Source organism: Coenobita brevimanus, chromosome 1 (assembly GCF_032717465.1).
Source record: "Coenobita brevimanus isolate Jiangsu-jjx chromosome 1, ASM3271746v2, whole genome shotgun sequence".
In the NCBI taxonomy this organism is placed as follows: Eukaryota; Metazoa; Arthropoda; class Malacostraca; order Decapoda; family Coenobitidae; genus Coenobita; species Coenobita brevimanus.
In genome coordinates, this window is record NC_136954.1 from 64,386,933 (window position 1) to 64,491,932 (window position 105,000).

At 41.3% G+C, this 105,000-nt stretch overlaps 1 protein-coding gene across 1 annotated transcript; it reads right to left on the bottom strand.

The window, feature by feature from the left end:
* Positions 1-11,321: 11,321 nt before the first annotated feature.
* Positions 11,322-98,728, bottom strand: LOC145400495 (glutamyl aminopeptidase-like). The gene is made up of 17 exons (XM_080273039.1): positions 97,976-98,728; positions 81,049-81,193; positions 79,793-79,957; positions 74,030-74,123; positions 72,377-72,547; positions 63,212-63,309; positions 62,376-62,510; positions 60,088-60,321; positions 59,366-59,522; positions 58,314-58,441; positions 54,876-55,079; positions 38,721-38,794; positions 32,163-32,323; positions 27,781-27,895; positions 25,702-25,815; positions 22,848-22,956; positions 11,322-11,468 (listed from the first exon to the last, which is right to left on the bottom strand). Exons 1-17 carry the CDS (start codon positions 98,617-98,619, stop codon positions 11,322-11,324), a joined length of 2,895 nt encoding a protein of 964 aa, XP_080129165.1. The 5' UTR covers positions 98,620-98,728.
* Positions 98,729-105,000: the final 6,272 nt, after the last annotated feature.

Below are 105,000 nucleotides of genomic sequence, written 5' to 3' on the forward strand. Positions count from 1 at the left end.
TGCTGCCTACTTCTTTCACTTTTATCATTCTCTTTCTGTGCCTGCCCTCCTCTCTCCCTATTTCTCCAATCCTTTCTGTCACTTTTTATTACTTTTCTTTCCACTTCAGATGGATCTACACTGAGTGAAATGCCTCATGGTTTTCTATGATTCAGGAAGCCATTTACAATGCTGGGTGGTAACCATAAAACCAAATAACGTGGTGATGAGAAGCCTACTATGGAGTCCCTCTTACCTGGATGAAGAGACACAACTGAGGCCTCCATCCAGGAACCAAACTTTCATTCTCTTCCCTGTGGCAGCAATGCACATTCTGCTGCAGGGGAACATTGGTTTACTGCATAGGATGACCCTGCAGGAGCCAATGCTTGCCTGTCATTGATGGGTCTCATCAGCCTGACAGACTGGGCTTGTTCAACAGCAATAAATACATGAACACGATGTATGTGAAGTGGAATTAATCACTAAAACCTGTGCTGTATACAAGGAGGTCTATAACCAACTCCCCAATCCACATGTCCATTTGACAGCTCCCAAATGCAAAAACACCACTGTTCCACCATTTTTTTTTTTTTAAGTTAGAGAAAGTCTAATAAGTCTTTTTAAAAATTGTACAAAATAGCCTTAGTGTGTACTGTATTGTTTAACTGAGATGCAGATGTAAGTTCTGAATAAAATGATATGTAACTTTAGGTGACTGCCTTAGATAAAGAGAAGCACAGCCTCTGCTCAGAGAATGATGAAAGGGAGGTGTCAAATCCACTACGCAGCCCTCGTCTGAGCTTGTTCACCAGCAGCAGCAGCAGCCAGGTGTTCTGAGTTGCCTGGCCCACCAACTGGTGCTGACTAGGATTACTGAAAACACCACTCATATCTCACTCATTCCACTGCAAGATTTCAGTCATAGACATACCTGTTTATTTTTTTAATTTCATACTCTTTCCTTACAACCTGGAAATGTCCTCTGAAGTATACCATAAATGAGCAGACAGCTCTCGTCATATTCATCCCATTTAGTTCTGTCAGTCATGTCCACATTAACTGATAATGTGGAGTTCATTTCTTGTACAGTATGTTTACATTTTAAAAGTCAATACTTTTGTCATTCAGTACTCCATGAGAGGATTAAAATCTCTCTGACACTCATTAAACTAATTTATGTATAATATACTTTCTCTTGCCAGTACAATGGTGAATACTGCGACAATATCATAAGATCATAACTGATCTGTATTAATTATGCAAGTACTTAGGTTTGTTGTATACAGTATTGGAATGAGTTGCAATACTGCTGTTTGTTATTACTGTACTGAGATGAACATTCATATATTTTTTAAAGTGAGAAGATGATTTGCTCTCTGTTGCTAAGAATATGTTTCTTATCCTCCTCCCATCCCCAGTCATATGCTCTCTTGGAAAATGTAAAGCTTGAACAGTATCAAATTCAGATGCTGGATGGCTGAACCACATAACTATTTCATTACAGTATTCTGTGTGTTCAAAGCAGATTAATGTAGTGCTGTCTACTTCTTCCCTCACCTTTATCACTTTTTCTGTGTCTGCCCTCCTCTCCACCTATTTCTCCCATCTTTCCTGTCACTTTTTAGTACTTATCTTTCCTTTTCAGGTGGCTTTACACTGAGTGACAAGCCTAATGGTTTCCTGCAAGTCAGGAAACCATCTACTGTACAATGCTGGGTGATAATCATAAAACCAACCCATATGTGTTCCCTATGTGTCAAAAAGTGGGTTGGCAGGAGGTAAGTGCCCCTCCCTGTAAAACAACTCAAAGGTAAATGGCCACCCCTTATGGGATTATGGCTTCTTGCTATAGACAGACAGATAGACAGATCAGTCTCTAACAGTACAACTAATGAACTCCTTAAATAACTTTATACTTACTCGAACTATTCTTCTTCTTTTTTTAACAAAAGATGAACAAATGAAGGAAAAAAGTTAAATAAAAAAATATAATCCATACAGCAGAATACAGGTGCCCTCCATTCATAAGAATCTGTAATAGTTGGACCTGAACTGCTGTAGGCTGAAGTTTGGGGGGGAACCTATTCTGAGGAAGAGTTCCAAAGTGAAGCAGTTTGGGGAATAAAAAAATTATGATAAGCAGAAGTTCTGCAATATGGCAGTGTCACAGTCCAGTCATGAGCACTTTCAGATGCCTGTGTGGCATGGGGTGAAGGCATAGGGAGGTGGCACAATGGATGTAACTTTGTCTGAGCATTTGCCATACAGTTATCTGTAAAATAATGTAAGGGAGGCAACATTCTGTCTTACTTGTAGGGGAGGTAGGTCATTTGTAATTGCTGAGTTATTAATAATTCTTATAGTTTTGCTCTGAATTTTGTCAAGTTGTTTTAGTGCAACCTTGCCACATCCACTCCACTAGGGTGAACAACATTCGAGCAGCGGACACACACGACTCTAGTAAATTATAGCTAACTACTTGTCAGTGAAGAGTTACCGAATCTGTACAATAATCCAAGTTTCTCTAAAGCGGTTTTTGCAAGTGATCTAAAATGAGAGGTCCCATTAAGGGTACTGTTAAGTGAAACTAACAATTTCAATACTTTCAGAGTTACTATATTGGTTGCACTGAAGGTAATCTGAGAATCAGGCAATATCTGTCTACTAGTAAATTGTATACAGCATATCTGGTTTTCCCAACAGTAAATAAGACAATGTTACTTTGTTTCCATTCAGTGGTCTTGGATAAGTCTTGACTTATAGAGACTGCTGTACTGAGTTGGGAGTTCAAAGATATTAAACCTTGTGAATGGATGTTTGTGTGAAGGAACTGTGAAGCATTGAGTTATTTGCATCTAAGTGAATGGGATTATGGGTGGCAGACAAGAGATCATTACATCTAAGTGAATGGGATTATGGGTGGGCAGACAAGAGATCATTACATCTAAGTGAATGGGATTATGGGTGGCAGACAAGAGATCATTAACCCTTTTGATACTTGGGTGGCGGTGCAAAAGTCACCCGCTTGTTACTGGACGACGAAGGCTGTGTCGAACCTACTCACTCCTTACTGGACAATGCAAGTTGCGTCGAACAAATTGCCCCTTGATGGAAAGAACAAACATCGTAAATTAGCGCATACTTGTAATTTATATTCCCTGAACGTTTTTAGCAACACCATAAGCAAGTAAAAGTCAAGTCGCCTAAGGCGCGGTTAATTGGTTCTGGAACAAGCCCGCGCCATAGAAAACCATGCCATACAAATACCTAAACTTATGGGAAAAATGGAATTCGTTCTGGACGTTTGCCCAAAGTCCCCCTTTTCACCCCACTTTTCCCCATTTTCCCCCACTTTACACACGCACACAATCAAGCAATCAGTCAATGCATGTATAACACACAAATTAAACACTAAACAAAAAATCATAAATGGTTTTAAGGGCATAAAATACTGAATGTACCTAACTCCAACGACAATAGTGTTAAAGTGGAAGGGGTAGGGTTGGGGGTTCCGAGGCAAAAGATGCATTTCAAACCTTGCTGCGCCCCCGCGCCAAAGGGATTTTATGCATGTGGTTCATTTTTTTTTATTCTGGCTCCTTGCTGTGTCATTGAAAACCGTGCCATAGACGTTCGCGCAATAGGCGACTTGACTGTACAACTATTTGAGTTTACGTGAATAAAAAATCAGGCAGACAGAGGCATAAATAAAGGCAGGGGAAAAAATAATTTAGCAACAACTTTGGCCATGCAAAACACCACTCCCGCACTGCAGTGCAATCGTAACATAATTTCTTTTTGCGGTACGTAAAACCAACCTGAACTGTCCTATAGTAAATGTAGCTAAAGAAATGTCCTAAAACTCTTTCTCACTAACAATTACCATAAAACATTCCAGTATATTTCTATGAGGAAACAAGAAGGAATGGAGAAACAGCGCAAATTAGCGTATAATTTATATTCACCAAATGTTTTTATCAACACCATAAACAAGTACAACTATTCAAGATTACATGAATAAATAATCAGGCAGATAGAGGCACAAATAAAGGCAGGGGAAAAAATAATTTAGCGAAACACCACTCCCGCACTGCATCGCGACCATAAGATAACTTCATTTTGCAGTATGTAAAACTGACCCGAATTTTCCTACAGTAAATGTTTATAAACCAAAATGTAGCAAATGAAATTTCCTAAAACTCTCTCTCAGTAACAATTACCATAAAACGTATATTTCTATGAGGAAACAAGAAGGAAAGGAAAAATATCATAAAGTAGCTCGTAATTTATAATCCTCAATGTTTTTATCAATACCATAAGCAAGTACAACTATTCAAGATTATGTGAATAAAAAATCAGGCAGATAGAGGCATAAATAAAGGCAGGGGAAAAAATAATTTAGTGAAACATTGCTCTCACACTGCAGCGTAACCATAAGATAATTTCCTTTTGGGGTTCGTAAAACCGACCCGCATTGTCCAACAGTAAATGTTTATATAACAAAATGTAACTAATGAAATTTCCTAAGACTCTTTCTCAGTAACAATTACCATAAAACATATATTTCTATGAGAAAACATGAAGGAAAGAAAATCTATCTATCTATTGCCAGACGCCTCAATCCCATTTGGGGTGGCCACAAACAAATCGCCTCCAAGTCGCCCTGTCCCCTGCCATTTCACTGCCCTGCTCCCAACTCACACCCCCTCTCTCATATACCTCTCCACCCCATCCCTCCATCTCATCCTTGGCCTCCCCCTCCCTCTTCCCCCCTCCACCTCACTCACATACACTCTCTTCGTCAGTCTTTCACCCTCCATCCTCTCCACATGGCCAAACCACCTCAGTGTGTTCCTCATAACGCTTCCTATCACATCCACATCAACACCACAATGCTCCTTTATATCCTCATTCGTCAGCCTGTCTCTCCATGTGACTCCACAGGCTCCTCTTAAATAACTCATTTCCACTGCTCTCACTCTTGACTTGTGTCCTTCCAACAATGTCCAAGCTTCACTTACGTACATTAGAGTTGGTATCACAATACTGTCATGTAGTAACTTTTTCACTTCCATGCTCACTTTCCTGTTTCTTATCACTGCTTTCAAAGAACCAGCAACCTTTCTTCCCTGCTGTACCCTTTCAAGCACTTCACCCTCCAAACCTCCATCCTTACTCATCACACTACCCAAGTACTTAAACGTACTCACATTTTCCAATTCCTCACCATCCAACCTCGCTGTACAGTCACTGACTTCACCTCTCTCAAAGACCATCACTTTACTCTTCTCTACATTCACCTTTAGATTCCGTTTCTTACACACTCTCTCAAACTCATCCACCAAGCCTTGCAGCTCCCCTTTGTCTTCACTCAACAACACAGTATCATAATTCAAGATTAGGAGGAATAAAAAATCATGGAGATAGAGGCAAAACAAAGGGTGTGAGGACAAAATGTTAAAGAAATACCGTAAGCGCAAAAACGGGTGGGGTGGGGGTTCTCCCAGCACTCGGCCAAGGCCGAGCCAGCCCACATCCTGAGTACTTGTCCGTGGTTGGACACAGACTGCGTCGTCCAGTAACGAAAGGGTTAATATGAATTAGGAATAGGGATGATGCCAGGACTGATCCTTGTGGTATGCCAGTATTAACTGCATAAAAATTGGAATACAGTATACATCATCTACTTTTATCTTTCTGTTGCTGAGACATGAGGAAATGAGTGGAACAAGAGATGATAGGCCATAGCAAGGGAGTCTGGATAGAAGGGAACAATGCCACACTCTCAAAAGCTTTAGAAATATTAAGGACTGCTGTATGAGTTCCTCCATATTGATCAATTAGACACTTCACCAGATCCTGTTTCAGAAATCTGCCACTAGGTTAGCTTCTGTCGCCCAGCTCTGACGCAGGGTAGGCATTGAAAAAGTTGCCAGTGCTTAGTATCTTTTTAATTCTGACACAAAGTAAAACATCTCAAAACATATTTTACTCATCAAATTACTCAGTTGGCATGATATGCTACAAAGAAATTACAATATGGAAGCCTTTTGATTATATATAATATAATACAAGTGTCATATTGTAAACTCAGCTTTCATCAGTTTAATCATATCTGCTTGCATAACACAGAGACAAATCCTAGGCAATTTCACTAGAACAGTACAGTACTGTAATTAAAATAATTGTCATTCATTAGTATCCTCAAAAGAAAATAGATATGAAGCCACAGATTGGGTAGCACCTTTCAATGTGCAGCCTTGCCTGACGTACAGCTTTTCAAAACAATACCTGATGGACATCTAGACGATCTTAGCAGCTTAAGTCTAACATGACGAAATTTGTGTGCGCAATTGCTGACTGGAAATCAGACTCTATGAAAAGTGCCAAAAGCTATGCTTATATGACTGATGTGAAGGGATGGGCAAGATCCCATCTCAAAAAAAGGAACCAAGGCGAAAAAAGCTGTGGAAAGACAGGTGCAGGCGACAACTCAGATGGAGGGCCAAGAGAAACCATGCAATCTGTTAGAGACATTTTCTAGAGTGGGGTGAAAATGGACCATCTTTATCCCATCTTGACCCAGAACTTTTCGCACCTACAAGAATTGGTCAACAAAAAGCTTCCAAGAAACAGAGAGGCCCAACTCCTCCCCACAGTTGGCTGTGGTTAAAGTATCATATAGTACCACGGTGCCGTTTTGTTTTGATTAATAGGGCTGATTCACAAACTAAGCATTCATTAAGTACATAATTTTCAGTGGAACAGCTTACTTCTTTAAAGCATGCTAAAACACACACATCAGAAGTTCTGAAGGTTATCTCCTTTTACTAACTGCACACAATTTATTCAAATATATGTAAACAGACAACACACTATTTTAGTCCCCAAACTAAGATAGACTAAGATTCTCTCAAAGCCTGATTATTCTTTCTTTACAGGTATATATATGCACTCGACTGAATAGGAGAAAGATATAGCAACATTATTATTAACCTGGTATTAGGTACAGTTTCACATGTCTTTAAAACCCTGCAAAAATATTTAATCGAGGCTGGGTGACACTAGACCACCCAGTGGCAGACCTCTGAAACAGGGTTTGGTGATGCCTCTAACTGACTGATGTATGGTTGGACTCAAGAAATTGAGTATATCAACAGCGGAGCTTTCATGATGAAAGCCATAATGTCTGTCATTTATCAAGTTGTTGGATTCAAGATGTCTAACAATGGTAACCCTTCCACTTTTTTTTTTTTTTTTTTTTTTTTATGTTCCCCACATGGGGGTTTTGAGATATATAAAGAGAACTGTTCTGATAAAATACTCCCCACCAAAAAATAGATCATAATTTCCTGTGTAAAATGATGTTTAAAAAAAAAAAAAAAAAAAAAAAAAAAAAAAAAAAAAAAACTGTGTGGTGAGCTGTCAAAACCCGTGATGTTGGTGCTCCTCCACTGCCAGACGTATGCCACTCGGTATACTGTAATGGTAACCTCAAAGCTTTTTTTTTATAACAGCACCTTCATTTCCACTCTCACTTTTATCTGACAACATAATATGAGTCACCAGACATCGCTTTCATCAGATCCAAGTAGGCTGCTGTGGCAGCGAAACATATCGTACTGCACGCGTCGACGTACTTCTGGTACATGACAAAAATGAAATAAATAAAATAGTCCTCCCATGATGGCAACACCTCAGTCTTGCCACCTCCTGATACTGAACCACTATTGTGCCCCCAGTACTGGCACGGAAATATAGAAAGTCCAGAACACGTATATGTGCCACCCAGTGGCTAAAGACATTTGCTTAGTGGCATGTCAATGTGCCATCCGATGTGAGAGAGATAATTATCCATCCATCATCCAATCCTACATTGCCCCATGAGGAGCTAGGCAAGTTGGTCCAGATATTTAAGATGAGAGTGACCAGCCTCACTCATCCCTGAGTGGCACTGCATGAGCAATCAACCCCAACCACCCCTCAGATATAAACCTTCACCGGCTCAATCTGACTGGAGCACAATAATAACCCACTAAACCACCAGGTGCCAAAATTTGGCTATATGGTTACCACCCAACATAGTAAATGGTTTCCTGGTGTACAGGAAACCATTTGGCTTGTCATTCAGTGTAGAGTCACCCACAGGTAGAAGGAAGAGGAAAGAATGAAGGAAAGAAAGACAGAAGAGGGAGTGTAAAGTCACCCGTAGGCAGAAGGACAAGGAAAGAATGAAGGAAAGAAAGACAGAAGAGGATGGACGGAAAGAAAGATGGAGAGGAAAGGGCAGACAGCCGACAGCAGCACTACATCGAGTGAGTAGATGGTGAGTGCCCCCACCTACCACAGCATTAAGGAATAATATACAATATCAAATACTTTACCAAAAGAAGATGTGATAGCTATTAGTCTGTAATGAAGGTGATCAGAGGAACTTCTTTTCTTTGGAATTGGGTAGATATTGGGTTCTTTCTAAGAATTATGGAAAGAAAAAGTATGTTTGCATAGTGCAAATAATTTAGCCAGAACTGGGGCATGCTCTGTGGAACACTTTTTCAAAACAACTGGAGGAATTCCATCTGAACCTGGAGCTTTGTTGGTTGACAAACTGTCTAGGATGAACTTTGCGTATCTAGTCTGTATCTATAGTGCAGCAATTTCGGGAGAGTCAAGTTCTAGTACAGGAGCATTCTGATTGACTTCCTCTAAGGTAGAATTTCTGGTAAACTTACTGGCAAGGATGTTAGCTTATCCATACGGGTCATTTATAGTGTTTCCATCTTGAGATTTTAGTGGGGAGAATGAGTGATAATCTGTTAAAGATGTTATTAAAAGAAATGAGAGATGACCAGAATATTCTATTGGCATTAGGATTATTTAATAGTCTGGATGCTTGGTTGTGAAGAAAGGTTGATTTAGCAAGAGATATTATCATTTGGTATGATTTCTAGCAATTTTAAATATCATCATCATCATCACCATCATCTAATCCTGTGTTGCCCCATGAGAAGCGTAGGTGCCCGGGGTTAGGAAAGTTGGTCCTGACATTTAAGATGAGAGAGACCAGCCTCACTCATTCCTAAGTGGCAATACGTGAGCAATAAACCCCAACCACCCCTTGGATATGGAAACCTGCACAGGCTCAATCCCACTGGGGTGCCTTAATTACCCACTAAATCACCAGGTGCCATAATTTGGTTATATGGTTATCACCCAGCATTGTAAATGGTTTCCTAATTCACATATTTAACCTACCAATCTATTGCACATGTAAAACAGCATATGCATAATAATGTCAGTGTGGCAGTTGTTGCAGTACCTCTGAGCTGTATTCTAGTTTGCATGGGAGACTTTGTAGCCTCTATTTTATACAAACACAGTTAGCATTGATAACATACAAGATAGTGTAAAGAGCAAAGAAATAACCGAGGAAGATGTTTAAAAATCCCTAAGTCAATGAGAACACACCTCTATTACAATAATAATTAATGGCTTGTCAGTTATTCCCTAATATCAATAATAAAAGAAAATTTTCTCCAAACCTTACAGTATCTTCCCATAAATGCCTGTTTCTGCACCAATCTGGGGAACCAAGAGCAGAGTACAAGTGCATGCATAGTAACATTAACTGCTCAGTGGTAAGATGTGAGAGAAACTAGTGTTAGTTTTTCACTATGTAAAGTTGAAGCAGTAACCCTGAAAGAATACCGCTCATTAATACTTACAAATCTTCCAACCACCTGTGCAGGCATAACACAGCAGATGTGCTGTTAAATTAGCATGACTATTAATGTGGCAACTAATTTACAACTTCATCAGTAAGTCCCCCCAAAATAGTACAATGATATCATCTCCCATAATTGTTTAAAAATCTCCACCTATTACACCCGTTTGTGGAACCAGGCACAAGAAGTTGGTACATGCATAAAAATACAACATGAATAATAAAGTGATGGTAGTTAAATTCATATGTAACAGCAGAGTCCTGGAAGTAAATTCTTGCAATCCTAATGAAAAATATATCATAAAGACAACACAGTCTATGAATTCACTACATATGCTTGAAAACTGCACATGTACAATGCATATCATGTATCAAGGCAGAGAACTTAGAACATGGCCAATGATTTCACTGTAAACAGGTAGTTTAAAACCTCACTGATTTTATTATAATAATAATAATAATAATAATAATAATAATAATAATAATAACAATAATAATAATAGTAATAATAATAATAATAAAGTAAAAGTCCTGTAATCCAAATTGCAGGGGACCAAGGGTCTTTTGGACTGCTGTTTTTTTCGGACTATTGGGAGGGCCTTTTGAAAACATTAGAAATATGTACATGATCACTAAATAAACACTTAAAATGATATGGGTTATTGTTTTACTCACCAGAAATACATAGGAGCGTAGATGAATACAGTAGTTGCAGGCAGGTAGCCTACAACCAAGTCAAACAGCAAGTCCAAACCAGATAAATTCTTAGATAAATCCCATAAAAATTTGAAAAAAGCCCCAGAAAATCTGAAAAAAGCCCATAAAATTCAAGATTTCACCCTGACAAATTCGGAGTATTGGGATTTTCGAATTATTGGTGACTGGATTACAGGACTTTTACTGTCATAACAACTACAACAGTAATCTCTCAAAATCTCCCATTACTCTGTCTGCAACTGTACCCCTACTGCACCGGTTTGCAGACCCATGCATTATATACAAGGATATGGGTGCTGATAAACCTTCATTAACCCCTTTTCTACCATACATCTCCCCTAAATTCTTAAGCTGAAAGAGAAAAGAAATTTTCAAGGTAGCAATAATTAAAAATGAGTAAATAATAATAATAAAAAGACACTCAGGCTCAAAATCTTCCACTACCCTAACTACACTGTTTCTGCATGTGCTTGCAAAATCGTTCATGTAGTGTTGGCACATGATACTTTTTCTACCAGACATCTCCCCTAGTGATAAAAACTGTTAGTACTGTGCCAGCAATTAAAAACATCCACAAGGTACAAGAGATAAAAAGCTCTCAGATCATAATAATACTTATCCATAACTCAAAGCAATGCACTTAGTGTTGAAACATGCTACCTCTTCTATGTCTTCCCTTTAAAAAAAAAAAGAAAAAAAAAAAAAGTATGAACAATAAAGCCTGGGCTAAAGCCTTTCAAAATCTCACTCTATCTATAACTACATTCTACTAAATTTGCTTGTGGAACCATTAAAAAAAAAAAAAAAAACTATATTATACGTAGGATCACTAAAATACAAAAGTCATTCTTGAGTTAGGATCTTTCAAAATAACCCACTATTGTTTATAAATGTGCCTCTACTGTGCCTGCTTGCGGAACCACAAGTATAATGTTGATGCATGCGTGTTGATCCAGCGAACATTAGATTCTACCTCCTCCAATGCCTGCTGCCTTGCCCTCGCACCAGAGCCTGCATTAGGCTCGCGCTCAAAGAAGTCGCGGATCTGAGAGGAGAGTGTGGATGATTGCAAAGGTGTACCCCAAACTGCAGATGGGGGGATTCCACAAGGTAAACATCCTGGGCCCACAATATTAAGAGGTATGGAAGGAGATTGGGTATAAAATGAAAATTTATATCTTTAGTTAAGAAAATGAGGTCAGAATGATGTTAAATGATGGCTGATGGATGAATCATGGATGGTGAATGATGCTGGATGATACTGAACATAAGAGTATACATAAATTATCATTTACATGTACTCATATTCGTATGCTATGCATATTTAGTTGCAGTTATTTGGAGATCAGGACAGATGCTTTCAGCACCCATGTGGAATGCTTTCCAGTATGCTCATGATATTAGGTGATGCTTAATGACACTGATGTTGATAACAATGAGAAAAATAATGAAGATGATGATGATGATGATGATAATGATGATGATGATGTGCTGGGACCCTCTCAAAGTTTTTTTTGTTATGAATCTGTCAAAAAGTACATTCTCTTAGAGTTGGCATGTTCTCTGATGCAACTGGGCCACTCACATACCTTCAAAACTATGCTGTGGCTCTATAAAACTCAATGAACCTTATACATAGCAATATATCTCCAAGGTTACCAGTCAAATAAATTCTCTAAACTGATGAATCCTGATCATCAACTGAGTTTAACGCCCACATGCCAGGCAATATTTAATGCAGTTGTCACCTCACTACAGGCAATTTCTTGGAAACTGCTGAAAATTGCTTGTCTTCAAACCTTAATATCTGATTATTCAATCTGTATATAGATGGGGTTATAAAAGAGATACAAGGTAGGGCGGTGGATGTTGGAGTGGCCATAGTGAGGGGGGGCAATGTTTGGAAACTACCTGTACTGTTGTTTGCAGATGATACTCCATTGTTAAGCGATGACGAAGGGGAGCTGCAAGGCCTGCTGAACAAGTTTATGAGAGTGTGTACAAAATGGAATCTAAAGGTGAATGCAGGGAAGAGTAAAGTTATGGTCTCTGAGAGATGTGAAGTCAGTGAATGTACAGTAATGCTGGATGAGGAGGAGATGGAAAATGTGAGTGCATTTAAGTATTTCGGTAGTGTGATGAGTAAGGATAGAAGTTTTGAGGATGAAGTGTTTGAAATGGTGCAACAGGGAAGAAAGGTTGCTAGTTCCTTGAAAGTAGTGATAAGAAACAGGAAATGAGCATGGAAGTGAAAAAGCTACTACATGACAGTACTGTGATACCAACTCTAACATATGGAAGTGAAACTTGGACCTTGTTGGAGGGACAGAAGTCAATAGTGAGAGCAGTGGAAATGAGTTATTTGAGAGAAGCATGTGGAGTCACATGGAGAGACAGACTGACAAATGAGGAAGTGAAAGAGCATTGTGGTGTGGATGCAGATGTAATAGAAAGTGTTAGGAGAAACACACTGAGGTGGTTTGGACATGTGGTGAGGATGAAGAGTGAGAGACTGATGAGGAGAGTGTACAGTATGTGAGTGAGGTGGAAGGGGGGAGAGGGAGGGGGTGGCCAAGCATGAGATGGAAGGATGGAGTGGAGATGTATACGAGAGACAGGGGTGTGACCTGGGAGCAGGGCAATGAAATGGCAGGGGGCAGGGTGACATGGAGGTGATTTGTTTGTGGCCACCCCTTATGGGATTAAGGTGTCTGGCAATAGATAGATAGAGAGATATATGTATATATACCTGGGTACAGTGATAGAAAAGAGAGGAAAATGTGCAAAAGAAGTTGAAAGTAGTGTAACACAAGAAGGAAAGTAGCTGGTGCAATGAAGGCCTTGATAAGAAACAGAGGCTTGAGTGTTGCAGCTGCACGAGGCTTACATGAAGGAGTGTTAGTGCCAACTTTAACATATGGATGTGAGACTATTGTGTGGCACGAAAATCAAAAGGCAAGAGTAAGAGCAGTGGATGTTGGACTGCTGAGGAATGTATGTGGTGTACAGAGAGTGGATAGGATACAAAATAATGTCATTCATGAAAGATGTGGAGTGGGGAAGTCGGTGGACACCAAAATCGAAGAGAGTGTGCTGAGATGGTATGGTCATGTGGAGAGAATGGATAACAATAGAGTGGTGAAAAAGGTATATCTGAGCAAAACTGAGGGAGGGAGGAGGTGAGGTAGGTGAAGGAGAAGGTGGAGAGATATGGTGGATGAGTGTGTGAGGAAGAGAGGTTTGGAAGGTGGTGAGGCTTGGGAACTGACAAGAGATCGAGCTGGCTGGATGAATGTTGTTAGGAGATGCGCATGGTCAGGGATTTGGCACCCCTTTTTAACATGGCTGCATCCAGCCTGACTCAATTGGATATGTTTATGTGAAGCTACAGAACATGGTGAATGTACTTGGCCCACCATTTGACTGCCCTCCCCCCAACTCACTCCCCCCTCCCTCATATACCTCTCAACTCCATCCCTCCACTTCATCTTGTCTCCCCCTCCCTCCACTTCACCTACATACACCCCCTTGGTCAGTCTTTCATTCTCCATTCTCCACACACACACACACACACACACACACACACACACACACACACACACACACACACACACACACACACATATATATATATATATATATGTATACAGACAGTAATCCCTCTACTATCTGATGTAATAGAGCCAAAGGCATGTCCGGAAAGTGGTCCCGTCTGGAAGGTGGGCCTCTGACTGCTGGACTGGTAATTATGACCCTAACCCAGCCTAACACTGAAAGCCACCTATGTAACTCCCTACCAGACATGCATAGCACTTATTTAAACCTATTTAAGACCCTATTCACACCAATAATGGACATAAAAGCTTGAAATAAATGAAAAGGAACCAAAGAATGAGAAAGTACAAGTGACTGTACCTCAGTCAGGGTACTTACAGCACTTCTGTGGCCACCTTCTTAAGGCTTTGGCAGTGGTGAAAATGCTCTTGAAGCACATACAGTAATCCAGTGTTGTGCTGCATTTACAGTAATTCTTTGCACTGTGAGTTGTAACTGTTTAACACTGAACATTGTTATTTGCAACACGCCAATTTCAACCACCAGTTTGCACTCCATGGTTAATCCTTTGCACTCTAAATTCTAATTTCTTAACACTGCACAACACTGTAAATTCCCGTGTGGTTTACTGGCGAGGTATTGCGGTTTATTCGCGTTTATTAAAAAAAAAAAAAAAACGAGCACGTGTAGCATCCACTGTGAAAAGCATCCACTCGCGATCGAAGTTAAGCAGTGACTGTTGATGACAGGGAAACAGAGTTGCCAGATTGCAACTGCCACATTACCAAACTCTTCAATTTTCATAGCCAAATTTAAAATTTCATTACCATTTTCATAAAGCTAGTATTTATTCTTCACTAATTATATATATAAGTGGAAATACATGCAATCACTCTTCTTATAATTAACAGCATGTTGATTATTTTCACACTATGTTGGCTAGCAGATTAATCAGAGAGAGCAAACAATCCACTATCTCCATCCTGTGTATCCTCATACATGTGAAAAATCCATTTGGTAATGAATTATTCTGATTCATTACCAAACGAATTTTTCATTACCAAACTGGCCCACATTTGGTAATGAAAAATACCAAGTGGCAACCCTGACAGGGGAGGGGGGAGGGGGGAGGAAGGAAGAGGTGAAGGGTCTGTGGTGTAACAACTGGTCGGTGTTGCACGGCAATTTCAAATTACGGGTGGGAAAAAATTAGAATTTTGGGGGGATTTTTTTCTTTTTTTTGGCCATTTTTGGGTTCTGAAAGTCTAGGCCCACAATGTTTGGTAAGTGGGGTGTCTGGAAAGTGGGTGTCTGGAAAGTACGGGGATTACTGTATATATATATATGTATATATATATATATATAGAGATATATATATATATATATATATATATATATATATATATATGTATATGTATATATATATATATATATATATATATATATATATATACATATATATGAGGCGTCTAGAACCAAAGGGGCATCCCCACCAATATACTGGTTTTGAGTTAGGTAGTGGAGACAACAGGCTTAACCCTCTTCTCAGTGACAGCACTGGTTGCCACACAAGATTCGGCCTTCTGGACAGTGGTAGAGGGGCTCAAAGTCACGTGGGTTTGTCCATGCTGCTGGGCGAACAAATCAGAGCAGACAGGCATCTAAGCCACACAGCCCAAACCAATCAGCATTCTCACTCTCTGCCACTACCCCAGAGCAGCCAATCAGCAAGCGTGTGGCCCGCCCGGTGTGCCGTTGAGGCTTCCCTCCCGTGTTCACTGAGGTGTATAATTATTACGTATTGGATTTTTACCCCATTATCATGGATTATTGGTGACGAGATGAGCTGTTGTTATTGGGGTTGAAGGGGGGGTGACAAGATGAGTTCATCACTTAGTTACAGTGAGGAGGTGGTGCCTATAATCTCTCATAAGTGTCAGAAGTGTGTGGAGAAGTGGAAAAAGGTAGAAAGGAGGAGGAAAAGAGAGTGGTGAGGGGAGACAGCGGGAGGGGGCGTGGCATCGAGGAGGCAGAGTTGGATGTCGATCTCCTAGATGACGACCCCACCATTTAACCCCCCACTACCCCTTCTCAATTTACTTAAGCACTACACTACTTTTTTTTCTTTAGTGTTATTATTTCAATCTATTATGGTAGAGGAAAAATAATAACTGCATTGATTTCAGTTTTAGTTGTCAAAAACATGAAATTACAGTAATAATTATTCGTTTATTAATATTAAGTGAACTGGAATCTTCAGTTAATAAAGTTTTGTACATTAATAGATTCGTTGATGTTTTTCTGCTATGTTTTTAAATCCCTACAATATGTTATTATGCCCACTTATAAATTGGGGGTTTGGTTTACTGCCTATTTTGTGGTTACGGTTATTATTGTTTTGTTTTTTTTTGCTTTACATGTAGAGCATAGGGGCTGATGATCATTTTGATGTATAAAAGGTTTGTTTATTGCCTTCTGGTTATGACGTTGCCATAAACATAACTTTAAAGCGTCATAACTCAAAAGTACATTTTGGCGCCGATGCCCCTTTGCTTCTAGATGCCTCATATATATATATATATATATATATATATATACAGTATATACAGTAAAAGCTTGCTATAACGAATGCGGGATAAAACGGAAGCTTGAAAAAACGAAATGATTATTTTCCGTAAGCTACTCGTAATATTCCGGAAGTTTTCCATTCTGTCATGAAGTGTCGGGTTTCCATAACAGAAACAAGCCAGTTTTTCCGTGGCTGTGGAAAAATTGCGATGCACCAGAATGTTTCCGGTTGATCACGAGGTGCGGGGCTTTGTCGCGGGCCGGGTGAGGCCGCTCACTTCGCCGCACTCTACCAGCAACCCCAGCACAATTCAAAGCTTCTCTCCAAGTGTGCATGATTACCTTGGCATTACAAACTTTTTGTGCCTTTTCTGTAGAAAATAAGCAAACCAATTGTTTGCCATCCCTAAAGTGCAGGAAAAAAAGGAAAAGGTGAGGCTTTCTCTGGGCCAGAAATTAGAAATAATCTCGAAAACTGAGCATGGTATACCAGTGAAGACGATCATGACCGACTATGGGGTCAAGAAAACGCAAGTGTATGAGATTCGCAAGCATAAAGAAGAAATCAAGAAATCGAAAGTGCTGCCAGATGCGTGTGCTAGTTTTTCTAAGAAATCAGCATTTTTGGAAAGGCGGTCTATGAAGAAGCCAAAATATGAAAAACCTGAGGAGGCTGTATTTAGGTGGTACCAGCAGAAGAGAGCCCAGGGTATGCGAGGGCCTGAGATAAAGAATGCTGCTTTAAGGTTTGCTGAAAAACTAGAAATAGAAGATTTCCATGCGAGTGATGGCTGGATATCTAACTTTTCAATGCGGCACAACATCGTGCATAAGAAGGTAGTGGGTGAGCGTTGCAGTGCTGACGTCATGAGTGTGCAACCATTCATAGAAAAAATAAAAGCAATACAAAGTAAAACTGACTTTAAGCCTTGGCAGATTTATAATGCTGATGAGACTGGCCTTTTTTGGAAGGCACTGCCAGACAGCACACTTGCCTCAAGAAGCCAGTCCAGTGTCCCAGGCCACAAACAAAGTAAGGCTCGAGTGTCAGTGTTGCTGTGTTCAAACTCAGATGCAACCCATAGACTGTGGCCAATGGTGGTAGGGACCGCAAAGCAACCACGTGCGATGCGACCCATTATGGACAATCTGTCCGTGAACTATGATAGTAACACCAAGGCCTGGTTTACAGGCACCATAACCAGGTCTTGATTCTTCACTAAATTTCTTGAGTCTGTGAAGAACTATCAGATGTGTGTGCACAATGTGTGGCTGGGGCAGGTTAAGGCTCTCCTCCTCCTAGATCAGGCCCCAGTGCACCCTTCAGAGGAGATCCTAGTGATGCACAACGGGCAGATTCAGACCATGTTCCTCCCTGCCAACACTACTTCCATCTAGAGCCCATGGACCAGGGTATCATCAATACCTTCAAGAGGCATTACAGAAGGCTAATGCTGGAGGATATCCTGGTGGTGGAGATGGAGCCTGAGGCAGGAGAGGAAGATACAAGGGGAAGGAGGAGTGTGGAGGCATGGAAGAAGTACAGCATGCATGATAAGGGGATCAACATCCAAAAAGCCTGGGACACCATATCAAACAGAACAATCATTCATGGGTAGAATGCCTTGTTCGGGAAGAGGGACGCACTCAGAGGGTAGAGGATGAGGATGCCAACTTCGAAGGGTTCACTGCAGAGGAATGCAGGCAAGCCTTTCAGTGTGCAGGAGAAGCTGAGGTGGAGATGGAGGAGATCAAGGAGTGGCTGAACCTTGATGCTGGTGACCCTGGCTTCCACATGCAGACCGAGGACGAGATTGTGGCCGAAGTGACAGCAGAGGAGTCTACACCCGACAAAGACGTGACGGAGTTCACCAATCCAAAGAAAAGAGCCGCCCATGCCTCAGATTGTGTAGACGCTCTGCTGGACTACATCCTCGACTCGAACTACGAGGATCTCCAGAGCTTCTACCCCCATCTGAGGGAGATGAGAACAAAAATAAAGAAAATACAAAGGGAACTGTACGAGCCACAGCAGACAAAGATCAAGGACTTCTTTAAGCCATCAACGTCACGTCAGCCTAGGGAAAGGAAGGAAAGCTGGACTTCAGATATTTCATTACCATCCACCAGCAGCCTCCCCTCCACAGAATCCGATGTTTCCTTTCCTTCGACCTCTACCAAAGGGACACTGCCCGTGACCCCATCACTGACACCATCCCTGATGATCCCCAGCCCCACCATCACCCCAGTGCCTCCCCCAGTGCTGATGGAGGGGGACTCAGACAGTGAACAGGGAAGCATCACACCTGACACATGTTTGAGGGGCTGTGTCAGGCATAATTCTACAAACAAGTCATATCCCCCCCATTTGGAGGTGGGTTTTTTACTGTTTTATTTATTACTATTACTGTATTATTATTATTATTATTATTATTGTGGGTTCTGACTGCTCTGTGTGTATCATTACGACTAGCATAGGCAGCATGTGTGTGTGTAGCAAAAGAAGCTATTTAGTGACAACTGTGTATAGGCTTCAGGTCATGAGTTAGGGAAGAAATATGGGAAAAATCGCAAATTCCCAGAAAATTCCATTCCATTTATGGTTTTGGAACGGAAGCTTGAAAAAGCGGAATATTTGATAAAACGAAATAGGGGTTGGCTGAAATATTCCGTTATATCAAGCTTTTACTGTATATATATATATATATATATATATATATATACTGTATATATATATATATATATATATATATATATATACTGTATATATATATATATATATATATATATATATATACTGTATATATATATATATATATATATATATACTGGTATATATTAACCTGTGGATTGCAAGCCACAGCTCAGACTGGGTAGCATTGCATTGCAAGCCACAGCTCGGGCTGTGCTGCCTGTGCATCACCATAAACAACCCGGCCCATACGCAAACTTATGCATAGCGCCACGCAAAGACGGAGCGAGAGAGATTTTTTTCTTTTCACTAGATGATGCCCTGTATGTTTACCTTCAAGTTTATAATAAACACAAACAATTTTTTTTTTTTTCATTTTTTCTACTCCCGTATGTAAACTTACACATGGCCCTATGCAAAGACGGAGACAGAGATTTTTTCTTTTCACCAGGTGATGCCTTGGATGTTTCTCAAGTTTATAATAAAACTTAAAAGGAAAATTTTTTCCTTCGTCTTTTGTGCAACATGGGGTGGGATAAAAAAAGGTAATTGCGCAATCCATGGGTTAATAATAGGAAGAGTATCAAGTGGGTAAAGACTACTTATGTGAATTTGTGTGGGGAAACAACAGATAAATGCAGATACAGACATGAAATGATAATAATAATAATAATAATAATAATAATAATAGTAATCCATCCATCCATCATCCAATCCAACGTTGCCCCATAAGGAGCATAGAAGCCTGGGGCTAGGCAGTTGGTCCCGACATTTAAGATGAAAGTGACCAGCCTCACTCATCCCTGAGTGGCATTATGTGAGCAATAAACCCTAGCCATCCCTTGGATATAAACCTTCACCAGCTCAATCTGATTGGAGTGCAACAATTACCCACTAAACCACCAGGTGCCAAAATTTGGTTATAAGGTTACCACCCAGCGTAAATGGTTTCCTGGTGTACAGGAAACCATTTGGCTTGTCACTCAGTGTAGAGTCACCTACAGGCAGAAGGAAGAGGAAAGAATGAAGGAAGGAAAGGCAGAAGAGCGAGTGTATAGTCACCCGTAGGCAGAAGGACGAGGAATGAATGAAGGAAGGAAGACAGACGAGGATGGAAGGGAAGAAGGATGGAGAAGAGGAAAGGGCAGACACCCGAGAGCAGCATGACATCGAGTGAGTGGATGGTGAGTGCCCCCACTGACCACAAAATAAAAGTAATAATAAAAATAATAATAATAATAATAACAATTATAACTATAATAATGGACCATTACTGATCTGTTTAACCCCTTTGCCACGATGATGCTCATACATCGTCATAACCCTCCGGTGCGTGCACACTACGACGCCTCTGTGTCATCATATATCAATGCCACCAAAGGAGACAGCAAAGGGTTTAGTTTATTGTGCTAGGGCCTTACATATTGGCTCGTATATGTTACTGAGGATAAAATAAGCTCCACCCACTTTTTTTTCAGCCAATCCCAATATATATGGGAGGGCAGGTGACTGATGGCGTGTTGGACAGTAGCTCTGCATGCCGCCAGGAGCAGTCTTGACTGTGTGTCGTAGGAGAGTGTATTGTCGTTCTCTCCATGATGAATTTTGCCGAATCACAGCGTATTCTTGAGGAATCTTGCGATTCCTCAAGTGATGAGGACTATCAAACTGTTGGCTCAAGACTCGGATATTGATGACTCGTAGAGTGAAGAACTTGAAAATGATGAATTTGATGATATTCATGAAAAAGAAATCAAAGGTGGCTGGTGGTTGATAAGCAACATATTTGCTGATACAAGTCCCCACGACGTGCCTGAATTTACGACTGAGTTTTTCGGGCTGAACTCGGCGATCAGCAAATCTGAATTGTGCTGCCTTTGGACTCTTTCAAGCTATTTTTTGATGCAGATGTAGTGAAGCAAATATGTGAGTGGGCAAATCTGAAGACAAATACATTTTTCAGTGAACACCCACAGAAAAGACGTAAAGTAAACAGTATTTTTTGGCATCCAGTTTCAAAAAGTGATATGTACACTTTTATCAGCCTTTTTACGTGGATGGGTGACCGCCTGGGAACACCAGATGCTGTTGGCATAACGTTCTCCCTACGTGTCAGTGGGGTTGGTGGAGGAGTAGTGCCCCTCCCTGTAAAACAATTAACTCTAAGCCTTGGCCACCCTGTTTGGGATACATGGCATCTGGCAATGAATGAATGAATGTTTCAATGGGAATAATGAAACTGCCCCGAAATTACATGCACTGGAGCAGAAGTATGTTGTACAGTATCGTCAGTTGCACAGCCAGGATATGCCACAGCCTGGGCCAAGCAGGGGTGTGAAGGCCAAGAAAATGTAGGCCTAAATCTGAGTTCAAAGGAAACATTTCTAATAGGTATGTACATTTAATTAATACATACATACATACTACTGGGGGAGGCGGTGGCTGAATCGGTAGAGGCGGCCTGCAGTCCTGATGGACGCAGGTTTGAATCCCGGCTGGGGCAGGGAACAGTTTAAGGATTTGAATTTCATAAAAAACGGACTTTCCTGATCTACCAGATGATCCGCCGACATGTCGTAAAAATACCCCCGCTAATACCAATACACCAGTCCTGTATGAGACAGCCCTAGCATGTATTCAATATGGACGGTGGGTGTTAGTGCCGAAGTGGTGACATGTGGAGATGTAGGAGGATTACTGGGCCTTGGGATAGGCTACTGCCCCCGAGATATAGGCCCTGAAGCCTTTGCCCAGAGTCGGACACATAAAAAATATATATATATATATATATATATATATATATATATATATATATTCTTTCACTGCACTGTAATTTTTATAAACCTACTCAAAAACATTTTTCGATTTATATTATTTTTACAACAAGCACGACCAGTGACAGATTCAGTCTTAAACACAAATTCTCACATACACACGTATACACAAACATACAAAACACCATAGCTATTTTCGCAAGATAGCAGCTTTTCCCTGGAAAAGTAGTGTAGGGGAACGAGGTGGGGGGAGCCTCGTACACAGTATTACCCAAGATTAGTCACACTCGTGGCGAAGGGGTTAAGGGTTTATCCAGTTACTCCTCCTAGATGTGTGGACTAGTTTTGATAAAACTTTGCAGGAACACTCCCTAAGACTCAAGATTATGCATAAAATTTTTTGGTTTCAAAGTTCCCAAAAATATTGTTTATGCAAAATTATTTTACTTACCCCTCAATAGTTTATTTTCTGTAATCAAACTGATGGAGCTAAGTCCATTTTCTTAAAGCCTTACCACATACTTCTTTATTCATGCATTTTAGTTTATTTCAAAGTTCTGAAAAATAAACAAATGATGGTGGACTAAATGAACATAGGCTGCAATTGGCAACGTTATGTGAGTAATAGCAATATTAATCTGGATTTTATTTCTCTAAAGTGCCAGTTCTTCAAAAGGAATTCACTAGTGTTCAAAACATTCTTGCACAATTACAGTAAATGTGACATTAATCATAAATAATACAATCTTCATCAACAAATACAGAAGAATGGATGTAGACAAAGACAGGCACACAAATGGCCATATCAACAGAAAGACAAACAATTAATACTCACATCCTGTAGGTGTGCCTGTGATGTAAACCTGGTACATACATACTTCACCATACGGCCCAAATACCGGTTGTTCAGGGTGAAGCGAGATACCAATTCATCCCAGTGAGACCTGATCAGTATGGGACAAGGTATGCATGAGCTATCTCAATTACCTTAGAATATGCTCACTTAAAGTAGAGGATTGTCTAATGCTGCTGCCGTGGCACTAGGCTCATCTGAATATGAACCCAGTGAACTGTAGGATGAAGCTGTCCTTCTCCAGCAAACCCAACATCCTCCTTTCAGGGGAAAAGGGGAAAGCTGAGAGACACCTGTACAACTAGGCATTGGAGCTGCCCAGTTTCATTAGTGCTACCACATGAAGGTGTCTCTCCCCAGCTTCAGAGAGCTGTCTAAGTTTGGCAAACTGACACAAAGTGTGGCTACCCACTATCTACTCAATGTAGTGCAACCTTCAGGTGACTACTCTGTGTGACAAGCCAAAATGTTTCCTGTAACCCAGGAGGGCATTTTTATGGTGTCCATCCATCCCTAGTGGATTGGCAGGTAAAATGAGTACCTAGGGTAACACCTAACTGAGGTAACTGTGGTAACCTGGATGATGAAGCAGCCTTATAACCCAGGATATTGGGTGAATAACCCACCATAGGATCAAAGGCCACGTTATAGATGAACACAGCAGCAAAGTGCCTCATAGTGTTGGCCCAACTTGTACCTTATCCACCTCAAAAAGCGCTGCAACACTCATATCTCTAGGACAGGGCCAAAGTTTTGAGTGATTTTTTTTGCCTTTTCCTACCTCTGAAATTCACAAATTGATGTCTGACTGTACTTGGTAATTCTCCTGGATCCACTCTCACACACAGTCTGCCAAATGCCTTTAGTGCTCATGGAGCTCCCATCACAGGAGGGTGCATGTGCGCTGTTTCCAGCCCTGTCGACCTGGTTTTTAACATACTTTTTTGTGGACCCCCTAATTTTTCCCAGTCCTTCTTCAAGATGCCTGCAAAGAGCATGTCACATGAGGAAAAGTTGAGATTCCTCACTTTACAAGAGGAAAAGGTCCCTATTAAAGAAACTGCCAGACTGTGCATGCAACACTGCAAACTAAAGTTTACCTTAATTGGCCTGTCAGTTGTTCAATTCCTCCCATTAAATCCATGTCCTGGTTGATCACACAAAGCTTCTAAGGTCTTAAAAACTCTTTTGGGGCAGGAAATACTCAAGACCCTAGCATGACAGCAACAGAACTGTAAACAAACCACTGTGATATCCTGGGAAAGTATCACATCACATCACTCAACATGATCTCTAACACGAGATGAACTGGCCTGTTCCCATGTTGGCAGCAAAAATGCACAGGCTCATCTAGAACTTACCCTCATATATTATCCCTGGACACCAGAACAATGGATACATCATATGATGTGATGAGAGCTTACTCCAGTGTGCTAAGGTGAGTCGTGTTAGGGGAAGGAGTTCATGGAGTCAGTAGATACAAACATCAGTTCACCGGGAAAATTATAAAACACCAGAACCATTTTATGATCTGGGGCTCTTTTAGTTGTGTTATGCAGGGAAGTAGCTTATGTTTCCTCCCATAGAATGTTTTCATGAACAGTGACTGGTACTTGCATGTGTCAGAACACCTTTTACATGCAGTTTATAACATTCATGGTTGTAACACCTTTATGCAGGAAGGTGCATTATGTCACTGGTCTAATAAGTGCTCAAATGTTTAACTGATAACAATATTCATAGCCCAGTACGTAACAGTTGGAGAACAGCCACAACCTGATTCCAACTGAAAATGCTTGGTCATACATGAAATCATCCATCATCCAATCCTATGTTGCCCCATGAAAAGCGGAGAAGCCCGGGGTTAGGCAAGTCAGTCCTTACATCTGACCAGCCTCACTCATCCCTGAGTGTCATTACATGAGCAACAAACCCCAACCACCCCTCTAAAATAAACCTACACAGGCTCAATCTGATTGGGGTACCTTAATTACCCACTAAACCACCAGGCGCCATAATTTGGTTACATGATTACCACCCAGTGTAGTAAATGGTTTCCTGGTGTACAGGAGACCATTTGGCTTGTCATTCAGTGTAGAGTCACCCACAGCCAGAAGGAAGGGGAAAGAATGAAGGAAAGAAAGACAGAAGAGGGAGCGTAAAGTCACCCGTAGGCAGAAGGAAGTGGAAAGAATGAAGGAAAGAGAGACAGAAGAGGAAGGAAGTATGAGAGGAAAGGGCAGACACCCAAGGCAGCACTACATCATGTGAGTGGATGGTGAGCACCCCCACCTACCACCAAGGACAAAACCTTAATTCTTGGCATACCTCATCTGTGTCTCACCTAATAAAAGTCATGAAGATTGGGATGCAAGATTAAAATGTGGGATACTTTCAGAGCCTGTCTGATTCCATGCCAAATGGTCATACACAATAAAGCCTGGACCAAGAGATATTAAATGAGTGGTTAGCAATACCTTATAAAGATTTTTTTTTTTTTCTCACAAAACAATTGTGTTACAATGAGTAGGGAATATTGCAATAGTTTTTGTACTGGGTGTATATAATAAAACACGGATTCCTGGTGGTTTAGGAGACTGAAGCACTGCAACCAGCCACTGTATTTATGGGTCAAATTCCAAAGAGAGTTTTGGGGTTCATTCTGCTCATAATGCTAGCCAAGGAACTGGAAATGACTCTTGCCTTATATCTGGACAGAAATACCTAGTCCAAGGTCTCTAACCTCCTGATAGAATGGGGTTTGCCTAATCAGGGATTTGGAAGACATATGGGTAATTTCTCACTTAACACAAAACTTAATGTCAACTAAACTTACTTTACGTATGTCCAGACAAGGTGCGTGTTCCATGGGTTCTTAGCCATGTTGTTAAGGGCAGAAAAGTAGTCCTGCTTCCTCACTAAGCTCTCATTAGAAGCCAGCACCAGAAACCTGTGATCGTGATACTTGTGGTAATTGTAATAGTTGTAGTTGACATAGATGGTGCACTGTGGGCAGCTATGGAAGTTGTGGTAGTTTTTTAAATACTTTTAGGAAGTGCTGAAGTGGATAAAGTACAGTAGTATACTGCTGTCAGAATGGTCATGAAGGCCTGTATTATCACCAATTTGACTTTCTAGCATGTCTTCCTTACCTTTACATTTCTGTGTGTGCCACATCAATATTTTCTTACACATTATTCATATAAAACAAATCTGTAAATGACATGACAGGAAATTCTGAACTAAAGAGATAAGATGAATCACTCAGGAGAGTAGCTTGAAAATCTGGCCCGAACAAATCCAGACATACGGGGAACAGTTTGGGGGCTTGAATTATGTTAATGGCTTCAGCCTAAGGATGTAATTTTTTATTTATTATAGCTGTTACTTGATTATAATACCTTAATACAATACTGACAGAGTTAATTCCTGCAGCTTAAAAACTTTCTCTTAGCTAAATAAACTTGCTTGAAGGGTGGTAAAAACAATACAAAAACTACATCCTCAGTCTGAAAGTTAAAGTGGTCTTAACTAATCATCTTCCACAAGACTTACAAACATATTGTAAAAATACCCCGCTAATACTGTCAAACCAGTCCTGAATGAGGTGGATATGACACCCTAAGTATGGATTCATGCATGTGGTGTATGACACATAAGAAGAGTGCTAAGCCTCAGAGAAAGGACTGTCAAGTCTATACCCAAAGCTGGAAACAAAAGAGCAAAAGAGTGTGTTGAAGGGGTAACTGGGATTGTTTGTATGTGTGTGGGAACAGAAGTCATTAGGAAGCATAAGTTACCAGTAGTTCTAGCCTTTATAGTCCTCCAATTCTCTTTTACCTTCCCCAATCTCTTTCAACCCTTCCTAATTCCTTTCTTCACTTCCATTCTCCATCTACCTCTGCCATTCCCCTTCTATCCTTGCCAATCCCTTTCCATCTACCCAATCTCCTTCTACCCTCCTGAATCTCCTTTTATCCTCCCCACTCCTCCCACCACCTAAGTCCCTTCTCTTTTCCTTAATCCTTTTCCATACCCAACCGATCAGCTTCTACCTCCCAGTTCTGTTCACAATTCCCAATCCCCTTTTATACTCCCCGGGTAATTTTTTTTATTTCCACCCAATCCTTTTCTGTCCTCCCCAGCTCCCTTCCATCTACCTCAAATCACTTCTATCCTCCCCAGTCCTCTTCTAGCTTATCATTTATTTATTTATTTATTTTTTTTTATTTTTTTATTTTTTTTTTTGGTGTGTGTCCAATTCTGGGCATAGGCTTCACAGCCTGTTCCCAGGGCCAAGTAGTCCTTGTACATACCATACATCTCCACAAGTCACTACCAGCACAAACACCCACCATCCATAATGAATACACGCTAGGGCTGTGTCATACAGGACTGGTGTATTGGTATTAGTGGGAGAATTTTGATGACATGTTGGCGGGTCTTCTGGTAGATCAGTAAAGTCTGCTTTAATGAAATTCAAATCCCTAAACTGTTCCCTGCCCCAGCCAGGATTTGAACCTAGGTGCATTAGAACTACAGGCCACCTCATTAATGATTCAGTCACTGCCTCCCCCTACATTCTACACTGAAATCTTCTATCCTCCCTGTTCCTCTTCCCAAACATTTAATTTCATTACACTCTATTCCCACCAATCCTCTTCTGTCCTCCCCAATCCTCCTTAAGTCTCTTCTAAAATCCCTATCTTCTTTACTCTACATAACCTTCATTTCTCTTCCTCAGTCAGCTTCCCAGTCTCCTTATATCCTCCTCAATACTTTTCTGTCCCTATTTAATCTCCCTCTATTCTCCCCAATACTTTTCTATCCCTATTTAATCTCTCTCTATCTTCCCTAATCCTTTTCTATCCCTACTTAATCTCCCTATACCCTCTCTAATCCTCTTTGTACTTACCTCTGTGCAATCCAATCCTCTTTAGTGCTGGTAAGACCCCCTATGAGCTTGGCCTTCTCTTGCGCATTGGTCTCACTCGCATACCTACTCAGCATCACCTCCCACTCACTCAAACCTGTCAAGGGTAGAGGGATTTAAAGGGGATTACATGAAAGATCAACACTTTGGTCATTCTCTGGCTGCTCAGACTCTAAGACAAAATTTTCCTTTCCCCCTTGCCCCTGTTCACCCAGCAGTACAAATGGGGATCTTAATGTAATACTGACTGCTTATGATTCATATTTTAGGGGGATATTCAGTCTTAGCAAAAACTGACTTCTAACATAATGACCTTCATGCAGTCATGAGGCAATAATAGTCAGCCATCTTCTTTTTTCTTCTTTAATCTTCTTCTTCTTCTCCTTCTCTTTCATTTGACTTACACAAAAATGACTTCAAATAAGTCACTGATGCAGCTAAACTACATCAACTGGTGTTAGCCAGAATGCAATTATACCTACAGTAAGTGCATCCATAACAATGAAACTGTTATTCACTGGCTGCTAGAATTTTCACTCGGTTGAATTAAATTGTCTGGAGATGGAATACCTTAGTGCTTTCACTGATAACCTAACCTAACAACTTACTCAAATCTGTCAAGGAGGGATTATATTTTAACTACTGTATACTACAGTCAAGTTGGGCTTTATGTTACAGGGAAGGCCAAGTTATGCTATGTTAGGTTAGGATGTCTGATTAGATTACACCGTTAGGGTTGATTTGGTGAGTCTATCACAGCTTGGTAATTAAGCTGTTAGAGATGGTTAGGTTAATCTGCTTGGGTGTGTTACATTTTGGTTTTGTTGATCCGCTGGGGTTAGGTTTCATTAAGTTGTTAAGGTAAGATCTACCTTAAGAGGTATGGTTAGGTCAGGTTGGGTTGGACTACTAGGGAAAGGATTACTGAGGAATTTGGGAACAAAGAAAAAAACTAACATAAAGTGCTAATGTAGCTTATGATTAACCCTTGCTAAAAACTATATTTAAATGCCACAAATGTCACCTCTAAAATGTTATTCTTAGCCCATTTAGCAGGGAGACAGCCAGGTATATTCAACTAGGGAAGAGGGGAGAGTGAAGGTAGGAGAAAGAAGATATAATTTCTCATGGGGAAACCTCACCATATCACTGGTTGTTGAAACTTAGTTGCAGACTTACAACATACTGTACAAATGAAAAGTTTTGTATGAGAGCTGTTATGCATATTCTTTGCATCTGAAACTGGTATTGACTTTATATAAAACAAGAGGTACCAATTTTCACATACTATATGAAATACTTATAATCACAAAGCAACCACATAAAGAACATAATTCACTATAAGAATTACAGGTCCATATTTATCCAAACATCACCTATGTAATTTTTCTCACTGCTAAAAACAGAAATCATAATCGATAAACAAGTTAATATGCAGGGTTGGTGATCTTTTTTATTTAACCTGCCCCGTGCCAGTGCTGTTTTTTAAAACGGTCTGACGTAATTGCATGCTCAGTGCCAGTGCCATTTTAAAATGGTCTAAAATAAAAAACTTCACTGTGACCGCATTTTTCAAGATTCCCGGATAAAAATTGGCAGGCATGTAAGGTAACTGCTCCTCTACCATCCCCTAGGCGGTCAAGGCTATACACTCACTCGCTCCCCCCCTCATGCTCGCTCTGCCTCACTCTGCCTGTGTGCCTCACCCAGTGCTGTACATAGTGAAGGCATTTTGTAAATATTTTCATGTAAGTGCAGGTTGTAAATATTTTCTTGTAAGTGTAAGGACTATATTATGAAGTCAAGTTGTAAATATCTTCTTGTAAGTGCCAGGACTGTACATAATGATGTAAGGTTGTACCTATCTTCAAGTAAGTGTAAGATAATGCATTCACAGTGACAAAGACACGCAAATTGTGATAGATGCTGAAGTAATAAGTAATCAGAAAAGTGTACTGAACATTGCTATACCTTCCCAGCATAAATAACTGAGTATACTCTACACAGAAAATGGCTTTCTCTCACGTATGTAGTGAGCCTGAGAGAGTGGCTATACCTGTATACGAGTGTGTTGGACTGAATAAAATGCATTTCCAAGCCTCGGTCAGCATTTTAACGGCAAAATTCTTTGTTTCCACATAAAAATCTATCATTTTAGCACACACACACACACACACACACACAAAAAAAAAAAAAGTCGAAAAATGGCCAGCACCGGGGTGATCCATAGGGCTAAAAATAGCCGGCATGTGGCGGTTTAAAAAAATCAAAGAAATAAAAAAATCAGTTATTTTTTAATTCATTTGATTTATTTGAGTTTTATTTTTCTGCTTATTACATAGTTAATATTTCAAAAGCAGTGTACTGAATACCATTAACTTCAAGTCCTGTTTATCCACTGATGGTTCAGGTTGAAAGCCACTGCCCAGAATCCAGATACATACCTGTTCAAGTCCTGTCTGTACACTACTGGTTAAGGCTGAGCTGCCAGTGGTAATCAAGACAGTACTGTATATTCCAAAGCTGATTATACTACCACACAGAAAAATCTTATGCTGATATTATTATGACATGGCCTTAAGTGACCAAGCATAGCCTACCTAGTCTTATGGCTTTGGTTTTTGATTTATGGCTCATTATTTCAGATGTACAAATAATTTCAATATTTAGTTACACAAATGTAAAAATATTTTTTCTGTCATACAATGTAACAATTTCTAAAGGCACCATTCTCCAAAATCTGATAACTATCTATCTACCTATCTATTGCCAGACGCTTCAATCCCGTTTGGGGTGGCCACAAACAAATCGCCTCCAAGCCGCCCTGTCCCCCGCCATTTCACTGCCCTGCTCCCAACTCACACCCCCCTCTCTCATATACCTCTCCACCCCATCCCTCCATCTCATCCTCGGCCTCCCCCTCCCTCTTCCCCCCTCCACCTCACTCACATACACTCTCTTCGTCAGTCTTTCACCCTCCATCCTCTCCACATGGCCAAACCACCTCAGTGTGTTCCTCATAACGCTTCCTATCACATCCACATCCACACCACAACGCTCCTTTATATCCTCATTCGTCAGCCTGTCTCTCCACGTGACTCCACAGGCTCCTCTTAAATAACTCATTTCCACTGCTCTCACTCTTGACTTGTGTCCTTCCAACAATGTCCAAGCTTCACTTCCGTACGTTAGAGTTGGTATCACAATACTGTCATGTAGTAACTTTTTCACTTCCATGTTCACTTCCCTGTTTCTTATCACTGCTTTCAAGGAACCAGCAACCTTTCTTCCCTGCTGTACCCTCTCAAGCACTTCACCCTCCAAACCTCCATCCTTACTCATCACACTACCCAAATACTTAAATGTACTCACATTTTCCAATTCCTCACCATCCAACCTCGCTGTACATTCACTAACTTCACCTCTTAATGCTTAAATATCTGAATAAATGAATGCCAACACAAAGTTACAAACAACTTTTGTAAACTTTCAGATTTTATTTTTGTTAACTTTTAGATATTTTTTTTTTTGGGGGGGGGGGGCAAAAAAATCAGCGATTTAATAGCAAGATTAAATCAATTTGATTTAATCAATACCAACCCTGTTAATAAGCCATCATCATGTGACCATAGCATAATGGAAGATACAAAATTATACTAATACAGTACTATGCTGTACTCTAGAGCCATCATTTGATTTTATGTCCATGGAAATACTGTCACATATTTTTATTCAACCAAAAAATCAAATGATGCCATACTTTCTCATAAGGGAATTCTAATACCGAGGTTGGCCAAGGTACAGCTGATGTTCTCTAAGGACTGGAAGACAAATCAAGTGCCAAAGCCAATTAAATACTTTCCAACAATTTCTGGAAAAAAAAAAAAAAAAAAAAAAAAAAAAAACTCTGACACTTAAGAAGTCACAAGTTTAAGAACCTATGTTTGGGCCTGGATTCAATATACTTGTGGGTGAATGTTTCCTGCCTGAGAGTGATGATTATGCAGCTAGTTACCAAGCTTACAACCACACATCACTCTCACAGTAGTACCTCTGTGAGTTGATGGTAGCACCCACCTACTATACTACTTTAATAATAAAATTTTTTCTGTATGTTGGGGGGTGGAGGGAGGTGCCTTCCTTGCCTATGTTGAGAAGAATCACTCCTGACTCATTAATTTCTATATACCAACATCCCTGAAATCTACATTTACCCCTCAGGTCAACACTGCTCATACCTCCACACCTCTCCATATATCCCAAATTTCTCTACACTTATTTCAAACTCACACCAACCTCAGCCCACACCTACGCCCAACTTCACATCTACCTAAACCCACACATACAATCTTCATGCTACTAACCAGCCTTCTCCATGCCAAACTTGTAGACAAGTGATCTAGTGTTGGGCGGGATGTAATACTGGGAGTCTGTGATCCACTGTGAGAGGCGCTGATAGGCACCATTCAGGCATGGCTCATACCCACTGGAGCATGCCAGAAACATCAATACCAGCCTCTTGCGTCTGACAGGGGAGATGAGCTGGTTTAGCCCTGTAGCTAAGAAAGGTCTCACCTAAACAGAATAAAATCTCCAGCAATGGAAGGAACAGGTTAAACAAGTGATCGCTCCATAGACACTAATGTGCACTATTTTTACCCCATTCACTGTAAGACAGCTCCCTAAGGTTGACAATAGATTGAAAACATATAAAACGGCATATTCTTTCTCTTACAGTTAAAGCTATGAATATCTTTGTATTCATATACTGTTCACTCACTTTTAGGAGGAGAGCTAAGTCCTATCCACTGATGTGCTGCAAACCAATCACAAGCTATGTGTACTGCAATAGAAAGCTCTAAAGAATACTTTGCAGTTTTGATTGCTGGTGCTGCTAAACCTTCCACTCATCTACTGCTTTTATTGAATAACAATTTCATACATGTTCAGTGCAGTAATTAACAAGTTTAAAATAAATTTTTTTATGTGTCCAACTCTTGGCACAGGCACTATACGCCTGCACAGGCCACTACTCTGGCATTAATACTCACCATCTATACTGAATACACGTTAGGGCTGTTTCATAAAGGACTGGTGAAATGGTATTTGCAGGGGTATTTTACAATATGTCAATGGGTCTTGTGACAGACTGATAAACTCAGCTTTAATGAAATTCTAATCCTTAAATTGTTCCCTTCTCCAGCCAGGATTTGAATCTAGGTTCATTAGGACTGCAGGCCACCTCTCTACCAATTCAGCCACAACTTTCCCCCAGAAATGAAAAATATTATGCATGTACTATTGCATAAGTCTCCTGTTGCCTGCTTGCTACTTAGTCTATGCAGTAATAATATCCATAAGATTTTTCACTCTAACCCTGCCACCTTCCCTAACTGCATCCTGCCAACTGCCCCATTCACAGTAGCAGCATCATTCAATGACCAAGGACCAAACACTGGATCCACTGACTCCAAGCCTTCCCTGTTACAAACTGCTAATTCAGCAACTGGTTATGATGCTGTTTCCAACCATCTTTAATATCTTCACTGTCCACCACTACCTTTCATCATACTTCATACACTGCTCACCCACAATATCCCTGTTTTCTCTCTTATCTGCTTTCCCACCTTAAATACCACATTCTTCCTTTTGACACTATTAAGCCTATCCAGTAAGTCTCTGAGACTCAGATTTTGCTCTGTATACCTCCTTTCTGGCCCTATGCTTGGCAACCAATTATTCCTCTCTGTTACCACCTCTTTTCTATTCTTCAAAAAATCTTTTCTCCTTAACTGGCTTCTACACTCTCATCCCACCACTATGTTACCTTATGTATTTATGGGCCCCTTGCCCATTCACACACTGAATCACTGACTTGAGGAGATTGTCCTTGAGAGCTCTAAACTGTTCATTAATGCCTCTGTCTACAGCTCCCTGTTTGGCCACTATTCAACTCATCTCGCAACAGAAGGCATTGCTTACTGTTTGTTTTTTCAACTTCCATATTTTCCTCATGGGCACATAGGTCCTCTTCTGCACCATCTGCTCCTTCAGCAGCATGTTATATCAATAATTTGTGCTGCTGCACACACTCTTTGTTTCCTATAAGTTTAACATTCCTCAACAACCTCCTGTCAGCCCTCCTGACCAAGAAACAATGGGGCTACTATTGCTTCCAGACTCACATGTAATCAGCCTACTTTCTCACTTCCTAGAAAGTGCATTGCACACAATCATGTTCATTACCTCCCCAAATTCCCATATCCTTTCCCCTTCTACATTCCTTGTGCCCTACATGCATCCCCTGTGCACATATCCATATTCTTATGCTGTTGCACCCACATGACCACTTAAATCCCCACCCAAATCTTCAGTCTCATCATCCCCCATACCACCAACTACATAACCAAATCATCCCAGAATCTGTTCATCATCCAAGCCAACCTGTGGAGCATATGCCAACAGTATTGTAACCAGGAGCTTTCCAAACATTATTTTCAATACTGTAATCCTTTCATTCACTCTCAATACATTCATAACACACTCCACCCATTCCTCTTCAACAAGGAAGCCCACACCACCTTATCCTTCCATGCCTCATCCCTAAAATAACATATATCTACGATCCTTCCAGGCAATCGTCTTTTCTGATTCTCCATTACACTTAACTTCCTGAGAGAAGCAGACATCTACTTGCCTCCTGCTTAAGGTCTCTACTGTTTCCCACCCTATACCCTTCTAGCTGCTGGAGGTGAGGCTGGAACTAACTCTGTGGCTAGGGTAAGGAGTGGTTGGAGGAAGTTCAGGGACCTGTTGCCTCTCTTGACACTGAGAGAGAGCTCTCTCTCTACAAGGTCTTTGTATGCAGCTTGTTTTAGGAGTGTAAAGCTGCATGGTAGTGAGATCTAGACAGTACAGAAAGAGGATATTCACAGGCTCAAACATACAGAAATTATAATGATTAGATGGATGTGTAAAGCATCCTTGAATGAGAGGCCTGATGGGGTTACGACTGCAACTGAAGAGTTGAGAGGAAGGATGGAACTCGAATGTGTGTGTTGTGGTGAGGAGGGGTAGACTGAGCAGGTTCGGGCACGTTGAGAGGATGGAAGATGACAACCGGTTGTGGAAAATGAGAGGTATGAATGTCAAGGGTAGGGCTGAGTGGCAGACCAATGGTATGGGATGAAGTCATAGAGTGTGACCTCAGAGACTATCTATCTATCTATTGCCAGATGCCTCAATCTCATTTGGGGTGGCCACAAACAAATCGCCTCCAAGTCGCCCTGTCCCCCGCCATTTCACTGCCCTGCTCCCAACTCACACCCTCCTCTCTCATATACCTCTCCACCCCATCCCTCCATCTCATCCTTGGCCTACTCCTCCCTCTTCCCCCCTCCACCTCACTCACATACACTCTCTTCGTCAGTCTCTCACCCTCCATCCTCTCCACATGGCCAAACCATGTTCCTCATAACGCTTCCTATCACATCCACATCCACATCTATACCACAACGCTCCTTTATATCCTCATTTGTCAGCCTGTCTCTCCATGTGATTCCACAGGCTCCTCTTAAATAACTCATTTCCACTGCTCTCACTCTTGACTTGTGTCCTTCCAACAATGTCCAAGCTTCACTTCCATACATTAGAGATGGTATCACAATACTGTCATGCAGTAACTTTTTCACTTCCATGCTCACTTCCCTGTTTCTTATCACTGCTTTCAATGAACCAGCAACCTTTCTTCCCTGTTGTACTCTTTCAAGCACTTCACCCTCCAAACCTCCATTCTTACTCATCACACTACCCAAGTACTTAAACATACTCACATTTTCCAATTCCTCACCATCCAACCTCGCTGTACATTCACTGACTTCACCTCTCTCAAAGACCATCACTTTACTCTTCCCTACATTCACCTTTAGATTCAGTTTCTTACACACTCTCCCAAACTCATCCACCAAGCCTTGCAGCTCCCCTTTGTCTTCACCCAACAACACAGTATCATCTGCAAACAACAGTACAGGGAGTTTCCAAACACTATCCTCTCTCACCAGGGCAACTCCAACATCCACTACCCTACCTTGTACCTCTTTTATTACCCCATCCATGTACAGATTGAACAACCATGGAGACATGACTCATCCCTGTTTCAACCCAACCTTCAAAGAGAAAAATTCACTTAGTTCACCATCCACATGCACTGCAGCCTTAGCACCATCATACATACTCTTCACAGCATTCAACAACTTCCCATCTACTCCATATAATCATAATACTTTCCACAATCCTTGTCTATCCACCCTGTCATATGCTTTCTCCAAATCCATGAAAGCCGCATGCAACTTCTTTCCCTTCTCTAGAAACTTTTCCACTAAAGATCTAAGAATGAATATCTGATCTACACAACCTCTTCCCTTCCTAAAGCCTCCCTGTTCTTCTCCAAGTAATTCCTCTGTTCTTTCTCTAACTCTGTCAATAAGTATCCTACCATACACTTTTCCTATTATACTAAGAAGACAAATGCCCCTATGATTACCACACACTTCTTTTTCCCCTTTTCCTTTGTACAAGGGCATAATTATACCTGACTTCCAATCCTCCGGGACTCTACCTTCCTCCCAGGCCAATCTGCACATTTTCCACATCCATTCTACTACTATCTCTCCCCCATGCTTCAGCATTTCACCACACACTCCATCAATTCCTGGGGCTTTCCCCAATTTAACTTTCTTCATTGCTTCCACAACGTCTATCCTACTGATTTCTTCCTGTCTTCTCACCTCCCTCCTCCTCCCAGCCATTCCCCAGCCACTTATACTCGCATTACTTCCATCCTCTATGTTCAACAATTCCTTAAAGTGTTCTCTCCATCTGCTCACTTTTTCTCCCTTCTCCACTAGTAATCTACCATTTTTATCTTTCACTCCCCTGCTAACCTCACTTCCACCCTGTCTTACTCTCTTCACCTCTTTCCAGAACATTTTCTTACAGTCCCTCCACTTTACACTCAAATTCCTTCCAAATTACTCATCCACTCTCTTCTTACTTTCTCTTACTAATCTTTTCACCTCTCTCTTTCTTTCTACATATAACTCTCTCTTCTGCCTCTCAACTTCTTCCACGCCCCTGTTTCTCATCCATTCATTGTATGCTTTCTTCTTTTGTGCCACAGCCTGTCCCACCTCTTCAGTCCACCACGCTGTTCCTTGCACCCTCCTTCGTCTTCTCTTCCTCCCACAAACCACATCACATGCTGCACATATATCTTCTGTAAATATCCTGCACACACCTTCCACGTCTGAATACAGAGGCTGCCAGGGACTAAGCAGCATCACAAGCCACCACTGGGTGACCAAAGCTGACACATGCAAGCAAGCTGGAGCCTTTATAAATGAAATAAACTAAAGAAACAACTCCAATCCTTTTCAGGTTATGTATTTATCATAATGGACATAAATAATAATGTTACTCAGTAAAAGCAATGGATATAAGGAAGGTTTATCAGCACCTGCAACCAAAACTGTGAAAACTAATTCTAAGAGCTTTCTGCTGCACTACACATAGCCTGTGTTCAGTCTATATAGGTAGTGTTTTTCTTACTTCCAAACTGTGAATGAACAGTACAGTACAGTAGATCTGTATGGTATCATGATTACCATGATGGTTATCATAACACACACACATCAAGCTGAAGGAACTTCCCTCTATTCTGAGCCACAATTCTGAGGAGAATAAGTCTCAGTTTACTGCCAGTGACTACAGTGCACTCACAAGTTTTGTAAATTATACTTCTGCGAACATCAGTTTCATGATGAAAAAGGAATGTTCCTCTGCAAGAAGTCTTGCGATTTTACTGAGAATTTTGCAAGCCCCGGCGGACAATGATCACACACATATATATCTCCTGAATCACTTGTTCATGGCCACCACCGCCAGGTTTGTGATGTTATATCTCGCGACAAAGTACTGTTGTGATCTCACGTTCACATGAATTTCTCTCTTGAGTCTCTAGTTCACATGTTGTATAACGTGTTTCACGATTACATAATGAGCAACCGCAGCGCTGAGGGTTCAAGGAAGGGCAAGGGTACCCAGGGGTACCGTATTCAATAAGCCCAGGCTCTGGAGAACTTACAGCCTAGGGAGGACGACTGTGCAGTGGACAAGCACATTGATGGCATTGGTGAGCTTGATGAGCTCCTACTGAAGTTTGAGGGCTTTGATGTTGAGGCATCAGGAAGTGATGGTGTAGGGGACTCAACAATGGTGGTGGGGAGCAGTGAGGGGGCAGGTGGTAACTAACCACTGTTCCCACCTTCAGAACTCATCTTCAAGCCTCATCAAGCAGCCTATGTGTCAGTTTTAGAAAAGTCTTTATATTACAGTTCAGAAATATGATATACAGCATGTCTGATTATCTGTATGTAATTTATAGTAGGGCTATTAATGGGTGGGTAAGGGGGAATGCAGTGGATGAACCCGGAGATAATTACCACTTGTTACACGTAAAGTATGCTCGTGAGTTTTGTGATTTTTAGTTTTGCGACGTGATTGTGGTACCAATAAGGCACGAAACTAGTGAGTGTACTGTAATTTAATTCTCATCTTAGAAATATTATACTGTATAAGCTAGATCCTTAAGGCCTTACTGTGATATTGGCTATTCCTAACTGAATTCAGTGTTGTATAAAGTAGAAAAAATGCTGTAATACAGACTACTCACTAATATGATTGTTAATACAAAATCTATGGCTTTCAAATATGCTAGTCCCCAGTTAAAGTCATTAAAACACTACTGTGATGTAAGCTCTCCCTAATTTAACTGCCAAATAAAGTATGGACTGATACTGTATCAGCTAAACTGATATTGGTTAGTTCCTTGCTTAACTGTCAGTGTGGAAGATAATACTACTCACCTTTCCAAGTGACTGCCAGTATCCTCCCACCCTAGTTTTTCTACATGTTCACTCACCAGTTTCACCACATATTTCTGAAACAAGGAAGGATAGGTGGAAATGATGGAGTAATATGAAGTACTGACTCTTTGGTATATGAAGATTTAACAATATTGCTATTCTGGTGCTTCTGTCATCACTGTTAATTCCATATGATTTGCACTGCTGGTTTAAAAGCCATTTCAACAGTTGGTGTTGGTTCTAATGGTACAATATTAATCCATAAAACTTTCCCTCCTCTGTTCCTACTTCCTCAGCCGCCATTTGCAATAATGTTGATAAGCACACAAACGAACTACATAAACATTATGAGCTATTTAGTGAGCTACATATATGCCCCATGAAACTTACCATGTTAAAGATATTTTTTCTCGAGATCCAAGCAAATGAATTATGAAGTTACTATAAAGCACAAGGAGATCTTGGCTGAACTCAAATCTTCTTGGGTAGGGAGATTTCATAGCACTTCCTATTTTACATTTAATTTTGCATATTAAACTTTTTCTTCTCTAGTTTACATTTTTGTGACTGTGGCTACCACTCTCTCTCCAAGATGATATGATCCTCCAGTGGACCTAATTAAAATTTACATAAACAACAAACAAGAGAGTATCAATATGTAACAGGGAAAATAAATAACTGAGAAAGAGATGTAACAAAATCATAATGAGAATATGACCCATTCTAAACATGTAACTCTTGTACATGTACTCTATAGTGCGTTAATGTATGCATGATGATGACGGACAGCTGTTGAATGCTGTAAAGTGTTTTTATGATGGTACTGAAGAATGAGTAAGAGTAGGTGATTGTCTAAATGAGTGGTTCATTAGCAGTGGTGGAGTGAGACAATGGTGTGTAATACCCTTATGACTGTTTCAAGAAAATAATATACTTGACTCAGTCTGATTGGTATTGTAATAATGAAACTACATGTGGAATGGTGTACCTGTGAGGTGGAACTAGGATTCCAAGGCCTTGAATAATAAATGAACTGGTGTATGGCCCATTTCATTACCTCCACCAAGGAGGTTATGTTTTTGCCGGAGTTAGTTTGTTTATATGCTTGTCTATTAGCAGGATTACACTAAAAGTTATGAATGGACTTTGCTGAAATTTTTTGGAGGGGTAGGGTATGGCCCAAGGAACAATCCATTAGATTTTTTTGGTGATCCAGATCCAAGAATTTTTCTGTTTGTTTGTCCACGTGATATCTCCAAAAGTTCTCAATGAATTTCAATGTATTTTTGTGGAGGGGTGAGCCATGGGCCAAGAAAGAATTAATTAAATTTGGGGGTGGATCCAGATCCTGCAATGGCACTGGCAGAGGTATGTACTCTCTGAGTGCTTTCTGGATGGGCATGCTACTGATTATTTCTCCTTTTATCACATCCTTCATTTCTCCCCACGTTTTGAATCCTGGCTTACCCCACCAATGCATAGTGTAATGGGGCCTATAATATATAGGCCCACACTGTCAGAGGCAATGTGGGGATCCCCTCTTTGGCTCAAATGTAACACATGGGCATGTGGAGTGCAGGGGCCCCGAGTTTAAATTCCAGCCAGGACAGTGTTTAATTCAGTATATTTTGTATGGCTTTTACATTGTCGGCAGCAGTGTGGGATGTATGGCAAGACTTGGATGGAAATATGATCTAGATGGGAAAGATCTCTAATGTGGCAGTGTCCCTGCCACTGCATGTCCCAGGCACAGACTGCAGGTTCCGTCACCCAGCATCCCGACTAGGGATTGGACTCCAATGCTATCTGTATGTGTGTGTGTGTGGATTTACCTATTTGTATTTACCTATTTATAGTATACAGGAACTGAGCAATGCTCGTGTTGTCCTGTCTCCATATCCACATTTATCTAGTCTACTTTTACACACATGAATGTTTTTCGCCTGCACCACCTTTTTGTCTGAGTTTTTCCAAATATTTATGTATTTACCTATTATACCTAATTGTGATATACAATACAAGACATATGCTATGCTCGTGGGTTCCCATTGCTGTTTCTCAGTAAGTCAAATTTAGCTTTAAACTCGTTTACGTTTTTAGACTGGACGATCTCTTTGTCCAGGCTATTCCACAGGTCTATACTTCTACAAGGAAAACTATATTTCTTGATATCCTTCAAGCAGCTTGACTTCTTCAATTTCATTCTGTGTCCTCTTGTTGTTCTTTTATCCCATACAAACAGATCTTCTCGGTCAATATTATCTATTCCTATCATGGTCCTGACAATGCAATCATGTCTCCCCTCTTTCTCCTTTCCTCTAAGGAAGACAAATCCAGCTTTTCCAGTGTGTGTGTGTGTGTGTGTGTGTGTGTGTGTGTGTGTGTGTGTGTGTGTGTGTGTGTGTGTGTGTGTGTGTGTGTGTGTGTGTATGTGTGTATTTACCTATTTACCTATTTGTAGTATACAGGAATTGAGCAATGCTCGTGTTGTCCTGTCTCCATATTCACATTTATCAAGTCTACCTTTACACACATGAATGTTTTTCTCATGCACCACCTCTTCGTCTAAGTCGTTCCAAATATTTATGTATTTACCTAATATACCTAATTGTGATATACATGGAATGTGCTATGCTCGTGGGTTTCTGTCGCTGTTTCTCAATAAGTCAAATTTAACTTTAAACTCATTTAAGTTTTTAAACTGGACGATCTCTTTGTCCAAGCTATTCCATAAGTCTAAACTTCTGTAAGGAAAGCTATATTTCTTGATATCCTTCAAGCAGCTTGACTTTTTCAATTTCATTCCGTGTCCTCTTGTTGGTCTCTTATCCCATAAAAAACAGATCTTCTTTGTCAATTTTATCTACTCCCACCATGGTTCTGAACACTGCAATCATGTCTCCCCTCTTTCTCCTTTCCTCTAAGGAAGGCAAATCCAGCTTTTCCAGCCTCTCTCTGTATGACAGGTCTGCCAGACTGGGGACCATCTTGGTTGCTGTTCCTTGTATTCTCTCAATCTTGTTTATATCTTTCTTTTTGTGTGGGGACCACACTACTGCTGCATATTCTAACCTGGGGCGGATCATGGCCACAATCAATTTTTTCATCACCTCCTCATCCATATAATGAAATACTACTCTTATGTTAGTCAAGAGTTTATAAGTCTCTCCAACTATCTTGTTAATGTGCTTTTCTGGTGACAAACTATCTTGGACCAGCACTCCCAAATCTTTCTCTTCTCTCATTTTTGTGATTAATTCATTACCCAACAAATAATTCAGTGATGGCCTCCTGGTACTTTTACCCATTTCCAATATTTTACATTTCTTTACATTAAATTTCATTTCCCATGTCCGGCTCCAATCATGTATCCTATCCAGATCCTCCTGCAGCATTTTACAATCCTCCTTAACCTCTGCCTTCCTCAAGATCTTTACATCATCAGCAAACAGACTTGCATAACTGTTCACTCCATCTACCATATCATTTACGTAAATCAGGAACATTACTGGCGCCAACTCCGAGCCTTGAGGCGTGTGTGTGTGTGTGTGTGTTCTTACCTAATTGTATCTTTACAGGAATGAGTCAAGCTCGTACTGTCCCGTGTCTTAAACCATATTTATCATACATATCCTTAAAATTGTGAATTGTTTTTGCACACACTACAGTACAGTATTTCATTCGGTAGTGCATTCCATTGATCAATTGCTCTGTTTGGAAAACTGAATTTCCTTACGTCTTTATCACCTCTCTTCTTATGCAGTTTTTTGCAGTGTCCTCTTGCTGATGCTTCTCCATATGTTAAGTAATCATTTATGTCTATTTTCTCCTTCCCTGATATGCACTTATATAGCATTATCATGTCACCTCTTTTCCTTCTCTCCTGTAGTGTTGGTAGATTCAGTTTATTTAGTCTTTCTTCGTAGCTTAGGTCCCTTAAGCTTGGTATCCATCTTGTAGTGGCCCTTTGAACTTTTTCAATCTTGTCTATATGCTTTTTGAGATGAGGACTCCAGACTACTGATGCATATTCCAGGGTTGGTCTAATGAATGATGTTATTATCCTTCTTAGCATGTCTTCATTTATGTGTGTGTGTGTGTGTGTGTGTGTGTGTGTGTGTGTGTGTGTGTGTGTAGCACCAAATTAATCACTCGGGGAAGAATGGAATAACATAATGGGGTCTATATAAGCTCAAGATGCCAGAGGCAAAGTGGGAATGCTCTCTTTAGCTCAAGTGTATGCATACATGTGGAGTGTAAGAGCCAGAGTTCAAATCCCGGCCAGTACAGTGATGAATTTAGTTAGGTTCATATGGCAGTTACAATGGAAAAAGAGGCGTGAATGATGATTATATATATATCATCATCATCATCCAATCTTACATTGGCCCATGAGGAGCGTAGGAACCCAGGGCTTGGCAAGTTGGTCCTGACATTCAAGATAAGAGTGACCAGCCTCACTCATCCTTAAGTGGCATTATGTGAGCAATAAACCCCAACAACCCCTTGGATATAAACCTTCACCAGTTCAATCTGACTGAAGCATCGTAATTACCCACTAACCACCCGGCGCCAAAATTTGGTTATATGGTTACCACCCAGCATAGTAAATGGTTTCCTGGTGTACAACAAAGCATTTGGTTTGTCACTCAGTGTAGTCACCCACAGACAGAAGGAAGACGAAAGAATGAAGGAAAGAATGACAGAAGAGGGAGTGTAAAGTCACCCACAGGCAGAAGGACAAGGAAAGAATGAAGAAAAGAAAGACAGAAGAGGATGGAAGGAAAGAAGGATGGAGGAGAGGAAAGGGCATGCATCCGAGAGCAGCACTACTTCGAGTGAATGGATGGTAAGTGTCCCCACCTACTATATGGATGGAGTATAAATAGTATTATGAAAGATGTCTAAACTCTTGTTCTGAAAAGAGGGATGGGTATGGTAAATGGTAAAGAGCAGAGTATCCCAACTCTGGTGTATGCAGATGAGTTGCATTTCTAACAGTGAATAGGAACTCTGCAGATTGCTGTGAAGTTTGGTAGAATTAGAAATGAATAAAGTGATGGTTACTAAACGAGAAGGTGACTCTCAGTGATGGTTACTGAGTGAGAAGGTGACTCTCAGTGTGATATGTCAGCAAATGGAGCGAGACTTGAATTAGTGATGGAGAAAGTACCCAAGTCCAGTTAGAGAAAAGAAGAGGTTAACCTCTAAAGACCACAATTTTTCCAGCCCCCTTATATCCACGACTACAAAGGGTCTGATTTTTCAACTTTCACCAAGGTAAAATCTTTTCTTATAAATTTAAAGAGCTTGAATATACATACCTGAAAATTTATATTTCACTCTCATATTACTATTGGTTACCACTATATTGACATTCAATCTATCTAATGCGGATCATGAAATGAAACTGATGCCTTAGTCCCGTAATGGGTGGCTACAAACAAATCACCTCCCTGTTGCCCTGTCCCCCATCATTACACTGCCCTGCTCCCTGCTCATATCCCCCTCTCTCATATATCTCTCCACTCCATCCGAAAATCTCATCCTTGGCCTCCCCCTCCCTCTCCCCCCCTCCACCTCACTCACATACACTCTCCTTGTCAGTCTCTCACTCTCCGTCCTCACCACATGGCCAAATCACCTTGACGTATTTCTCCTAATGCTTTCTATCACATCCACATTCACACCACAACATTCCTTCACTTCCTCACACCACACAACATTCCTTCACTTCCTCACACCACACCACAACATTCTTTCACTTCCTCACACCACACCACAACATTCCTTCACTTCCTCACACCACACCACAACATTCCTTCACATCCTCACACCACACCACAACATTCCTTCACTTCCTCACATGTCAATCTTCCTCTCCATGTAACTCAACATGCTCCTCTCAAATAACTCATTTTCACTGCTTTCACTCTTGACTTCTGTCCCTCCAACAAGGTCCAAGCTTCACTTCCATACGTTAGAGTTGGTATCACAATACTGTCATGCAGCAACTTTTTTATTTCCATACTCACTTCCCTGTTTCTTATCACTGCTTTCAAAGAACCAGCAACCTTTCTTTCCTGTACCCTTTCAAGCACTTCACAATCTGAACTTCCATCCTTACTCATCACACTACCCAAGTACTTAAATGCACTCACATTTTCCATTTCCTCCTCATTCAGCCTCACTGTACATTCACTGACTTCGTTTCTCTCAAAGACCATAACTTTACTCTTCCCTACATTCACCTTTAGATTCCGTTTCTTACACACTCTCCCAAACTCATTCACCAAGCACTGCAGCTCCCCCTCGTCCTCACTTAACAACACAGTATCATTTGCAAACGACAGTACAGGGAGTTTCCATACACTGCCCTTTCTCATTAGGGCCACTTCAATATCCACTACCCTTCCTTGTATCTCTTTTATAACCCCATCCATACACAGATTGAACAACCATGGAGACATGACACATCCCTGTTTCAATCCAACCTTCAAAGAGAAAAATTCACTCAGTTCACTATCCACATGCCCTGCAGCCTTAGCACCCTCATACACTGGAAGTCAGATATAATTATTTCCTTGTGCAAAGGAAAAGGGGAAAAAGAAGTGTGTGGTAATCATATGGGCATTTGTCTTCTTAGTGTGGTATGAAAAATGCTGTATATACTCACATTACTTTCATTTTCTATGTTCAACAATTCCTTAACCCGCGCCGTCCCGGCGACGTGAATTAACGTCTGCACATGATGTGCACTCATGTCCCGGTGACGTGAATTAACGCGGCAACATTGCAAGGTCCCTAATTTGCACAATTTTCAATTTTCGCGAGTGATTTCGCGAGTGATTTTTGGCATGTATACACAGGACACCTTCCTCTATTCCCCTACAAGATGCCAAGCAGGGACAATGCCTTACACCGCATAACCTCTCCCCCCCCCCTGCACGCCATTGTCTCGGCAATTCACCTGTTACCAGTGACCTGGCCAATAAAGACATTCAGGGCCAGAGTGATTCCCCAATCGATGACAATGTGGAGGACAAAGTTTACATAGCATTAGAGGAAGAAACAGTCAGAAATGATGATCAGGTAATGTGGGAAAAAAAAGGTCATGAATGGTGATGAGTTAGTGAGTGAAACAATGCTTATAATGCCTATATTACTGTTTGAAAACCAATATACTCTTGTACTACATATAAATTCGTACCAAGAAAATAAATAAATACTGTTTATGAGTGGACAAAATAGTTACCCTCCCATAGAACTTGTTTTCTTTGGTGCCAGCCTGTTAGAAAACCCAGTCAGGTAAGGAAGTACTCGTACCTAGATCGAGTATTTTAAACCTCAGGTGAGCGATTTCTCTATGAATTTTCGACATTTCTCACCAAAAGCGGATGTTTGAGCCAAAAAAAAAAAAAAGGTCCAAAAATGTCGGGACTGGGGCATACCACTGCCCAGAAAACGTCGGGATGGGGCGGGTTAAAGTGTTCTCTCCATCTACTTACTTTTTCTCTCTTCACCACTAGTAATCTATCATTTTTATCTTTTATGATGAACTTCTTTATCACCCTAATTATCTTTAACTCTTTCCAGAACATTTTTTTACATTCTCTTCATTTTACACTCAAATTCCTTCTAAATTCCTCATCCACTCTCTTCTTACTCTCATTAATCTTTTCACCTCTCTCTTCCTCTCTACAGCTCTCTTCCGTCTCTCAACTTCCTCCACACCCATTTCTCATCCACGCACTATATGCTTTCTTCTTTTGTGCTACAGCCTGTCTCAACCTCTTCATTCCACTATGCAATTCCTTGCACCCCTTTTCATCTTCTCATCACCCCACATACCACCTCTCATGCTGCACAGATTTCTTCTATGAATATTTTGCACACGTCTTCCATGTCCCCCATCTGCTCCAAATCATATTTACCCAATTGCTCCTCCACTTCTCTCTTATATTCTGCCCTTTCTCCATCCTCTTGCAACTTTCTACCCTCCTTGTATGAACTACTTCCTGCTTCTCTTCCTTTCTGCTATTCCCCCATTTCATTTGAACCTTGACTTTCACCACCACTTAACACCACCAAGTGGTGGTCAGAAAGTCCATTCCCCCAAACTCTATATGCTCTTGCATTCATTACACACCTTCTCATTCTATCATTCACACACACACACATGTGATCAATCATTGTCTTCTGTTCATTCAGTTTACCACCCACCCTTCTCATCACTAACCAAGTATACCTGTAGATAATTTTATGCTAAAGAAGGTACTGGCTATCACTGACCCCTTCCCTGCACAAATGTCCAGTAGAGCACTGCCATTCTCATCCACTTCTGCTGGAACACCCCACTCACCAACTACTCCATCCACCTTCGCATTCCCTACTTTTCCATTCATATCTCCAATCAAAAACATTCTCATTCCTTTCAAACTTTTCCATGCATGCTTCCACATTTGTTCAGAACTCTTCTTTCACTCTATTTGCATGATCTTGCATTGGCGCATACACACACACAATTGCACACATTTGTTGTCAAACATTCAATCTTACCTACACAATCCTTCAGCCAACTGATCCATACTCTCTTATATTCTCCTTCCACCTCTTGCACACAACAATACACACTAATTCTTTTGCCCACTCCCGTGCATATACCCCATCTATACTCCCATACTCTCACCTCTCCATTTAGTCTCAGTTATTCCACATACATCCACTTTTGCACCCTCAAGCACCTGGACAATCTCTTACTTTCACCTCATCATTCGCACCCCATCAGTGAATGTCAAATATAACAACTGTTACACCTCACTTACTGAAGAGAGAGAGAGAAGGAAAGAAATGCACCAAAGTAAATTTTGATTTTATAAATTTGAAGAGCTTGATTTTACACACCAGAAAATGTATACTTTACTCTCATATGTTTAACTGTTACTGCACAATCGACAGTCAAAAATTTTAAAAAGTCACTCCTCTCTATGACCGAGAATGGGACATCCTTGAGAAATACGTGGGAATAAAATGGTGGAGGGAGAGTGGGGGGCATCAGGAGGGGAGAAAAGGGAGGGATTATGCCTGCTACACACAACCAATACAGTTTACAGGGGGTATGGGGGTAGTTTGGGTGGGAGGGGACACAGAGGGCAGGATCTAATGGGGCAGAGGGAGGTGGAGAGATGGGGTGGGGTCAGTCCCTCCCCACAACCAGCGATCAGAGCTTGGCACTTCTGCAATCACTTCTGCAAACCGCGAAATCCACAACTGCGGAAGTGTGATTTCATTTGTGGATTTGCGTTTGCGACAAATTTTATGCAAATTCACAGTTTTTCATTTGCAGAAGTACTTCCGCAAACGAAAACCTGCCTGCAAACCAGCCTGACCTCTGAGAACTCTGAGCAGTTTGCTTTTATGAAGGGCAGCATGAACCTGCTCGAGATGGAGTTGTCTCAGTTGTTGGAGGGGGTCTGGCTGTGACTGAGGAGTGAGGACTGAGGAGTTTAGAGCAGAGGAATAGAGGACTGGTGTGTCAGCTTGTCATGTGTAAGCTGTGAAGTGTAATAATTCATTTATCTACAACTATGAATGATTTACCCTTGTCTATCTATCTATCTATCTATTGCCAGACGCCTCAATCCCGTTTGGGGTGGCCACAAACAAATCGCCTCCAAGTCGCCCTGTCCCCCGCCATTTCACTACCCTGCTCCCAACTCACACCCCCCCTCTCTCATATACCTCTCCACCCCATCCCTCCATCTCATCCTCGGCCTCCCCCTCCCTCTTCCCCCCTCCACCTCACTCACATACACTCTCTTCGTCAGTCTTTCACCCTCCATCCTCTCCACATGGCCAAACCACCTCAGTGTGTTCCTCATAACGCTTCCTATCACATCCACATCCACACCACAACGTTCCTTTATATCCTCATTCGTCAGCCTGTCTCTCCACATGACTCCACAGGCTCCTCTTAAATAACTCATTTCCACTGCTCTCACTCTTGACTTGTGTCCTTCCAACAATGTCCAAGCTTCACTTCCGTACGTTAGAGTTGGTATCACAATACTGTCATGTAGTAACTTTTTCACTTCCATGCTCACTTCCCTGTTTCTTATCACTGCTTTCAAGGAACCAGCAACCTTTCTTCCCTGCTGTACCCTTTCAAGCACTTCACCCTCCAAACCTCCATCCTTACTCATCACACTACCCAAATACTTAAACGTACTCACATTTTCCAATTCCTCACCATCTAACCTCACTGTACATTCACTGACTTCACCTCTCTCAAAGACCATCACTTTACTCTTCCCTACATTCACCTTTAGGTTCCGTTTCTTACACACTCTCTCAAACTCATCCACCAAGCCTTGCAGCTCCCCTTCGTCTTCACTCAACAACACAGTATCATCTGCAAACAACAGTACAGGGAGTTTCCAAACACTATCCTCTCTCACCAGGGCCACTCCAACATCCACTACCCTACCTTGTATCTCTTTTATTACCCCATCCATGTACAGATTGAACAACCCTTGTCTTGTAGTAAAAAAAGTCTAATACTGTATACTAATGCTGTATACAGTAATAATATTTAAAATATATAGATTTTAGTTTTACTATAAGTATAATTTTACATTCTCCATTCAATACAGCACACAATTTCCAAACTTCATAGTCACCTACTGTTGGTCAGAATAGATTAAATAAAGATATGATTGTAGTGGATGAGTAACTAGAGATGATTTTTAACCCCTTGTTTATGAAAAATATCCTCCTAAAATAAATAAAATCCTCTAATGGTATCCAGAATAAAATGAAACTGATGCCATGGTACTGAAAAGGATGCAAATAATTTGCGTTTGCATTTGTGGAACTGCAAATTTCAAAAAGTTTGCGGATTTCCAGTTGCAGAAGGTACTGGTTCACGTTAGCAGGTTTACATTTGCGGAAATGAATTTTCGTTTGTAGTGCCCAGCTCAGTGGATCATGTTTCCCATCACCTCATTTCTTAGTTTCCATTGACTAGGTACCATTTACATCATAAAAGATGCGGGGTTACAGCTCTCCAGTTTTTTGTAACCTCTCTACAATCGTCGGTCATAGGATTTCATGTACAGGCATACCCCGGTTTAATGATGCAACTGGCTAAGCAAAATCCCATCGCCAGGCATGTAAAGTACAGGCAAACTCCAATTTATGATACCCATAGATGCCATACCCCGGGTTAGTGATGAGGTAAAAATACCACCCTACCCTGCCTTTTGTGGGCCTACCCCTGGTTTTGCGACGGGTTTTGATTTTTAAAACAAATTTTGATGATATTTTAGACTTAAATTTTGTGTTTAGGTGGATTTACAAATTGTTTTTAGACTTAGAATAATGTGTTTTAGTCATAGGTGGAATGAACACTGTCATTTGGGGTATGGATTCTCGCCCATCAAACGAGGTAGAAAACAGTGTAGACAACTAGGCAGCTCAACAAAGAATATTGCGTGTTTAGGGGAGGCGGTGGCTGAATCGGTAGAGAGGCAGCCTGCAGTCCTAATGGACCCAGGATCGAATCCCGGGTGGGGCAGGGAACAGTTTAAGGATTTGAATTTCCTAAAAAGCAGACTTTCCTGATATACCTGATGACCCACCAACATGTCGTAAAAATACCCCCCATAGTACCAATACACCAGTCCTGCATGAGACAGCCTTAGCATGTATTCAATATAGATGGCGGGTGTTAGCGCCGAAGTGATGACATGTGGAGGTGTAGGACTACTGGGCCTTGGGATAGGTCACTGCCCCCGAGATATAGGCCATGAAGCCTTTGCCCAGAGTTGGACACATAAGAAAAAGATCTAACCTATAATGGAATACATAATAATAATTTTAAATACAGGTGGCCCTCCACATTCACAGATTCAACTTTCGCAGGTCTCACAGATTCGCGGATTGCCCCTCTGTGAAGCCAATATTCCGTTCATGGCCACAAAGTGTAGCAGTGAGGACACTTGTGGGTCACTTCGCGCCAAACCAGGCCTGCACCAAACCACCACATTCCCGTGTTCCTTTGTCTTGACTCCCTCAGTCTGTGTCCTGCCATACCCAATCAAAACTTATTTGTTATTAAACTATTTTATACAGGAGGTCTGATATTATTTGTGATATTTTATGCTGCTTTCAGGTCCCAGATATGGTTTATTAAGTACAGCATGTGCACACTTCTTCACAGAGGGCAATTTGCAGCAGCAGAGGCATTTATGGGAGGGTGCATCAAACATTCACGGAAATTCCACATTCGCGGGGGTCTGTGTCCCCTAACCCCTGCAAATGTGGAGGGCCGCCCTAAATATATATTAATAATTATGAAAACATTAGAGAGAAAATATTCATGCACTGATGAAAACTGTGACATCGATCAATCATGTGTTTACATACGGGCTGTTCAAGGAAAAACACTTTGAAAATAAAAAGGAATTTTTAAAACAAATGTTGGAAAATAAGAAAATAAAATAAAGGAGCTCAGCAATCAGAACACTAGCTAAAACAACATAATGAGGGCCCATTGAAAAGGCTATCCCAGTAGCATCATCGATTGATAAATCATGTGTTTACATTCGGGTTGTTCAAGGGAAAATGCTTTGAAGGTACAAAGGAATTTCTAAATTAATGTTGGAAAATAAGAAAGAAGAAAATAAAGGAGCTCAGCAACCAGAACAGTAACTAAAATGACATAAAGTCAGGCCTTTGAACAAGCTATCCCAATCACATCATTGATCGATAAATCATGTGTTGACATTCTGGCTGTTCAAAGGAAAATGCTTTGAAAATAAAAAGGAATTTCTAAATAAATGTTGGAAAATAAGAGAGAGGAAAATAAAGGAGCTCAGCAAGCAGAACAGTGACAAAAATGACATAAAGAGGGTCCATTAAAAAGGCTATTCTGATCACATCATTGACTGCATTCCCTGTCAAGAGAATTCCCCATCAAAATATCAACAATTCTCTATCTATCTATCTATTGCCAGACGCCTCAATCCCGTTTGGGGTGGCCACAAACAAATTGCCTCCAAGTCGCCCTGTCCCCTGCCATTTCACTGCCCTGCTCCCAACTCACACCCCCCTCTCTCATATACCTCTCCACCCCATCCCTCCATCTCATCCTCGGCCTCCCCCTCCCTCTTCTCCCCTCCACCTCACTCACATACACTCTCTTCGTCAGTCTTTCACCCTCCATCCTCTCCACATGGCCAAACCACCTCAGTGTGTTCCTCATAACGCTTCCTATCACATCCACATCCACACCACAACGCTCCTTTATATCCTCATTCGTCAGCCTGTCTCTCCACGTGACTCCACAGGCTCCTCTTAAATAACTCATTTCCATTGCTCTCACTCTTGACTTGTGTCCTTTCAACAATGTACAAGCTTCACTTCCGTACATTAGAGTTGGTATCACAATACTGTCATGTAGTAACTTTTTCACTTCCATGCTCATTTCCCTGTTTCTTATCACTGCTTTCAAAGAACCAGCAACCTTTCTTCCCTGCTGTACCCTTTCAAGCACTTCACCCTCCAAACCTCCATCCTTACTCATCACACTACCCAAGTACTGTACTTAAACGTACTCACATTTTCCAATTCCTCACCATCCAACCTCGCTGTACATTCACTAACTTCACCTCTCTCAAAGACCATCACTTTACTCTTCCCTACATTCACCTTTAGATTCCGTTTCTTACACACTCTCCCAAACTCATCCACCAAGCCTTGCAGCTCCCCTTCGTCTTCACTCAACAACACAGTATCATCTGCAAACAACAGTACAGGGAGTTTCCAAACACTATCCTCTCTCACCAGGGCCACTCCAACATCCACTACCCTACCTTGTACCTCTTTTATTACCCCATCCATGTACAGATTGAACAACCATGGAGACATGACACATCCCTGTTTCAACCCAACTTTCAAAGAGAAAAATTCACTTAGTTCACCATCCACACGCACTGCAGCCTTTGCACCATCGTACATACTCTTCACAGCATTCAACAACTTCCCATCTACTCCATACAGTATATTCTTAACACTTTCCACAATCCTTGTCTATCCACCCTGTCATATGCTTTCTCCAAATCCATGAAAGCCGCATACAACTTCTTTCCCTTCTCTAGAAACTTTTCCACACCTTGGACAACAATTCACACCTTGGACAATCTGTATCATTCATACATTATTATTATGCATAACAGATGTTTATTTAATTGTCCTGGGACCATCTGATGATGGGATTGTATACGGTGCTGCTGCTTCTACTCTACCGAGTTTGAATACCAGTCAGAGATTGCATTCTCCAGTGACCTTGACTGGGTACAAGAGAGACAGGCACTAGTTTTAGGCTTAGGTTAGCTTCTGCTACAGCTGTTAAACCATTAAGATTGGCTTTAAACATTTTTTTGGATTCATTTGGGTGAGTTTAGGACTTGGTTGGGGGGAAAATCCAAGGCTCAAAAACGCATCCCTATACATGTTAAATCTACCCCGAGATGTGATACCCCACCTATTGATGGGTTTTTACTTAACAAATTGCATTGTTTAACTGGGGTATGCCTGTGTTGAGGTGAGATTTTGAGCCTTGGGCTTCCCCCTTAATCAAGTCTTAAACCCACCCAAATGAGTCCAAAACCACATTTCTAACTAACTGAAACCCCAGGTGGCTTTAAAACAAGCTAAACTAAGCCTAAAAGCAGTTTATAACTCACCTAAACTCCCCCTCCCCCAAAAAAAAAAATGAAAATAATCAAAAATTAGTCTGGAAACAATCAAACTTAGTAAACTGTACCCCAAAATGACAATGTTCACCCTACCTATGACTAATACACATTAATCTAAGTCTAAAACAGTTTATAAAGCAACCTAAACACATAATTTAAGTCTAAAATATCATCAAAATCAGTTTTAAAAAACAAATAACATCGTTATACCAGGGTCTGGCCATCGTTCAGCAGGGTGAGGTGGTAATTCTACCCCTATCACTATGCCAGGGTATCGCATATGGGGGTATCGTATCTTGGGGTCTGCCTGTACCAAGCTCGGAAACCAACGATCGCTGGTCATATGACTTTAGGGGTTAACATGCACATGGAGCTGAAAGTAAAGTGACACCAGGAAGGAGGGTGGGTGATGCTATGAATGCCTTTATACTATACACAGGTGAGTGCATGAGAATTATGTCTGTGCCCACATTAACGTAGTGGTTTCAGAATTTGATGTGGCATGAGAAAAAAAAGTTGGGTTACAGCATTGGAAATGGGATCATTGAGTAATAAGTGCAGGGTGCTCAGAGTGGACAGAACAGAAAACATGTGAAAATGAACGACATGGAGTCAGGAATTCTAAGGACAACAGGATTGTAGAGGAAATGGATGCATGTACTGTAAACGGTGAAAAATAAGTTTACATGACTGAGGTTGAGGGCGGGAAGAAGAATGGTTGGCCATGAAAATAGTAGATGGATACGGTAGATGAGTGTGTAAGATAGTGAGGTATGGATGCTGATGATGCTAAGGAACTAACAGGGGATGAAGTTGGTTGAATAAGTTAGGGTATATATGAAGGAAAACATGACAAGGTTTTGGCACTCCCTTTTAAACTTAATAGTCAAGAGAATGATCTTCTAAGGAGGTAAAAAGAAGCACATCTGTAAAGGAAAACATGTAAACAAACATACGCAAAAATGCAGATGGCCAGGTCAGTGAAGTCTAGTCAGAATTCTTGGGGCTTGAATGGTGAGTGAATGAGCGTCTAGCCTACTTCACTGGTGATAGTTCTCCCTCTACCATGCTTTCTCTTTCCTTGTTTTCTGGACCCTATCTTACCCTATCCTTAGAAAGGAAAAAGAGATCAGGATTATGATGAATATGAATATAATGATGATGATGATGATGATGATGATGATGATGAGGATGATGTTGATTTTGATGATGATGATGCTTTACAGCACTGGAGTTTTTTTTTTTAAGTCCCTACTTACTCTTGAAAAAGTTGTGAATGTACCTTAGGTTCTTAAAAACTGTTAAACACCATCAACCTTTTCTTAGTATTCCACCAATCTTCCATTCATATTTTCTATCATACAAAAAACCATCACATTTATCCCTTCATCCTCACCCTAAAGTAAGGATAGGCCTTGGTAGTCCTAAGTAGTCGCCCCATCTTGTCAAGGTGTGATGATACAGTAGCCCAGGGGATGTAGTGCGTCTCCTTCTTCATATAGCCTACTAAGGAGAGAACTGTGGGGTATGGCAGAAGGCCAGCACCAGCTAAGTTGAAGGCATCATCCAGTAGGCTACCTCTATCCATGGGAGACAGTTCCTGAGGAAAAACGATAAGTGGACTGCTGAAAAGGGGAAGATTGGCTGCCCATTTATTTTTATTTTTTTTAATCTGTCCATCCATCATTCAATCCTGAAGTACCCCGGGCATCAGGACAATAGAGGATCATATCTAGCTACTCATTCGAAGCATTAGAAGCAAGGGTAACTGGTTCCTGTACTTGCCTCTCAGTAGCATAACATGAACAATTCACAACTCGTATACCTCACCCATCCCTTTAGGAAGGGAAGAGGTTGTGTAGATCAGATATTCATTCTCAGATCTTTAGTGGAAAAGTTTCTAGAGAAGGGAAAGAAGTTGTATGCAGCTTTCATGGATTTGGAGAAAGCATATGACAGGGTGGATAGACAAGGATTGTGGAAAGTGTTAAGAATATATGGAGTAGATGGGAAGTTGTTGAATGCTGTGAAGAGTATGTACAATGGTGCGAAGGCTGCAGTGCGTGTGGATGGTGAACTAAGTGAATTTTTCTCTTTGAAAGTTGGGTTGAAACAGGGATGTGTCATGTCTCCATGGTTGTTCAATCTGTACATGGATGGGGTAATAAAAGAGGTACAAGGTAGGGTAGTGGATGTTGGAGTGGCCCTGGTGAGAGAGGATAGTGTTTGGAAACTCCCTGTACTGTTGTTTGCAGATGACACTGTGTTGTTGAGTGAAGACGAAGGGGAGCTGCAAGGCTTGGTGGATGAGTTTGAGAGAGTGTGTAAGAAACGGAATCTAAAGGTGAATGTAGGGAAGAGTAAAGTGATGGTCTTTGAGAGAGGTGAAGTCAGTGAATGTACAGCGAGGTTGGATGGTGAGGAATTGGAAAATGTGAGTACGTTTAAGTACTTGGGTAGTGTGATGAGTAAGGATGGAGGTTTGGAGGATGAAGTGCTTGAAAGGGTACAGCAGGGAAGAAAGGTTGCTGGTTCTTTGAAAGCAGTGATAAGAAACAGGGAAATGAGCATGGAAGTGAAAAAGTTACTACATGAGAGTATTGTGATACCAACTCTAATGTACGGAAGTGAAGCTTGGACATTGTTGAAAGGACACAAGTCAAGAGTGAGAGCAATGGAAATGAGTTATTTAAGAGGAGCCTGTGGAGTCACGTGGAGAGACAGGCTGACGAATGAGGATATAAAGGAGCGTTGTGGTGTTGATGTGGATGTGATAGGAAGCGTTATGAGGAACACACTGAGGTGGTTTGGCCATGTGGAGAGGATGGAGGGTGAAAGACTGACGAAGAGAGTGTATGTGAGTGAGGTGGAGGGGGAAAGAGGGAGGAGGAGGCCGAGGATGAGATGGAGAGATGGGGTGGAGAGGTATATGAGAGAGGGGGGTGTGAGTTGGGAGCAGGGGAGTGAAATGGCGGGGGACAGGGCGACTTGGAGGCGATTTGTTTGTGGCCACCCCAAACGGGATTGAGGCGTCTGGCAATAGATAGATAGATAGATAGATAATAACAAAATGAAATTTAAAATAAATAACTAAGAAACAGATGCTACAAAATCCCTGATACCAAAAAGAATATGGGTTAATTCCTTCAGACAAGAATATATTATATATTTTACTACTGCTGCCTCCTACAATTATATTTAACCTAAGAGAGGCTTCAAATTAATGGTGTTATTTACCGCCTTCATTTAACTCCGCAATATAAGTGATCCTTCCTAAACTGAGTAAAATAATATGAAAACCACAAAAATATAACTGAACTATGAGAAAGCCAAAGGTGCCTGAGAGAGTTAATCTTGGTACCAATATCCCTCTCAAGGTTGAGGCACCTCCAGTATTCTTCCCAGCTAATGCCTAATTATTTTATACAGCTGCAGGTGAGTCAAAGAAGTATGAACGTTAATGCTCTATCTAACCTCTTTAATTTAAGAATTCTCTCTTAAATTACTTTAGAGATAGCAACATTGCAGGAGAAAAACACTCCATAGTCTGAAGATGTTATATTCTTACTCTCACTTCATGGCTATCCTGTAAAAGTAAAATGAGATGATATTATGAAGAAAGTCATCACATGGAAAAAGTTAAGGCATAATAAGCAAAGAAAATTGCCGAGGAAGAAGTGCTGTACAACAGGATGACCCCTTCATCTGGTGCTGGAGAGGGATACCTTCATGTCGTGGCACTGATATAACTGGATGGTGGAGCTACCTGGCTATACAAATGTACCTCATCTCTCTTCCTATCCCCTAAAAGAAGGATGGTAAACTGTAGGAAGAGGGTAGCTTCAGTCTGCAGTTCACTGGGTTTATTATGTTCAACTGAGCCTGGCTTTGCTAGTACTATTACTACTACAAATACTACTACTACTACTTCTACCATCTCTTCTGCCTGAAGATGTCTGTCTTATGTCATTCCTCCCATCTCCAGATGACTTTACTCACCTTAGAGGAAATTTTCTTAACAGAAATGGTTAGACATAACCTTCATTTAATCTCTTACTACAAGAGGTCTTTCCTTAATTAATAAAATTATCAGAAAGTGGCAAAAAATACACAAGAAAAAGATGTTGACATACTAAAGAAGTTCATGGCTGTACAGTATTATTAAAACTGAGCTTACAAAGATGTAAGCAAGCCTCTATTTTGGTCAAGTCATTCCAGAAACATCTGTAACTGTTAGATGTGACCAGTCTTGACCAGTCTGTATCCCATATTACAGGGAGTAGACTGCTTGTGGAGAGGATGGAGAATGAGAGACTGACAAGACAACTGTATGTGAGTGAGGTGGAGGGGGAGAGGAGAAAGGAGAGACCAAAAATGAGATGGAGGGATCAAGTGGAGATATATGAGAGGGAGGGGGTGAGTTGGAGAGAGGCTGGCCAAATGGAAGAGGACTGGGTGATGTGGAGGTAATTTGTCTGTGGCCACCCTTTATGGGATTAAGATAAACAGACAAACAAACAGCAATCATACAGAAGTTACAAATGCTTCAGAAATAAATGTCTATAACTGGGGGATTATCCACATCTTCACACTCTCAGCTTTAATCCTCTGAATCTGAAAACATAGTATATTATTCAATGTGTTCTTGCTATTGACAGCCAGTTCAATTCAGATTCAAGGAGACATTTGAACAAGTGAGGTTAGAAATAACAATAAGTAACCCCTCAACTGCCAGAAATTTCCACTAAACCAAATAAAATTTTCTATTGGAGGCAAGCAGCAAATCTAAAATAAACTACCAAATGAAGCAGTTAACAATAGAGCCACAACTCACTTCATGACTGTCCTGTAGAAGAGAAATGAGGTCTGTCCACATCCTCTCCTCGTAGTTGACACGGTAGTACCCGTATTGGTCCACATTGAACTTTATCCATTTAGCACCTTCCGGTTTTGTCATCACCACTGGAAAATAAATGCTGTACTGCTATACATAAATGTGTATAATGTTATTTATCATTATCATGGTGCTGGAGAGGAGTCCCTTCACAAGGTGGCACTGACACAGCTAGGCGGCTCTACTGTGTGGTTTTGCACATGCCCCTCAGCTCCCTTCTGTCCCGTGAAAGAGGGATGGTGGACCGCAAGAGGGGGCAGCTTCAGTCTGCTTGGTTCACATTCAGCTGAACCCTTTGTTACAACTAGTAACACTACTATCAATATCACCATTATTATTATGGGCAACCCTTATTATGAAGTTTTACCTGTTTATGATCATTCACTTATACAATAAAGATTTTAACACCCTTTTTCCAATAATACAATCCCATAGCATGCCTCGAGTTCCATACAACACTCCAAACAAGCCCTGCATGAAAGGGAGAGTCATCTCTTTCAAAATGGTTGCCAATGAGGCCGCTACCCTTCTCTGTCTCACTCACATGCTGCCTTGCAGAGTCCACTCTGCCTCCCCTGTCCACTGTCCCTCAGGGGTTTGCTCTCATTCATCTATTATTACTCATCTATTTTTTAATATAATATTTCTGTTTTTTAATACATTCTTACATACTGTAGGTATGTGACTTTTTCTCACAAAAATATCCTTATGGGTGGGAAAATGATTTCTGCACTTAGGTCCTTGGTCCATCAGAGTCCAGGAATGTATCTCCATTGAACTCGTGTTATAATTCACTTGATGTACACTATTGTCAGATGATCAGTCTTCCAAACATGTATCTCGACTGTGAGGTGAGGGTTACCTGTTCAGTACAGTACAGTATTATAATAATCATCATCATATCATGGTAGGTGAGGGTACCCACCATCCACTCTTTTATTTATTTACACTGTACAGTATTTACTTAACAATTTTTTTTCTATCAAACTCACATCTGTCCATGTCCCTGTGTAACCACATCTGCTGGCGGGGTGTGACGTCAGAAAGGAAAGTGACTGGGATGTCCCACTTATAGCTGAAGGGGGAGTCTGCCTTGCTCTTAGCCTGGGGATCGCTAAGGAACCGAGTCTGACGCACCTCCATCTTATTCTTAGGGTAAAAATACATGTAAATATTTAAAACAGAAAAAAATAAATAACCAAATAGATTTTTAAAAAATAATAAATACAGTGTAATCAATAACTTTACAATATTCAGTATATTTCAGTACAGCTGGTTCAGTGGTTACTGAGAAATTTTAAGTTCCATGATGGAGAAAAAGATTGGTGAGGTGGACAAAAAAGAATAAGTCAGATGGCTGGGATGAAGCTGGGTGGTAGGACAAGGCAGAATGAGTTTAAACCAGATGGTGATGGGAATTTTATGAAGTACTGTACAGAGTTCTATGGGCAAAAGACTGCTCATAAAAATTAGCCTTAAGGGACATAAAAAAGAGTGGGATATGTGGATAGGTAAAGGCAGGAAGCCATATAATGGTGGTGGTAGGTGGGGAAAGGCAGGGGTCGTGCACTTCACGAAGATGGCCAACATAAGCTGGATAGAATGGGCATGGGGAGGGCTAATGAGAGCAGCATGTACTGCCCTCATAAGCCTGACATCTCATATTATGAAAATGAAAGTGTACACATTTGTAAATTTTTGTGTGCTGACTGACCTTATCATTTTTGGATGTAGTGACATGCAGCACAGGGTAACCCATCTGTCTGGTCCAAGTATCCATGACTTGTGTGATGTTAGGGCTGCCAGGGAGTGCAACCTTTTCTAGCTCCCGCCACAGGTCACTGGTCACAGCATTGGCGTAGATATACCGCCGCAGAAAGTTGCTTACCCCCTTACGGAACTGCTCACCTCCTAGGAAATTCTCAAGCATGCGCAGGACAGAGGCACCCTGGAGTGAAGAGTTGCAGATGATGAATAATTGTAAAATGGAATTTATTATCATTATTATCTCTATAGTAGTTTCCTGTATGTGTTCTTCATCATCCTATCACTCATTATCATAATCCCAACTAATTAATGCATGTTCATGACTTTTTTTTTTTTTTTTTGGTATTATTGATACACCTAAGACTCCATTTAGCCTAACAACAGATGATTATGTTTGGTCAAGAGAAATCCTAGCAATCAAAGGGCTGAGAGAAGGGATCATGTTAGGGAAACCTGTCCTCCCTCCCCCCTTTCATCCAACCATGAGTTCATAACTATTCACCAAGATCCTCTCCACAAAGCAAATACAAGTGCACTGAGCAATTTGATAAGCAAAACCCTTCATATGTGATCTCTCACACAGTAGGCATAAAGGGGAAGGAAGACAACTATATGTAGGAGGGTCCAATGATGTAGCTGCCTAATCATCAGTCAATACTACCCCTACACTCCTCACTCCCAGCAAAAAAACAGATTATGAAAGAAGGTGTTACAAAGGTTGAAAACTGCATAAAGATCTAATCCCTTCAACCTGATGAGACATTCTTATATTTTATTCTTGCTACTTTCAAATAACTGTATTGGTCGGAAAAGGCTATCTCTAACCCCTCCAGTTTCTAAAGTCTTTCCTTGACTGAACAGAATAATCTTGAGGTACTGTGCAAAGAAAAAACTAAAGAATACGGTGACCTCTTGGGTTTTGCGCATGTGGTCATAGCGGTTTTTGTTATCACTGCAAAGTGAAAAGCTGCACTCATGTTATTACTGAATACTTTTCAGCTAAAAAAAAAAAACATCATTATCATGCACCTGTGCTGGGTTCAGCTAACACTGATGATGCAATATCTGTGGTTTCTGATGGCTTGATGGAATTCAAAGATGAGGCCCTACTTCAGGAGTTAATCCCAAGTGGTGGAGAGCACTATCTCTCCATCCCCTGACCTCAGAACCCCTTACCTCAAGCTCATTTCAAGTCTCTCTTCGATATATGTTTCTTCCTTATTGTGTCCTTTTCATCAGTTTCTATTAACCTAACCACACCTATGTGTGTTTCTGATACTTAACATAACAGTAAGTATATATTTAGTGGGTACAAATTGTTGTAAAAGTGAAAATTTAGGTTTATGAGTGGGGTGCCTGGTACTAATCAGGATAAATCTCATAGCTTCTGTGCTTTTGTTAGCATGCAATTTCATTATCACACACTAGGCTCAGTACCAATGATGCACAATAACCAAGGGATCACTGTACTGTACTCTACATCACCGAATTTACAAAGTTTACAAATCAGATACTGGTTTATGTCAGCCAGCAGGGATAATCTTACTGTCACTGTTAGCTTTATGGAAGCAACTTTAGGGTACAGAGAATGGTGAATGGATCAAAAGGATGGGAAAAATGAGAGTACTGTATACAGTGGATATGTTGGGGCTATGATACAAGTAAATGTGTGGGTGTGGATGATTACATTGGGAGCGAGTCGTCATTTCTCGGGTACCCCCCATTTTTGGGGGAAGCAGCCTAGATAGACAGATATTGTGGAAGAAAGCATATGAATGTAGATGCAATGAAAAAGAGAAATGGCTGCAAAGGAGGGGAATGAGGAATTTGTAGGATTATGAAGCAGGGATGAAGAAACTGAGATGGAATATGGAACATATGTGCAGCACAGATTCAAATAAAAAATGGGCAAAAACTTTTCTCTAAAATCAAATCTTGAAGAGAAACTTTCTTATTCCAACTGAATACAAAAAAAGAATGTTTTGCAGGAAACTTAGATACTTCTCAATACAGTGGCTGTATAAAATCTGGCAACACTGCACAGTTCATTTTTTTTCTCTTTTTTCTAGGATGGAGCTAACAAGGGTGAGGGGCCTGAGGGCCCTATAAGCCTACAACCTTTATGTCCACCTTTTAGTAATCCACTTATATAGCCAGTTATAACATGAATGCACACACACACACACACACACACACACACACACACACACACACGCACAGTATTCCACAACTCACCTTGCTGTAGGAAATACTGTCAAATATCTCTGTGATCTCATCTGGATGATTAACTGGCTGGACAATGGGGTGGGAAGTCAGTTGAGCATCCAAAAGCATCACACGCTGCAAGTCTTCCACTATGAACTGACCCTCCTGGGGTGAAAGATAAGATGAATGAACATACACATCATCATCAGCATCAATGACATCATCCATAAATACTAACAAGGGCATTTACTAAACACAAAAATATAAGAATGCAAAAATATTACATTAAAATATGCTCCCTACATGTCAAGTGGGTTGGTGGAGGATTAGTGCCCCTACCTGTAAAACAAATAACTCAGAGTCTTTGGCCACCCCATGCGGGATTATGGCGTCTTGCAATGAATGAATGAATGAAAATTTTAAAACAAATGAAAAATTATGAGATGTGTAGAACGAGGAACAATTGACCACATTTAAGTGAATATTTGTACAAAAAAAAGGGGGAAATAAAAGAAAACTACGAACATCACACTACCAATAACAAGAAATGTTTGACAATGAAGACGTACAATGCACCTATACCAGAACACTACTTACCATTTCCTAATCAATATTATTGTTGTTCACTCCCTTGTACCCAAAATGGAATCAAATAATAATGACAAAAATGAATGAGAGTTGAAAATAATGTAGCAAATTAATGAAGAAAACAAAAATACTACAAATGAAGGATAAAGTACAAAATTAAGTAAAAAGTACCAAGACTGAATAAAAAGTGGAACAACAAAAAAAAATAAAAAAATAAATTACACACACACACACACACACAAAAATGAAGACAGGATCATCAAAATGACACTACTTACCATATCCCAATCCTTCTCATAGTTGGCCACACCCTTATACTCGATGTAACTGGCAAAACCCTCATTCAGCCACAGGTCATCCCACCATTCCAGGGTCACTGAAAGGGTGTTAGATATTAGCCTTGTGCATGGGGTGAGGCAGGTGTGTGGGGTGTGGCAGGTGTGTGAAGTAAGGCAGGTGCATGTGGGTGAGCTAGGTGTGTGGGGTAAGGCAGGTGTGACCAGGTGAGGCAAGTGTTGGCAGGTGAGGCAGGTGTGTATGTGGGTAAGGTAAGTATGTGTGGGGTAAGATAGCTGTGCGTGGGTGAGGCAAGTATGTGTGAGGTAAGGCAGCTACGTGTGGGTGAGGCAAGTATGTATGAGGTAAGGTAAGGTGTGGCAAGTGTGTCAGGCATGGGAGGTGTGCAGGGTGCATAGGGGTGTGAGAGAAGGCAGGTATGTGGGATATGGCAGGAGTGGGTAGGTGAGGTAAGTGTGTCATGAGGTTGGTACGTGCAATACTTCAGGTGGGTGTGGGTGAGGCAGATGTATGTGAGGTAATGGGTAAGGGGTGTGTGTGGGGGGGGGTGAGGCAGAGGTGTGAAGTAAGGCATGTGTGTGTGTGTGTGTGGGGTGTGGCAAGTCTATATGTAAGTGAGAGAAGTGTGTGAGTGTGTGGAGTAAGCCAACTGGGTGTATATTTACCTAGTTGTAGTATACAAGAGTTGATCCAAGCTCATATTGTCCTGTCTCCATATATACTTTTACCCAGTCTAATTTTAAACACATGGATGTTCTTTGCCTGCATCACCCCCTTCGAACCATTCAAGATATCTATATTTTTCTTTGGGAAACTACATTGTTTCACATCAAGACAACTGCTCTTCCTCACTTTGTATTCATGCCCTCTTGTCCCTTCATCACCCACTGCAAAGAGTCATACTACACCTCTTACACCTTTGTAAATCATAAATGTCTCCCTTTTGTCATCTTTCACATAATGTTTTTTTTTTTTTTTTGCACTTCTTTAGTCTTTCTTCTTGAGAAAGTTCTCTCAAATCAGGAACAATTTTTGTGGGCATCCTTTGTAATTTTTACTGTGGTGACCATATCGCTGCTGCATACTCATGTCTTGAATTTATCATGGACAATTTCTCTATCTCCTGAATCATAAAATTAAAACTACTCTCATGCTTATCAAGAATCCATATGTACCACCAATAATCCTATCAATATGTTTTTCTGGTGACAGGTCATCCTGTATGATTACTCCTAAATCCACCAGATGAAAAGAATATTTTGAAAGTGTGATGAATGGGAATGGACAGAGCAAAGCAACAGTTAAAATGACTGGTTCTGGGGGTGTACAGAGAAGGAATGCAGTCCCAGGATACGACACTCACAGAGGTGAAGAACTCTGTGAAGTGTCTGAAAAATGGGAAAGCAGCTGGGGTTGATGAGGTGTATGCAGAGATGATTAAGTGTAGTGGAGAGAAAAGAATGAAATACTTGTTGGAGATATGTAAGAAGGCATGTGCCAGTAGAGTGGAAAAAGGCAGTGATTGTACCCCTGTTCGAAAATAAAAGTGAATGTATATGCGAGGGAGGTGTGAGCTGGGACCAGGGCAGTGAAATGGCAGGGGACAGGGTGACATGGAGGTGATTTGTTTGTGGCCACCCCTTACAGGATTAAGGTGTCTGGCAATAGATAGATAGATGGAGTGTAATGAGTGCAAGAATTATCGTGGCATAAGTCTACTGAGTGTTGTAATGGAGGTACAGTAAACCCTCGATGTAACGAAATAATTGGGAGGAGGGGTGGGTCGCTATATCCGAAAGTTCGCTATATACAAGGAGTCGGTATTTCCGATGGATTACCGAACACAGTTCACTATATAAGGGAAGCCATTCAGTCCTACATGCTCAAACATAACCTGAACTAACTCTATGAAGTTTACATGGAAAATTCAATGGTTTATGAAGTTGTACATGTAAATACAATACTGTATGAAGTTGTACATATAAATACAATACCTATAATAAGAATACAGTATAATGTAATACTGTTACAGTACACTTTCTGTGCCAGGAAGAGATGCTGCTGAAGTACACTTATTGTGCCAGGAAGGGATGCTGTTGTCACCGTGGGCTGATTCCTGAACTTCCCCCTCACTTAACGACCTTTGTTTGCAAAATCCAGGGGAAGTTCGGTCGCGCTTTGGCCGTTTGCTATATCCGAATTTCACAATACCAGGGTTCATTATATCGAGGGTTTACTGTATATGGAGGAATTATTACAGAGAAAGTAGGTCAGATGACAGAAGTCCTAGTGAATGACGAACAGCGTGGCTTTAAGAGTGGCAAAGTATGTGTGGATTAAATATTTGCAGTGAGACAGATAATGAAGAGGGCAAGTGAGAAGGACTCTAAGGTGTTTACGGCATTTATGGATCTGGAAAAAGCATACAATAAAGCAGACAGAGAATGATTGGGGAAGGTTTTGCGCATGTACAGTGTGAATGGTAAGCTGCTAGGTACTGTCAGGACTCTCAGGAGTTGCTATGATGGTGTAAGGGTAAATGAGCATCTAAGTGAATGGTTCACGATCAGTGTGGGCGTGCGACAAGGTTGTGTGATGTCCTCATGGCCGTTTAATACACATATGGATGGGGAGATGAGAGAAGTAAAAACATGAGTAATGGAGAGAGGGATGGCACTGGTAATGAATGATGATGGCTGGAATATCTCAAATCTGTTGTATGCTTATGATGCTGTGCTACTTGCAAATACCACACAAGAGCTTGGTAGACTAGTACTGAGTTTTGTAGATGTCTGTGAGCATTGTGCATTGACAGTAAATGCAAATAAGTGTAAAGTGATGATAACTGAGAGAGAACAGTGACTCCCAGTGTGATGTTACAGTGAATAGTGAGAGAGTTCAAATACCTGGGTAGAGTGATAGAAAAGGGAGGAAAATGTGCAAAAGAAGTGGAGAGTAGAGCGACACAGGGAAGGAAACTGGCTGGTGGTATGAAGGCCTTGATAAGGACCAGAGGCTTCAGTGTTTCAGTTGCGTGAGGCTTACATGAAGGACTGTTAGTGCCAACTTTAACATACGGATGTGAGACTATTGTGTGGTACAAAAATGAAAAGTCAAAAGTAACAGCAGTGGAGATGGGACTGCTGAGGAATGTGTGTGGAGTACAGAGAGTGGATAGGATACGGAATAATGTGATTTGTGAAAGATGTGGAGTGAGGAAGTCTGTGGACACCAAAATCGAAGAGAGTGTACTGAGATGGTTTGGTCATGTGAAGAGAATGGATGACAATAGAGTGGTCAAAAAGGTATTTGACAATAGAGTGGTGAAAATGGGATATCTGAGCAAATCTGAAGGAGGGAGGAGGCGAGGTAGGCCACGAAGAAGGTGGAGGGATATGGTGGATGAATGTGTGAGGAAGAGAAGTATGGAAGGCTGGTGAGGCCAAGGGACTGACAAATGACTGAGCTGGCTGGATGAATTTTGTGCGGAGAAGTGCATAACCAAGGACCTGGCACCCCTTTTTACTTAACAGCATTCGGACTGGCTCTAGCAGATAGGTATATGTGAAGTTACTGAATGTATTGAAATTTTTTTTGGCCTATGTGGTGGAGCCAGGATTTTGAGGGCTTGAATGGTGAGTGAATGGAAGCGTGGCCCATTGAACTGGGCAAACTTTGGCTGTCTGGATGCTGCTACTCCTCACCCTACCCTAGCATGGGAAAAAGAGGTCTGGATGATAATGATGATGATGCACCAGCATTCTGAAGCATGATAAAATTAAATGCCTGAATGAAAACAAAGAAAACTAATAAATAATCAAAGTGTTAGCTGAATAAAATAGTCTGACATTAAACAAGACCTATTATAAAAGTCAACCCTCGATTCTACGGACCTGGAATCAATGAATTTCGGAAGCAACGGACAATATCTGCTGACAGAAAATCGCTCCGGACACAGGTTGTTTGTCCGTTATTTGAAAGTTTGTCATTTCTAACTACTGTACATACTGTCTGCATGATGGTATTGTGATCCCTACTCTGACGTATGGAAGCGAGGCGTGGACCTTGCAAGAGGGGAACAAGTCAAGAGTGAGAGCAGTGGAAATGAGTTACTTGAGAGGAGCATGTGGAGTGACATGGAGGGACAGGTTGACGAATGAAGAAGTGAAGGAACGTTGTGGGGTAGATGGGGATGTGGTTGAAAAGATTAGGAGAAATACACTGAGGTGGTTTGGACATGTGGAGAGGATGGAGAGTGAAAGACTGACTAAGAGGGTGTATGTGGGTGAGGTGGAGGGAGGGAGAGGGAGGGGTAGAACGAGGATGAGGTGGAGGGATGGAGTTGAGAGGTATATGAGGGAGGGGGGGGTGAGTTGGGGGGAGGGGAGTCAAATGGTGGGTGACAGAGTGACTTGGAGGCGTTTTGTCTGCGGCCACCCTTTGCGGGATTAGGGCGTCGGGCTATAGATAGATAGATAGATAGACATACTGTATTTCTCTTTACAGATACAAAAACAAATGATACTGTAGTTGAACATAAAAAATTACTGTAACACAGTACTGTACTGTACTGCACAGAACACCATAAAGCAAGTCGTAATATAATGGGTCCAGAGAAAACGAGGTATTGTGAGGTAAACTATACCTCATACCAATTAATCTGGCCAGGCATTTATGGCAACACTGTTCCTGCTGAGATTCTGATTGGCTGGAGGTGTTTGTTTGATTTCGTTGTTGCTTAAACAGATACTCTCTTTATTATCAGACGTGATACTGAGCTTGTCGACAATACAATCGTCAAAAGCAATAGGAAATCCGTTAGATACTTAACAACAATGAAGTTTTCGTAAGAAGATAGAGATATGAGTCAACAAAGTATTATAACACTCCAAGTCAAGGTCAGCATTCGAACAACTCCGTAATATAACAGAAAATTAGGGAAACCTGCTTAATCTAAGCGTTGGTATAACACATTTAAATTTTAAGATCAGTCCATACTGTGATAATAGAGGATATATAATGAAATAGTTTTCCTTTAGCCTACTTTGATTTTTCGCGATTTTTTCAAACCTCCCTCCCCGCAGAACTAGTCTTTTCATTAGAATTTTTAATTATTCAGAGTTGTGGCACGATTTAAGGGTGCGGACTGATCTTAAAATTTAAATGTGAGTTATACCAATGCTTAGATTAAGCTGGTTTCCTTAATTTTCTGTTATATTACGGAGTGTCGGAGATTTAAAAGAATTGTTCGAATGCTGACCTTGACTTGGACTGTTATAATACTTTGTTGACTCAATATCTCTATCTTCTTACGAAAACTTCATTGTTGTTAAGTATCTAACGGATTTCCTATTGCTTTTGACGATTGTATTGTCGACAAACTCAGTATCACATCTGATAATGAAAAGAGTATCAGTTTTAGCAGCAACGAAATCGAACAAACACCTCCAGCCAATCAGAATCTCGGCAGGAACAGTGTTGCCATACATGCCTGGCCAGATTAACTGGTATGAGGTATAGTCCGCGATAGTGTCACTGCACCTCATCTTCGATACCATCATATTTCTTTTGCCACTTTTCAAGTTCTAGGCTATTTTTCCCTTCATTATCAAACGGCGGACTTTTACAAGCAACGGACACTTGTACCCCCCTACCAGTCCACTGGATCGAGGGTCGACTGTATGTCCTTGTACTGGAAGAGCTTAACAGTGTGACATTTGGGCCTGCTTTTGAGAGCACAGAATCTCTGGCAGACCTATGATGCCCTTTTACGATAAGCAAACTATTACAGTCATGCCCTGGCATGCGATCAGGTTACGTCAAGTGAAAATGGAATGCATACTAAGAAATCGCATAATGACGCTGATTCAGCATGGAGCTAAATGGGTATAGGGAAGGGGGCCCAGAGCAGTGTAGCCTAAAACCTCTAACACTGCTGCCTCCTACTTGATGTCCTAGGCTGGTCCAGGTTGTCACCATGGGTACCCCCCCCCCCCAGGCTGGTGGGCAGCTGTAGGGTCTGGACAATTACTCCACGTCCTCAGGAGGAGGTTAGGAATGATGGGGAAAGAAAATGGATGAGACCAAGGAAGAGAGAAGTGGTAAGGTCGAAGGAGAGCATAGTGGTGAGGCAGGTGGGAAGCGTAGGTGGTGGGGGAAGTGCAGGGGTGAGCGAAGCAGATATGAAGACAAGACAGAGGCAGGTGAAGCAGGGCGTAGTGTTTACTTCCCACTCGTTCATGGCCTGGTATCTTCCTTGGTGCTGCTGGTTGTTGCAAGGGGGAAGATGGTGATGGTGGTCTGTTGTGCTGCCTTCTTCTTAGTCACCAGGACCTCTCTGGTGACTGTATGGCAACACATCACTCCTTGTTGGGTTTGGGTCCTTGTCCTGTTTGTAGGCAATGGCATCATCAATCTTAGCAAGGAACTTCTTTAGTGTCAATGTCCAGAACATGAATGGGCTTGAACTCCTCACCATCCTCGCCATGCACCCTCCTATGCCTCCGTTCCCTGTACCCTTAGCTCAATGAGCTTCTCTGTGGACAGCTGCTCGGTATGGTTCTCCAGGATCTCCTGCACATCACCCTTGTCAAACCCTGTCTCATGGAAGAGGTCAAGGATTTCATGATGGATGCCCTTCACTGCAGGGATCCCCATGAAGGAGTGAACACACTCCAGCCAGACTTTCCTCCAGACACCATTGAGCGTGCTCAGCGTACCTCTTTCCATTCCGTCGTGATGTTATCGATGGCGTTTATGATATTACATTTCTTCCAAAGCCATCACACTGTGTCAGTCTACCCTGAGTTGTTCGCCCTCACCATCTGCTCGATGGTATGGCAAAGGAAGTGGGTGTAAAGGTGATGACAACACCTTGGTCCATAAGGCTGGACCAATGCTGTAGTGTTGGGGGACAGGTACACCACTTTTATGTTGTCCACCCAATCCGTCATGCCATCAGGGTGGTTTGGGGCATTGTTTACCAGCAAGAGAATGCTCTTGGTCAATCTGCTCTAGCCTGCACAGTCACACAGGAGGGGGGGACAGGTAACCTACCATGTAGGAACAGCCAGACTGTGAAGGTCAACCAAGCCTTGGAGTTACTCTTCCAAACAACCCCCAGGATATCTTTAATGTACTCTGCCAGTGCCCAGGGGTTCTCCCAGTGATAGACACGCAAGAGTTTCAGCTTACGACCTCCCCCTCCCCCTCTGCATTCGTACCAGGAGGGTGAAGCGGTCCTTGGCTGCCTTAAAGCCTGGCACATGTCATTCTTCCTTGCTGATGTAGGTTTCCTGGGATATACATTTCCAAAACAGGTCCATCTCATCAAAGTTTAGGACCTTTTTTTGGAGATTATCCCCCGTCCTCAATGACTGCCTTCAGTTTGGCAGGGAAGGCCTCAGCTGACACGTAGTCAGCACTAGGAGCCTCCCCTTGCCTGGTCACATGTTTACGGTCAGCATGGACTTTAAACCACTTAAACCACTCAGTTCTTGCCTTGAACTACTCCTTCACTTCCACTCCTCTCTTTTCCTTGAGATCCTTCCACAGATTTAGTGCCTTGGTGCAGATGAAACTATGATGCAGGGGCTGCTTCGCTTGGTTAAGTAATTTATCGTCCATCTGTATATTGGAATTCCTAGTTTTAATTAGGCACTTAGCAGTCAGGATAGGTACATTTTGTAATGTAGTTAGGACAGCCTAGGATTTTTTTTTTTTTTTAATACAGCAGAGACCAGGGACTGAGGCAGCTTAAGGGCTTCAGCAATCTTGTTCGCCCTCTGCCCGTCCTTATGGCACTTAACAATGTCCAATTTCACATCAAAGGACTATGGTCTCCCCTTTTAGGCTTATAATCAGTGCCCTCAGAAGCACCAAACGTTCCACATGTAGCACTCTTGCCAGACGTAATTTCCAAGGCACAAATTTCAGTATTTCACACAAAAGTAGTTATCCTTCCACTTAATATATCTGGCAATAGCGATGGCGTTTTGATGGCACTGCATGCACGAGATGGTTGGTTATATAACACGTGAGATGGCTGGTTATATAACACAGGGAACACAAGGAAGACAATCACAGCTGTGGGACACGTGAGCAAGTGGACGTGCTAGATGGGGTTTTCAAAGGAGTGACATGAAGCAGCCCACATGCACAGACACCTCAGATTGGGGTTCTGTGCATGTCAACACTGGTAGACTATATTGACCAAAATGTCTGACTGTCGGCTTACACAGGCAGCACCGTGTACACACAGGATTGTATACGTGGCCACCACATGTACAAGTGAATTCTGCAATCATTAACCTGAAACTGGGCATAACTTCTTATTTTTATCATATTCTATCAAACGATTGCATATTCAACCACAGCATACTGAGGCATGACTGTACCGGAGTGACACGTGTCTTACATGAAGTTGAATGTCTCTTTTTGAACATACTAAATTAGTTGCAATATGATTAAATGTGAATCTCTTCCAACCAAACTTCTTACAGGTATCCCAGTTATCTAGTGCCCTACACTAGACTGGAGCTACATTACATGCAATTCCTAGTCACACCTCCAACACAAGTAAGTCTCATTCTGTGATACATCTGGATGACTGTCATGTAGCACTTGATAGAAGCCACTGCATCAGACACAGATAAATACTTTACTGACCATTCCGATGCAAGAAAGCGTGTATATTAATAGGTAGGCACATGCACACAAAACCCGTAGCTAGGATTTTAAAAATGGGATGACCAAGACTAATTTTAGGGTGGCCAACGATGAAATCTTTAGGGGGGATTCTAGGGATTTTCTCTTGGTCACTGAGGTGGCCAGGTATACCTCAGGGGTGGCCACCGTTTTGGCTACGGTACTGATGTGCACACACTCCTCTGGTTACACTTCTGGTGTGCACGCGAGCATGCACACACACACACACACACACACACACACACACAAACCCTCCCACTCAGCTATCCCCCCACTCTCTCACCCATTTAACTTTACAACCCGACAAACTACCACTGTGTACACCCACCTAATCTAACTCTTCCACTTTAACTTAGCCTAACCTACCTAACCCAACACTGCCTTAACTTATCAAACCAAACCTACCCAAATCTAACTCCTCCACATTTATGCACACCCACCTAAGTTGCCAAACCACATGTGCGCCAACTCATGGGCCACTACAGCTGCAACCCTCTGTTTGTTGTATGAGGAGGAGGTGATGGAGTCGTACAACATGTTGGTCTCTCTGTATGTAATCAGGCCCCAGTGTTCCATTGCACCAGAAATGAAGTCAGGGATGGCAATCATATCTGGAGGGAAAAATAAGGATAGAGGCTGATGGAAAAAAATATATGTATAGGAAGAAGGTAAGTGTAATTATGAACAGATTAAGAGCCCAGTGTTCCAAGGGGCTAGAGATGAAGTCAGGGATGATGATCATGCATTGTGGAAGGTAGGTGGATAAAGAGACTGATATATAATGAGATAAATAAATAAATAAATACACTCTCATCATCTTCATTATCCTGATTTTTTCAACCACTAAAAATGCAATGAGGTATACAGACTGAAGGATAGGTGGACAGGTGGGTGGGTGTGTAGGTACAATATAATTATAGACGGAGTGGCTGACACAGCCAGAGAAATAGACTGAGTTAAGGATGGACAGTCAGATAGACTGGTATACAGGAAATTAGGAAGATATGAAATTAAAATGCTCAGTAATTCAAGGAGCTAGAGATGAAGCTAGAGATCATGATTATGTTTGGTGAAGGGACAGAAATAAATTGGTAAATAAAATAGTAAACAGACAGATGAGTATGTGGAGTTATGGATGGATGGACAGATAAATGAAATACTGGCAGACAATATACCGGTGGACATAAACAGATGAAGTCAAGGATGGTAGTCATGTTGGAAAGAAAGACTGAAATGGACTGATGAACAGGTGAACAAGCACACACACAGGTAGGTTAGTATGGAGATTGTCAAGTACTGCAGTGTATTTTATGAGGCTGCTGACAAGAGCTATTCCAGTGCAGTGGGTAAAGCAAGCATAATTTATATGTTCAGTAAAAGGTGGAGACACCAATGGAGATACTAAATGGCAACACTCACTTTTATGTGTTAATGAGTAAATACATACAAAAGAAATTAAGCCATGCTTGCTCTTAAAGAATCCCCATATTGGGGATGGCCATGGTAAAGCTGGTGTTTCCTATGGACTGGAAGGTAAACTATGTGCTAAACCAGCTAATTACTTTCCAACAGTTGTTTTAAAGTGTTGGAAAGAAAGAAATTTGAGATGTGTAGTAAGATCTGTAACACTGTAAGAGTCTCATCTTGGACTTCAACTTTATGTACAGTCACTCAGAAGAAGGTACTCCAAGTGAGTGTACTTGTGGCTGAATGTTCCCTGACTTAATTATGATGACTATGTGACTAGTTAACAAGCTTGCAGTAACACTTCACTCTCATGGTAGTATCTCCCAGGGTTAATGGTAGCATTCTATCCAACTACTACCTTAGTTTAAAGGTTCAAATACACAAAAATGTTCTGAAAATTTCACGGTTCCCCTTTCTTTCTTTCTTTTTTCAAAATATTTATGAATCTGATTTACTCTATGGATATATGACTTATCAGCAAATAAATTAAATAAATAATAAATAATATATATATATATATATATATATATATATATATATATATATATATATATATATATATAATTATAAAGTATAGATAGATAGATAGATAGATATCACCAAACAACCACCATACTTAGGCCTACCTTGTTTTGGCAGTGGATATTCAACCTGGAAGTAGTCCTCGAAGTAGTTGAGCACACTGACGCCCAAATCAAGGGAGTAGTTGGCTCTTTGGATCTGAGGAGAAGGTGGTGAGATTAAGCAGATTATAAGCAAGATATGGCATATTACTGTACAGACAGGACTGGGTGAAGATGAAGCTGTAGAGATTGCGAGTGTGACTAATGACAAAGGACAATGGCACAGAGATAAAGGGGAAACGGCAGTTTCTTGGTGGATCTGGCAGGCAAGATTTGGGACCAGATTGTGGATATTAAGAACAGACTAAGACCACAAAAATTTGTGAGATTATATGTGAGAATAATCTGGATGCCATTTAATTCACTCTTACCATTTTTTAGTTTTTGTAATACTTTTATCTGTAATAACATCCTCTTACCTACAAGTATCTCCCCTTACTTATAACTATATTTCCTCTTATCTACAAATTCCTCCTATTACCTGCCTCTTATCACCCTTTTTCTACCTGGTCTGGCATAGCACAGATCCTGAATTTCATATCAAACAGTGTCAAAGTTTCAACCGGTTCAAAATAACCTTTGTCTAACCTATTTTTAAATTCTTTCATCTCCTCTTATTCCCTTCTATCTCTCATTATCATCCAAAATTACCTGGTGAGGCAAGACAGACCCAGTATTTTAGTCAGGACCATGTAGGTAATAGAGTTACGTCGTGAAAACCTATCGCATATCGATCTATCGTATATCAATGTCAATTTTACATGCGTTCATTAAGGATACGCTGGGAGTCAACGGCCATGTAACCTAATATCTCAACACAGCTGCCACTCACCTGTAGTAAGTCTAGGCCAATCCAAGCCACCATTAAGCTTCCCCCCCCCCCAGGGTGGGGGACTGTTGAAGGGCATGGACAATCACCCTCAGGAGGAGGCGAAGAGTGATGGGGAGAGTGAAGGAGTGAAGACATGACAGAGCAAAGTGATGAGGCTGCAGTATAACACATGTGTGTAGCAGTGGGAGGAAGTACAGGAGTGTGCCTGGCAGCGATGAAGACATGACAGACAAGACAGAGGCAGCTGAGGTAGGACATAACATTTGCACCCCACTCGTTTATGGCCTCGGCGCTTCCTTTCCTCGGTGCTGGTGGTTGTCACAAAGGCCATCTTGGGTCAAACATCTGACTGTTGGCTTGTGCATGCAGCACTGCATATGCATCAGAGTGTCATACGAGGCCACTACAGTTATTGTATAAGTGACTTTTGCATTCTTTAACCCGAAACTGGGTATAACTTTTCTTTATTTATCATTCTATCAATTTATCGATTACCAAACGGCCATATACCGGGTCGTGACTGTACTTCCTACAATCTTGAGTCACAGTTTCACTGTGTTTGAATCAACCTTACACTAAATGAACACTATATTATCAACTCTAATATAATCTGACACATTCTTATCTCATTATCACATTTCATCTCCCAGGGTATGCGGCTGGAGCCTGTATCCAGATCAGGGAAAATGGATGCCCCTGCCCTGCATAGTCCTGGGTCACCTTTGGGTAAGGTGTTGCACCTGCTAGAACACCAAAATGGTAGTACAGTAGGTGGATGGTTACTAATTGTCCCAGGAGGTACTACTATGGGAGTGATGTGGGGCAAAAGCCCAATAGCTGGCCTTAAAAAAAGACTCCCAGTCATAGAACTCATCCACATTAATCAAGTGGTCACAGTCTAGGCTGAGATTACACCTCATACATATCTCCTATACACAAAGCATAAAGAAAAATGCCTTATGCATCACCACTGGCTGAAACAAAACCACTCCCACAGATAATACTCTGAAACTAAAGTCCTCCCTGCCAAAGACTACATTGATATCAGGGGCACACGCAGATTACTTATGTCCAGCTTGTAGAACAGGATCACATAATATATCACACATAAAGGAGCACTGCACAGCTCATGCCACACTAAGGCATAGACATATCAACAGTGTAGGGAACCTATGGGACAACCCCAGGTGTGGTTGCTTACCAAGATTGATAGGTCTGCTCAGTCAGATTGACTGGGGTTGAGCAACAACAACAATAACAGCTCATTCTCTTGGGAAGTATGCCTCCTCCATTTTCCCTGTAGCGTGCCATGTGGAAGGACTCTGTTCTGACCCCGGAGAGGTGCTGTCTGCCACAGGAAGGTGGCTGCTTGCTTGAGTTTCCTTGGCCAGACAGACAAGGGTAAGGCAACACCAACTTCAAAAACCTTTTATTTCCTCATATCCTCCCTTATCTCTCCTTATCTGGGATGACAAAGATCATGAACTTTTCTGGTCAGGAGGGCTAATAGAAGGTTAGTGGGGAATGTTAAAGCTATAGGAAGCGAGGAGTGTGTGCAGCAGCACAAACTACTGACTTGTAAAATGGTGCTTAGAGAACGAATGATGAAAAAGAGGACTTATGTACCTAGGAGGAAAATATGGAAGCTGGAAAACCAAGCAGTAAGGGATGCCTTCTATAGCGAGATGAGGAGAGTGGTGGCTGAACAGGGAGCCGCAGACAGAGGCGTTAATGAACAGTACAGAGCCCTCAAGAACAACCTCTTGAGAGTTACTTATGTAATGTGCGGTTGGACAAGAGGCCCACCAAGACATTAAGTAACTTGGTGGTGGGATGAGGGTGTAGAAGCTGCAGTTAAGGAGAAAAGAAGGCTTTTCCAGGAATGGAAGAAAGGTGGTAACAAGGAGGAATACTTGGCTGCCATGAGTAGGGCTAGATGAGAAGTATACAGGGCGAAGTCTAAGTCACACAGACTTTTACTTGATAACCTAAATCATGGGGAAAGGAGAAATATGATATTTAAGGTGGCAAATCAGATGAAGAGGGATAATCGGGATATTACAGGTGAGCAGTGTGTGAAGAATGATGAAGGAAGAGTAGTGGTGAATAGTGGGGATAATATAGATGCATGGAGAGAGCATTATAGCCGGTTGTTGAATGAGGAGTTTGACTGGGACAGGGAAGGTTTGGACCTAGCAGATCCAGTGTTTGGCTCTTGGCCTTTGATTGATGCTGCTACTGTGAGTGAGGCAATAGGCAGGATGCAGGTGGGGAAGGCAGCAAACGTGTCTGGGTTGACTGCTGAAATGTTGAAGGCCTCAGGAGATATAGGGGCGAGGTTAGTCACTGACCTGATAAATATCATTATATATGACAGTGTTGTCCCAGACGATTGGCTGAAGAGTGTAATTGTAAACGTGTACAAAGGGAAGGATGATGCCCTGGAAAGAGGGAATTATAGAGGAATAAAGCTTTTAGATCAGATAATGAAGGTAGTGGAGAGAGTTCTAGAAGCTATGATTAGAGAAAGAATGAATACTGATGAGATGCAGTTTGGGTTTATGCCAGGCAAGGGGACCACTGATGCCATATTCATTGTTCGGCAGCTTCAGGAAAAATATACTGGAAAGAAAAGGGATCTGTATTTTGTTTTTGTTGATTTGGAAAAGGCCTTTGACAGAGTCCCTAGAGAGGTGGTGAAGTGGGCAATGAGAAAGCTTAAGATCGAAGAGTGGCTGGTTAGGGTGGTTATGGCCATGTATGTGGGTGTTCGCACCCAGGTAAGAGTGAATGGAGATCTGAGTGATGAGTTTGCCGTGAACGTTGGTGTGCATCAGGGGTCAGTTTTGAGTCCCATGTTGTTTATCAAGGTACTTGAAGCCCTCTCATGTGACTTCAGAAACGGACTTCCGTGGGAGATGTTGTATGGTGATGATTTGGTGTTGATTGCAGAGAATGAAAGGGAGGCGGAGGAAAGATTTTGGAAGTGGAGAGATGGTATGGGACACAAGGGCATAAGGGTAAATGCAGATAAAACAAAAGTGATGATATCTAGGGTTGGTGGCAGTACAGTCAAAGACGAGGGAGAGTGGCCATGTGCAGTTTGCCACAAGGGCGTGGGAAGTAATTCCATCTTGTGCAGTGTTTGTGATAAATGGGTGCACAAGAGATGTAGTGGTATTAGAGGTAGACTACGAGATAATGCTGATTTTATGTGTGAGGCGTGTCGGGGAGAGCAGGTGGAGACTGTCAGGCGTGAAAGGATTGAACTTGCTGGTGAATCTCTTTGAGTGTGTGGAAGAGTTTGTTATTTGGGAGACATGTTATGTGCTGGAGGTGGGGCTGGAGCTAGCTCTGTGGCTAGGATGAGAAGTGGTTGGAAGAAGTTCAGGGAGCTGTCGCTTCTCCTGACACTGAGAGGATTCTCCTTACGTGCTAAGGGGTTTCTGTATGCAGCATGTGTCAGGAGTGTGATGCTGTATGGTAGCGAGGCCTGGGCGGTAAAGGAGGAGGATATCTGCAGGCTCAAACGTACAGAAATGACAATGATTAGGTGTATGTGCGGTGCGTCCCTGAGTGCAAGGCCTGGGGGGGCAGGGTTTACGATGGAAGAGTTGAGAGGTAAGATGGGACTGGAGTGTATTGGTGTTGTGATGAGGAGAGGTAGATTGAGATGGTTTGGGCATGTGGAGAGGATGGGGGATGATAATTGGGTGCAAAAGGTGAGAAGTGTTAATATTGGGGGTGGGGTTGCAAGGGGTAGGACGTGGAATGAGGTCATTAAGTGTGACCTCAGGGTTAAGAGACTGAACAGGGAGGCTGCCATGGACCGTGCAGCATGGAGAGCCGTCATTAGGTGACCAAGGCCGACGCATGCAAGCTTGTTGGAGCCTTCAAAAACGAAACGAAATGAAACGAAACCGAAACGGGTCCAAGCTTTAACGGATTCAAAAAGTGAACCAAATTACTTTTGGCAGCCTTCATACAGTCAAACCCATTCTTATCTTTCCGTAACTGTTACCCACCTCTTACCACTCCTTATCTATCTGATCTGGTATGGCACAGATCATGAACTTATCATGTATCAAGGCTTTAACATGTTCAACACAGCCTTATACTTAATTCACGCATCAGTTCTAATGTATTTCAGCCAATCCTCAGCTATCTTCTCTTATCGCCCATTATCTATTCAGCTGAACATAGCATAGATCCTGAATTCTTATTCTGAGTAATGACATCATTTCATTTAGTTTATAAAGGCTCCAACACACCTGCATGCACCGACTTTGATCACCTAATACTGGCTCTCCACGTTGCTCGATCTCTGGCAGCCTCCCAATTCAATCCCTTATCACTGAGGTCACATTTTATGACCTCATCCTACGTGTTTTTCATTTTGTCTCTTGTAACCCTACCCCTGATATTTACACCTCTCACCTTCCATACCCTGCTGTCATCTTCCAACCTTTCAACATGCCATAACTATCTCAGTCTACCTCTCCTCATCACAACACTACTACATTCAAGTCACATCCTACCTTTCAACTCTTCAGTCACAATCCTAACCCCCCCCCCCAGGCCTCTCATTCAAGGATGCACTACACATCCATCTAATCATTATAAGTCTTCTATGTTTGAGTCTATAAATATCCTCCTTCTTTACTGTCCAAGTCTCACTACTTTACAGCATTACAATCTTAACACATGCTGCATACAGTGGCAACTTAGCAGGGAGGGTAAGCCCTCTCAATGTCAGGAGAGGCAACAGCTTCCTGACCTTCCCCCAACCACTCCTTACTCTAGTGACAGAGCCTCACCTCCAACATATAAAATTCTCCACAAAAAACAAAAGTAATTAAAGTTACCTTATTATAATTTAACTCACAATCATTTCTCCCTATATTCCCTTACCTCCCCTGACCGTCCCTTATTACCTGGTCAGATGTGGCATAGACCCTGAACTTCTTATTGTCCTTAGTTAAAGATTCCATGTGTTCAAAGTCGCACACAATGAAGCAAGCCAGGTAGGTGACCATTGGGACACTCTTGACAAAGATTACCTCAGTCAGGCCACTTCTGGGGACATCTGGCACCTCTCTCTGGGGGCGTGGGGAAAAGAGAGGAGTTAGAGATGTACAGAAGGCCTTAAGGATGCATAGATGGACTTGGGAGACTGTTTTAGGTGAACTGGCAAAATATCCACATTGCCACTTCACTCCAGAGGGCATGTGGAATTTCCCTCCAGGGGCTTCGGGAGAGGAACATTTGGATGGTTTTAAGGAAGAGAAGACTATTTTAGGTGAATCCTGGGACAGACTTGGCAAATATGACCTTACTCAGCCTGCTTCATGGGGCATCTTGGATCTCAGGGGGGTTCTTACTTCATCATGTTTCGGAGTGAATATTTCCATCCATCCATATACCCATCACCCAATCCTCTTCTACCCCATCAACAGTAAAAGCCCGTGGGTAAGTTACACATACCCAACATGCAGGCGATCAGCCTTACTAACCCCTGAGCGGTAGTATGAGCGCATTAAACTTCAGCTTCCTTTTGGAGATAAACCCTTACAGGCTCAATCAAGCTGAAGTGCCTTATCCTACTATCAATAAGGTTACCATCCATTGTACCACAGCATATGGTTCCTTGGTTTACAGGTAACCAACTGGCTTGTCACTACCATATGTAGTCACCCAAAGATAGCATTAAATCAATGAGTGGATGGTGGATACCCCCACCTACTACAGTACTTCCATCATGGTAAAATCTGATATCAACTTATCTCTATTTTCAATGGAAGGTATAGAGAGGAGCCCCTAATCATATATATATATATATATATATATATATATATATATATATATATATATATATATATATATATATATATATATATATATATATATCTATATACTGTATATGTAGAGAGAGAGAGAGAGAGAGAGAGAGAGAGAGAGAGAGAGAGAGAGAGAGAGAGAGAGAGAGATTCTACCCTCAGCTTTCTGTTACCCGTAAAAAACGATTTAATTGCGCCTCAATAGTCTCCAAAAGTGTGTATGTACTGGACAGAGGGACTCTATAGTACATGGCTGAGAGAGGTTTTTAGAACTCACACTGTCACGCAGCTTCCCAGAAATCTAACAAAAATAATGAGTCTACCCATACAAGTCTCCAAAAATCTGTATATACCTGGACTGGCATGTTTGAGAGTGCAATATATCCTGTTGATGGCCTCACAAGTGTGGTGGAGAAGGTGCTCTTGAAGGAGGGTTCGTCAAAACAGGGGAAGGCGCTACGGGCGTCTGTTGGCTGGAACTTGCTCGTGGCTATGGATCTAGGGGACGAATAAAATGCATTAGGCTGGACTGGCAGCTAGACGGTAATGGTAACAGCCAATCCAGTACTACCTTTAGTGATGCAAGGCTACCATGGCCAAGAAGTCGTGGGAGACCATCCCATGAGGAAAGAAAGAACCATTCAACGAAGATCAAGATACCATCACAGGGCAGTTCCTCTCTAGTTCGGCTAGGCTAGAAGAAACAAAGGAGACCCTCTACCATATGTGGAGAAAAAGAGAAAGAAAATAAAAGAATCAAGTCAAGCAACTGAAAAGCAAATTCAAGAGAAGTTTGGAAGGTGTCGTTGAAAAGGCTACTCCTCCAACAGTCATCACATCACATCACACCATCCACTGTCTCTAACAGCATATACATGACTGAAAAACTTCCACATAACTCTTGGACTTCATTTACATAAAAGAAAACCCCCCATATAACTCTTAGGTTGCATTTACACGACATAAATATCTCCATAAAACTCTCGGACATGAACTATAGCATGTTACCCAATGGCCAACAACTGAAGCATTATTTCAGGCAACTTTACCATGCTATACAAAAATCAAGTAAAAAAGATTCAGACGGCAAGAAGAGTGTCCATGACATTGTTATTTATTGAAAGATGTGGAGGCTATGCTTAACGAGACCAATATATTCAAGAGGTGGTGAACACCCTGCACCCCTGGTAGCACTGCATGAAGGAAAAGCCTCCGTATGCTATATTATTTATGATGGTATAAATGGGGGAGGAAAGAAAGTATCATGTTCGGCTGCTGCTGCTGCTGCTGCTGCTGCTGATGATGATGATGATGATGATGATGATAATGATGACGATGATGATGACCACACTGATGACAATGACGATGACGACAACAATGATGCAGCAATGACAATGATGATGCTGGAGAAAAAAATGGCTTCATGAATAAGGAAACAGACGAGTGTGGAATATTACCAACAATCCTATAGAGGTTTCTTTTGAAATGCTCTGCTGTAGTGCTAGTAACAATATCCATGGGGAGTCTGTTCCAGGTGAAGCAGATCTGGTATGTGAAAGCTTTCACATATACTGTATCATAGGTGTACCTAGGAAGTACAGACACCAGGCCTGTTGGCCCATGGCGAGCATATCTGTTGGAAAAAAAAAAAAGCTAATTCTACCGATATCTAACCAATGTGTAAAAGAAAAGGATATAAAAGAGGAAGGCTCTCCCCCACCCACCAAACCATCCTGTTAAACCGGCAAGATAAAGAAAAAAAACATGCCTGTTAGAAAGAACAATCATAGAAATTTTTATGCACTATGCAATCTCTCTTCAAAAGATCTGTAAAGGACAGAGCATACACAATCCCCTACTGTTCTTATTATTCAGCAAACGTCTAGCTGTCGTCACTACGATCATACTCGTACACTTCAACCTGGGTATAAATAACAATTATTTACAGCTAACAGCCTCAAAATATTTGACTGGCAGAATTTTAAATGTATCAATAGTTTTTGCGCTAACTACTGTTGCTAGCAGCCTACTCCAATATTCCACAATCCCGAATATTAAAGTATTTGTTCCCTATTACCCTGGAGGCAAAAGCCACTTTTTCTGGTAAACCAGGCATGAGTTGTTATAAAAGGTCGTGACATATCATTTTAATCTTTGGACCCTCAGGAACAGTATCCAGGTGCACAACCTTCGAAACCAACTACTGCTGGGAATCCAAGATGGCTACCGATATGAAGATTTGTCAAATAAATCGCATGCAATCATATTTACTCATGTTTTTAAGGCCATCTATATTATACTATTTGTCTTCAGAAAAAAAGGATTTTGTTCAAAACTACAGAATATTTTATAAACTTAACAATGTATTAAAATGAACAACACATCCTTCTCTTTTTAGAAAGTTTACATACTTGTAATGACAGAAATATTGCAAAAATAGTTCATTCATTCATTCATTGCCAGACGCCATGTATCCCAAACGGGGTGGACAAGGGCTTAGAGTTAATAGTTTTACAGGGAGGGGCACTAATCCTCCACCAACCCCACTTGACACGTAGGGAGAACGTTATGCCAACAGCATCTGGTGTTCCCAGGCGGTCACCCATCCAAGTACTAACCAGACCCAACGAGTTACAGGGTGTATAAAAAACACACATCAGAGAAATGCCAGTAACTGGACATATCATAAATATAAGCTCTTATATCATCCTAATAATATTCAGGTAATTAAATATTTCATCCTTACACCATAACATAGTTTATGGTGTATGAGATTAAGACAACCGTTATAACAACTAATAAAATAACTAACACTGAGATTTAGTCCAATACAGAGATAATCCTGTTCAAACTGAGAAAAAGAAAATACAACATTCATAGAAAATCTAATCAGAGTCAGAGCTATCCTCAACATCTTGGAAGTACTGAGATCTGGAACAGCTCTCTGGAAATCCACGGCATCCGCAGGCAAGATAACATGGAACATTCCGTTTGGCAGATGGGCAATTTCTTAAACAACTTTTTTTTTACAACCACAAGAAAGGGATGTAGGCATCTCTTGTGGCCACAGTTCTCCAGCCACTGGAAATAGCACAAGTTTTGCTTGCTTTGCTATCAATCCAGCTATGGAATGCAAAGTTTTGCAATGTGTGCTGATTGTTGCCAAGGCAGAACCTTTCCGATGCTGCATAAAAGCTCTGCATGGAGATTGAGAAGAGTGGTCTTGTCGGTTAACAATTTCTGAGTGCGAATCTCACTTTAAAAGACATCTGACATCTTGGCATTCTTTGTGTAGACGGTGGCAAGTAACTTCTTAGCCTGACTGATAACATCTTCAGTTATGATAGCATTGACATCACTGCCAAAGTCTTCCTAAGGATCCCGCTAAATTTTCTTACTTGCTACTAACCATCCCTTTTTGCAGGTAAAAAAGGGACTGCTGGTGGTATCCCTCCCACCTGCCTGTGAACAATTGGAAGTGGGAGGCATCTGTGTGGTTGCAGTGCTTTGGCAATGTTATGTGTGGGAAGGTAAATGTCTGTTCCTGGCTTGACCCAGAGTTCAGGAAGATCTTTCAACACAGTGGATGCATAATAACGATAATATATATAGAGGACAATAACATCTGTATCACTTGAATGAACAATAACTTGATCAACTTTGTGTACTTGAAGCCTGTACAGGACATGCAAAATAATACGAGTATCTGCCTCTTCATGTATTGATTCAAGGGCAGAGACTGCACTTCCACTTCCACTCTGCAACATTATTGACTTTGTTTCTTCACTGAAACCACCACCCAGATAAATTCTGGTGCTACCAGGACCTGAAGACTGGAGTTCATCTTGACACCGTTTATCAAACAAGTAGGCAAGTAACTGTGCTTAGTAGAGAAAGCAAAGAATGCTGAAGGATCTGGTGCTTTGTACTGGTGCGACGCATCATATATTTTTATTGTTTTCAGCTTACCGGTCCTCATATGTCTTGCTGCTTCCTGCATAATTTGACTTCTGTAGCGATCAAACACAGGTGAACTGCCACGGCATTAGCTGGAACTTCACTGAGAATTGCTTGTTTGTATCTAAGTGCAATGACAGAGAACTTTCATCTTTCACAAACGACAAACGATGCACCCAGTGCATGACATCGATCACTAACGCACATGCTTTACTGTGCGGTGGCAACCTTTCACAACTGCTTATGCCTGTATCCTCCTTTATAGGTTTCACAAGACTTGATTCTGTTCCACATATTCGCGTAGTGTCATCTTCATTAAATATGGATGGAGGGTAATTACTACAATCATGGTTTTCAATGTACTCTTGTACATCTTGGATTTCAAGCTTACAGTAGTTGATTTTACAGGTAAAGGTGTCAAATTACTGTACTCTGAAATTATCAAAAATGAATATGTTGTCCCTAAAACCCACAGGAAACCTGTTATTACACTTGAAATTACTGCAAATTATGACCAAATATGAACATTTACGGATATGGCAGCCATCTTGCATTCCCAGCTTACAGTAACTGGTTTCTAAGGCTGTGAACCTGGTGAGTGTGTGGGTGTGAGTATATAATCATGCATATAGTGCTGAGGTGGGTTACCTGCAGGTCTTCAAAGGCAAATGTATGCCTTTTGAATTCATTCCATACAACAATAACATCAGTATTCTCACTGACCTAGGAATTTCCTTAACAATTCCTCCTCGGCGTTTATTCCACACATTACTTATTAATATATTCTTATGTCACTCATGCAAAATGTGTCTGTATTAAAGAGATATTGACAACATGAGAATACAGAGTCGTAATATGCAAAAATAAACTTCCCCAAAAGTAATGCCACTAAGCCTACTACACGAACGAGAATACGGTTCTGTGACGATACAAAGTATGTTATTCTGTACTGTTTTGCGGGAAATCAGTGGAATATCGGTTAGCACATCCAGCTTGCAACTGGAAGAATCCATGTTCCATTCTAGAGCCGGTCGGACTGTTGGAAAATGTTTGTCTGTCCTCTGTCCTTCTTCAACCCACCAGTACATTTAGGAAACTGGATGTAGGACAGGGCTATGTAATCCTTACTACTACTACTACTACTATTATTATTATTATTATTATTATTGTTGTTGTTGTTGTTGTTGTTGTTGTTGTTACTGTGTAGTGTACAACTCTCATGTGTGGCGAGGCTCCACACATACAGCTCTAGTCAACAAGGCGGAGTCAAAGACTTTTCGTCTCATTGACTCTCCTCCTCTACTGACTCCCTTCAACCCCTGTCTCTTCGTTTCACTGTTGCATCTTGATCTCTTTTCTATCACTACTTCAATGGTCATTGCTATTCTGAACTGCCTGCCTGCATCCTTTCATCACTACGGCGGCGCGTAGCACCCGTCTAGCAAAAAAAACTCTCATCCCTATTCTGTCCAACTCTCTAATGCAAGAGTTAGCCGTTACTCTCAGTCCTTCATGTATGCAGCAGGTCAACTCTGGAACTGTCTCCCTCTGTCTGTGTTTCCTACTGCCTATAAGCTCCAGTCTTTCAAACGCAGTGTGTCCAGGCATCTCGAAATGAACGGATCTAGATTTTTTTTTTTTTTTTTTTGAGGGAACAATTGGCGGACTCCTGGCCTTTGGTTCCTTTTTCTTTGCATAAAAAAATATTATTATTACGTGGGAACAAAAGTTTAGGATTAAATTATCTTTATTATTATTATTATCATTTGACATCTTGGGTAATCCCACTGATCTGAACCTCCTCGATAAAGGTCCTTCATATTTCACTCTTGCTACTACCTAACAATATATTTCGATCAGGATAGTGCACAAGCAGTGATGGAATAAGTCAAGGCTATGAGTAACACCTACAGTTCGAAAAGTATATCCAAGAGGTGAATATAATTGCTGATAGACAGCAAGAATAAAAAGTACGTCATCTGAATGAAGGGATAAATACTGATTAAATACCAGAGATTGACAGATTAATTAAACGGTCAAACTGCTATACTGACAGATACATATCATAAGACTGGGATGATATTTCTGGGAAAAAGTTGAGTCTCAGTCGATATGTGTGAGTTTGTTCAGACGGTAAATCACAGTACATGAAGGTTTTAATACACACGTGTACACATGTGCATTTTAATGAACACATGTTACTGTTCACCTTCGGAACTGGCTATGCCACATTTAAGGTGACACTAATACATACATATACACATCCCTTATAAACACAAATAAATATACGAACAAGCACATACACACAAATGCTGTACACATACTACATGCGTACACTGAACGACTCGTACATAAATACACAAAGGTACACACACACACACACACCATCAATGGGAAAAAAAATTCTCTTCAATAATATCGTGTGAATATACTGGAAAATTACATCTTTTTAAAAGATTTTTTATGTTCATTTGCAATCTCTCTCTCTCTCTCTCTCTCTCTCTCTCTCATTTTCCTTTTTTTTTTTTTTTTTTCTTCCCCTCCCCTTTCTCCTCCTCAAACCTATCTGCTCATTCTTCTCTTCTCTTCTCTTCCCATTTTTCTTGTCCTATTTTCCTCCCTTTACCTATCTGTCCATCCAGCTACGTATTTATGACTACCTATCCATGTGTATCTACCCATTCCTTCATCTATCAATGTATCTATCCATGCATCCACCTATCCATCCATCCGTTCATCTCAACGACTTGTTGCCCACTCCCTTGTTCCCTCTCTCTCCTCTTCTCCCTCTCCCTTTTTGCCTCCGTTTCCCTCCAAGCTTCCCTCTTCCCTCTCTCTTTCTCTGTCTATTTCCCTCCTTCCCTGCCTCACTCTTCCCTTTCTCTTTCTCCGCTTCTTTCTCTCCTTGCCTTCCTCCCTCCCATTTCTATTTTTTCCTTCCCTCCTAGCTTCAATCCCATCCTCTCTCCTTCACTTCCTCCCTCCACTCTCTCCTTCCTTCCCACTTGATGTTTTCCCTTCCTCATTCTCCCTTGTGAACGCTTGCAAAACACTTTGCTATCCCCTCCATCCATAATCAGCCCCCCCCCTTCCTCCCTCTCTCTCTCTCTCTCTCTCTCTCTCTCTCTCATGTTTCTATTTACTCACCTCTCTTTTTTCTTCTTACCTTCCTCCCTCTCTCTCCTTTCTTATCTCCTTCCTTTCTTCTTTTCTTTCTGTTTCCTTTCCTTTCTTCTCATTTTCACCCTTTCCTTCCCCATTCTTACCTTCCTCCTTCCCTCTTACCTTCCTCCCACTTCCCTGTTACTTCCCTCCCTCTCCTCTTCCATCCTTATTACGCCACATCCTTTCTTCCTTTTCCTTTTAAGCCTCCCTCTGTCATTCCATTCCTCCCTCCCTTCACATATCTCCCTCTCCCTCCCTCCCTCCCTGCCTCTATATATCTAACTCTCCCTCCCTCTCTTCGTCCCTCCTTCCATAATTTCCACTTTCTCCCCCCCCCTCTCTCTCTTTCTTCCTGCCCCCTCCCAATTTATCGCATCCTTTATCTCCCTTCCCTCCCTCAACACCTTTTTCTCTCCTTTCCTACCTCCCTCCCTCCCTTTATCATGTACCCACATCTATTTTACCCTTGCTCTTTCTCTCCCAACCTCCCTTTTTACTTCCCTTTATTCTTCCCTTCCTTTCTCTACTTTTACTTCCCTTAAATCATACCTCACCTTTACTTTTATATCTCCTTCCTTCCTTCTTTCATCCATTCCTGTTCATTCCTGTCATCCTTCCTTATTTTCAATCTCCATTTCTTCTTCCTTTACTTGTTTCCTTCTTCTATTCTCATTCCTTATTTTCAGTGTCCCTTTCTCCTTCCCATCCTTCCTCCGTTCTCCTTCCTCGTGCCTCTCCTTTCCTTCCTACCTTTCTCTGTTCCTCTCTCCGTCCTGCCTCTCCTTCCCTTCCATTCTCTACTTGTCTCTTCCTCATGCCTCTCATTTCCTTCCTTCCTCTATTCCTCCCTTCCTACTCTCCTTCCTCTACTTCTCTCCTGTCTCTTTTTTCCTTCCCTTTTTCTTCTTCATTTTCTGCCTCCTTCTCTCTCTCTCTCTCTCTCCCTCCCTCCCTTAATTTCCCCCTCCTTTCCTTCCTTCCTCCATCTCTCTTCCTTCCGTATTTTCTAGCTCTCTTCCATATTCTCTCTCTCTCTCTCTCTCTCTCTCTCACACACACACACACACACACACACACACACACACACACACACACAGATTCCATGGCACACGTTAGACTGGTGTACAAAATATAATGAGGGTATTGTTACCTCCAGTTATCATGACAGTATCACCATTGTTCTCTGTTTTCTTCTTCTTCTTTTCTTTATCACCTACATTTTGTTATTTTTCATTACTAACATCTTCACCTTTATTTACCATCTTCATCACTGGCTTCATGATTTTGTTACTAATTTTTGCATTTATCTGCGATTCATTTTCAATCCTTCATTTACACCATCATCTTCATTTATCAACACTGTATTCGTCACTCTCTTATCTATTTTTACATTCATTTTTATCTATCATTTGCATTACTACTGTTACCTTTATTTACATTATCTTCATCAATAGGCGAGAAGAAAAAATTAATAATGGAATAAGAAAAAAGCTGGGAATAGATGGAACAGTGGTGGGAAAAAGTAAGGAAACAGAATAAATGAATAAAATTTAACGGGAGGGATAGATGGTAGGATAGACGATAAGAAAGATGGTGGGAAGGAAGGGAGGAAAGAGTTGGTAGGAAGGAAGGCAGGAATGAGATGGTAGGAAGGAAGGGAGGAAAGAGATGGTAGGAAGGAAGGCAGGAATGAGATGGTAGAGGGGAAGGTAGGAAAGACGGCAGGAGGGAAGGTAGGAAAGATGGAAAGAGGGAAGGTAGGAAAGATGGAAAGAGGGAAGGCAGGACAGATGGTAGGAGGAAAGATAGGAGAGATGGTAGGAGGAAAGGTAGGAAGCAAGGTAGGAAAGAGATGGTAGGAGGGAAGGTAAGAAAGATGGCAGGAGGGGAGGTAGGAAAGAGGGAAGGTAGGAGAGATGGTAGGAGAAAAGGTAGGAAAGATGGTAGGAGGGAGGGTAAGAAAGAGATGGTAGGAGGGAAGGTAGGAAAGATGGTAGAAGGGAAGGTAGGAAAGATGGTAGGAGGGACGGTAAGAAAGAGATGGTAGGAGGTAAGGTAGGAAAGATGGTAGAAGGGAAAGAAAGAGAGGAATAAGGTCAGAATGAGAGAAAGAAGGAAACAAGCACAATAGGAAAGACACTAGGAAGGAAAACTATGAAGGAAAGACACACGGAAGGAGAGACAGAAACAGCGACAAAGACAGACAGAGACACGAAAAAACAGAAACAAAAAGAAGAAAGGAAGGAAGGAAAACGGCAAGCAAGCAAAAATGAAGGAAGCTAAAAAGGAAAAAAGAAAGAATAAAAGACGAGAAGGGATACAAGGAACGAAGAAGACAGAAGGGAGAAAAGATGGAAGAAAAACAAGCAAGAAAAGAATGAAAGACACTTGGCAGGAGAGAAGGAAGGGAAAAGGGAAGAAAATGAAAGGAAAGCATGTAAAGAAAATGGAAGAAAAGGGAAAGGAGAGAGAGAGAGAGAGAGAGAGAGAGAGAGAGAGAGAGAGAGAGAGAGAGAGAGAGAGAGAGAGAGAGAGAGAGAGAGAGAGAGAGAGAGAGAATGCTATGAGACCTTACCTGATCCCCTTCACCTTTAAACAGTCAATCATTCACACAATACAATATAGGTCGATCTCTTTCCTTCACTCATTCTCTTTCTCTCTCTCTCTCTCTTTCTCTCTCTCGTATTTTTGTATTCCTTACCTCTTGTTCACTGAAAGTTTCATTACATCCTGCATTCTCGTTTTTTTCCTTGTTTCCTCCATTTTCTTTAGCTTTCCTTCTTTCTCTCTATTCTTCATTTCTTTCATTGCTTTCTCCGCTTCTTTCCTTCTTAATATCGTTTTTCTTTTCCTGCATTTCCTTGCTTCTCTTCTACAATCTCCTCTTTCTCTCTCCATCCTTCCTTATTTCTGTCAATTTTTTCTTCATTATTTCTTCTTCCTTCTCCCTTCACATCTTTCCTAGAAGTCCGTTTTCCATTCTCCCTAGTCTTATTTCCTCCTTTTCTTTTTTGTTTTTCTCTCTCTTCCCCATACAAATTAAACAGAAAACATGAAAACCAACTACTCATGCTCCCTTTCTTTAACATTACCCAAAGACGTTTTAAGAATGAATTTTTGTTTCCAAGAGAAATGTTTCACTTGCAAGATTTAGCCTGACCTCAAGCACCTCCCGAAAATGACAGCCGTAAGTGCGTGACTGACAATGAAAGCAGCTAAACATACAGTACATTCCCCCAAACTACGACACGCAACGATGCTGGTGAGAGTCGAATTCAGGTGGTGGTACCAGTATAGCCGGGCAACTCCGCTGACCGGTTATTACAAATGTTATTCAACTCAGTTCCTATCCCCCGAAGGATAGTTGGTGGACGGTACGAAAAGGACAGCTTCAACCTACAGTCCACCAGGTTCCGTTTAGATGAGCCTGGGGTTGCAAGCACAACCACGACACGCCACCGTTGCTCTACATTTCCAGGTCCCTGTTATAGTTTCAGATGCATACAAACTGGTGTAAAAAGACCCTGCCCAAAGGTCTCGTGGTCGGCCCGGGAAATGAACCTGCAACCACTCGACTGCGGGCTAAGTGGCTTCCATTCCGAAGAGGAACCAAAGACGGAGTCTGCTGGCGGTAGTATACCATGCCCTAATTTCCAAGAACTTTATCTGTGTTTGTCCGCTTCCTTGCCTTGTTTCATTTTCAAGTCAGTGGTCAAGTTTCTGGGAAGAACCATGCAGATTTTAACAGCACTAGTATGGCAAACTGCATTTAAAATATATAGTTTTAAAACCCCCCCAAAAATATGAACAGTGAAAGTTGGTTGACTGCAACGAACAGACTCACTGTTACCCATGAAACAGAGGTAAGATGAACTACGGTGCTGTGTAGGACGCTTTCACGTGGCTGGCTATTCAGTATTTGCTAGTCTGAACGCAGTTCTGTAGAGATACACATAACTGGAAAAGATTATAGCATACCCAGTCTCCTACGACTCACTTTCAGCTGAGAATTATCGCAAGACATTAGCTGTAACAGAACACCACATCTGTCTCGACCATGTAAGGTTTAATGATGATCAGGCTACTATACTCACTCTCAGCTGGAGAAGTTCGTTTGGCGCTAACATAAACAGAATACTGTAGTTGTCCCGACGATGAGAGGGTTAATGGTACAAGTACTGTATTAACACTAAAGTTACTGGACTCGCTCAGCAGAATTAACTCGTGTTGCGTTAACTGGAATAGAATACAAGAGGTGTCCCGACCATGGGAGGGTTAAGGGACTATCTCTACGCACATTACTCCCCAACACTGACAGCCGTAATGTCAAACTTCAGTGCACGAGGGTGTAATTGTTAAATGTGAACGGCCTGCATTCCACACTGGAGTGCAGACAGCAGTGAAAGAAAAATGTCAGGCATGCTTATCATCATCACATACTCCAAAGGATACCATCAAAAAGTGAGGGCTTATCCACATCTTCGGACTCTCATTTTTAATCCTTTCATTTCTGCGGTGTATTAGTTCATTAGTTCAGGAAATCATACAAGCTTTGGGCGATTTTATTCAACTTAGGATGGGTTGTCATCAGCGGAGGTTATGCTGCATCTAATCCCTTTAGTTCAAGAAGTCTTCCGAAGCTGAATAAAATCGTCTGGAGAGAGCACGAATAAAGTGTAAAAGACGTGCTACGGCTGAAAGAGTCAACATTTCGGATATGGCTCTTCCCTCGAGTGACGGGGGTTGAGGTAGACGAGTTTCCTATCAAGCTTGAGTAGTAATCAAGATCTACAGGTCTTTAGATCTTGGTAGTGATAATAGATCTAGTCCCAGGTTCACCTGAAACGTAAGCCCGATGGACTACAAGCTTAAGCTGATCTGCAGTTCACCATCCTCCTTTCGGGGGGCAAAGAAGTAAATGAGGGACGTTTGTATAACCAAGTAATTAAGGGACCAGTTTATATCGGGGCCACCACATGAAGGCATCCTCCAGCGCCGACAAGCCTGACGCAGATTAAGTTGGCAAACATTTACGATCAAATGCCAGTAGTACCTGTGATTCGTTTTCCCCAGAAAATACAAGGAAACTGCAAACTCTTCCCATGGCTCTTGCCCATCCTGCGAATGCGATTTACAGTTACGACAAAATCCCCCCCCCCCCCTTCTTTTTTAAGTACAAGGGAAGGAAAAAACAGACTCGCACTATCTCTTACTCTTTCGGCAAAAATACATGAAGTTAAAGAGGAAAACTGACTGTAAGTACTGTACGTTTGTGTACCCTGGCACAGGTGTCGTATTCATCATGGATCCTAGCCCATTTCTAACATTAATCGAATCTCCACAGCCGTTTATTATCAGAAATAATATTGTTTTGTCGAATTTTTCCCGTGGATATTCACTACAGTTTGGTTGTGACGAGTTTAGTCGCTGCACGAGTAAATATATGAACATACTCCAACGACCTTATCAAGGAAGGTTATGACTATGGCCGCAGTTTATTCTTTACACCTTGGAACGAGTAGCTTGCTTACATATTTATCATTTTTATCCGAGAAAGGAATAAGATTTGACTTTGGTGAAAAATTTCTTGTAAGCAAAAAATGCCCGCTACAATCGCCTTAACCCCTTCGGCCAGATGGTGTATTTTTGGAAACGACAGCACCTCCAAGACGCCCTGACAGTCAATCACATCCTAACGAGTTTCACACACAAAATGGTTCGCGAATAAAGACACACTGTGCCTCACTTTAGTGAAGCTGTTTACGGTCCCGCATCCATCTGATGTATCTGTGCTTATTTTAATTTTATTTTTGCTAGTGGGTAGGGGAAGCCGTCGTGCTGGGCTACCTTAATCTTTGACTTCGAGTCATAACCTAGCCATAAAAAAAAACAGAAAAAAAATTGATCTGTTGTTGTCTGCTTTCCTGTGTATTCTTTTGTACTGTTTATTGTACTACCGTCCTCGTTTCTTCGCGCTTCATTTGTCACCACCTTTTTGTATTTTCTTCCCACTCTCCTCTCTTCATTCGTTCCACCCTCCTTTCCTTCGTTCCTAAATTTTCTCCTTCCCGTTCCTTTTTTTTTTTTTTTTTTCCTTTCGTCTCTTCTTCCCTCCCTCCCCTCCTCCCTTCTCTCCTCTTCACTTTCCCTCCGTTCTTGAGTGTTTATGTATCAACAGTATATGAGTGAGTAAATTAAAGGTGTGGGTGTTTGATGTTCGTTTAGAAAGATGACTGTGTGTGTGTGTGTGTGTGTGTGTGTGTGTGTGTGTGTGTGTGTGTGTGTGTGTGTGTGTCACACCTATCTTTAATATTTATTTTTATGACACCTCATTCCTTCTTAGAACTTGCCTTACACACACACACACACACACACACACACACACACACACACACACACAGTTACGAAATCATTCTCTTTCAATTATAAAAGTATAGTTCTCTCTCTCTCTCTCTCTCTCTCTCTCTCTCTCTCTCTCTTTCTCTCTCTCTCTCTCTCTCTCTCTCTCTCTCTCTCTCACACACACACACACACACACACACACACACACTAACCTTTCAAGACCGGTTCTGATAATTTTCCTAGTGTGTGCGTATGTATGTGTGTGTACGTGTGCGTATGTACACGTGACTTTCTACCCCTTACGAAACCTGGGCGTGTGTTTCTGAATATGTGTACACGTGACTTTCTACCTACGGCGACCTGTGTGTGTGTGTGTGTGTGTGTGTGTGTGTGTGTGTGTGTGTGTGTGTGTGTGTGTGTGTGCGTACCTTTCTTCTTTTTTTTATCCACTGTTACGACGAACTTGTTTTCCTCAGAGGGTATGTGAAAGTAGATCTCTCTCTCTCTCTCTCTCTCTCTCTCTCTCTCTCTCTCTCTCTTTGAATATGTGTGTAAAGTCTTTCAGCGATTTATTCTCGCCACTTCCATACTATTTTTTTTTTTACTATCTCAAGAGACGGGATATTTATGCTACTATAAAGACCTATATTAATATACCCGTGGGCTAGCTTCACTGACTTCTTCACAACTACGATGCTCTCTTAATCTAATGGAAAGAGGGAAGGAGGAAGGGAGATGGGGGGATAATACGAACATAAGAATGCAGAGAGAGAGAGAGAAAGAGAGAGAGAGAGAGAGAGAGAAATCGAAGGAAAAAGGAGATGGCAGGGGAAAATTATAATGGAAAGTAAAGAAGGGCTGAGAGACGGACGTAAAAACTAAAGTAAATCTTCATTACGTTAATTTAATATGCCTGAATAAAAGTATAATGAGATTCCTCTCTCTCTCTCTCTCTCTCTCTCCCCTTCAAGTGCTACGTACTTCAATGAATAAGAATTCGATCCCTTCAGTAATTAACATCTCTTATTTTATTCTTGTTAATTCCAATAGATTCGAATTTTCATTGAGCATAGGGGATAAAAACTATGTTTAATCCTTCCCAGTTCGAAACTTTTTGCAGGACTGTCTTTTCGAAGACAACACATAATCCTACTGTATCACAGCCTATACTTTATTCACATTAACAGCCGTGATTTTTGTCTTTTTACAGCTCCCGTGGCTTAAGGAAGATGATACTATTGTACTGCAGCCATACAGCTTTGCCATAGCACTTCGTGACTGGCTTCATAGTCTAGCTAGAGCTTCTTATTACAACTCATCATTCAAGAAAGATATATGGCAATCTTAGGCCACATTAAATGAACAGAGTACAGATAGATCACACCTACTGTATAATATGCAAGGCAGTTTTGGCCTCCTCGCCCACGCCAAGACAAATTTTTAATCAGTAGGTGTACTACAACTAATTTCGACTGTGAATTGCCTATTTTGCATTCTGCTTTGGGCAACGACAAACGATTTTACCATGCTTAAGAGGAACTATGACGATTAATACCTTGGTCAGCAATTACAAAAATACTTAGTATTTTGTTTCACCTTGCGATGGAAGATTAAATTCAGATACGGGTAACTGAAACTTGTGAAGAGTTACTAACCTCCTTTTGAGATTTTTGAGTTTAAGACTATGGGTTTTCTAATGATAAAACGTAAACTGACATTACAATTTATTTAGTGCTTAAAGTATTAAAAAATCTCAGACATCGCAACTACAATATTTTCATTTTAGTCCCAAATCTATCCTACATGTGGGAATAACTAATATTTGACGTCCAGGGTCGTCTTTTATATATTATTTTTACTAAACACTTCCGAGTTTATCAATAATATGCGAGCCTTCAAACGTGAGGGGTTAGACACCTTTCACTGACCCGTTCATTATGAAAGGTATTTCTTAAATTCAATAATGTAGTCAGGGGTAGTTTGCAAATATATAAAAAATTAAAAGGATAAACTGAACTGAGAAATTATACTGTCGGTCTGTTTATACCTGACAATGATCCATAACGTCTTTCAGCTCAGTCGATGGCCAGCTGTAGTTAAAGAAGAGGATAAAACTGTCTAGTAACCAAGGACACTAATTCCTACCCCACCATTAAGGCTCACCGAATGCCACACAATCTCGACTTAGTATTGAAGGTGTGAGAGAGGGCTAGTTAAGTCAATCGTAAACAGACCAACTATTCTGGGTAAAAGGATAAAAAAGGGCACACACACTGACTTAACCTAGTGGTCACCAAATGTTTCTTTACCAGTTATATCGTTATCATCATCACTGACGCACCATTATCTTCGCCATTACCTCTATCACCATTATCACTACCATCATTACCACTGCTCCCATTATCATTATTTATCATCATCGTCATCATCATAATTCTACACCTTTCGTCGTCCTCCTCCTCCTCCTTCGTCTTGTTGTCTTCTAGCTCCTCTTTCTCCTCTTACTCTATATCCGTATCTTGCTTCTCCTCCTCCTCCTCCTCATCCTTATCTTGTTCCTCCTCCTCCTCCTTATCCTAATCCTGCCGCTTCTGCTCCTCCTCTGCAGCTGTCTATACCTATCCACCTTGCCCCTAACCTAGAATAATCAACTTTCACTTCTAGCTTTCACTTCCGGGGGTTCCCTGGTACCCCGCTCACCAGACACTATCACAGAAAAACAACAAATATAATCATAAACAATAACAAAAACCATAAACTGCATTATGGCGGCAATGGTGGTTAAAGTAGTGTGAAGAGTGACAAGTATTAGTAATAAAGCAACTGTAATAGCAATACTATACTCGTTTCTAATCCAACTTGGTGTGAAATTGCCACCTCTTCACCTAAAATACTGAGCTGTAACAAGATATTAACATTACAAGCTGTACTAGTCACGAAGAAGTGCTATGAAAAGGATTGAGCCATGCTTCTGTCTTTACCACTGAGCTACGTGAAATATGCTGCAAAGGAATAAAATCTGGTCCAAGTTAAGGTAAGAGCACTACTGTAGCCACTGATGGTACAGGTAATAACAACAGTAGTGACCCAAACCATCAGCAAAACTATCAACAGTATGCCCAAGTAAAATGACCCATATATCCATCATCATGGGTCTGGTTAGTACTTGGATGGGTGACCGCCTGGGAACACCAGATGCTGTTGGCATCCCTACGTGTCAAGTGGGGTTGGTGGAGGATTAGTGCCCCTCCCTGTAAAACAATTAACTCTAAGCCCTTGGCCACCCCGTTTGGGATACATGGCATCTGGCAATGAATGAATGAATGAAAATCATCATCATCCCACCTCTTTTCTTCCCGACAACAGGTGGAGTGAGGTAGGTTTCAGAAAACATGTAAAAAAAGACAAACGATGGCGCAAGAACTAATCAAAACAACATGCCTTGTGAAAATTGGCCACATACTCACTGACTCACCACTCAAGTCCCCGGAATCCTGACTCCACCTCACCATTTCAAATATAATTAAGCGTTAACGCATCACTCACTAAGGTAATAATAATAATAATAATAATAATAACAATAATAATAATATTATTATTATCATTAGTAGCAGTAGTAGGAGTAGTAGTAATATTAATAATAACAGTATTATCATAATTATTCTTAGTCTTATTATTAATAGTAGTTGTAGGAGGAGGAGGAGGAGGAGGAGGAGGGGGAGTATAGGTAAATAGTATTACTAATAGTAATAGCAACAATAGTAGGCCTGAAGAACAGCAGAAAACGAGCTTTCACCGATTCAAGGGGTGACTTACCTCTTCTCTCCAGCTTTGGTCGTGTACACACTCCTGTAGAACCCCACGATTTTCCCTTCCAGCGACCCCTCAAACTCCAGGTACAAGGTGTAGTTGCCTGGCTGGAGCGTCATCTTTGGCAGGACGACCCAGAACTGATTGGGCTCGTACTCGAAGTAGTCTCGAAGCGGTACCACAGCGCCTGAACCACTACGAAGCTCCGTTTTGGTGACGTTCATGTACTTGATGTGTGCCACCAGGTAGGATATGGGTGAGGTCACGCCGATTACTATCCCAACTTTACCTGAAAATAGCCCGGTTTCCAAGTCAGGGTGAAGGTAGAGGTCGTAGTGATGTGGAAGTGTGGTTCTAGGGATTCGATAGTTTGCCTCCCACGGCTGTTTCGGCTGGTTGGTGCTCGTGATTGGTCTGGAGGTGGTGACGGGTCTCTGGGTAGGTCTAGTGGGCTTGTGGGTGGCAAAGACTACATCAGGGGTGGTTGCCAGTCCCCCTGCCGTCTGGAGCTTGCCCGAAGTGGTCTCCGCACCAGTGTCCCGCCAGTCAGGGGCCAGGAGCAGGACGAGAAGGGCGACGCAGACGATGCATAAGATGGCCACCAGGAACAGCAGCGCGGCAGTGGTGCGGCGGACGAACACTTGGCCCATTTTGGGATGTTTTTGTGGTTCTAGGGCCACTCAAAGGGAAGGAAGATTGCTTGGAGGAATTAGACGTACTTTAATGGGATTTTGTTTTTGCTCGAGGGATATTTTCGAGGCTTTTAACGTATTTATGGTCAGGTTTCTGATTTGGTGGCGAAGGTCACTTGATGGGAGGCCTGATGTATTCCGGTGAGACCTGGTCTTCTCTTCAGGCAAGGGGGTCGCTCCAAGGTACTACCTTTTTTTTTTTTTTTTTTTTTTTATCCCGGTATTGTCCGACGTATCTTTTGTTCAACAGGGTATTTTTCGGGGGTTTTGTGTTTGTTGCTGGTCTCTGGTGATTTTGTGGCAGTGGGAGTCACATCAGGTTTTTCTTTTGTACGTAGCCTATTATAGTGATTTTTTTTCCCCCCCCAAAGACTACATGTTATTATTATGTTTCTTTCCTTCCTTCCTCTTCTTCATTTACGTTCTTTAAATGTGTAGGTTGTTTTTCATTAGGTGTCCTGTTCTTACTCGGATGTTTACTTGGCTCTTCACAGGTTTTCCCAAGGACTGGGGTGTTTATTCAGTCGCCCTCTTGGGTATTTATGTTTGCTGTCAGTGTTTAGGTGCTGATTATTTTTTCACACTTTCTGCACGTCTTTAAGGTGTTTGGCACATTTTTGTTGGGTCTTTGGCATGTTTTTTCAGGTATATACTTGATTTTTAATATTATTTTCTTATCGAACTATTGGCGTAAAGAGTGACTTAAGTTTTATTTTTCTGTGAAATCCTTTATAAAATACAAGTGATTTCCAGTCAGTTATCTACCATTATTTAAGTACCTGATTATTCACTTATAATCGGCAGTTATTCAATTACCGAGTTATTCACTCTGGTCCTCAGTGAAGTATCTCTAATCATTATAATCATTTACCGACAATTTCACCCAATTCACCTCTCATTATTCCTTTATTTTCACCTAGCGCAGTAAATTATCATAGTCTTCGTTCTGCTTTTGCTGGCCGTGGAATCTGAAAGTATAAGAACATGTCGGTTAGATTACCTAATAATGCTTACTAGAAAAGCTTTGATGATCTGCGCGGACAGAGAGAGACATGAACCCCCCCCCCCCGCGCACAGATAGAGAGAGAGAGAGAGAGAGAGAGAGAGAGAGAGAATGGTGACGGTAAACGGGCTGAGAGGATGTGAAAGTATAATATGATGACAAAAAAACAAAAACAAAGAACAACAAATAGTAGCATAAAACTGGTTACCAGAAAGAATTATGAGAGAAAGGTGAGCGCAAATGGACACTGGAACTTAGAGAATACCAACCCTGACCTCTTTGTCACATTGGCTTGAGGGCGTTAATACTGCCACCGATAACCCTCTCATGATCCGGACACCTCTAGCACATTCTATTACAGCTAACGCTAAACGATTTTATTTAGCTGAGCGAGTCAAGAAAAAAACTGGAAGAAAATGAGAAAAATACATGATCATCAGAGATTATTAACCCTTTCAACATGAGGGCGTTTCGGCCAGTTTATTCTTGTTATCTCTGAACGATTTTATTCAGGTTTGGGAAACATAGGTGGAGATGAGGGTATTATAACCTTCATTAACCCCTTCACTACTAAACGATCAATCTAATTTGAACAGAATCGTCTGGTGGTGACATGAAAAAAAATTGAAAAGTGATCATAATAATAGGGTTAAAAAGTGAGAAAATGACGCCTCACTGAACAAAATAAGCCGTCTTCAAAACATGCTAAAAATGCTTAAAAGCGACAATATTATGCCGTCAAAATATGATGGCCATTTTAAGCCCTCAAAGTTCTGTCATGAAAACAATGTAAATCCTTATAATAAGATATTATACAGGAAGTCCTCAAAATAAACACCCACCAGAATATTCTAAATCTTCAAAATAAGCTTCATAATAAGCACTCCTAAAATATGCTAAAACTGAACATAATAAGCTACGTGCTCATAATAGACTAAAACTGCTCACAATAAGCTACAAGCCCAAAGATGCTGTGTTCACTATATGGTAAATGGGCTCATAAGCTAAAAGTGTTCATACGCTAAAAGTCCTCAAAATCAGATGTGCCCCCAAATCACTAAACGTTCTCAAAATAAAGCTAAAAGTGAGATATTTGATAAAGATGTTAATTTTTTCATTGCAGGAACAAATCTAGTCTTGTATTCCATAAAACGCCGGACGATTTCACTCAGCTGAGTCATAGGAGTAACAGGGAAGTGGTATCGTCACTGTCAACACTCTTTTCGTCCAGACAACTCTAGTATTTTCGTTCAGCTGACGCCAGACGACTTTATTCAGCCGGGAATGGAAGACAACAAACAGCTAAGTTAAGACGTACACATTTATAAATACTGAAGTGAAAATGGACTTACACTCTAAGGCTCCTATGACTTAGTAGAATAAAAGCGTATGACGTTTGCTGAAGCAGAATATTACACATGTCACGACCAGCAAAGGACTCCATTAGTTAAAAATGAAGTAATGATATCCTGTTTATATACGTATCAATCATCTAAGCCTTTCCTGCTCCATCACGAGCAACGTGGCTACGTAGTCTAGACCAAGGCCTTATTGACCTTGGTCTAGACATTTAGGGCGATTAACCAGTCACTATCTTTAATCGGTAATGTGTGAGCAATAAAACCCAAACAACCCTCAGACGTTGTTCCTTACGGGTCACAGCCAATAGGAGAGTCTTAACCCACTAGACCACAAGTCGTCCAAACTCTTACGGTTACAGTTACCACTCAGCACAGTACATGATTTCCTGAGCTACCCCAAACCATTTGACTTGTCACTCAGTGTCAAGTCAAATGACGGTAGGACTACATCAAATGAGTGGACAGTATGTTCCTTCACCCACCAAAAATGTACTTAAATCTATAAATCCAGAAATAAAAATGCACTTAAATTGGTAAAAATTTCAATAATGACATTTTTTAGTTTAGTCTTGTTACATTCAGACCATTTTCTTAAATTTGGAAAAAAATGTAGTGGACGATTTAGTCTCCATTAAGCTAACCTCAACCTGATTTCTCTCTCTAAGCTGAACAGAATCGTGTGAATGTGGCTAGAATAAAAAAAAAAATCGGAATGGTGACTAAAATGTACAGTACTCAAATCTCAACGTACCGCAAAAGTTAAACAACTTTCTGTATGTGTGTGTGTGTGTGTGTGTGTGTGTGTGTGTGTGTGTGTGTGTGTGTGTGTGTGTAACCCCTAAGACGGTGACGTTGTTTAATGTTTATTCCATGGATTAATGAATTTCATTAGACCGAGGTTAGTTCTTACTACCTCTTCTCTCTTCATGAAGGGGTGTATGAGGCTTAAGCTTAATTTAAACTGCTTGGAGACAAGAATGAACTACACACACACACACACACACACACACACAATTACCGTACTGAATTGGCTAAAAGTAGTCGGACGCGAAGGCTACAGATTAACTCCTTCTGTACAGTGGCCTTCTTATGCTTTATTCTCGCTACTTTATCCTTTTTACTCCAGCTTAGTCTAAAAAGCAATTTCTTCACCTTCAATGCAAGTTGTAACTACTGATTAACACTAGAATATGCTAGTCACGAGGAAATGATATTGAAAGGACGCAGAGCTGTAGTATAGTCTTTCTTTCCAATGAGCTATGTGAAATAAACTGCAAAGGGCAAGAATATGGGCCAAGGTAAAGTAAAATCAGTATCCAGGCACTTTACTCATCTCAAAAATGTCTTACTTGCGCAGAGGTTAATGAAGGTTGTACAACCGTGAGCAAAAGTTCGCCCACATTTCCCTGTCGACTGCTACGGTGGATGGTGTTGCATGAACTATATTTGTGATGGCAGTAGGAAGTACACAACGAAAGATAATGAGAAGAAAGAAAACTCTCTGTCGTCTACGCAGGAATGAAAAATATGAAAGGCAGTACCCAGTGTTGGTAGATGGTTGTCAGCAAACTTTTGCTCATGGCTGTACTTAACCCCTCCAGGTAATATATATATATATATATATATATATATATATATATATATATATATAAACAGTATATACACACCTGTATATAATCAAATGCAGATGTATAATATTAAATAACGTCAGTAAGTTTAATGACTTAAGTAATAAACATATTTCATTCATAATATTACCTATAAATAAAACTAAGAAAATATAACGGCGAAAAACTCTGAAGTAATACAGTCAGATGTTTTAGAAGTAGTGTTTTTTTCTTATGTGCACATACTTGTATATACTCACACGGGCACATGAGACATTCACACACGGGTAGGCATATGGCTATAAGAATATATATACACAATTTTCATAACATACACACACATATAATCGAATATATCAAGGCATTATTTGCATCGCGCGCGCGCGCACACGCACACGCACACGCACACACACACACACACACACACACACACACACACACACACACACACAAAACCATTGTCCATCTTATACACACACTCCCCGACAAGGTCATATGTGTACGGGTTTTCGTGTTTCTACGCACATAAATGTACAAACGCACATACTTGTACATGAGATGCTTCTTCACTCCCATATGCGCGCGCGCACACGCGCACGCGCACACACACACACACACACACACACACACACACACACACACACACACACACACACACACACACACACCATCAAGGTCATGTGTGTACCGGTTTCCAGCGCGCACACACACACACACACACACACACACACACACACACACCATCAATGTCATGTGTTTACCGGTTTCCTGCGCACACACACACACACACACACACACACACACACACACACACACACACACACACACACCATCAAGGTCATGTGTGTACCGGTTTCCTGCGCACACACACACACACACACACACACACACACACACACACACACACCATCAAGGTCATGTGTATACCGGTTTCCTGCACACACACACACACACACACACACACACACACACACACACACACACCATCAAGGTCATGTGTGTACAGGTTTCCTATTCACACACACAGCTACCTTTTACAAAACAGTGACAATGACGTCCCTTCATCTCTCTCTCTCTCTCTCTCTCTCTCTCTCTAAGGACTTGCTAATTCGTTTAATATATCATCCATCGAGTTTTATTAGAATTAGTTTTATACCTAATCTTTGTGTTTTGCATCGATGATAAAACCGCTTGGTGGCTGATAACAATGGCTTGACGGCAGGGAATAAAATCGTCTGAATAAAATCGTTTGATGGAAAAATCAAATCGATGGAATATAATCGTCTGGCGGTTGAACAAAATCGTCTGACGGTAAAATAAAGTAGTCTGACGGTAGAAGAGTAAATCGCTTGGTGGTAGAGAATAAAACAGACTGATGGTTGAAGAAAATCGACTGACGGCAAAGAATAAAATCGACTGACGGCACAATAAATTATGCCCTGAACTTAGCTCTTTACTTCGACAGGCCTTGCGCAAGATGAATAAAATCGTCTGTGGGAAATGCAAGGATGACATATAACTGATGTCATCTTATTGGTGGTGACGATGGAGATTGTCTCATCCTTCCACTACAAAATGTCCCCCTTAAACCGAGTGAAACTGTCTTCTACTACTACTACTACTACTATTACCATCACTACTACCGCCACAATTACTACCACCACTACCACTGTTAAATACCACAACCATCACTACAGCCACCACAATTACTACCACCACTACCACTGTTAAATACCACAACCATCACTACTACCACCACTTACCACTACTACTACAGCTACTACTACTACTACTACTGCCACCACACCACTACTATCGCCACAACCACCACTACTACTACCACCACCACCACCACGACTACTATTACTACCATTACTACTATTTAGAGGCCCTCAGATTTCCCAGACATTTGTGATTTAGCGAGTTTCCGGGAACCGGTATGCTTACTCTGTTGTTTCATTCTTGTCATCCTTACGGAGCTGTTTTGGTTGTCTGTTGCCTCTTCAACCAAAGTGCAATCCTTGTGACCTTGATGCTACGATTGCTACGTCACAGCTGCTTGGCCTCGAGTGTAAGCCAATCGACTTCGAGTAACAGTTCCCTGACTCTGAGTACTAGTCTCTTAACACTGCAACATCTATATTTTCCATCCCCTCTCTTGATTTCATTTTGCCTCGCATTCTAAATGTCTTTGACACTTCATTTACGTTTTTCAAAGCGTATGTATGGTATGATGGGTCTGATGTTTGTCTTTCTTTTATATATAAACGGGTGCACAATTCTGTGTCATTTATTTGTCGCAAGTTTTGAAGAAGCAGGTTTGTTTTCAGATATGCTGATAAAAATGATGAAGTCTGTATGAATGTAT

Excerpts from the sequence above, each read along its gene's own strand:
- LOC145400495 (XM_080273039.1), bottom strand. The coding sequence starts at position 98,619 with ATGGGCCAAGTGTTCGTCCGCCGCACCACTGCCGCGCTGCTGTTCCTG. Across the intron at positions 72,548-74,029 it reads ATATCCACTGCCAAAACAAG|ATATGATTGCCATCCCTGAC; the intron begins GTAGGCCTAAGT and ends TTTTCCCTCCAG. Across the intron at positions 58,442-59,365 it reads ACACAGGGACATGGACAGAT|TGGTGATGACAAAACCGGAA; the intron begins GTGAGTTTGATA and ends TTTATTTTCCAG.